General features: G+C 45.6%; 2 protein-coding genes and 2 long non-coding RNA genes across 14 annotated transcripts; 3 read left to right on the top strand and 1 right to left on the bottom strand.

Annotated features, from left to right (window-relative positions):
* The first annotated feature begins 6,057 nt into the window (after nucleotides 1-6,057).
* On the top strand, nucleotides 6,058-14,670 carry LOC137206424 (uncharacterized). Its single transcript, XR_010934648.1, has 3 exons — nucleotides 6,058-6,264; nucleotides 13,747-13,834; nucleotides 13,935-14,670. It is a non-coding gene; the product is annotated as an uncharacterized lncRNA (long non-coding RNA).
* A 1,838-nt stretch (nucleotides 14,671-16,508) lies between these two features.
* SMOX (spermine oxidase) lies at nucleotides 16,509-55,317 on the top strand. Of its 7 annotated transcripts, none has more exons than XM_067707569.1 (9): nucleotides 16,509-16,685; nucleotides 38,711-38,944; nucleotides 41,133-41,210; nucleotides 42,502-42,728; nucleotides 50,513-50,686; nucleotides 51,254-51,608; nucleotides 52,310-52,470; nucleotides 54,323-54,412; nucleotides 54,848-55,317. In XM_067707569.1, the coding sequence occupies exons 2-9, from the start codon at nucleotides 38,737-38,739 to the stop codon at nucleotides 54,983-54,985; spliced, it is 1,431 nt and encodes a 476-aa protein (XP_067563670.1). In that variant the 5' UTR covers nucleotides 16,509-16,685; nucleotides 38,711-38,736; the 3' UTR covers nucleotides 54,986-55,317. The 7 variants fall into 7 exon arrangements, with proteins under 7 accessions (XP_067563670.1, XP_067563665.1, XP_067563666.1 ...); XM_067707564.1 differs by having other exon boundaries at nucleotides 50,849-51,608; XM_067707565.1 differs by lacking the exon at nucleotides 41,133-41,210 and having other exon boundaries at nucleotides 50,849-51,608.
* A 1,094-nt stretch (nucleotides 55,318-56,411) lies between these two features.
* Nucleotides 56,412-77,380, top strand: LOC137207571 (uncharacterized). The gene is made up of 2 exons (XR_010935159.1): nucleotides 56,412-65,084; nucleotides 76,395-77,380. It is a non-coding gene; the product is annotated as an uncharacterized lncRNA (long non-coding RNA).
* Nucleotides 68,921-88,886, bottom strand: ADRA1D (adrenoceptor alpha 1D). Of its 5 annotated transcripts, XM_067707559.1 has the most exons (4): nucleotides 87,676-88,886; nucleotides 87,165-87,285; nucleotides 70,544-70,581; nucleotides 68,921-70,297 (listed from the first exon to the last, which is right to left on the bottom strand). In XM_067707559.1, the coding sequence occupies exons 1-4, from the start codon at nucleotides 88,793-88,795 to the stop codon at nucleotides 69,708-69,710; spliced, it is 1,869 nt and encodes a 622-aa protein (XP_067563660.1). In that variant the 5' UTR covers nucleotides 88,796-88,886; the 3' UTR covers nucleotides 68,921-69,707. The 5 variants fall into 5 exon arrangements, with proteins under 5 accessions (XP_067563660.1, XP_067563661.1, XP_067563663.1 ...); XM_067707562.1 differs by lacking the exon at nucleotides 70,544-70,581 and having other exon boundaries at nucleotides 70,000-70,297; XM_067707561.1 differs by lacking the exons at nucleotides 68,921-70,297; nucleotides 70,544-70,581 and adding an exon at nucleotides 86,527-86,977.
* Nucleotides 88,887-127,527: the final 38,641 nt, after the last annotated feature.

Below are 127,527 nucleotides of genomic sequence, written 5' to 3'. Positions count from 1 at the left end.
AGTTTCTACTGAGTAACAAAGTGAATCAACTACATGTATACTTATATCCCCATATCTCCTCCTTCTTGCGTCTCCCTCCCACCCTTCCTATCCCACCCCTCTAGGTGGTCACAAAGCACCGAACTGATCTCCCTGTGCTATGTGGCTGCTTCCCACTAGCTATCTATTTTACGTTTGGTAATGTATATATGTCCGTGCCACTCTCTCACTTCGTCTCAGCTTATCCTTTCCCCTCCCCTTGTCCTCAAGTCCATTCTCTACGTCTGCGTCTTTATTCCTGTCCTGCCCCTAGGTTCTTCAGAACAATTTTTAAAATTTTTTTAGATTCCATATGTATGTGTTAGCATACGGTATTTGTTTTTCTCTTTCTGACTTACTTCACCCTGCAGGACAGACTCTAGGTCCATCCACCTCACTACAAATAACTCAATTTCGTTTCTTTTTATGGCTGAGTAATATTTCATTGTATATATGTGCCACATCTTCTTTATCCATTCATCTGTCGATGGACACTTAGGTTGCTTCCATGTCCTGGCTATTATAAATAGTGCTGCAATGAACATTGTGGTACATGACTCTTTTTGAATTAAGGTTTTCTCAGGGTATATGCCCAGTAGTGGGATTGCTGGGTCGTATGGTAGTTCTATTTTTAGTTTTTTAAGGAACCTCCATACTGTTCTCCATAGTGGCTGTATCAATTTACATTCCCACCAACAGTGCAAGAGGGTTCCCTTTTCTCCACACCCTCTCCAGCATTTATTGTTAGTAGATTTTTTGATGATGGTCATTCTGACCAGTGTGAGGTGACACCTCATCATAGTTTTGATTTGCATTTCTCTAATGATTAGTGATGTTGAGTATCCTTTCATGTGTTTGTTGGCAATCTGTATATGTTCTTCGTAGAATTGTCTATTTAGGTCTTCTGCCCATTTTTGTATTGGGTTGTTTGTTTTTTTGATATTGAGCAGCATTCCTATACACTAACGACGAAAAATCTGAAAGAGAAATTAAGAAAACACTCTCATTTACTATTGCAACAAAAATAATAAAATACCCAGGAATAAACCTACCTAAGGAGACAAAAGACCTGTATGCAAAAAACTATAAGACACTGATGAAAGAAATTAAAGATGTTACAAACAGGTGGAGAGATAAACCATGTTCTTGGGTTGGAAGAATCAACATTCTGTTTTTAGATAACTAAGAATTTTTATTTTTAATGGGTGTGAATTAAATTTTTAAAAATTTGAGATAATCTTATGCATTTAAAAAATTTAGTAATGTGGTGAATATTTAATACATTTTAATGTTTAACCATTTCTGAATTCTGGAGGTAAATCTAACTAGGGTATGATGTATTGTTGCTTTAAATACATTGCTGGATACAGTTTGTAGAATTTTATTTTGAATTTTTTCATCTATGTTTATGAGAGATATTGATCTGTGATATTTCTTTCTCATTTCATTCTTGTTTGACTTGGGCATCAAGGATTTTCTAACCTCATAAAATAAATTGGGGCATGTTCTCTTCTTATTTTCTGGAACAGTTTGCATGAGATTGGAATGATCTGTCCCTTGAATGCTTCGAAGAAACTGCCTATAAAACCATCAGAGACTATTTTCTAATGGGTAGATTTTTAAACTTTTGACTACATTTTTCAAATGGTTATCAAATTATTTAGCTTTTCTATTTCTTCTTGAGTCAGTTTTGGATAGATATAAAATGAGAATGTCACCCATTTCATCTAAGTTTTCATCTATGGTTAGTAACAAAAAGTTGTTCATAGTTGTTTATAGTTTAAATTTCTATCATTATGCACCTTTTTTCATTTTTAACATTAAGTTGTGCCTTTTTCTTATATATTGTATATGTATTTAATTCCTTAATTTTATTATATCATTCCTTCTGCTTTCTTCAGATTTATTCTATTATTCTTTTCCTCTTGTCTAATGTTGGCTGATTAACTCAACAATTTTCAACCTTTCTATATGTGGAATCTAAGAAATACAACAAACTAGTGAATATAACAAAAAAGAAACAGACTCACAGATACAGAGAAAAAATTAGTAGTTACCAGTGGGGAGAGGAAAGGAAAAAGGGGCAATATAGGGGCAGGGGATTAAAAGGTACAAAACTATTATGTGTATTAAATAAACTATAAGGATATATTGTACAACATGGAATATAGCCAATATTTTATAATAACTAAAAATGAAGCATAAATTTTAAAAATTGTGAAACACTGTATTGTACACCTGTAACTTATATAATATTGTACTTCAACTATACTTAAACTAAAAAAGCCCAATTTTCAGCCTTTCCTCTTTTCTAGTATTATCATTTATGGTTATATATCAATCTTATGCCATGTTTCCTAGAAGTAGAGCCTGAGATAGAGATTCTTGTGTACACAATTTATTGAGAGAGGGCTCTAAGAATAATGGAGCTGAGGGAAGCTGGATAAAGCAGAGGAATGAGCTAAGCAAGGATGTGGGCTCAGCCGGTCTACTTGGGCCTGATATATGGGGAGCTGTAGAGCACGCCTGGCCATAGAACCGTTCCCACCTTGAGGCAAGTGGGCTGGACATTTGTACTCCTATTTGAGTCAGTGATTGGCTACAGACTGCTGGTGGGAGTGGTGGATGGGGGCATAATCTCCCAGGTGAGATAGATCCCATGAACTGAGTAAGGGCAATTCACTGGATAAGGGGCAGACCTGAGCTGCTAGCAGGATACTCATAGACACTGGAGATGGGCACGTTGACCTGTTAAAGGGACACCAACAGCAGCTACCACATCCAATAATATATAGGTAACATTTTTATTATTTCATATTTGTACTACTATATGATTTTATACTAAATTAATTTTATCTATAACTGATTTAGAAATGAGTTGAAAATAATTTATAAATGTGGTTTTTAGTTATCTCTTTGTCAGATTTATAAATTAATTGCTTTATATTAAGAGAACATTTATGATACTCATTCTTTGCCATTAGTTTTGAAATGCTTTATTCTGTGGTCAATTTTTTGGTAAATATTGTATATGTGCTTGAGAAGAATGGTGCTTTTTTTACCTCTTGTTGTGTGCTAGGTTCTACATATGCCTTAGGTCAAGCTTACTAATACTATTGTTCAAACCATCTATATTCCTTAAAAATGTTTAATCTACTTTTTTCTCAATTATTGAAAGAAGTTTGTTAAAAATTTACCTTAAGATGATTGATTTGTCAATTTCTTCTTGTAACGCTATTAAATTTTGTTTCAACATATTGCATCAATTCTAAGATGTACATATTTTTTTCACATTTTAACATTTCTGTTATTGGGGTACATTTCACAATTGAAGGTAAATTGTGATCGCTTTTGGCCAGGTGGAAGTCATGATGAAGTTGTCATTGCCTGAGCATGGATGAACTTGAGCATCATTATTCCTATTGCCATCATTTCACATGAGTGACGTGCATGTTGGCACATCATGTGTGGAAGTTAATGTCCATTTTACTTTGCCTAATAATATTATATTAACTCAGCTTTGAAATAAAAAGTTGTGTACATTCTATGTGCAGAAAGAGAGCAGCAGGCAAAAGCAGCTAAATGATGTTGAAGCAATTATCATTCTTTTTTTTTTTTTTTGGTAAAACAACAACCAGAGATTTTATGAAATAAAATGAAGATATCCATAAGCAGATGAAGCTGTGTTATGACTAAAAAGCTTGCCTGTCACTCACCAAGCAATGTAATGAAAGGCAGGAGAAATTCCCAAACCCCTCAAATTGGATGAAAGACGTTTCAAAACAGTGAGAAGCTGGTATGACTGACGTGTCATGTGGAAACTATTGCTAAAGCTTTGAAAATGAGTCTCCAGAAGCTTTCTGCTTTGAACAGAAGCTGTTTAATTTCTTGTTATGTGATTCAGTTGGGAAAAAAGATGAAACTATGATTTTAGGCAAATAGAGAATGATGACAAAATCACACATTCTTTAAATACCTCAAAACTGTACTGTCAATTCTAAAAGCACTAAAGAAATTAATATCATAAGCATAGGTTACCAAAACAAGGAAATCACTGTGATGTTATATGTAGCTGCTGCTAACCAAAAGATGCCAATATACTTAATATGAATAAGGGTTTGGATATGCAAATTTCCAAAATAGAATACTTCAGAGAGTAAAAGAGTTATGGATTCCTCTTTAAGGATAGCAAGGACTGTCCCAAGTAAACTGTGTCACCCTAATTTTAAATTATAAAGCAATTTCTGAGGATATTTTCTCCAAAGATGCATAAAATAATGGAAGGATGCTGGCTGGGCCAATGAAGGATGAGCTAAAAGCCATCTAGAATAGATATAGAGGAGCTGTGGGCAACCAATCTACTTAGTACTTTAGTCTTGATGCATTTTGTGGGCATTTATTTGAACAGTGATATAATAAGCTTAAGAGATGAAAACAATGAAAATATAGATGAGAGGGCCTGAGACTGAGAGAACACAGTGAGAAGTTCTAATATATATTTAATCAGAGTTCCTGAAGTTGAAGACCAAGATAGAAGATGGGAACAGAGGCAATATTTGAACAGACAATAGCTGAAAAATTTCTGAAACTACTGAAAGATACCTATCCACAGATTTAAGAAGCTTAGTTCCAAACAGTCTACATAAAAAGAAATCTTCACTTAGATACATCATAGTGATGCTACAGAGAACCAAAGACACAGAGAAAAATCTTAAGAGCAGCCAGAGAGAAAAAAAAAGAGAAAGATTACTTTTAGTTAGCTGGCAATAGAAGTGAGAAGAAAGTGGAATGATATTTTCAATGTGTTGGGGAAAAAAACCCCATAGAAATCTATACCCAGCTAAAACATCTTTCAAGAAAGATGAAACAAAGTCATTTCCATAAAACAGAACATCTAAATTATGACTTTATCCCCAGCTGAACTTTACTAAAGATTGTTCAGTCAGTACTTTAGGTAGAAGGAAAATGAACTCAGATGAAAGGGTTGAGATGCAAAAAATAGATGAAGAGGAAAAAAAGTAAATGTGCTCATGTGTTTTTCCATTGTATTCACTTCCCAATATCATACGCACTCTCTTGTTATGGCTTCCCCACTTGCCCAATTCTTAGGAGCTTCTGAAATGGAAAATAAAACCACTGCTACCAAATGCGTTTAGGGGGTTGAGAGAAAGTCATTTCAAGGCCAGAGTATTTGCTGTCATCCGAAAAATTATGACTACCTTTATTTTGAAATTTGTGATGGAAACCAGAGAGAGAAAAATATGGCTTAAAGGAAACACATTATGGACTCATTTCAAGGCTTTTTTACTGTTTAAAAAATGAAATCTAGGGGCTTCCCTGGTGGCACAGTGGTTGAGAGTCCGCCTGCCGATGCAGGGGACATGGGTTCGTGCCCCGGTCTGGGAAGATCCCACATGCTGTGGAGCGGCTGGGCCCGTGGGCCATGGCCGCTGAGCCTGCATGTCCGGAGCCTGTGCTCTGCAACAGAAGAGGCCACAGCAGTGAGAAGCCCACGTATCGCAAAAAAAAAAAAAAAAAAAAAGAAATCTAAAAGGAGCTCTCAATTCAATGATAAAACAAACAACCCAATAAAAAATGGGCAAAGGATTTGAACAGACACTTCACAAAAGAAAATGTAGAGATGATAAAAATGCACATTAGAACTCTGAAAGTTTGAGAAGCTCTGAACTAGAGTGAAGGAACTTGAGGGCACTGGGGATGATCTGCATCTTGTAGGTGAGAACGGCTACCGTTCTCTGCGGCAGAAGTTCCTAGTGCTGTGAGCTCTGGAGTGTCTTCTCTCTTAACTAGTGACAGATCTATAAACAAATCCTGGGAATTGCCAAGAACAGAATGCTGTTTAAAGGAGCTCTGATCTTTCTGATGAAAGATTATTTCACAAGGCAAACACATCCTTCAAATGCACTTTTTATTTTTCTGAGTCTGAATTTGAATGTTTTGTGTATCTTGATCTTTGCTCCTGCCACAGTGTTTTGAAAGGACCCTGGACTCTCCTTTCTCTCCCCAGGTCATGTCTTCCAGGGTTGTCACAGGGACCTGCTCCACTTTTCCACATGGCTCAATTCCAGCTTTCAAGTCTGTGGGGAAACAATGATGAACTGGCCATTCTCCTATGTGTGAGGCCTTTTCCTTCTCCACTAAATAAAGACAAGGATGAGTCAGTCTCTGCCAACCTCCAGGATCTCCCAGTCCTCCCAGTGACTCAGAGGATGGTCTGTTTAAGGGGTAAATGCTCCTCCCAGGAAGTTGGTAGCCCCAGCCTCCACCTACCTGAGTCACCAGCCCTGGGTGCTCCTATTAAGACACAGAGACCCGGAAAGGCAGGCCAAGAAAGGTCAGGGATAAGTGGACCAGGAAAGAGGATAGGAGATGAAGGGCTAAAATGCAGGAGGCAAAATTTGTTCATTTTCTGGTGGCCCTGGGTGGACCAACAAAGGGCTCAGTGTCCCTATTTGAAAATGGGAGAAATTGAGTATCCTACAATATTAATAGACTCAGAAGTGGCCCAAAAGGAGAGAGATGTGTCCTCCAGGAATATATCTGGCTGGAGACAGACACACTTTGGAACTTTTCTGTGCAAAAGGGAGGGAGCCCTGGAGATGGTTTGTCCTCGAGGATTTCTAGGACAAGCTATAGCCTGATCAGGGCCTGCAGGAGGGTGGGGAGGCCTGCATGGGAGGAGGGGCAGGAGGTCAGATGTGGGGAGGCAGGCCTGAGGAAAGGGAGCTTGGCAAGTAGGGGCACCTCTGGAGGCACAGAGCAGCTGGTGGAAACACAGCAGCCCAAGACTTTGGTTTTGGTACTGCCTATGATGCTGGCTCTGGTTTTCTTCTCCCTGTCTCCTTCACTGCTTCTCTGTCCATCTTTGTTTTTCTGTATCCATTCCTCCCCTCTATCCTACAACACAGTGAGTAGTGAAGGTTCCCCTCCCCATGGGTTGAGTGTTTTCTTTCCTCTTTAGATGGTGACTGGCATCTGCTTATGGAAGCAGCAATCAACCCATCCTCTTTACTTGTCACTGACACAGTGCATTGTGGTCAAAAACGCTGTCTGCCACAGCTTCCCAGGGTGGGGTGGGGGCCAGGATGCTGACACACACAGGCACACACACTCAGCCATGGCCAGGTCAGTCTGCCCAACCAGAGCTATGAGGTCCTGGGCTGTCCCACTCTGATGTCTGGGATGTTGTGAGACAGTCCCCTGGACTGAGCTTGGCACAGACTCAGGGCTCAGAAAATATCTCCTGACTGAAGCTGAGTGCACAATGCACAGCTCTTCGGAGGGTGGGGGAGGTCTCAGAAGCCAGATGGGCAGCACCCAGAGGGGATAATGTTAAATGTTAGAAGGCATCTTGCTCAGAGCTCCCACTTCTATATGAGGGCATTAGGACCAGAGACGGCAAAGAGCTTGGAGAATGGTTCACCCTTAACCACGCCCCTTCTCTGCTCTGCCTCTCTTGACTAGTTCATGTGATTGAGACACACATCTTTGTTTTTCTTGGTTTCTCCAAATCCTGTGCAGTGGCTACCATACAGGGTTAGGCTGGAGATTGACAAGGTTTCTAGGGGTTGGTGGTACGAGTGGGGAAAGGGCGGGAGTAAGGCTAGACGTGTGGGGGACAGATGGTGGTGGAGGCATGGAGGAATCGAGGCCAAGAAGATGGTGCTCTGCTTTCAAGGTGATTGCCTATGCCCCGACCGCTAAACTCTGAGCACAAGAGCCCAAGTAGACAAAGATGGTCAAACAAACAAACAAAAAATCCAAGGAACAAATAAAACCCACGTAAGCTTAGAGTCTAGGTAGATGCCCTTTGATGCTTTGCAGAATTCCTGAGGTCTTCTGGAGCTTGCCAGGGTCTACGTCCTGGCCTGATTGCATCCAACTATGACGGTGAAGAACCAGACAGACATGGGTTCAGGGGCACAACTCCATCACTCATTACTGTGTGACTGGGGCCCATGCTTCCACTAAGAAATGACTCATTGTCTGAAATTCAGATTGAACTGGGTGTCCTAAATTTTTATTTACTAAATCTGGCAACCCTTCCAAACCCTCCAAAAGTCAGCCCCCACCTCCAACCCGAGGCCATCGGTAGCAGACCCTGAATTACTTTGAAGTCTGGCATTTCATCTAAAAAACTACATAAAATTTAAGTTCATCTCCATGTTTCTATCCTTGTTTTGATATAAAACAGGTATTAAACTATTGGGTTAGAAAGCAAACATATTTCACTTATTTACACCTGGTTTTGGAGTTGTTAAGGCCTTCCCATCTCAATGGCCAACTTTCCAGGTGGACAGAAGGAGGCCCTGGGCTGCACACGGGGCCCTAGGATTCTCTGCACCAGGTACCAGTGAACTAGGAAAGGAAGAGCAGGAGGGTGGGACTTTCACAAGGTCATGTTTGTTCAATTTAAAGGACTTCATTTTTGTCTTCTTATTTTACCTTTTTGATTGGTGTTTAATTGTCTCTTCTTTCACAAAATGGGAATAATTTTAGTTAAAAAAATTAAATTCCCTTACTTGGTAAAGTAAAGCGTAGGCAGGCAAGCAGAGCCAGAGCCTCCAGAAAAGCAGGGAGGAGGCAAGAGGGCACAAATCCCCTGAAAACAGCAGAGGGTGTTTTCAGAGCAGTGGCTACACATTGGAATAATCAGGATGCCCAAGTGGTACCCCAGACCCCCTGCATCAGAACCTTTAGGGGTGGGACCCAGGTGTCAGTGCTTTTTAAAGCTTCCTAGGTTATTCCATTATTCAGCTAAGGTTGATACCTTTGCTTTGGAGCTTTGTTACTTAAAGTCTGGCCTGAGGATCAGAGGCATCAACTTCACCTGGGAGCTGGTTAGAAATGCAGAATCTCAGACCCCACCCCAGAGCTGCTGAGTCAGAACATGTATTTAACAGAGTCCCCCAGTGCTTTGTATGCAGTCTGAAAGAACATGCTTTAGTGGATCTGTCAGGAGGCTCATCTTTTTTTTTAATTTAAAAATTTTTTAAATCTTTATTGGAGTATAATTGCTTTACAATGCTGTATTAGTCTGTGCTTTATAACAAAGTGAATCAGCTATACATATACATTTATCCCCATATCTCCTCCCTCTTGCGTCTCCCTCCCACCCTTCCTATCCCACCCCTCTAAGTGGTCACAAAGCACCGAGCTGATCTCCCTGTGCTATGCGGCTGCTTCCCACTAGCTATCTATTTTACATTTGGTAGTGTATACGTGTCCGTGCCACTCTCTCACTTCATCCCAGCTTACCCTTCCCCCTCCCCGTGTCCTCAAGTACATTCTCTATGTCTGTGTCTTTATTCCTGTCCTGCCTCTAGGATCTTCAGAACCAATTTTTTTTTTTTTTAGATTCCATATATATGTGTTAGCATACGGTATTTTTCTCTTTCTGACTTAGTTCACTCTGTATGACAGACTCTAGGTCTAGCCACCTCACTACAAATAACTCAATTTCATTTCTTTTTATGGCTGAGTAATATTTCATTGTATATATGTGCCACATCTTCTTTATCCATTCATCTGTCGATGGACACTTAGGTTGCTTCCATGTCCTGGCTATTGTAAATAGAGCTGTAATGAACATTGTAGTACATGATTCTTTTTGAATTATGGTTTTCTCAGGGTATATGCCCAGTAGTGGGATTGCTGGGTCATATGGTAGTTCTATTTTTAGTTTTTTAAGGAACCTCCATACTGTTCTCCACAGTGGCTGTATCAATTTACATTCCCACCAACAGTGCAAGAGGGTTCCCTTTTCTCCACACCCTCTCCAGCATTTATTGTTAGTAGATTTTTTGATGATGGTCATTCTGACCAGTGTGCGGTGATACCTCATTGCAGTTTTGATTTGCATTTCTCTAATGATTAGTGATGTTGTATCCTTTCATGTGTTTTTTGGCAATCTGTATATCTTCTTTGTAGAAATATCTGTTTAGGTCTTCTGCCCATTTTTGTATTGGGTTGTTTGTTTTTTTGATATTGAGCTGCATGAGCTGCTTGGAAATTTTGGAGATTAATCCTTTGTCAGTTGCTTCATTTACAAATATTTTCTCCCATTCTGAGAGTTGTCTTTTCGTCTTGTTTATGTTTTCCTTTGCTGTGCAAAAGCTTTTAAGTTTCATTAGGTCCCATTTGTTTATTTTTGTTTTTATTTTTATTTCTCTAGGAGGTGGGTCAAAAAGGACCTTGCTATGATTTACGTCATAGAGTGTTCTGCCTATGTTTTCCTCTAAGAGTTTTCTAGTGTCTGGCCTTACATTTAGGTCTTTAATCCTTTTTTTTTTTTTTTTTTTTTGCAGTACGCGGGCCTCTCACTGTTGTGGCCTCTCCCGTTGCGGAGCACAGGCTCCAGACGCGCAGGCTCAGCGGCCATGGCTCACGGGCCTAGCCGCTCCGCAGTATGTGGGATCTTCCTGGACCAGGGCATGAACCCGTGTCCCCTGCATCCGCAGGCGGACTCTCAACCACTGCGCCACCAGGGAAACTCTTTAACCCATTTTGAGTTTATTTTTGTGTATGGTGTTAGGGAGTGTTCTAATTTCATTCTTTTACATGTAGCTGTCCTGTTTTCCCAGCACCACTTATTGAAGAGGCTGTCTTTTCTCCATTGTATATTCTTGCCTCCTTTATAAAAAATAAGGTGACCATATGTGCGTGAGTTTATCTCTGGGCTTTCTATCCTGTTCCATTGATCTATATTTCTGTTTTTGTGCCAGTACCATACTGTCTTGATTCCTGTAGCTTTGAAAAGTCTGTCTTGATTCCTGTAGCTTTGTATAGTCTGAAGTCAGGAAGCCTGATTCCTCCAGCTCTGTTTTTATTTCTCAAGATTGCTTTCAGAAGGCTCATCTTGATGGGGTGGTCTTAGCTGCAGCTGGCCTCCTTTAATGGGAATCTGAAGGCCACAGGTGCTGGTCCCTCCATTAGAGTCTGCTCAGTATCTCCTGCTGCTGGGTGTACAAAGCTGAAGACTTACAGCAGTGGAGCTTGTATCCTTTCGCTGTGTCTGTTAGTGTATTTTCATTAGTGCATCATTATTCCATCAGAATAAATGTACAGTGACCAAGGATGTTGGCTGAAGATCAGGGAATCCTGTCCTGGAGGAGAAACCTAAGGACACCAGTCAGGATGTGTGGTGAGGACAAGATAAAGTATACAGTTTGGCCTTGACTTCAGATGCAATATTAATATACTGCATGCCCGGTTTTGAGCCAAGTACTCTCTTGTTTTCTAACTCTTTCTTCAATCAGATGGAATAGACATAACTTGTAAAAGGCTGGGAGTGGGGAACGATGATACTCTTTATTTGTCCTTCTATATCAGCAGCTATTGTCACAACAGTGCTGTGCAACAACCATGAAACCTCGGTGGCATAAAACAACTAGTGTTTATTTCTCATGTGTATGTGGGTTGACTGAGATGACTGTTGATCTCATGTATCTATAAGTTGGCTGGGTGCTGGCTTATCTAGGCTTGCATCAGACAGGCGCTTCAAGATAAATGGCCTTAGGGAGTTTGGCTCTAAGTGCTGGGTTGAGCTCTGGTCTGCTTCTTGTGTCTTCATTCTTTGGCCCCAGACTGAAGGGCAGTAGTTATCCAGGGGAGCATTTCTAATGGAGATGGTGAAAGCATAAGAAGGAAGTAGAAACATGCAGGAACTCTTAAGACTGAGGCTCACAACTGACACACTACCACTTCTACCCCATTTCATTGACCAGAGAAAGTCATACGGTCAAGCCCAATATCAGTGGGTGGGAAAATATACTCCACCTCCCTGAGTCCATGGCAATAATATGGGAGCACAATACTACACAGGGAAATGAAGAATTATGGCCCATACGTCAACTCACTGCATCCTCCAGCCAGAAACTATACTGCCTTGGGAATATGTGACCCATCCCTTCTAGAACTTTATAAACTCCCCCATGGAAGAGGCTGCTGGCTCTTCACCAAAAATCACTTTCCTACCCTTCCTGGGCTCCCAGCTAGAACACATTTCCCAGCCTTCCTTGTATTTAGGTGTGACTATGTGACTTGTTTTGGCTAATGGTATGTGAGTTGAAGTAATGTCATTTTTCAAGCTAAGGCTTTCCTCTGCTGCTGGCATTGTGCAGGTGACTATAAGGCTCTAATGGTTGCTGTAGGCATAAGTTGAAATGAGCCTAGATCCCTGAATCACTATGTGGAGGAAGGCCGTTATGAAATGGGAACACTTCTTTATCATGTGGGTAAGATATACATTTCTATTATGTTTGAACCACTGTATTTTTGGGTCTCCTTGCTATAGCAGGCAGCATTATTGTTACTAATACACTTTTTAAAGCCCTTCTTCAAGGGCTCTGTTCTCATAACACAGGGAGACCCAACTCCCTATGATGGTGGGTGTGGAAGTACATTGTAAACTGTGAAGTTCTCCACACACGTGAAGTCTATGATTAACGCTTTACTAATGTTTCAACTCAAAATGCAGTGTAAGTCAGCTGTACTGACGTGGCAGAGACTGATGTTAATAATTACTGATATCTAGAGGGGGCCTGATGGTTTAGACATCAGTTTTCACATCCTTTATTCTTTTAAATTTTCACCACAACCCTGAGAGACAGGCTTTTATCACTACCCCCATTTAAAGGATGAGAAAAGGGAATCTGGCAAACTTGCTAAAGGCCTCACAGCTGGTCAGGTGCCTGAGCCTGACCTTCTTCCTCTTGTCATTCTGGAGAAAACAATGAGGAGCTGTCTTAACTCCAGGCCACTTTGCACCAATCAGGCTCCAAAGTCTCCCTTGGGGGGACAGGAAAACAGGTTATACCCAAGGCTGATGCTGGTGGCTTGATGTGTAAGGAGCATTTAAAGTTCCAGGCCCTAGTTAAAACTGCCTACCCAAGGAATCTGTTCTTGAAGATAAGAGAGAGGTATTTCTTGGGGCTTCTGCTTTGTGGTAGATTATCTGCAAAGATGGTTCCTAAGGATTCCTTCTATTCCTGTATGCACATTTGTTATGGGTTGAATTATGTCCCTCCCAATAGACATCTTGGATATGTTGGAGATATATTGGAGTCCTAATCCACAGGACCTCAGAATGTGACCTTATTTGGAGATAGTGTCTTTACAGAGGTATCAAGTTAAAATGAAGTCATCAGGGTGGGCGCTAGTCCATTGGTGTCTTTATAAGGGGGAATTTGGGCACAGAGATAGGCATAGGCACACTGGGAGAACACACATGAAGATAAAGGAATGAAGGCAGAGACTGGGGTGTTGCATCTACAAGCCCAGGAACACCAAACCATCAGAAGCTAGGAGAGAGGAATGGAACAGATTCTCTTTCTCTCATAAAAGGAATCAACCCCCCCCGACACCTTGGTCTCAGACTTCCAACCTCCACAAGTATGAGACAATACATTGATTAAGACACCCAGTTTGTGGGACTTTGTTGCAGCAGCCCTAGTAAACTAATATAGCACCCCACTTCCTCCCATTAAGAGGTAGAGTCAGTTTATCCTCCCCTTGAATCTGAGCTGGCTTTGTGACTTTCTTTAGCTAACAGAATGTGACAGAAATAATGAATTGGCAGTTCTAGGCCTAGGTCTTAAGATGCCTGGCAGCTTCCATTTTCACCCTCTGGGAAGCCAGGCTGCCATGTTGTTAGTATATTTTGTTGGAGAGCTCACATGGAAAGAGAAGCCATTTGGATTGTTTCAGCTCCAGACAAGCTTCCAGTTGATGTCCCTAGTCAACACTGAATGCAGCAGAAGAACAATCTAGCTGGGCCCAGTACACCAAAAGAATTGTAAGGAAGAAATCATTGTTCTTTTAAGCCACTAAGTTTTGGGGGTGGTTTGTTACACAGCAATAGGCAACTGAAACGTGCGCCTTCATTTTTTTGGCAGGTACTCCAGCACCTCTGCCACTGTTGTTCCTAAAGCCAGGTGCCACCAGTACTATTCTCCTCCTGAATGGATTCTGGGTGATGCCTGTCTCCAGACATTGCTCACTTCCATATGAAAATTTGCAATAGTGCATCTGGTTGGCAGGAGTTGGATGATGCCAGGAGATTGAGAAAGAGTGTTTCTGGCTTTGAAAGTAGGTGGTGCAGGAAAGCTTCCCAAACATAGAAGAATGTTCAGAAGGTAGTGGGCACCACTGAAACATAATGAAGGTCTTCAATAATGGCTAATACATTTTTGTGAACCTACTGTGTGCTTGGCACACAGTTTGGGGTCCATTCATCTTCTAATGGTAAACCCTGACTTCACCCTTCCTCACTCTCCATCCCTGTGGTTTAGATGGGATCGACCCCAGGGTTGGGCTTGTGATTCAGGCCCCAACAATGACATGTGACCCAGTCAGAGCCAACTTGGTGTAACCTTTGCTTTTTGCTGGGACAGCTGAAAGAAATGAGGACTTGGGCTGTGAGGATGGAGCCTAGAGCTGCTGGCAGCCATCCTGCTGCTGCAAAGAACAGAGATGAGAGATGAGAAGAGGAAGACCAAGTCGATATTTTTTGAACTTCTTGGTACTGGATCAGTCATACCATTGAAGTCTTCTGTTATGTGAGCCTGTACATTTCCTATTTGCTTACAACAAGTCAATTTAAATAGTTTCCCATCATTTGTAATTTGTCACGTCCACCTTTTTCTTTTTTTTAAAGAGTGTAAGATTTTTTTTAAATGAATTTATTTTATTTATTTTATTTTTGGCTGTGTTGGGTCTTTTGTTACTGCGCACGGGCTTTTCTCTAGCTGTGGTGAGCAGGGGCTACTCTTCATTGCGGTGTGTGGGCTTCTCATTACCATGGCTTCTTTTGTTGTGGAGCACGGGGTCTAGGCGTGCGAGCTTCAGTAGTTGCGGCTCATGGGCTCTAGAGTGCAGGCTCAGTAGTTGTGGCACATGGGCTTAGTTGCTCCGTGGCATGTGGGATCTTCCAGGACCAGGGCTTGAACCCGTGTCCTCTGCATGGGCAGGCGGATTCTTAACCACTGCACCACCAGGGAAGCCCTGTCAAGTCCGTCTTAATCTTGTTTAATACAAGTCTTTGGAGTAGAGACCATTTTACAGATGAGAAAACTGATACACAGATTAACTTCCCCAAGGCCACGTGGAGGCAGAATCCAAACCCAAGAAAGCTAATCCTGAGAGGCCACTTATAAATATTCTGCTCTCCTTGGTGACAGGGAAGGATTCACAAAGGAGGGTGTGACATTTAACCTGACATTTAACTCCAAGGGGACACAGGGGTTTGTTAGGAGCAGGGAGAAAGGCTTCTAGGTGGAGGGAATAGCTTGGGCAATGACAAGGACTTTGCGCTAAGAAGAAACCTCACCTGAAATTCACCTTGTCCCTGGCCTGCAGTCTGTACTCAAGAGTGTCCTTCTTTCAGGGGAGCATCATACTCCATTTCTGCAGGAACACCTCTGTCTTCCTGGCCTCTGGACCCATGTGGACCTATGCTCTGCACTGGGGCCCGGTGGGTTCCCTGTGGGGTCCAGGTTAGGTGGGGCACCCTCCTCAGCCTGAAAGACAGTTCAGGCAGGGACCCAGCTTCCACAGAAGGCTTGCCCCGTTGGACTGGATCTCTATCAGCCCCAGGAGGCCCTGGAGATGCTCACAGGTTAAACAGAATGAAATTGTCAGAGACCACTGCCCCCTACCCCCTCTTAAAGTAGAACAATGAAAGACTACTGGGGAGCAGAATCTCAAATAGAAAAAGAATAAACAAATAACCTCCAAATCTTTGATTTTTTTTTAAGGAAAAAAATGACCCTCATACTTACAGTTGCTTCGGGTTTTATTAAATTCAGGACGAGGCAGTAGGTACCAGTGAAAGATATTTCTAACAGAGGCCACCTCTGCTCAATGTCGTGGCTGTGAAGGGACAGGCTCCAGCGATTTGAATGCCCCCTTTCCCCTTGCAGTTGAAGGTTCGAGATTAATGCGAGGAGGTATGGGAGGGGGTGGTGGTGGCTGGGTGCGGCGGTAGTGTTGCAGAGAAAATGAGGTTGGAGGTGGCCCCTTGGGGACGAGCCCTCTGACCACAACTGAGATCCAGTGGAGGGTCTGCCGGAGTGAAGGCAGCTCCGGGAGGAGAGAGAGGCGCCCATTCCTTTCAACAGGAGGGTTTCGAGTTCTGCGGGTAAACTGAGGCCTGCATCCTTGCTCTGCTCGTCACCTGGCAGGCAGCTTCGGCTCCACGTTACGCCCAAGCACAGGGCGCGCAAGGCTGGGCTGCCTGCTTTTCTTTTGGGGACAGGTGGGGACGTTCTGCGCCCAGCTTGAGGAGGGGGCCGTGGAACCCAGGTGGGGAGCGCTGGGCCCGGGTCCCTCCGCAAGGTGGGTCCCTGAGGTTCTCTGCCAACGCAGCCTCCAGCCTCCCCACCCACGGCGGGCGGGTCGGGGGAGGAGCTCGGCGCGTCCCCGCCCCGAGGCGGAGAGGGGGCCGGGCCTGAACAGATTGGGAGGGGTGGGCCGAGGACGCTAGGCGGAGCGGGGCCCCACACAGGCCGCAGCGGCTGGCTCGGGCCCCTACGGTCCCGGCGGCGGCTGGAGAAGGAAGCCAGGCGGCTGAAGAGAAGGGGAGGCGGAGGAGGCCGAGGTGGAGAGCCGCTCGTCGCAAACTCACTTCCCCGGCTCAGCAGGGAAAGGTACCACGCGCGCCTGCTCCCGGCTCCCCGATCCCCGGTCGCCGGCCCCGCTCGAGCGCAGGCTGGGGCTGCGTCCGCCGCGGGAGGGTGAGGGGCCCGCCGCGGCCCCGAGGGCTCGGCCGGCCCGGGGCTCCGGCAGCCGGAGCGGCGCTCTGGCGGGAGGGCCAGGGTGCCCGGCATTCCCGGAGGCCGGCGAGGGCTGTGGGCGCCGCGCCCCTTCGCTCGCGTCGTGGGAGGCGGCGGTCAGGCAGGGTGGCGGTGGTCCCGAGGCGGGGGGCTGTGGGAGGGTGGAAGGCAGGCAGGACCCTAGGGCTGCGTGCAGCTGGGGAGCACCGGCGGCGCCCGGCGGGCGCGCTCCGTGGGCGCAGACAAAGCCGGGCGCGGACGCCCCGCGACGGCTTGGGCCGCCCAGAGCATGGGCACTGGGGAGGGAAGAGAAGGCGCCGGGGCAACGGCTGGGACACGGGGAGGGGCTGGGCCGCCCTCCCAAAGGGCGTCCAGGTGGTCTCCTCGGGGTATCCCCTGGACAATGTGGGGAGCAGCTCTCTCCGAAGAGCCAACTAGGGGCTAATGGGCTGCGCTGGGCTAGGCGAGAGCCAGACTCGGAATGGGGTAGGGAGTGTCGAATGCTTAATTTGGGAGAGGGACTCAGAGAAGCCACTGCCCAGGGGTGGGGGCTGGGGCTCCGGTAGAGCCGGTGAGGGGCCTGGGGTCCCCCTCGGAGCTTGCACCAGGAAGGGGTGTATGGCCTGATAAGAGAAGCGCCGTGGCTGGCACCTGTGGTGAAATGTGCCCACAGGTTGGTTGAACAGTCTGCCTGTGGTGGCACATCCCGTGCCAATCCGCGGAGGGGGTGGGTAACTTGTCCGTGTTTGGAGCAGGCAGCAAAACGGCAAGTGTCTAGGGGGGTCACTGGAATGGGTAGGTGTGCATCTGAAAGTGTGTGTAGCGAAGGCCCCACGTCTGCGTTTTGCTTCTTTGCCCCCCTCCCCTTTCCTCTTGTTAGCTGGGCTCCTGCCACAGGCTAATGCCTAACTAGGGTTCCAAGATGGTCTGCTCCCTGTCCCCCATTCTTCAAGTTACTTCCCCTCTCTCCAGTATTAAAAGTGGCTACTTTCCCCCTGGATCATTCACAACAGTGTAAGAACATGCTTTGCCACTGCTCCCCTCCATTTTATGGCCCCCTTTTTTGCCTTCATCCCTCATTCTCCCCTAGCTAAAGACACACTTCTCCACTTCCCTTCACAGCAAAACTTCTCCAGAGAGCTGTCTGTACCTGTGGTCCCTGGGTTCTTCAGCTCACTTGACCTGGCTTTGGTCCCACCGATTCACTGAAACTACCAAGTAAAGGTCTCCCTTGATTTACACTCCCCCACAAGTAGGTCTTCCTTGACCTCCCTTGGTCTTGATCACTCTCTCCCATATCCTTTCTTGGCTTCTCCTGGTTTTCTTCCTTACCAACCCCCCTTTCCCCCCACCAAAGCCCTTCCTTACTTGTCTTTAAGGACAACTCCTTCACTCACTCTGAATGTTGGAGGATCCCTGGGCTCTGTTCTCAGCCCCCTCCTCTCCCCTGAGTCCCTTCTATTTACATACCCCTCAAGCTCTCATTTTTTCTTATAATTCTTAAAATCAAACATTTATTTACAAACACAGGTCTTAAGTGTATATCATTTTCATTCTCATGATTTTAAGTAGCAAATTTTATCTCCAGTCCCAACCTCTCTATCCAGCCACCCATCTGATGACTTAAGGTGTCATAGGTATGAAAAAGTTAATATGGATGAAACAGAACCCTGACTGTGCTCCCCAAGCATGACTCTCCGCAGGCCTTCCCATCTCAGTAAAGGGCCTGTAACCCACCCACCATTAAAGAAAGGAAACCGGGTAGTATCATCTCCTCCCTTTTCCTCCCTCTCCACATCTAGTGCTACAGCAAGTGCTTTTGGTTCCTTTTGCCAAATCTATCTCAGGCCTATTCTTCATGCTCTGACTCCACTGCTGCTGCCCTAGGCTACTGCCCCAGGCCAAGCCACCTTTTATATCTTTCCTGAATATTGTAGTAGCTTTTGCCTGCTTTCCCTAAGTCTGCAATTGCCTCCTCAAATCCATTTTAACAGAGCAGCAAGAACAATTTAGAAAAATATTTAGTCTCATTGCTCTAAGACCTCAATAGCTCCCTGTTGTACTTGGAATGAAATTTCAAATCTTTTCCCTGACCTTTCAGATCTTCCAAGGTCTGGTCACTGCTGACCTCCCCCAGCCTTATCCTAACACTGTCCCCTTTTCATCTTCCTGACAGTCACACCTGAATCACTTCTGCCCCTTGAACACCTAAGCTTTTTCCTGCCCTGTGTCCTTTGCCTGTGTTGTTTTCTCTGCCTGGAATGTTCTTCCAAGGTTTTCTACTGGGCTGGCTATGCTCCTTCTTATTTTTCAGGTCTCAGCTTAAATATGCCTTCCCAGTCTTGGTAGAAGCCCATCATTCCCTGTAATTCATCGTAGCACCTGGTTTACTTTCTTCATTGTGCTTATCACAGTTCATAACCATTTGTTGCAGTTGTCTGTTTACTTTTTCTGGCTTTCTAAGGGCTGGAACCTTGACTGAATGGCCCACTGCTGAATCTAGAGCATTTAGCACAGTACCTGGCATGTAGCTGATACTCAGGAAATATTGAGCCAGGTGGAAAGGTCAGGGCAGTGCAGGAGCCCCTTGTAAACCTCAGGTGATCCTAAGGATTTTTATTTTCTTTCCATGAAAGCAGTTGTGCAAATCACTGCAAGAATCTGAGGGGGTCAGTGGGAAAAAGGGAAGGCTCAAAGGCAGGCCTGTATGCCTAGTGGGAGATTGGGTGGGTCTGGGGGTGTGTGGAGTTGATGTGGGTTGCTGTGGGTTGGGGAGAAATGATTTCCTTTGCTCTCTTTGGTGGAAATCCAGCCTGGGTCAACAGAGGGGTGTGTGCCTGTGTGCTTGTGTGTGATTTCTAACTCGTGAGATGGGGATGGCCTGGGCAGCCAGGGCTTTACTTTACCCAGTCTCTTGGGTGGCTGCTGGGTGCCTAGCCCTCAGGGCAGGGAGTTGAAGGGGAGGAAGAAGCTGGAGTTGGGGGTCTCTGTAGACCCTTGTCTTTCCACCCACAGCTCCCCTTTTTGCACAGAGGAGCCAACTGAGAATTGAGCTGTTTGGCTACTGCTCTCAGAATGGAGGGCTAAGAACTGAGGGACCTCAGATCTGGGAGAGGGAAGCTTGGCCCTGGACAGGGGGACTGGTGATGGACCAAGGTAACATTGGGAGGTGAGCGCTGGAACTAGGGGATAGGGGTTCAGATCAGGGCTGGGCTGGCATGCCTAGGAAAGGCTTTGAGCTAGGATAGATGGAAGAAATGAGGGTATCCTGGGTGGGAGAAATCAGGCAGAGGCCAAGAGGCTAGGCCAGGGCCCTGGTATACTCACTGCGTGCCAGGCAGTGTTCTAAAGACTTTGCAAATATTAGCTCCTTTGATCCTCTTTTCTTTTTAATAAATTTATTTATCTTTTTATTTTTGGCTGCATTGGGTCTTTGTTGCTGCACATGGGCTTTTTCTAGTTGCAGCGAGCGGGGGCTACTCTTCATTGTAGTGGCTTCTCTTGTTGCGGAGCACGGGCTCTAGGTGCATGGGCTTCATTAGTTGTGGCACATGGGCTCAGTAGTTGTGGCTCGTGGGCTCTAGAGCACAGGCTCAGTAGTTATGGCACACAGGCTTAGTTGCTCCGCGGCATGTGGGATCTTCCTGGACCAGGGCTTGAACCCGTGTCCCCTGAATTGGCAGGCGGATTCTTAACCACAGCACCACCAGGGAAGTCCTCCTTGAATCCTCTTAACAGCTCTGTAAAGTAGGTCTTATTCCCATTTTACAGACTGGAAGACTGAGGCACAGTCATACAGCTCGGTAGTGACAGAGCAAGGATTTGAACCTAGGCAGCCTGGCTCCAGAATAAATGCTCTAAGACACTCTACTCTGTCACTTCTTTCATGCCTCTCAGATATGCGCCAGCTGAAGTCTTCTTAACAAATGTTTTTTCGTGACCCGCAGAGGTGCCTGGCCTTGGGGCTGGGGAAGTAGGAAAGAAGTCACACCCTGTAAGGTAGAAGGGATCCTCACTCAGAGTGGGCAGCTGAGTCTCTCTGTTTCTTCCAGGAGGGGCTTTGGGCCCAGGCCAGGTAGTTGGGTGTCACGCACACTGTGATTTCCGGGAGCTAGGGAGGACAACTACTTCTCGTACAAAAACAGCTCCCTGCTTGAGATGCCACCATTGGAGTGTCACTTCTCTGGGTTCAGCATTGCCACATTGCCCTCTTCATCTGCCTCTGGAGAGCCCAGAGAGGTGAGGTAGGAACTCTGCAGATAAACTGGCCTGTTTTGTATTCCATCTAGGATGTTGTGAGGTGGAGCTTCAGACTTGGCCTTGGGAAACCTGGATGGGGGTCTGAGTAGGGCTGGACTGAAGGTGGGAGCAGAGCTGGGGGAACAGAGAAATGGGAACTGAAAAGAGCTTAATCCACTTCAGTATTGTCCCTGTCCTTACCCCTTTTTGTCTGTCTGTAAAATGAGATTAGAGAGACTTTTTTTTTTTTGCTCCCCAGAGGTTGTAGAAGCCAGGAACTCCTTGAGGTTACATGCGTGAGTACCTTCTTGCAGACCCAGGGTAAAGAGCGAGGACTCCCCACGGGATGCCCATCTGTAGGAACTGGGCCAGCCAGTTCCTACAGACAGCCTTGTCCTTTGAGGCTTTCCTGTTTGGTCATGAGGACACCTCTGGGCAGGTGACTTGGCCTCCCAGGGGCCTGGCTAATAGGCTGAGAAAGGGTTTGCTGACCACACAGGGCTGGAGTCTGTTTGCTGCAAGTTCTGACCCCAGGGTTTAGGGGATCTGCTCATCTATCTCAGATCCTCCCAGCCCCCCAGGAAAAGAGGGAGGCAGACTCAGTGGCATTCTCTTCTGCATTTTGGGAAACTGAGGCCCAGAGCAAGCACATTGCTGCTGGAAGCTCACTAGGCCCATGTTTCTGAGGAGTGCTCCTTCTCTGGAGTATGCAGGAGGCTTGTCCCCACTGCTTGAGTCCTTGTCTGCTGAGTTGAGGTGAAGGCTGTGGCAGAGCCTGAGTCCAGCAGGCTAGAGCTGAGGGTGGACTTTCCAACAACTGGACACTGGGCCTTGTTACCTGTGGTTGGCATCTGGCATCTTCTATGCCCCACCCTGGTGCTTGGGGCCACTGGGAACACAGGACAGGGTCCCCACTCACCAGGAAATAAGAATGAGCTATGCCAGATGTGATGTAATGAGGTGCAGTTCAGACCAGCTTCTTGGAGGAGGAGGTGCTTTTAGAGCGCCCTGAAGTCTTGGGTAGCTTTGACCGACACAGGAGGGGATGGCATTCCTGAGGTGGAGGGGGAGCCCTGGACAAGTCAGTCAGAGCATTGATTGTCAAGCCACTGAGTCTAGACTTGATTCACTAGGCCCTGGGGAGCCATCGAAGCTTATAGGCCATAGGTGCAAGGAGTTGATTAGAGCAGTGGTCCATAAAATTACTTCCCAAACTCTAGCATACATGTGGACAGCTTGTTAAAATTCAGGTTCCAATTCAGCAGGTCTGGGGTGGGGCCTGAGACTCTGTGTTTTCTAACAAGCTCCTGGGTGGTATGATGCTGCTGGCCCATGGGTTATCTTTGTGTAGTGAGGGTTGAGACTGGGGACTTTGGGCCAGGCAGGTACAGGGATGGGCACAGATCAGGTGAGACCCGAAACAGATAAAGGGGACTGTCCTGGCTCCTGTGAACTGTGTTGGGGAAGCATATAGACTGCTTGTATGGGGGCAGGGCAGAGGGGAGCATGTGGAGGGTATGGGATGCAGGGGCTACTCTGTTGGCGGGGTGGGGCTGGGTGAGGTGCTTCTGGGGACTTGGATCTCAGGCTGGGAGAAAGGCCTGATTTCTAGGGTGCCTGACTTTGAGGAGCTCCCAAAACCATGAGAAAGTGTTTTAGGCGACTGCCCCAGGGCAGGGTGACACGGAGATGGCATGTAGGGTGTCTTATCTTTCCCCACAGCCAAGCCCGGCCCTGTGGTTAGCCAATCTGGGGTGAGCACTCTTCCTCCAGCCAGGGTTGGGCCAAGGAGATTGGGGAAACAGCTGACGCCAGCCTTAGACATGCCATCTTCCCCTGAAAGCCCCTAAAGTTCCCCCAGCTGTTGAGCTCTCACCCCCAGCGAGCATCCCTGACCCCTGCCTGGCCTGCGTGAGTCCTTGTAGCTGCCCTGATGGTTGCATGAGCTGCTGTTGGGGTCTTATCCCACTCAGGCCGCCTCCCCAGTGCACCTGGAAGTGGGGAGGCCTGGTTGCTTCATTCTGCTCTGCCCCTGGCTGAGACACTACAGGCAAGTGTGTGCTCTGCTCTGAGGACTCAGTTTCCTGTAAATTGAGGGATTCAGTCCCCTCTCTGGGGAGCAGGGTGGAGAGTTGCAGGGTTTGTTGAGTAGAGCACTATATCTTCCCAGAATGGCAGCTTAATACATTTTAATTTTGGTTTACTATTGAAACTTGCGTGCTGATGATGGAGTCGAATGAGCAATTTGCCCAGAAGAGCTGTCCAGCTTGATTTGGGGATCTCCCAAGACCCCTTGTTCTCTGGGCTTTGCAGAGCCTGAAGGGTGGTATCTGATACCACTGGTCAGATGAGGTCCCTCTAGACCCTAGCAGGAGGGTAGGCAGTCACCTCACCCAAAGAAAGGTGGGAAGGGCAGACACTAAAGGCAGAGGTTCTGTTGCCCTGGGCAGTGCCAAGAGGGGCTTTCAGGCTAAGCTCTCAAAATGTCACTTATAACTCCTAAAAGGATAACCCCCCCCCCACTCCCCCTCTTGATTCCTACCCATGTGCTCCCTGCTGTGCCAGGCTGTCCTGAGGGGGTGGGAGGAGGTGGCATTTCTCAAAGACTGTTCTGAGAAACCTCAAGGGTTCAGGGAACAAACAAGGGTAGAAACTGGAAAATCCACTCCACTATCCTATGGGAGATTCAGAATGCATTTAAGAGAATTAAAGGCTTTGACAAGTGCTGTAGAAAAGAAACTGGTGTTTTCTAAACTGATTAGACCATAGACAATTTTTTTTTTGAAGACATCCTAATAATGACCAACTGACCAATAGAACACCTGGTTGGAAGGGCTGATGTGGGAGGATGCTGCTCCATGAGAGACTACAAACACGGGTGATGGGTGGGCCCAGAAGTGCCAGGGAGGGAAGGTAGGATGGAACAATAGCTTCCTGGGGGAGGTGGACTTGGTGGGATGGGTACATTTGGAGAGTTAGTGGAAGAAAAGGGTACTGTAGAGGGAGGGATGGCCTGGAGGGGACTGGGGCCCAGAACCCGCCCTGGGTTCTAGTGGCAGTAGCTTTGCTTCACTGGGTGGGTGGGCAAGGGACCCAATAGTAGCCAGGCCTGGGTCTTCTGGATTCTGGGAGGGCCTCCTACCCCATCCTTCCCTCCCATCTTCTTGCCCTGCAAGTTCTTTCCCAGCCTCTCATCTCAGAGAGTGAGGTTGTGATCCCTGGGCAAGAAGGTAAAACCTCTCTGTGCCTCACCATCCTCATTTGTACCGTGGGGATAATGTTACCTCCCTGATAGGGTTGTTGTGACACCCAGATTCTTGTTGGCTGCTCTCAATGTGATTGACATGGCTGCAGGCAGTGTCTCCAGGAAGGACCCAGGGAAGGGGACACTCGTCAGGGATTTAAGAGGCACAAAGGTCAGCAGAGAGCATGTCAGGCTCAGGATAGGGTCTTGATTAGAACAGAGGGGTGATTTTCCAGAAAGGCAAGAAAAGAGTGAGGACTGACTTCCTGAGGGAGTGGCTAGCAGGGTGGGGATATCTGGGCAGAGTGAGGAGACTTCACAGGCCACCCTGGGCCCTGTGGGCCTAGTCTGGGTATGGGAGTCCTGGGGTCCAGTTGGTGTATGTAGGAGACAGCGGGGCTGAGGGCAGGGAGGAGGTGTCAGGGACCTGCCTTCATTCATTAGCCCACTGGGAGCCATTGAAGGTTTTTGAGCAGGGCAGTGGTTTGATCAGATCAGTGGTTTAGTGAGAAAAGTGGCAGGGTGTGATGGTGGGTTGGGGGTACAGGACCCCTCCCCCCTCACTGGGCTTCCTCAGAGAATTGCTGTGTGCTTTCATGTCTCAAGCATGGGGAGGGGCGAGTTGCTAATATGACCCTCAGATTATCAGAGCTCTGAGTCATTTTCCCAACAGTTTAGGAATCTCACTCTTGTCACCTTCCTGGAAGGGGTGTCTGAAGTGTAGGACAGGGAGAGTCCCTGGGCTCGTGCTCGTCCTGCCTCCCCTGTCGCTGGGAGAGAAGGTCAGTGAGGCCACCCTGCCTTGCCCCTCACCACACCTCATATCCTCTGAGGTGTGAGGACTCTTTGTTCAGCAGCTCAGGTGGAAGTGATGGGGTGCAGCATTTCAAACAGCAACCCAGAAGTTGCTGTAATGGTGCGATGTGGGTAACAGGCCTACGTAGTGACAACAGCCCTCAGGGAGACCCTGGTAGGGGGTGCTCAGCGAGCTTTCTTACCCAGTTCAGCTGCACTTTCTTCTTCCTTTGACCCTGTCTCTTTCTTCCTCAAATAGGCAGGAGCCCAAGGCTTTTTCTTGCTCTCTCTAAATCAGGGGTCAGTAGGAGGGAGGACGAAGAAAAGCATTTGGGTTCAATCAGACCAGGGTAGCTTGGCTGTTGTGCGGCGAGGGTAAGTCTAGTACCCCTGCCCCTCAGTCCAGATTCGTTTATCATCTAGCTGCTTCTTGCAGGAGGGTGTTAAGGAAGGTGTGATTTAAGACCAAGAGAAGCAGCACTTGGAAATGAGTTGTAATTTATTAGGAAACAGAACGAAGAACCCAGCCACCCTCTGCAGCCTTGTGCCAGGCCCTGGTAGACCCATAATTCCTGTCCTCCCCATGTGGCCCACGGGGCATGAGCTATTTCACAAATGGGAACACTGGCAGTGCCAGCAAATGGCACGACTGGGTCTCAAGCCCAGGTTCTAGGACATCTGGTTTCATGCCCTTTCCTCAAGTCACAGACCCCTCAGAGCCCGTCTCCAAACCTTCAACCATGCCTTCCTACCCACAACCAGACCTCTTCCCCAAGCCAGCCCAGCCCAGCTCCCCCAGACTCCTGACTCTAGGGAGAAGACACTGATGGGTGCTCCTAGTGGACTGGCAAATAACTAGACCTTGAGTCAGCTAAGTAGGAGACACGCAGGACCACGAGTGGGCAGACATTCATAGGAAAGATTTTAAAATGAGGCCTTTAAATGTTAAATAAACATATCTCTTTTATCTTTTCTATTTTGGAAAATTAAAAAATCATATACAATTAATGGAAAACTTTTGAGTTAATCTGAGAAAGTAACTCAAGAAAAGGTGATAAACTTGATTCATTCCTCGGTTTTAAAAAAAGAGTAAAGCCTGAGCTTTAGTATCTTACTGAGTATATTTTGGAGTGCCTTATGTTAGATGACAGGTTGTGGAAACTCTCTGAAACTCAGTTTCTTCCTCTGTAGAAGGGGGATAGAGACATGAAGATTAACCGAAATATTCCACGTGAAATGCTTAGCATTGCCCTCTGTACCTTGGACGTACTCAGTGAAAAATAGTGGTAACAATGATGATAGAATTATAAGAACAGACATTTCTTGATTCCAAAAGCTCTCTTTGAACTCAATAAAAGAACTTGAAGAATATGTTTATTGTCTAAGCTCAGCGTCTTAACTCCATAGGTGTTTTATGGATTGAATCATGGGGCCCATGGGTGCATTTTGAAATGAACACCATTGGCTTTTCAGACCGAGTTCCAGCTCTTTCTGAGGTTGGCAGGGGTGGGGGAGGGTGGTGTTCTGCTTCAGGGTTGAACTTTATGAAGAGCCCTTTATTGGGTGATCCTGTGTCAGGAGATCCTGTGCTAGGACTTGTTAGGAGAGCACAGTTAAACCACCTTGGAGTTACCAGGAGGGGAAAATCTTGGGCCAGATGAACAGCAGGTGACTGTTTAGAGGGAATTATCATTTAGTTGCTCTTAGAATTTTCTTTTGTGCTGCCAAAAGCCATTAGACCACTATCCTTGTCACTCTTTATGGAGGATAAAATAAAGGGCAAAGGGCTGTGGTCTGGCCAGCCTTAAGCCAGTCCCTGTGGGGCAGGGAGACCAGGGTGGCTGGCCTGCAGCCCACCTGACTAACGCCCTGGCCAGGAGGCAGGTGATCTCCCGGCGGCAGCCCCAGTTTTGGCAGTGTAGCTGGGGTAAGCTGCCAGGCTTGGGGACACCTCCTGCTAGCCCCGGGTGCCTGGTACAACGTGTGCAGTGTCAGTGCGTGGGGACGGGTAAGACAGAAGTGCCAGGCTGAGGGCTGTCCTTAGGCCTGCTGCCCCGGGAGGCTGAGTGAGGGCCTGAGAGGTGGGCAAGTGCTGGGTGGAGAGAGAAGAGCTGAGCATTCTCAAGCCCTGCTTTACCCCTCAGTCTGTCTGGGTGGCCTCCATCACACCTGTGAACCTTTCTGATATTTCCTCATCTATAAAATGGGCACCAGGTGTTTGGGAGGATTAAATGATGCCATGAATGGAAAGTGCCCAGCGTGGGACCTGGCACATGAAGGGCTTAATAAATAGAGATTATCTGTTGGCTGGATTTTTGGGGGATGTTTTCTTTTTCCATGTTGTGATCATGTACGCCACCTTTGCTCTGTGATAAACCATGCTGAATGGGGGTTGGGGGTGGGGGATGAGCATAGAAGAGGGAGCTTTGCAGGAAGAGAGTTTACAGTGGAGGGGACCCTCTTCCCACAAGTACTGCCTGAACCCAGCAAAAGCCTTGGACAGCCCAGCCTTGCTGTCAGGGCTACGGTCTGCCCTGTGGGCCAGGAGCACGAGTCCTGGGCTGGGCAGAGTGGGGACCCACCCGTGGCTCAGGAGAGAGGATTGGCCTGCAGGAGACCCCCCTCCCTCCCCCGCCTCCCCCAGGGGCTGGAGCCGAAGCACAGACGGGCTTTGTGCAGAGTCACGAGGGGCCAGCAAGGGGGAACTGCACCGGCTGAGCTGTCTCACAAGCCTCAGTTCTTGTCAGTGGTTTTGAAAGAGTCAGGGGAAAGTGCTGACTGTGCTGTCCTTCCCTCCAGAACTGTGAGGCCTGTGGCTCCTGTCAGGGAGAGGGGAGGAGCCTGCCGGGAGGCTACCTCTTCATCTGCCAATTCACACCTCCCAGGCTTCAAGTGCCCCATCTGCTGAATGGGTGGATCTCCATGTGGGGACACTAACCCAGGTCAGGGGCTGGTCAGGGCCATGCCTGCATGTGATGCCCTATGCAGTGGGGCTGGGAGAGGGGCCCTGGGCTGTGTGTTTGGAGGCAGCCTCAGCCCTTCGATGGGAGATGGCCTGGAGAAGCGTTCCCAACTCTTGTGATAGCCCCAAGGGGAGAACTGGGCTCTGGAGTCAGACCACCGGGGCCCTCCTCCCACCTGTGGGTCTTGCACCAACTTTTTGTCTTTCCTACCTCACAGGCTTGTTGTGAAGGGGAAAGGAGATGACCACTTGACACAGAACTTGTAAGGGTTGGTCCTGGTGTCATGACTGGTCACCCAAGTCATCCTGACCCCATCCTTGCTCTTACCCCCATATTTCATCATTCAGCAAGTCCCTAGGAGGTCACCATAGCACTTTTTGCGCTCTGGTCCTCTCCTGCCTGTCACTTCCTCTGTTCTGGTGTCCTCTTGTCAGAGAGGCTTCCCTGACCTCCCTACACAGAGCAGCTGCCTCTCCCCTTTCCTGCTTTGCTTTGTGGCACCTGTCACCCCTGATCCTCCAAGGGGAGGCTTCTGGCTGTTTCAGTATCTCGAGTGCCTGGTACAGAGTAGCACTCACTCAGCTTTTTGTTGTTCTTGTTGTTTTTATTGTGGTAAAATATACATAACATAAAATTTATCATTTTAACCATTTTTAAGTATAGAGCTCAGTGGTATTAAATATATTCACATTGTTGTGCTACCATCACCACCATCCATCTTCAGAACTATTTTTCATCTTCCAAAACTGAAATTCTGTATCCTTTAAACACTAACTCCCCATTTCCTCCCTCCCCTGCCCCTGACAACCACCATTCGACTTTCTGTCTCTGTGAATTTGACTACTCTCTAGGTACCTCATGTAAGTAGAATCATACAGTATTTGTCCTTTTGTGACTAGTTTATTTCACTTAGCATCATGTCTTCAAGGTTCATCCATGTTGTAGCATGTGTCAGAATTTCCTTTTCAAGGCTGAATAATATTCCATTATGTGCATGTACCACATTTTGTTTATTCATCCATCGATGGAGACTTGAGTGGATTCTACCTTTCGGCTATTGTGAATAATGCTGCTATGAAGGAGTGGGAAACTGCCTTGAGGGAGACAAAAAATAAATCTCTCTGAAAACTTCTGAGTGGTAGCCTAATACCTATTAGAGAGCAGAGCAGGTGTGATGGCAATACTCATTTTGCAGATGAGAAAACAGTCTTCCCTGGGTCACTCAGAGTTAGACCCCGTCCCTGCACCCTGGGTTCTCTCTGAGGGAGCAGTCCCTGTGAGCAGAGGTACATTACAGGTGTTCAATGCAGAGTGCTTTGGGAGTCGGGCAGCAGCTGGGGAGGGAGGACAGAGGGAGACCCTCAGCCTAAGCTGGAAGGTGGGGAGTGGACCTTGGGTACTGCCTGGCCTTTCTGCTCTCTCTGCCTCCTCTACTCCTGTACAGGCAGATCCCAGATGTTCTGGGCTGGCCTGGAATCTGCATTTGGAATCTGCTGTAGAGAAGTGATTCTTAACCTTGGCTATATGTTAGCATCATGTAGAGTCCTTAAAAAATTTCCATGCTTGGACCCCACCCGGAAGAGTCTTAGATGACCCAATCTCCGGGCTTGGTATCGGTCTTTTGTAAAAATCTCCAGGTGAGTGTAATGCACAGGCTGGGAAGGCATTCCTGTCTCCTGGGCCTTGTATGCTGTAGGGCCTGGGCCAGGCTCTCTGCTCACTTAACCCCAGCCCTGAGTTTTAGAAAAGAGGGAGCTGGGACCCTGAGTAGGATGGGGAGTTTACCTTGGGGTCTCTACTCTGGGGGGTTTCCAAGGAGAGAGAACTGCTGACTGTTAGTTACCTGGTGCTGTGTAACAAACTACCCCAAAACTTAGTAGTTTAAAATGACAATAAACAATTATTATCCTCATAGTTTCTGTGGGTCAGGAATTTGGAAGCAGTTTAGTTGTTTCTGGTTTGAGATCTCTTAGGAGGTTGCAGTCAAGGTGATGGCTGGGAGTGCAGTCATCAGAAGGCTTCACTGGGGCTGGTGGATTTGCTTCCAGGGTGGTTCAGTCACATGCTTAGCAGGATGGTTTGGCTGATGGTAGGACTCAGTTCCTTGCCTCTCAGTGGGCTTATGTGGGTTTCTTCACAACATGGTGATTAGCTTCCCCTCTTGTAAGCAGTCTAACAGAGCAAGGTGGAAGCCACAGTGTGTATTATGCCCTAGTTTTGAAAAGTCACACTCCATATTTCTACAATATCCTATTGGCTACACAGATCAGCTTGGGAGGGGACTGTAGGGCATGAGTACCATGAGGGGAGGATCATTGAGGGCCATCTTGGAGGCTGGTGACCATACAGGTTGTCCTGTTTTTGCAGTTTCAGCCTCACAGACCTTGCCTGGGTGGAGCAAGTGCCCCCAGTAAGTGGTGTGGCCCTTCTCTCTTACTTCTCTATTCCTCCCCGTCATCAGACCATAGCAGTGCCACTGTGGGGTGGTGTAGTTCTGAGGCCTGGAGGTCTTGCTTTGGAGTCATCATGCAGGAGGGTCTGTGACCTCTCTACTGGCTGGATTTCCCATCCCCACCCATGTCTGATGTCCTGGCCCAGCCATCCCTGTGGTGACCCCGGTAGTGTGCAGACTTAGGCCTGTAGGAAAGCTAATATAAAAACCATTGCTGCTACGTGCCTGGCTCTGGGCTAAGCACTCTGCATTGTCACACTCAACCCTGTGAGGCAGGGACTCTTTATCCCCATTCTAATGATGAAGAAACTGAGGCTCAGGTCACTCATCTAAAAAGTTGTGGAGCCTCAAACCCCTGGTATTCAAAAACAAGGGCCTGTATGAAAACCATGGTGCAATAAGGTATTCCCAAAGGAGGAGGCTATTTAGCAAGCTGAGTCATCAAGGGAAACATAAGGGAAGTGTGTGTGTGTGTGTGTGTGTGTGTGTGTGTGTGTGTGTGTGAGAGAGAGAGAGAGAGAGAGAGAGAGAGAGAAAGAAAGAGAGAAAGACTAAAGGGAGGTGGGGAGAGAGGGAAAGGGAGAGAGAGAGAGGAAGAAAGGTGTCTTCCTGGGGTTCCCCAGGGGCCATGGTGACTTGGGTGCCTCAGAACAGGGCTGGTATGGTCTTGAGGCTGGTTTTCTCTCTCCAGATTCAGCCTTTCTCAGGGTAGTGAGTGACTGTGAGTACCATCTCCCATCAGCCCTCCGCTGCTCATGGCCTGATTTGATGTCACTAAGGGCAGTCTCACACCAATGTAGTCACTGGCATAGTAACCAGTTCTGTGGTCTCTTACATTTCTGTGGTTGATGACTTCCTAGGGGGGCGGGTTTAGAGTTTGGGTGTCACATCCTGCTCAGAGGGAGGGAATACAGGCCATGAGTTCTCATCCTAAGGATTGCTAAAGGGAGCCACAGTGAAACCTGTTCCTTTAGGACTTTGCTGAGGAAAAGGAAACTGGCTAATAGGGTCTGGGGTCAGGGCTGGCCTCATTCAAGGTAGGGGTGACTGTTCCCATTCTACAGATGGGGTGACTGAAGCTCAGGTGCTAATGGACTCACCCAAGGGAATGCTGGTTAGGGACAAAAGCTGCTGTCTGGGCAATTTCATCTTCTCCAGGAGTGGCAGCCATCATGTCAGACCCCTGACCTCTCTCTGGGCTGAGGGAGCGTGGGCTGTGCCTGCCTCTGGAAGATCTGGGATCTAAGGGGAAGAATGTGGGCCTTGCTTGCAGAGAGGTGACCTGGCCAGTTAGGACCTCTGTGTGCAGACACACACAAAGATGGGAAACCAGGGCATGCATGGATCAGAGATGGAAGCTGAGCTGGTGGGGCTGGCCCAGATTTTGAAAGGTTCATAGGAGATGCTTAGATGACTAGTACCTGATCTGATCTATTGTCAGAGCGTGATCCATTCATTTTTGCTGAAGGTGGATGGGATCTCTAGGATGGAGTTTGGGATAAAGCTCTTTGGGTGTGAGTATGGGGGCAGGAATGCAGTCCTGGACTCTGCCCTGGTCCATCTGCACCTCTGTTTCTCTCTCCACTGCCAGCTGAGCTTTATGCCCATCAGAAAGACCCAACCCTTTCTCTGACTTCTGTCCATGCTTTCTTCCCCTCCTCCACCCCCACTCAGGTAGTCTCCAGTTTCTGTCTCTGCAGGCAGCTATAAGCTGGGGGTCCTGAAACAATTCACTCAGGTCTATCCCACCTTGCAGAGCATCAAGGGGAACAGAAGCCAGCCAGAGCACTCACCTCTCCAGGAATACCTTCCCCTCCTGCCCACCAGTGCCTTTGTGGGCCATGCCTTTGGCTCTGGCCTCCCCTCCCTCAAACACTGAGTTTAGGGCTGTCTTTTTCCATGCAATACAGGCTCCCCACTTCTCTTCTGAAAAAGGCTTACAAAGCCTTTTAAAATTGTGTTTTTAGGGACTTTACGCATCTGGTTGCAGGGAACAGGTGTGGGTAATAAAGACATTGTGCTTGGAGAAAAGTCTAAGTGCCAGGAAGGAAGATGGGGCCCCTAGAGCCCCTTCCTCATGTTGGCCTGTGAGGGCCAGAGAACATTGCTGGCTGGAGGGCTCTGCAGAACGAGGCCCCCGTGCCTTGTCTCTTTTATTGATTGAGCTTAGGGTTGGCTAACGGCCACTGTATCTGATGCCTACTCCCCACCCCTTCTCTGGCCAAGACTGGTGGGATGGTCAGGCTGAGTCAGGGTTGGGGGTCAGTCAAACACAGGCTGTGGGATAGTCTGACTGATGTCAATATCAAGGTCCACTCTGATATTAGGGTTGGGGCCAAGGTTGAGGCTGGAGTCTAAGCTCAGGTGAAGACTTGGGTTCTTTTACACATGAAATGGAGCTCTGGGTCCTGGGACAGGTGGCTCCCTCCTCCGTACTAGTTTCTTTGGGGATTATCCTCCCTCTCCCTCCCACTCTGAGGGGGCCCTGGCAGGTGGCCACACCTTTTACCTGTGCTATCATTTAATTCTCCCAGCAGTCCCACCAGGTAGCTGTATCCCCATTTTACAGATGGGAAAGTTTAAAGACTGAAGGAGGCAGGCAGTTAAGCATCAGACGGGGCTTAGATAACTACGTCCAGGAGGCGGGGTACAGATGCTGTGTCCTTGGGGTGAGTTCAGAGGTATTGGCCAGGTGAGGCCCAGAGAAGGGAAGACACTGGTCTGGGGTCACCTGCCAAGAGAGACTGAGCTGGGGCCCGAATCCAGGTCTCTGGGCTCCCAGGCCAATGTTCTCTCCCTTCCCCCTGTGCCTTCTGGGCTGACAGGCTGCTCCTGCCCTGTCCCCATGTTTATCCACCCCAATCTACCTTCCGTGGCTGGCCAGGCCTGGCCCAGAAATCCGACTTCTTTCACTTCCTGGCTGACTGGCCTGGGTGAGGAAGACTGGGAGGGTCTGGCTGGGAGGAGTTCAGGCTCAGTCTCTCCTTGGGTTTTACGGGTGGGAGGAGCCTCATGGGCAGACACAGAGTCCCTTTGTCTGGGCCACTGTGCAAAGCAGCTGGTCTGGGATTTCTGGGCGTTTTTTACATTTGAAGAATAATTGCATTGTCTGGGGGGTCCTCGAGAATCCAAATCTGCAGGCCCCCCCCCCCGCCCCCAAACTGCCAGGCAGTCCAGAGAGATTCCTCAGGACCAGTACCCCAGCTTCCCTCCCCCTCCCTTCCTCCTGTTAGAAGCCTGAGGCAGAGAGGGATTCCTTCAGGGAAACTGAGGTTGGGTTGCTGCCCTAGGGCACTAGGAGTATCTGTTGGGAGGTGACACTTGTAAGTCCCTGATGGGGAAGGTGCAGGTGGCCCCCAAAGCCCTGGACAGAGCTCACATGAGCAAATGTGTGGCTTGGAGGAGAGAAGCCTGCTTATTGGAAAGGGTGGGCCCATTTTTTTTTTAATTAATTAATTTTTTTTGGTTACACCATGCGGCATGTGGGATTTTATTAGTTCGCTGACCAGGGATCCAACTCGTGCCCCTTGCGTTGGAAGCACAGAGTCTTAACCACCGGACTGCTAGGGAAGTCCTGGGATGGGCCCATTTTAGAGTGCTTCAGCTGTTGGAGTCTGGACCCTAAGGTCCAGGTGGGCTAAATACCTTGGCCATACTCTTCTCTGGGAAATGGTCATTCATCCTGGAGTGACCTTGGGGAAAGGACAGGGAGACAGACATATTTGGGAGTAGGCGGTGTTCAGAAGGGAGCCAAGGATGGGCAGACTTCTTTTGTTTCTTCTGAGGGGCAACTCTGTAAGGGTATGGGGCACCTGGGAGGCTGGGCCCCTTGTGGCATTGTTTTTGTTGTAGTGGTCAGTGTTAAGGAGGGAAGTGACCTGCTGATTGCCTGATGAGCTGAAGTGGACTCCAACACTGAGGAGGAAGGGGTGTCCTGCACCAACCTGGGCCACTGACCCTTCTTGTGATTCACTCCCAGGGCCTCCTAATCTTCATCCATCCTTCTTTGGTGACCCTGCCATGGGACAGGACCTTTCTTCCCTCTTCTTTCCCTGCTGCCTTCTTTCCAATTTGGCTTCTTGGGCAGGTTCAGTCAGGGTAGTGTTGGCTCTGGCCTGCAGGGGGAGGTGGTGGCCTGCAGGCCAGAGAAGTGGGGGTGGGGGTGGAGCGGGGTGGGGTAAGGGTGGGAGGCAGTGGGGCATTTGGGCATGTTGAATGGGGGTGGACCTGATTTCTTGAAGCTGCTAGGCATGGCCTGCCTGGGGACACAGCGGCCCTAGCCTCCCACCCCTATTTTGCCTTGGAAACAGGAGCAAGTAGGCAAGTGTCTGTTGCCCTGTGCCTCCCTCCTCCCCCTCCCTGCCTGGCTGAGCCAACACTTTTTTCTTCTCTCCTTTATCTGCTCAAAAAAGTTCAGGGTGTTCTGTTTCTCCTGTGCATACAGATCAAGGAGGGGGATGTTATTTATTTATTTAATTTACTGAAGGCAAGAGAAGGACAGGGAGGCACCAAGGAACATTAAGTGATTCTTCTTAGGCATTTTCTCATAAGATTAAAAAAATTCCAAAGGAAGAGATGACACAAACCAACAGAAAACAAATGTGCCCCCCCCCGCCCCACATCCTGAGATAAGAGGGCCCAAAACTCCAGTTCAGCATTTAGCTGAGGGCCCAGCACACAGTGGGTGTTGCTACATACAGTTTTCTCTCTTCCATTCAGTTTGGACCCCAGGGTACATTGGCCCCATGGGCCATTATGGGAGACCATGAGGCAGATGCCTCATTTTTGCCATCTGTGGACTGTGCATGTGGTTTCTCTGGCTTCTTGCGGGAGCCCCAGGGGTTGACAGGCTCATCTGGGACAAGGCCTGCGGAGAGACAGAACTATGGGGTTAGCAGTGAGGGCCAGGGGAATAGGTGACCTATATGGTCCCTGTTTACTTGCTCCCACCATGGCACCATATGTGTGATGTCTCTTTGAGTTGAAGGTCTCTAATATGTTGGGAACTTGGGGTCCTTTCTGTGTTCATCTTAAAGGCAGACTGCCTGCCTGCATTTCCCACAATCCATTCCTGAAGCCTGTACTAAAGGCAGTGTATTCATAATTTAGCTACAGAACTTTACAAATGATTTTCCCGCACAAGGCTCTTAAAAATGCTGACAGTCTCTTGACATCCATATAGGGCCTTATTTAACTGTCACATAATGCAGTTAGGACAAGCTGGGCCACTTCAGAGAGAAGGAAAGGGAGGCTGGGAAGCCAGGAAGTTCAGGTAGCCCCCTGGGAATGCACCACTGCCCCAAGCATTCCTTACCTCTACCCAAGGCTGCAGTTTACCCTAATCCCTGGGTTTTCATAGGTGGTGCTCCAGGGAGCCTGGGAGGTTCTGCCATGAGACCTTAGGGACCTCCGGAGGTAGCGGGAACTCCAGTTTCAACCCAGTTACACCCTGGTCTCCACAGGAGCTTTTCGAGAAGGGGTTCCACCAGTAAGGTCTGAAAACCACTGTAGCGATCCCACCCCTTTACTGTGTAAAAGTGGTTGTTTTGGGGAGGGCCGCCTCAGGCTGGGGGTGGGACTGGAGGCCTAGAGAGCAGCGCACAGGCGGAGCCCCCCAGTCCTGGGGAACTGGGGCGTGGGGGCGAGGTGGGCAGTCTCGACTCTGGCTTAGCATAGCAGGGTGCCCAGCTGTGGAGGCCGATAGCAGCAGCTCTTAGCTCCCTGTGTGTTTACAAACCTGACGCAGAGCACGCTCCTTGCCAGCGCCGCGGGGCGGACTCTTCCTCCCTGCTGGCCTCTGGTGCAGTCAGCCACACCCCCACCTCTAATTTTAGTCCTCTAGTCTTCCGCCAGAACCTGGGGGAGGGACGGGAAGGTGGCAGAGGGGGAGAGAAGGAAGGGTAAGGGGGAGGGGAGGTAAGGGCTTGCGCCAGCTCTGACCTCCATGCTCCCAGGAGGCCGAACAGAACATCACTGGGACGGGGGTGGGGGGTGAGGTGGACCGCAGAAGGACAGACAGACATAGGAGGGAGGAATGGGAAAGCCGGGACACAGGCTCTCCTAGAAGAAGGCAGGGATCCAGGCTGTGTGGGGAGCCCCTGCCTCTGAGGGTTTCTGGGCCTCGGGCGCCACCTTCCGGCCCTCTAGGGAACCAGTCCCGCACCGAGTTGGCCGCCCGGGGGTGGGGGTGGGGTGTAGTTTGGAGGGAGTTTGAGAGCAGGAGTGGGGTGACATTCCTGTCCGTGCCCAGGTGTGGCATCGGCAGGTGAAGTGGGCGGGGGAGGTGCAAGGAGCAGCTTCTCAGACTGAGAATATTTAGAAAAAGACCCCTTCTAAAATCTGTGATAAAAAGATGTTAGAGGTGGAGTGGAAATCTCAGTGGTCAGACCTTGAGGCGTGTGAAGGAGGAAGTTAGCGCACAGCTTTTATTTTATTTTTTATAGTGAACCAGGAATGAATATCTGAATAGTTATTGAGATGTATATGCATACATATATGCAGTGAGTGGCACAAATCCTAAGTATACAACTATGTACATTGTGTAACCACCATTCATATAAAGATACATATTCCTTCCACCCCAGAAAGTTCCCTTCTGACCCTTTTCACTCATTCCCCTCCTCCCAGTCTCTCTTCTGTCATCACAGATTCATTTTACCTCTTTATGGATTTCACGTAAATGGAGTCATACCGTATGGAGCTCTTTTGTCTCTGGCTTCTTTTGTTCAATGTAATAGTGTTGAGAGTAGTTTAGTTCTGTTTATTGCTGAAGAATATTCCCTTGTATGAATATGCTACAAATAGCACAATATATTTATCTATTCTTCTGTTGACGGACCTTTGGGATATTTGTTTTTCGTTATCATGAATAAAGCTGCTAGGAACATTCTATGTCTATTTGGTGGAGTATACCCTGTTTCTCTTGGGTGTATTCTTGGGAGTGGGACTGCTGTGTCATAGGAAGTGTTTTACTTAGCTTGATTAGGTATGGGTGACAGCTTTTTATATGCCCCCTGTCCACTGCCCAGCAGCTACTTTCCACTCACACTCACTCCTCTGTTAGGTCCTGGATACTATGGATGGTATGGGTAACTAACTGGACAGTATGCAACTTCTGCCACTGAAACCTTAGGCAGCTTGGGTCAGGAAAGGAATGCAGACAGGATCAGATCTGAGTGGCCCCTTGGGATGGCCCACAGATACCTTCAAACCCTTGTAGTCACTCCAGGAATAGAAGGGTAGCCTCTCCCAGCCCTGGGGCCAGATTCACGGACCCCCTTGGCCTCCCGTCAGCTCCCTAGGCTGGCGTCTCTGAGCAAGCTGGCTTAGCGTAACTGTCAATTTGATGTCTGGCCTCTGGTGCCACGGGTCCTCACGGTCCACTGTTTCCTGGGCTCTTCACTGCTTTGTGGTGACTGAGGGGCTGGGTGGCCTGGGAAAAAAAAACTGGAGACCTACCCGGAATAGCAGAGGTTCATTTGATACCAGCCTCGTGGCACTTTCTGGGGGGAGGGTGGGACTGTGTCCTGCCTACCAAACTGCCACCTCATTGAGGCTGTGAAAAACTAGCTGAAAGCAAGAGGAGAAGAGAAGACAGGGCAAGGGAGAGTGAGTGCCAGGGAAGGGCCAGGGGAGGGAGGGAGAGCAGAGGGTCTAGTGCAGTGTGTGCAAGTATCCTGGGGTTGGCTCCAGCACCCTGAGGTCTGTACAAGCATCCTGGGGTTCATGAGAGCATCCTGAGGTCAGTGTGAGCTGGACCACAGCAGTGGTACTGGGCTGTGCTGGGCTGTGCTAGGCGGTGTTGGTCCAGGGTTAGCAGCACCAGGATCAGTTTCTCCTGATTTTGACCTTCTTGGTCATACAAGACCAAGACTCTTGTCTTACTGACTCTTGTCTCATCCTTGGGGAAGAGGCGGTGCCTACTAGGTTTGAGATGGGATTGATGGATTTCAGGGGTTTGGGGTGGGCTGTCAGCTCTCCTTTTTGCTGATGGGGGCCCACGGTGCATCCTCCCTGCCTGTTTCCTTCCCTGTGGCTCCCTCCCTCCTTCCCCACATCCTTTGGAGTTGGCTCTTCTTGCCCAGGTCCTCGGAAGGGCTTGAGAGGGCTCAGGGTCCCCCCTTGAAGGCAGAGCCTGTGAGCATCTCTTGGGGCAGGTGGGAAGTGAAGGCAGAGCAGGTGAGCTGTGACCCCCTGCCCCCTGCAGGTTCCTAGGAGGCGAGTGTGGACGGTATGCAAAGTTGTGAATCCAGTGGTGACAGTGCGGATGACCCTCTCAGTCGTGGCCTGCGGAGAAGGGGACAGCCTCGTGTGGTGGTGATCGGCGCCGGCTTGGCTGGCCTGGCTGCTGCCAAAGCACTTCTGGAGCAGGGCTTTACGGATGTCACTGTGCTTGAGGCTTCCAGCCGCATTGGAGGCCGCGTACAGAGCGTGAAGCTTGGTAAGTGCCTCAGTTCACCTCAGTCCAGTCATCTCCTAAGGTCACTTCTTATCTCCCAGTGCCCTGACCTAGCCTGAAATCTCGTTATTTTATCTTCTTCCCGGGGGTTAGTGTTCTATCATGCATGCTGCCTGGGCATTTTCCCTTCCTTTGCCCCTCTCAGCACCCTTCTGAGGTGGGCAGGATGGGGCTCTGGCCTCTATCTTTGGAACACGATCTAGAGTTCACAGTGTTTAGGAGGGAAAGGACACCCAGGACCAAACTTCGCAGTGGGTAGACTGGTTTCTATTTCGCAAGAAGGGGAATTCTGCAAGTTTCTATTAGTTGTTAACTTTTGAGTATGAATTAGTGATATCATGACTGAGCGCTAGCCCTGGGACAATAGGAGGTAAGGGCAATGGAGGTGGAAGAAGACTTTGGGCCTCCTTGTGAGTGATGGGCAGGTCTTAGGATTGTCGAGGAGGAGGGTCTCTCCAGGTTGCAGAGAAATAAGGCCTCTGCAGAAAGCAGCCAGATAAGAGACATACCCTAGGGCTGGGCAGGTTTTGCCAGGGGTCCTAGAGGGTGGGAAATTGCCTGAAATGCAGGTAGAAGTCAGAGGGGTTTCCCATCCAGGGGGTCTGACCATGAAAATGGCCCAGTGGGACCACTCATGGTGGCCTGGAGTGTGTGGGCTACACTGACCCTCCAGAGGATTTTGTGTCTGTTGCTACATGGGCAGCAAGGCCAAGCAGATTCTGTGTGCTTACTTTTGATGAATGGGGCAATTGGCTCAGAGAAGTAGGTGGACAGACTTAGAATAAGCAGAGGTTGAGGAGCAACCTTCTCTCTTCTTTCAAAAACTTTGATCACATTAAAAGTCTTCCCTTAGAGTATTTCCTGGAAGGTGTATGTGAAATTATGTCTGTCTTCCCCTGGCACACACAGGAGTATGTGTTGGCAGTGAGGATGAAAGTGCAGTCCAAGGCATGTGCAAACCTGGGGACAGCCAGCTGGGAAGCCCTGAGACTCTTTGCTCAACACCTGATTGGCTGACTAGGAGCCTTAGGGATGGGATGGCTCCATTTGTGGTTCTTGAATCTTGATAAGACATTCAGGGTCTGACATAAAAGCAGAAGATGGGAGGACAAACAGCCCAGTTTCAGTGGTAGTTGGCAGCCGAGACGTGCTGTGCAGGGAAGTGATTGTAGAAGGGAGGGAGGTGGAAAGGATGGGGCTGCAGGAGGCTGAGGGGATGCACATGGCAGGAAGCCTTCCTCAGAGGGGAGGGAGCTTGGGTGGACCTCAGGTGATGAGGGGAGTTGGCTAGGTAGTGAAAAGAAGGAAGGGGGTAATTGCACACATGGAATTGCACACATGATATATGTGAAGAATCAGATCAAGGCAGACCCTGCCAGGATACGGGAGAGCAAATCCAGGCAAGGGCGTATGTGTGTGTGTTGTGTGTGCAGACACCCAGGGCTGAAAGCCCAGGCTGCAGTTGGACCTGCAGCAGTGTGAGATGCTAGCTGTGAATCCCGGTGGTAAGGGCAGCGGCGATGACCAGAAGCCCCAAGGACACCGTGAGGTAGATGTGGAGATGGTGCCTGGTACCCTTTGGATGCAGGATGTAACAAGGATGACAAAGGTGAGAGGCCTGTGGGAGAGGGCAGGAAACATCCTCAGACTGAGGTGTACTCTGGGCTACCCCACCTCCTTGTAAAGCTTGGGGGATGGAGTGGAGCACTGACCTTGCTGCTGACCTTGAGCTGCTCACCTCGTTCCTGCTTATGCCTGGATACCCCATGCCTGGACATCACTGCCCGGTGACTATGACTTGGAGCTCCCTGGTGCACCCTGGGGAGGGTACAGGCCCCTTTTGCTCCTATTGGGAGCTCAAACCAGGCAAAAGACCTTGGGGAGCCTGAGGCTCTAAAGGAGAATTAGTAATAAATGTCCCCAGTGCCCCCCACCCCCACCCCCCAGGAACCCCGTGGAGGAAGAAGGGCACTGGGTTTCTAGCTTTTCGTGCCTTCTGGTCTGCCCACTTTCCCTGGACAAAGGGACCCACACATTGCTGCCTCTGATTCCAGAGTCACCAGGAAATTCTGTCTTGCTGGCTGTGGCTTGATCTTGATTGTGTTTTCTCTTGCTCTGTGTTTGGCACATAGATGCACACAGAGCTTTTCTTTCTTTTTTTTTTTTTAAGTAACTGATGGTTTAATTAGAAGCAGCCCAGGAAAGAGAAGACACAAAAAAGAGAAATGCCCAGTTCCTGGGGTGAGGGGTGAGTGTTGTCTGTTATAGTGTATTAGATAACTATTGCTGCATTAACAGACCACCCTAAAATGTAGTGGCTTAAAACAACATCATTTTATTTGCTGCTATTCTGTGGCTCCAGAAATTTGGGTTTCTCTTCATGGTGGTCACAGTCTAGAGAGTGGAAGCCACACGGTGTCTTGAGGCCTAGGCTCTGAAACCACAAACATTGCTTTCATTGCATTCTGTTAATCAAAGCAAGTCACAAGCCAAGACCAGAGTCAAGGGGTGCGGAAAGACTCCATCTCTTGATGGCAGGACTGGCAAAGTCACATTGCAAAGGGCCATGTGTGTAAGGATAGGAGGGATTATTGTGACCATCTTGGCAAAAAAGTTACCGCACATGATGTCTTGAATCAGGCCTCCAAAAACAAAACGAAACACCAAAAAATGTTCCTGTTTTCCTTTCATTGTTTCAGCTTCCCTGGGAGCTAGGCAAGGGAGGAGACAAATGTATCACAGCATGCAGCATGAGAAAAGGAAACTGAGGCCCAGAAGAGGAAATAGGCACAGGCACAGTGACAACTTGCCTCAGAGCATCTGATACCTTGGCTATGGATGGGGTGGTAAAATGAGCCACCAGCCCTGTCCCAACTGGGCCCCGGAGTTTCCCTCTGCCCCAGTCAGACTCTTAGGGTTCTGCCACCTGTGCCATAGGATGAGAAAGCTTAGTTTTCTCCAGAAGTCTGTTTTAGACTGCCTTGGGGAGGAGTCTTCCAAACTGGAATGTTTGCCTTCTTTCTTCTGCCCCAGACTGTGTTGGGAGGTGACCATTTTCCATCTGGCAGAGTGGCTTAGACTCTTGGGCCACTGGATTTTGAGGAATTGGAATAAGGCCAAATGGGGACCTTGGGTCTGGAAGGCTGGACCTCCTCACTGGGTATTTCAAGGATCCTTGCTCCCCTCACTGGGCCCATTGTACCCACTGGTACCCATAGAAGTTCTCCTGAGGAGGAGGAGAGGTCTGTTGTCTGGTGTTATCTTAGGAGAGTCTTCTAATTATTCCAGTGAGATGACTTGGTGTCAGATCATAGAGTTATTCAGGGTAGAAGTTAGCTATAAAGTAGAATCCATTTTGTGCCACATGTGGTTTCTACTGAGATATTTTCACTGAAGATTTTGGTTCGTTGCTAGAGCGGTACCTAATCCCCTTCCTTCCCCCTGTTGTTGGGGATGGAAGGATCCTCTTGGAGGAAGGAGGGTGAGGCAGTGTTCTGGCTCTCTTCCTTGCCCCTATAAGAGCCTATTGTCGCCATCAGGACACGCCACCTTTGAGCTGGGAGCCACGTGGATCCATGGCTCCCACGGGAATCCCATCTATCATCTAGCAGAAGCCAATGGCCTTCTGGAAGAGACAACTGATGGGGAGCGCAGTGTGGGCCGCATCAGCCTCTACTCCAAGAATGGCGTGGCCTGCTACCTCACCAACCATGGCTGCAGGATCCCCAAGGATGTGGTTGAGGAATTCAGTGATTTATACAACGAGGTGAGGTATTAGGGGGATAGTTGGGCACAAGGGTTTGTGGGGCAGGGAACGCCCTGGCAGTGTGTGTGTGTGTGTGTGTGTGTGTGTGTGTGTGTATGTATCAGACTTGAGGGGCCTGGGCGACCTGCTGGGGTCTTCTACGATCCTGGTCATGTCTGCACATTCTCTGGGCCCTGCATTTGGAAAATCAGGACAATCTGAGGGTAGAATGAAGACAATGAGTGGAGCAGTACTAGGTAAGAGATTAGTGATACTCATGATTAAATATTTCCCCATAAAGTCCTTAAACATCTTTTATTAGATTTATTACTAGATAAGTGGGTATGATTACTGTTGTTATTGCTCTTGGATACTCTTTTAAATGGTAATTTTAAAATACTTTATTTTCAAATTGTTCCCCGTGTATAGAATTATAACTGCATCTTTTTTTTAATTGAAGTGTAGTTGATTTACAGTATTATATTAGTTTCAGGTGTGCAGCATAGTGATTCAACATTTTTATACCTTATACTCCATTTAAAGTTATTACAAAATAATGGTTATATTTCCCTGCTGTGTGCAATATATCCGTGTTGCTTATTTATTTTATACATAGTAGTTTGTATCTCTTAATCCCATACCCCTGTCTTGCCCCTTCCCACTTCCTTCTCTCCACTGGTAACCACTAGTTTGTTCTCTATATCTGAGTCTATTTCTGTTTTGTTCTGTTCATTCGTTTTATTTTGTAGATTCCACATATCAGTGATAACATGGAGTATTTGTCATTCTCTGTCTCACTTATTTCACTAAACCTCTAGGTCCATTCATGTTGTTGCAAATGGCAGATTTTCATTCTTTTTTATGGCTGAGTAAAATTCCATTGTGTGTGTGTATATATATATTATATATATAATATATATAACTATATAACTATATATTTTATATCTGTCTACCTATCTATCTAACATCTTCTTTATCCATTCATCTGTTGATGGGCACTTAGGCTGCTCCCACAGCTTGGCTATTGTAAACAATGTTGCAGTGAACTTTGGGGTATAAATATCTCTTCAAATTAGTGTTTTCTTTTTCTGTGGATATATACCCAGGAATGGAATTGCTGGGTTATATGGTAGTTATATTTTTAATTTTTTGAGGAACATCCATACTGTTTTCCACAGTGGCTGCACCAATTTACATTCCCAGCAACAGTGCACAAGGGTTCCCTTTTCTCCACATCCTCACCAACATTTATTATTTGTGTTCTTTTTGATGATAGCTGTTCTGACAGGTGTGAGCTGATATCTCATTGTCATTTTAATTTGCATTTCTCTGATGATTAGCTGCGTTGAGCATCTTTTCATGTGCCTGTTGGCCATCTGTATAACTTCTTTGGAAAAATGTCTATTCAGATCTTCTGCCCATTTTTTAATCGAGTTGATAGCTTTTTTGATATTGAGTTGTATGAGCTGTTTATATATTTTGGATATTTACCCCTTATTGGTCCTATCATTGGCAAATACTTTCTTCCATTCGGTAGGCTGGCTTTTTGTTTTGTTAATGGTTTCCTTTGCTGTGCAAAAACTTTTAGGTTAAATTAAATTAAATTTGTCTTTGCTTTTGTTTCTTTTGCCTTAGGAGACTGATTGAAAAAAAAATTGCTACAATTTATGTCAAAGAGTGTTCTGCTTATGCTCTTCTAGGAGTTTCATTGTTTCCATTGTTACGTTTAGGTCTTTAATCCATTTTGAGTTTAGTTTTGTATATGGTGTGAGAAAGTGTTCTAATTTCACTCTTTCACATGTGGCTGTTTAGTTTTCCCAACACCACTTACTGAAGAGACTGTCTTTTTTCCATGTATATTCTGCCTCCTTTATCAAAGATTAATTGTGTGTGGGTTTATTTCTGGGCTCTCTGTTCTGTTCCATTGATCTATGTGTCTCTTTTTATGCCAGTACCATGCTGTTTTGATTGCTGTAGCTTTGTAGTATAGTCTGAAGTCAGGGAGTGTGATACCTCCAGCTTTGTTCTTTTTTCTCAAATTTCACTGACAATTTGGGATCTTTAGTGGTTCCATATAAATTTCTCTTTTCTTTTTTTTTTTTTTGCGGTACATGGGCCTCTCACTGTTGTGGCCTCTCCCGTTGCGGAGCACAGGCTCCGGACACGCAGGCTTAGCGGCCATGGCTCATGGGCCTAGCCGCTCCGCGGCATGTGGGATCTTCCTGGACTGGGGCACGAACCCGTGTCCCCTGTATCGGCAGGTGGACTCTCAACCACTGCACCACCAGGGAAGCCCTCCATATAAATTTTAAGATTATTTTTTCTAGTTATGTGCAAAATGTCATGGGTATTTATAACTGATTTTTATTTATTGATTTTAGCTACCTTGCTAAATTATTATTTTAACTCTAATACTATATCTATTAATATACCACATTAATTTATGTTCTAATGGTATTTTGGAATTTTATGTGTATAATCCTATATACCAAAAGAATGAGAATTTTGCTTTTTCCTTTCTAATCCTCAGACCAGCGTTGTCCAATAGAATTTTCCACGATAATGAAGATGTTTTAGACATCTGTCCAGTTTGGCAGTCACTAGCCACATGTGGCCTTTGAGCTCTTGAAATGTAGCTAGTAATACTGAGAAACTAAATGCTTAATTTAATTTTAAATTGCTATAGAGATCTAGTGGCTATTGTATTAGACAGCATAACTTAAAACTATTAATTTTTTTTTCTTGCCTTACTGCACTGTCAATCTCCAGTACAGTGTTGGATAGAAATATCAATGACACACATCCTTGTCTTATTCAGGTTTTTAAAAAGAATGTTAATATTTTTAGTAACTTTCAGTGGTGCTGTGAACTGCAAAGAACAAGCAAGGTAACATGTAGATCTTGCCTTCTGATAGCTTGTCATTTATAGTGTAATAACCCTTCACTTCAGGTCAGTAAATTGGTCAACAGCCACCTATTGTACATTTTCTATGTCTTTTGGGCATGGGAAAGGAGAAATGACTCTTGCTTTGGGGTTATCCCTGCTCAGTGGAGGGCAGGCACACTCACTGTCTTATGTGTGTGCACCCACATAGTATGTTATGTACAGTCCTATAGTGTTGTGTGTTCTCACTTCTAATATTATTATTAAGCAGGTAAGAATTAGTATTCTTCAAAGTAGACCTTCTTGGTCTACTGGGAATCAGTCACGTCCTGATTCCCATGTTATTGTGAGTGCTTCAAGCCTGGATGCCTCTTGAGAATGACTTTCAGGGTCCATGACTTACTTGTTCTTTTAAATGTCCCTCAAAGTAGATCATCATCAACTTCTGCTTGTGGGTTTGATTTTTGAAAGCCAAGAGTGTGAGTCATGGAAAGTAGGATGGATAAAGGTGGGTTATCACTCTGGGTGGTGCTGCTTTGGGTCAGAAGGAAGAGGTGTTAATGAAGTCAAAAGAGAAGTCAAAAGAGAGATTTCCTTATATAGCTGTTAGACAGTGCTGGAGGCCATTCTGAAGAGGTGTGCTCTAAGCATGTGAAGCCTTGCCTGAGGGTGGTTTCATAATAAATATGTAGCCTCCCTCCCAAGGTGATGACTTTGAAGGGCTACTCATTTGAATGTATTATATTTGTTAACAAATAAATGAGTTTGTTCAGTAGTTAACATATAGAGCTTAATCTCTGTAGCAAGATTACCTTGATTCAAATATTGGGTTGGCTAAACAGTTCATTCGTTTTTTTCCGTAAGATGGCTCTAGTAGTACTTTGTTGTCTTTAAATTCATTCAGAACAATTTTGTTAGATTGTATTGTGACAGCTGTCATATCAGCGTGCATTTAAAAAAAAACTTATCAAAATTGGTGAATTTTTATGTAGCCATTTTAATATTGAAGATGGAAGAAAAATAGCAACATTTTCAGCATATTATGCTTTATTATTTCAAGAAAGGTGAAAATGCAACTGAAACGCAAAAAAAGATGTGCAGTGTATGGAAAAGGTGCTGTGACTGATCAAACGTGTCAAAAGTGGTTTGTGAAGTTTCATGCTGGAGATTTCTTGCCGGACAATGCTCCATGGTCGGGTAGACCAGTTGAAGCTGATAGCGATCAAATCGAGACATTAATTGAGTATGATCAACATTATACCACGCGGGAGATAGCCGACATACTCAAAATATCCAAATCAAGCGGTGAAAATCGTTTGCACCAGCTTGGTTATGTGAATCACTTTCATGTTTGGGTTTCACAAAAGTTAAGCGAAAAAACCTTCTTGACTGTATTTCTGCATGTGATTCTGTACTTAAACATAATGAAAATGGTCCGTTTTTAAAACAAATTGTGATGGGCAATGAAAAGTGGATACTGTACAATAATGTGGAACGGAAGAGATGGTGGGGCAAGCTAAATGAACCACCACCAACTACACCAAAGGCCGTCTTCAGCCAAAGAAGATGATGTTGTGTGTATGGTGGGATTGGAAGGGAGCCCTTTATTATGAGCTCCTTCTGGAAAACCAAATGATTAATTCCAACAAGTACTGCTCCCAATTAGAAAGCAACAGTCGAGGAAAAGTGTCTGGAATTAGTCAACAGAAAATGCATAATCTTCCATCAGGATAACGCAGGACCTCATGTTTCTTCAATGACCAGGCAAAAACTGTTACAGCTTGGCTGGGAAGTTCTGATTCATCCGCCGTATTCACCAGACATTGCAACTTTGGATTTCCGTTTATTTCGGTCTTTACAAAATTCTCTTAATGGAAGAAATTTCAATTCCCTGGAAGACTGTAAAAGGCACCTGGAACAGTTCTTTGCTCAAAAAGGTAAAAAGTTTTGGGAAGATGGAATTATGAAGGTGCCTGAAAAATGGCAGAAGGTAGTGGGACAAGATGGTGAATATGTTGCTCAATAATGTTCTTGGTGAAATTGAAAAATGTGTCTTTTATTTTTACTCAAAAACCGAAGGTACTGGGACTTCCCTGGTGGTGCAGTGGTTGGGAGTCCGCCTGCCAGTGCAGGGGACACGGGTTCGAGCCCTGGTCCGGGAAGATCCCACATGCCTTGGAGCAACTGGGCCCGTGCTCCACAACTACTGAGCCTGCGCTCTGGAGCCTGCGAGCCACAACTACTGAATCCCATGCGCCTAGAGCCTGTGCTCTGCAACAAGAGAGGCCACCGCAATGAGAAGCCCACGCACCACAATGAAGACCCAACGCAGCTAAAGATAAATAAATAAATTTATAAAAAACAAAAAAAAACCCGAAGGTACTTTTTGGCCAACCCAATACCAGTTCTACCATTTATTAGCTGCATAATCGTGAGCAAGTTATTGAGCCTCTCTGAGCCTTACTTTCCTCACCTGTAAAATGGACACAGTTATACCTACTTCATAGTGTTATGACGGTTAAATGAGATCCCAATGAAAAGTGCTTAATGAGGATTGGGGTGAGTATTATTAGCTGTTACAGACCTGTCCCATTTCCCTTGCATCACATTGGGAAGATGTCATTTAACCCAGGACAGGAGACTGAACATGACAAATGCATGTTCAGTTAAGGCTGTCCTAGTCAGTGGTTGACACAAAGAATCACATAGATGGACTAAATTTGTTTGTCCTCAGTTGGGCATTTTGGCCTTTAGTTAACATAAGCTGACTAGCTACTGTGTTGCTTATCACTGAAGGGAAAAACCCGGGGTAGGGAGGAGGGAAGTTGAAAGCCTGACTCCTTGGCAGTGGAACTGGGTGAGGAATTTGCTGAGGACTCCAGTTAAGACCAAACGCCCAGCATCTTGTGACTGTAGGGAGAAGAAAAAGGGATAATTTAAGTCATTTTCTTCTTTATATTCAGAGACATGTTTAATTCCTGTTTCTATCTTATGTGGAGGCTTTTCCCTTGAGTGGAGTGGTGGGGGGTGGGCCATGCCACTTTCCTTCCTCTACTCAGCAGCCCCAGGGCCGGGCTGCAGGGCAGACATATTCCTATGAATGTGTGTTGACCAAATTCAGACTCACTTTAGGAGGGGAAACACGCCATTAATCAGCATCAGCCACAGATGTTTGGCCAAGGAGCCCAAACCTACCAGTGTCCTGGGAGGGAGAGTGGGCATGTGATCATGCTCACAACCCTTCAGTGATGCCAGGGTCTTTTTTTTTTTTAATACATTTATTTATTTTTGGCTGCATTGGGTCTTTGTTGCTGCTCACGGGCTTTTCTCTAGTTGCGGTGAGCGGGGGCTATTCTTCCTTGCAGTGCGCGGGTTTCTCATTGTGGTGGCTTCTCTTGTTGCAGAGCATGGGCTCCAGGCGCGCAGGCTTCAGTAGCTGCGGCACGCGGGCTTCAGTAGTTGCAGCGTGCAGGTTCAGTAGTTGTGGCTCATGGGCTTAATTGCTTCGCTGCATGTGGGATATTCCTGGGCCAGGGCTTGAACCCATGTCCCCTGCATTGGCAGGTGGATTCTTAACCACTGCGCCACCAGGGAAGTCTGCCAGGGTCTTAGATAAAGTCCAGGGTCCTTGACATGACTGTTAGTTCTTCGTGCCCTGGCCCTTGCCTGCCTTTCCAAAGTCCTCTCTTGCAACTGTCTTTCTCCTCACTGCCCACTTCAGCAAGACAGAGCCACTTTGCATCTTACACTCTCCCTCTCCCCTGTCTTTGAATATGCTGTTCCTTCTGCCTGAAATACTTTCCCTCTCCTTTCCACTGCCTACTTGGTTATCTCCTGACTGTCCAAGGTTTTCTGAGCTGATCTCACAACCCCTGGGTTCTTTCTTGTCACAGCACATCATATAGAAACAGCCCAGTTATGATATCTCTCCAGCTTGAGTGAGGACCAGAGCTTGGTTCCATGTCCGTCTTCCTCAACATTACAACTTGTGTTGGGCACATAGCCCAGTAAGTGTTTGTTGAGTGAGTGTTGGGGCTCAGACCTTGCCCTTTGGGGATCCCAGCCTGACCCAGGACTGGCTTACTTTCCTCAGGGAGACCTGCCCAGTGTTTGGTGGGAGTTATGTATCAGGCAGGCAGGGAAGGCAATAGGCCCCCACTCCAAGGAACTGTTCATTGCTTTTTGTTGATGAAGTGTGGTCTGGAGTTCTTGCCAAAATATGCCCGTGAAGTGTACTTCCATTCCTTGGTGCACTGGGGCCTCCTTCCTCTCCACATGCCCTGCCCCAACATGGCCATCTTCCTTAAATGCGTCTGGGTCCTGCAGTAAAGGGTACACTTTGTGTGGACCTGAGTATGATTGGGAGGGTCTCCAGAAAGATCAGATTTCAAGGCCCCTACTGCTCCCTCTCCCCCAAAACACTGGCCAGACCACAGCTCCAGACTGCCCTCCTGGGATAGGGTGAAGCAGATACACTTGAGCGGGAATGTCAGGGGAAGAATTTGTGCATTTGGTTCTTGGAAAAGGGAAATGTGTGTAGACCTGGGTTCTTCAGTGGGCAGTATGCTCGGCCATGTAGAGCGCATGTAGGGGCAGTACCTTCCCCACAGGCTGTATAGGCACCAGACATTTCACTTTGTTCTAAGCAGGGGCTGAGTAAGAGAGCCTCTGGGACCCACCCCACCTCCTGTGTGTGGAAGCAAGGAAGCTGACTGCCCAGGTTCAGCCCCAAACCTCGATTTTGTTGGTTCAGCCTCAGTGCAGCACTGAGCACGACGTTGATTTACCAAAGGAGAGGCCCCGTGGGCTTAGCACATCCGGGAACACCTTGGAGGTGGTGACTACTGAATTGGAGCTCTTAGGTCTGAGATGGAGGTAGGATGAGTGAATGTGTTTTCAGTCTCCTGGGGTCTCTTTGTAGGTCTATAACTTGACCCAAGAGTTCTTCCGGCACGGTAAACCAGTCAATGCTGAGAGTCAGAACAGCGTGGGGGTGTTCACCCGAGAGGAGGTGCGCAACCGCATTAGGGACGACCCTGATGATCCAGAGGCCACCAAGCGCCTGAAGCTCGCCATGATCCAGCAGTACCTGAAGGTATCTTTGCCATCTCGGAGCTCTGTTGAGTACAAATGCCAGAGTGAGGAAGACTGACCCTGGGGAATCTGGGTCCGAGGAGGGCGGCACTGCCCTAAAGTCCTGCTCCTACCCCTGCCCAGCCTTGGCGGTCACCTGGCTCCCCTCTGGCTCTTCCCACAGGTGGAGAGCTGTGAGAGTAGCTCGCACAGCATGGACGAGGTGTCCCTGAGCGCCTTTGGGGAGTGGACTGAGATTCCCGGTGCCCACCACATCATCCCCTCGGGCTTCATGCGGGTTGTGGAGCTGCTGGCTGAGGGCATCCCGGCCCACATCATCCAGCTGGGGAAACCCGTCCGTTGTGTTCACTGGGACCAGGCCTCGTCCCACCCTTGGGGCCCTGAGATTGAGCCCCGGGGTGAGGGTAACCATAATCATGACACTGGGGAGGGCAGCCAGGGTGGAGAGGAGCCCCAGGGGGAGAGGCAGGATGAGGATGAGCAGTGGCCGGTGGTGGTGGAGTGCGAGGACTGTGAGGTGATCCCAGCGGACCACGTGATTGTGACCGTGTCGCTGGGCGTGCTCAAGACGCAGCATGCCAGCTTCTTCCGGCCAGGCCTGCCCGCTGAGAAGGTGGCTGCCATCCACCGACTGGGCATCGGCACCACCGACAAGATCTTTCTAGAATTCGAGGAGCCCTTCTGGGGCCCCGAGTGCAACAGCCTACAGTTTGTGTGGGAGGACGAGGCGGAGAGCCACACGCTCACTTACCCACCCGAGCTCTGGTACCGCAAGATCTGTGGCTTTGATGTCCTCTACCCGCCTGAGCGCTACGGCCACGTGCTGAGTGGCTGGATCTGTGGGGAGGAGGCCCTTGTCATGGAGAAGTGTGATGACGAGGCAGTGGCTGAGATCTGCACAGAGATGCTGCGGCAGTTCACAGGTGCGTCCCTGTCCCTGTCCCGCTGCCTGCTCCATGGGCCTCGCTGCGTCTGCCCTCCTCCGCTAGACCCTCTGGGTCTCCTGAACTGTGTGCTAGCATCCTCGTCCCTAGGTCGTGACACTGAGGTGGTGTGCCCACTGGGAGAGATGCGGTAGGGCACTGCGTCTTGGCCTTGGCCTCCTAAATTGCAGGCTCTCCCCCTGTTTGGAACTTGAGACACTCAAAACCACAGGCTCTGTATTTCTTCTCTGTTTCTAAGGGCTGTTGGTGAAAAACTCAGATTTCACCGCAAAACCTCAGATTGCCGATTTCCTACTCATGTTGTCTTGCTAAGAGATGGATTTGTGGTTTTTTTCTGTCTGATTTTTAGTTGAACATCTTTCCTCCACTATCCCAGAAGAGCCTCACAAGAACCCCTAAAATTGGAAGGGGGAACATTATTATCTGGAATGTTTTTCAGATAGGAAAATTAAGGTCCACAGAGAGGAGGTATTTTGCTGGGGGTCACAACGAGGCGTTGAGGGGTACACAGCTTGAACCCCAGCCTCCATCCCTCCCTCCTCCATACTCCATGTTTATCCGTAGCAGCCTGGCCTTCCTGGAGCCCTAGAGGTAGAGTGGGAGTTGTCTTCTCAGGGGTGTCTTCTGTGTGCAGCCATTTCATATTCTCCCCCCCCTTGGCTCTTCTCACTCCCCAACAGGGAACCCCAACATTCCAAAGCCTCGGCGAATTCTGCGCTCAGCCTGGGGCAGCAACCCCTACTTCCGGGGATCCTATTCATATACACAGGTGGGCTCGAGTGGGGCAGATGTGGAGAAGCTGGCCAAGCCCCTGCCATACACGGAGAGCTCCAAGACAGCGGTGAGTGTGGGTGTGCTGGGTATGTGAGGGAGGGGGTGCAGAGTGAGGGCATCTGTGAGGGGTGCGGTGGGCATTTTGTATGTGTGTTTGGTCCAGGGGAGGAGTGGGAGGGTAGTGTTCACTGAGGAGTGCCAAGGTAAGATAGATGGAGTAGCTCCCATAATGAAGGAGAAAACAGACAATGTGCACTCAACATCTGGAAGAACAGAGTCAAATTGAGATGTGTTAAACTCTTTCTTGAGGTTATAAAAACTGAGCCATTTAATGCTGTGCTGTCCAATATGGTAGCCATTAGCTTTAAAGTAATAAATCCAACATTTTGTTCGTCAGTTGCACTAGCCACCTTTCAAGTTTGAGAGCCACGTGTCACTCATGGTTACAGTGTCAGAGTGTGTCACTATAGAGCATTTCTGTCATCGTGGGAAGTTCTTTTGGACAGCACTGACCGAGTATGTTTTGTTTATTTTCCCCAGTATGTTTTAGAAAATAAAATTGAGAATACTGACCCTCCCCCAAATTACATCAACTATGTAATAATATACACAGAAAAATAATAAATTGAAAAGAAATTATCTCTATATATTTCTGTTCCCATGAAGTAAATTTTGAGTTTTCCCCACCAAGCACACACATACAATAAATGTTAAAACCCCAACAGAATTATATTTAAAATAATTCTTTGGTGTAATTGGTGAAGAAGATTGTAGTCAACCAATATGTGTTGTGCCTGCCCTGGCTGTGCTCAGGGGGAGAGAGGAAAAGGCCTTCACTGCTGCTACAGCCATCCTCCTGAAAAGCACACCTTTTCTTGTCACCTGCATCAGTTAGGACCAGTGCATATAACAAAAAGCAAAACAAAACAAACTGTGGTTTAAACAAGATGGAACTTTACTTAGGTCACATAAAAGGAAATCCGGAGGTAGGTGTCAGGGCCCAGCATCAGTAGCACCTGGCTCCATCTTCCAGGCCACCTTGTGGTCCAAGAGGTCTGTGGAGGCTGCTGCTCTTGCTCTCATATCTGTGACAGGCTGATGGGTAAAAGAAGGGAACCCCTGGGCTGAGTCAGTGTTTCTGAGCAACAGTGAACTTGAAGTTGATTGGCTAGAACTTAGTCACATGACTCCACCAGCTGCTAGTGGGATACTAGGTTGGGATACATCTTTTTTTTTTTTTTCCTGGATGGCAATGGACCCAGTTAAAAGACAGGATTTTTGTTACTGAGGAGAAAGAGAATGGATGTGGGAGTAGGGAGCTTGCCCTCTGCCGCAATATGTGCCCCCTTTTCAGCTTAACCACCTCTGTGGGCTCTTTGTTGGTGGGTTAAAACCTCACTACTCAAGGTGGGTGGTCCATGGACAAGCAGCACTGGCATCATGTGGGAGCATGTTAGATGTGCAGACTCTCAGCCCACCGCAGACCTGGTGAATTAAAAACTGCATCCTACCAGGGTCCCCAGCTGGTACCTTTGCACACTCAGTTTGAGATGTACTGGAGTAAAATCCAAACTCAAGCTTGGAATGCAAGCATTAGTTCTGTGCTTGGACCCCACCTAAACAGCCTCCTTTCTTAAGGTTGAGCCCTGGCTATACCAAAATTCTCACTGTCTCCTAGACCAGGCCTGTTTTGGTGCATTTTTGCCCCCATTTTTCCTTCTTCCTGAAACGTCCTTTGCCTGTTTATTTATCCAGCATCTTCCGAGAAGAAGCCCAAAGGTCCTGTCCTCTGGGAAGCTTTGTGTGATCTCCCTGACAGTGGGCCTCTTTCCTGGGCTCTCAGCACCTCGCCCAAACACCCATCACGTCACGTATGACGCCATTTAGTAATTGGGTTTCGTGTCTGGCTTCCCCACCAGCAAGGAAGCTCCTCAAAGCAGCTGCCTGGTCACCTTTTATCTTCCAAGTGCCCAGAACAGTCCCTGGAACCTAATAGAGGCTCCATAAAGGTTTGTTAAATTACTGCCTAACTTTATTGAGTGCTTATATTCTTTCAGGTTCTGAGTCCTTTAGATACATTATTTCACTTAATTCTTACACCTACTCTCAGAAGTAGAGGGTATAAACCCATTCTGGAGATGAGAAAATCAAAGCTTAGGGAGGTTAACTCATTCCCTGAGTTCACTAGTAAGAGGCACAGTGAGTCTCTGAAATTGTAGAGACAGGACTCATGAAAGCCTCAGAGCAGAAAGGACTGAGGCCTGGATGTTTGGGGAAGAAGCAGGGGAAGATGGGGATGGGCAACTCCTCATCCTGTGGAAATAGTACCTGCATCTCAGATGCCTGCTTATTCCTCTCTGACTTGTAGTATGGATGGGTGGTTCTGGGGCAGACAGGTAGCCTTTCTTGCTCCTCCACCTTCACTTCCCTGTCCCCCTGCCCAGCCCATGCAGGTGCTGTTCTCAGGTGAGGCCACCCACCGCAAGTACTATTCCACCACCCATGGTGCTCTGCTCTCTGGCCAGCGTGAGGCTGCCCGTCTCATTGAGATGTACCGAGACCTCTTCCAGCAGGGGACCTGAGGGCCTCCTCGCTGCCAAGCGTGTTCCTTAAAGAACCACTAACTTGTGACTTTCAGCCCTGCCCCTTGCTGTTGTGTACTCCTCATTTCCTAATCCTCTGGAGAATGGATTTGTATCTTTTGTAGAGCTAGACATCTAAATGGCTTCAGACCTGGCCCTGTAGCTTTTCCTTTTCTCCTTGCTGGGTGGTGACCAGGGTGGGGTCTGTTGATTTACCTCTGTGCTCTGACCTCTGACCTCCCCATGCCTCCCCTCATCTCTGAACTTGTTATTGTAAGTGCCTTCAATACTCTGCATTTTGGGATAATAAAAGAGGCTTGCCCTTCCTGTGCTCCTCAGCTTCTCTCTTCCGTTTTTCTTAGCCTTGTGTGTATATGTGTGTGTGTGTGTGTGTGTGTGTACGTGTGTGTATGTGTGTCTGTGTTTATCTGTCATATCCTCTTTGAGTGAAAGGATGGTGGGGGTGCTGTGGTCTGGCTATACCCCCAGAAAGGAAGGTGCCTGCCTTTAGTGGAAGGGGCATCCCCTCACCCCAATCTGTTTGTGGTTGTTTCCTTTCCTGCCCGTGAGACCCCTCTGGAGTAAGGGCCCCTCACTGCCCAGCCTCAGCTCCTTCAGGACAGGCCCGGGTCTGCCTGTTGGCCATTTGCCAGACTTCTCAGAGCCTGATCGGGTAACATGGCCACATGGAGTGAAGGTGAGTTTTATGGGAGGGGACACCTGTTGTGGCTCCATGCCAAGCTCAGACGTGTTAATTATTAATCAGTGTCACCTGGCCACAGGGCCCTGGGTCTGGCCCTTGGCTTAGCTTCTGTTGACTTCTGGGAAGGTGGATAGTCCAGCCATTTTTTTGCTGAGTGAAAACACAGACACTCACATATACACCCCTTATATACCCACACACACATACATCACTCCCACACAGATACACTACCCCACACCCTTACACCTATACGCAACTACACTTACACACATGCATAAAACCTTAAAGAACATTTAGTCATTTTCTTACTCCAGATTTCTAGTGACAGAGTTTGAATTCTATAGGGTTGAGGGGTTGGGTGGTGGAGGAAGTGATGAAAAGTCAGGTGCACCCCCTGGTCTAACTCTATGAACTTAGGTTGGGTCCACTCTTCAGAAGTATAGGGCAGTGCCCTTGATATGGCTCTACGTCCTTTCCCCCTTCACCTCAGGCTGTGATGGACATGTCTAACACATAGATATTCCTCTGCACGCCTCCCTGCACCTGCCTGCACATCCCTACATGCACACCCTCCTACATGCATATACACCCCTACACACACACCTACATGGACATATCTAATAGGCATCCTTGCTTTGCCAGGGTTGACCCACCAGACATCCCTCATGGAGTTTATGTCAGGGATTCATGTTCGCCTGATGCATAACTTGAAAAACTGTAAGTATATATTTAAAAAATTTTTTTGAATAGAGGATCTATCAATGTAGTTAAAGCTCTAAAGTCATAAAAGGATACACTGAACAACCTCCTCCCACGCCTGTCCCCAATACCATTGCCACTTCCAATGGCCCCGTGTTATTAGTATCTTGTGTATCCGTTTTTAGATATGTCACTGTAAATGTATACTGTTCTCTCTCCTTTTTATGCTAAAGTGACAAAGTATTCATCCTGTTCTGCATTTTGCTTGTTTTAGTTAACATAATGTATCTTGGAGCTATTTCCATAACAATACTTAAATGGACAAGTGATACAGTCTTGGACCCTCCCCATGTCCTGGATTTTCCCCACCAACTGTGCTAGGGAAAGTGGTGAAAGAAGTGGCCCATCACATAAGTATGGGGGATGAAAGTAATACTTAGAGTCTCTGGATCACAGGTGTAGGAATTTTGAAGAACTCTATGAGGGTGAAGGGCTGGAAATGTTTATTTGGTGATTGCATGTTGGGGAGCTTCAGGTGTGCCCAAGTCAGGAGGGTAGTCGTAAGTGCTGGAGGTAGTCTCTTAATTTGACATGGATGCCAGCTCAGGCTGGGGAGGGTGATTCATCCCATCAGGGAAGCAAAACCTCCAGAGAGTTAAGTAATGCAAGTAATGCGCCTAAGATCACTCAGGTAGGTGGTGATGCTGAGACTTGATCCAAGGTCTGTTTGGTGCCACAGTGCAGGCTTATTCTAGTTACTATATGATAAAAAGAAGAGGCTGGTGCCATCAAAAAAAATCTTAGGCCATTACCAGACAGAGTGGAACTGGGTACAGCCACACTGGGAGACTGTGGTGGCAGGTTCTACTAAAGCAGGCCATGTGCCTGCCAGCATTTCCACTCCTGGGTATATACCGAAAAGAAATGAGTGCATATGCCCACCAGAAATATGTACCAGAGACTAGATGTACCAGGGACACAGGATGAGTTCCTTGCTGTGATTAGGTTCCTGAAACAGCCGTGGCATTGATTGAAACCCAAATGACTCTTAGTGGTGTCTAATATGGCATGCTCAGGCCAACACCTGTGCCTATGCCTGCTATACAATTTCTGTCACCTGTGGGAGGTCACTTGCGAGGAAAGTTCTTTCCTGGCACTGGATTCTATGTAGAATTTGTTGCATGGTTTCTTGTGCTGTTGGCATTAGTGAATCCATGGGCAAGGTGTTCAGTTATGGCTTTGTGGAAGCCTCAGAAATGTTCCTTCAGGGGGGCCTGGGTTACTTGGCAAATACTGTCTCTTTCCACTGTTGCTGCTCTGGAACAGGTGAGGAATATTAGCTCCGCCTTCATGGGAGCCACTTGGAATGTCTGCCCTACCTACAAACAAAGGTAGGAGTGAAGTGCCTTTGGTTTGAGTCACTCTGCATTTGCTCGGGGCTGTCAGGATGAGCCCACAGGTGATCCCAAGGTGCAGAGTGAGGTGGGCTGCTGGTTCAGTTCTAGAGAACTGCCTGTCTAATTAATGGTCTGCCAAACATAATGGTATATTCACATGAAAGCCGTGTTTTCTCATAAAGACCAGCTGGTGTCCCTTCTTCCATGCTTGGCCCTTTTAGCCTGTTCTCCACACAGCAGCCAGTGTGATCCTTTAAACTATATGAATCCAGTTATGTGCTTCCCTGGTTTCCAGCGATTCCCACCATACTGAGCATAAAAGGTGATTTCCAATGTCCTGTGTGATCTGTTCTGTGGCCCCACTTCCTTCCGTGGCCCCCTTCTTTTGGCCCTAGCTGTCCCCTTTATCTGGAATGCTTGCCCCCAGGTAGTGCAAGTCTCTTTCCCTCATTGCATTCAGTTCTCTAATCAGCTGTCACTTCTCTAGGAAAACTTCCCTAAGCACCCCGTTTCACAGCACTCCCAGCACTCTTTGTCCCTCCCCTTGCCTGTTTCTTCATAGCCCTTCTCTTTCCATGATGTCATATTTTTTTTGTTTATTTATTTGTCCATCTGTCCCCCCCACCCCTTCCCCAGGATGTAGGTTACATTGTCCAAAATAGTGCCTGGTATAGTGGGTTATCAATGAATATTTGCAGAATGAATGAACAAGTGAATGAAGAAGCTGAGCTGAATGGCGTCATCCCCCAGACCCACCATTGGTGCTGGCCAGCAGTCCTCGTGGGCTTCCCTTGTCAGCTCCCCTTCAACTCTGATACCTCCCCTCCCCCACCAACTGTCAATAGGCACCATGGTCTCCTGCTTCACGGACAAAATAGAAGCCACCTGGAGGCAACTTCCTCGACAAATCTACAAACTGCTAGCCTTCACACCTGTCCTTTTAGACCAGGGGTCCCCAACCCCTGGGCCAAGGACCGGTACCGGTCTGCGGCCTGTTAGGAACCGGGCTGCATAGCAGGAGGTGAGCGAAGCTTCGTCTGCTGCTCCCCATCGCTCCCCATTGTTTGCATTACCGCCTGAACCATCCCCCCTGCTCCCCCGGTCTGTGGAAAAATTGTCTTCCACGAAACCGGTCCATGGTGCCAAAAATGTTGGGGACTGCTCTTTTAGACCTTTCCCAGGCACGATGGAAGTGTGTGACCCATCACTTGTGCATCCCATGCCCCAAACTCAGGGACTTTGCTTGTCCTTTCCTATCCACATTCTCTCCACTCCATGCTTGCCACCCACACTTCAGTGTCCTCACATCTTTCCCATCACCAACCCTCATCTTACTCCCACTTTTCCTTGCCTCTCTTTAGGCCAAGCATCACGTTAGCATTTCCTACACTTGCTCTCTCTGCATCCTTACTATCCTCACCCTAGCAGTGGTTGGTGGGGGTCCTCAGGCCGCAGAGGGAGACACAGGAAGGACTGGGCTGGCTCTCCTTTTCATGGCTGGGAGAGGTGAGGAGGACCTCTAGGTCTGCGGAAGCACAACCTCATGGGCTGAACCACATCCTTTGGCGCCATCTGCTGGCCATTTTGGAATGCAACCCTCTTGCTGCACAGGGAACATTTGTGTCCTGGATTCTGTGAGCTTTTCTGAATAAAAAAAAAAAAATTCAATGAATCATAGAAAGTACCTTTAATTAATGCTGAATAAGTTAATAAAGTAAGATTCCCCCCCAATATTGGCCCCCAAGATATTTTCTTTTTTATTCATTCGTTCATTCACTATTTTGTTCATCCAGCAGACTTTTGTGTGCCAGCTTCTGTGCTAGAAATGTTTAATTATGCTTCAGTAAATAAGTTTATTAAGTAAATAAATAAGAAGTATGAACTTATTTTATTCCCCAAGTGAATCTGGACTGTATGATTTCAATTCTTTTAAGTTTGTTGAGGTTTGTTTTATAGCCCAGGATATGGTCTATCTTGGTGTATGATCTATGGTGCTTGCAAAGGATGTGTAGTGTGCTGTTGTTGGGTGGAGTGTTCTACAGATGTTGATCAGATCCTGCTGGCTGACAGTGTTGTTGATTTCCTCTATATCCTTGCTGATTTTCTGTCTATTTCTACTGATTGTTGAGAGAATAGTTGAAGTGTCCAATTATAATTGTGTATTTCTTTATGCTTTCAACCCTATCAGTTTTTTTGTATTAATAGACTTTTTTAAGAACAGTTTTAGATGTACAGAAAAAGTGAGTATATAGACCCTACCTCCATTTTCCCTATTATTAACATTTTACAGGACTTCACTGGTTGTCCAGTGGCTAAAACTCCACGCTCCCAATGCAGAGGTCCCGGGTTCGATCCCTGGTCAGGGAACTAGATCCCACATACTGCAACTAAGAGTTTGCATGCTGCAACTAAAGACCCCGCATGCCTCACTAAAGACCCTGCATGACACAAGTGAAGACCCCACATACCGCAACTAAAGATTCTGCATGCCACAACTAAAAGATCCCGCATGCCGCAACTAAAACAGATCTCACGTGCTGCAACTAAAAGATCCTGCATGCCTCAACTAAAGATCCCACGTACTGCACCTAAAAGATCCCGCATGCCGCAACTAAAAGACCCCACATGCCTCAACTAAAAAAGATCTCGCATGCTGCAACTAAAAGATCCCCATGCTGCAACTGAAAAAGATCTTGCATGCTGCAACTAAAAGATCCTGCATGCTGCAATGAAGATCCCATGTGCTGCAACTAGGACCTGGCGCAGCCAAATAAATAAATAAATAGATAGATAGATAGATAAAATATTTTAAAAAATCCAACTACAGAAAAAAATCTTACATTAATATGATGCATTTGTTATAATCAATGAACCAATATTGGTATATTATTATTAAATAAAGTCCACAGGTTAAATGAATAAACTAATGTCTTTTTCTGTTCCAGAATTCTATCCAGGATGCCACATTACATTTAGCCATCATGTTTCATTAAGTTCCTCTTGGTTGTGATGTTTTCTCAGACTCTCCTTGTCTTTGATGATCTTAACAGTTTTGAGTATAGTCAGGCATATTGTAGGATGGACCTCTATTAGAATTTGTCTGATGTTTTTCTCATGACTAGACTGGGGTTATAGGTTTCTGGAGGAAAACCACAGAGTTAAAAGTGCCATTTTCATCTCATCACATGACCTTGATCACTTTGCTGAGATAGACTTTGTCAGGTTTCTGTACTGTAAAGTTATCTCCACCCCTACCCCCACCACCACCCACCTCCCACCCTGCGCCATCATACTGTCCTCTTTGGAAGGAAGTCACTTTGCAGCCCACACTTAAGGAGTTATACTCCCCTCCTTTAGAGTAGAGTATCTACATAATTTATTTGGAATTCTTCTACGTATGAAAATTGTCCCTTCTCTTCCCTTACCTCTCTCTATTTATTAACTTATTCAATCATTTATTTATATCAGAATGGACTCATGGATATTTATTTTATACTTTGGATTATAATCTAATACTACTTTATACTGTTGTTAAATTGTTCCCACTTTGGTCACTGGGAGCTCTTTCATTTGGCTCCTATGTCCCTTTGACATGCCCCCATCAATGCGTGGGTTTTTTTTCTTTTTTGGGCACTTCCTTACTTTCTGCACTATTAAGATGCTCCAGGCTTATCTTGTATATTTCCTGCTTCTGTCATTGAAACAGCCATTTCTCCAGGGAACCCTGATTCCTTTTAATAGAGCTTGTTCTGGCTGGGGGCAAAAGCTAGATTGGTGTTGCCAGTTGTGGTTGTTAATGGCAAAAGTGACCTCAGTTCTTCATTTCTCCCTGCTTTGCTGTGTGATCTTGCATCTCCTCCCACTAAAGAGGTTGTTATTGGCTGAATTATGTCCCCTCAAATTCATGTGTTGAAGTCCTAACCCAGCTCCCTATAATGGATTAAAGATTATTCAGCAAATATTCAATCTCTTTCCTCTTCCTCTGGGAGCAGAATATATTTTCCTGCCCCATTGACTTTGGGCTTGGCCATCTGACTTGTTTTGGCCAACAGAAAATGAACAGACATGATGTGGTATGAGCAGAATCTCCCAGCATGCTTGCACAGTTGGGTTTGGCCTCTCGTTTACTTGCCATTTGTCATAAGAAGAACAGGTCCCTGATAGCTGATGTTTCAAGGAGAACATGGAGAAAGGGGAATAGATGTGAGCCTACAGAAGCCTGGAACCAAACCTACCGCCTGCAGACAGACACATAAACAAGAAAAACAAATGCTTGTTCTTATAACCTGTGAATTTAGGGGTGGCTTGTTTTGCAGCATTATCATGACAATAGTTGACTGTTACACCTCTCTATGGGGGAGTCATCTAGCCCAAGAAGGATATTTCTAGGCACTAGTGATAGAGTGAGCAATGGCCCATAGACTGGGAAGCCATCCACGCTACAGGGTGGTACAGTTCCAGCAAAGGGGCCTGGCAGGAATGGGCCAAGGGATTCAGATTCCTGGAGGATTCATTTCATGGCTTGACTGTGGCTTAAGGACCTGGAAGAGATAGAAGCCAGTGGCATTTTTTTAGTTCCGTTCTACCAGACTGCAGAAAGATCTTCTAACTGCCACTGCCCAGTTCTCAGCTCATGAGGAAGAAGTTTGTTCTAAAAATTCAGAGTTGCTGCTACTCCTCTTCCACCAAATGGAGAATCTGAGAAGCTACAATGTTTCCCTCTGCTCTCAAGGTCCCTTCTGACCCAGACCCACAAGTTTGGACAGTATTAAAGTCTTTGCTGAAGGTAGAAAGTTCCTGCAGGGAATCAGGAGGATGGGTGATCATTACTTTGTTCTCAGCTGCTCAGAAAACAATTCTTGGCAGTAGGACAGTCCTCGCTAATCTGATCATACCAGGTCTCCTCCTAAGTTAGGACTTTGCACCTGCTGTTCCCTCTGCCTGGAATGCTTTCGCCCAGCAATCTGCATGGTTTACATCATTACCATCTTCAGGCCTTTTCTCACACATCACTTTCTACCTGAGACCTTCCCTGGTACTCAAACTGAAAGTGCAACATCCTGTAGCCTCAACACTTCCTGTTCCCTTTCCCTGTTATATTTCTTTTGCTTATCACCATTTACTATATGTTTTGTTGTTATTACCTATCACTCCTGTCTCTCCTGAAATGAGAACTCCATGGAGACTGACATTTTTTTTTAAATGGATGTATCCCCATTGACTGGGCACATAGTAGGTGGTCAGTAAATATTATAAAATGCATGCATTGTTTATTGATCATCACCTGGCCATTTGTTACTGGTTGAGAGGCATCAGAGGGCACCTGGGCCCATCTGAGCAGGTGCATTTCCCACCTGGGGTTGGAGGAATACCAAATGCCTAATCTGTAAGAGGCCCAGGCATTTGGTACTTGTAGGCTTGTCTACTAGGGTGACTATTCCCTGAGAGCTTGAACATAAAAGCTCTCAAGACCGGCTTCTGAGGGTTCCACTCTGAAATTGGACCCATGATAAATGAGATTAGAGACAAGTAAAGCAAACTTCAAGGTACAGAGTGAGACAAAAGGCTGGGATTGAAGCATGAGATGGGAGGATGGAGAGGGATATATGATGGAAACAGAGGCACAATGCACTGGGAGATGGAACCCTGGCCTGGGGACCGATCTCCATGCCTGGTGCACTAAATAAGTGACTCTTCCTTTTAACTTCCTGGCTTGGTCTCTGAACTCACTAGTGGCTTTCAGACCACAGTTTGACTTCCTATCAGGTTCATTTATCATCATGAGGACATTGGCTTGTGTGATAGTTAAATTATAGTTCCCATTAAAAATGAGCACATTGGCTTTGGGCTTATGATCTTCATGTCCTAGTGAGTTAGGCCATCTGTGTCAGCTTTTATGAGACTGTGGAACACTGTGGAACACCGACCAGACCCATTTTCTGGACCTGTAATACTGAGGACCTGCCCCTTGGCTGGAGGCAAGTTCATTGAGCAAATAATACCTCATTGAGCCTTTTGGGGCACAGCCAGCCAGATATTTCGTTGTGTCCCCTTTTACTTTTTACTAGTCTCTTTCAAAATCCCACACATTTGGTCAGTTAGGGAAAATGTCCTTGAGGTAGAGGGCTTCCAAAAAAAACCCCTTGTGTTATGTTTGTGGTGAGAGGGGGAACTGTTAGCTTATGCTGTTTCAGATTAGATAACTGTCACAGGCTTGCAGTGTGGTGACTCGCCTATGTGACAGACACTGAAAGCTGCCTGCCTGATATCCATTGCTTCCTTCTGCTGCCAGAATCGTGATTTTTTTCAGAACAGCAGTGTTTCCAACAGGAGGCAATGATCCACGTTGCCCTAAAGCAGGGTCGACAAACTTTTCAACAAATTTTTTTTTTTTTAATTTAGGCTTTGTGGGCCAAGAGATAACTTTCATACAATACACCTGTCATGAAATATTCTCCTGACTTTTTTTTCTCCAACCATTTAAGAATGTATAAACTCGTTCTTAGTTCATAGGCTGTAAAAAGTCAGGTGGTGGGCTAAATTTGGCCCACTCTGCAGACCTCTGCTCTAAACCAATCACTCCATCTTGTTTTTTATTTTACCAGCCTCCCTTGCAGGGTGGGCATGGCACCCACTTCTGGCCCTTAAGACCCAAGTGGAGGTGTGCTGGGGAAGGGTGGTTTGGGGCAAACTTTATTATCTTGATAAAAGGAGGCAGATTCCATAGCCCAGACCCTTCTCCGTTTTTCTCCCCCTTGAATATGAATGTGAGTTATGGTGCCATTGGTCATGGTGAAGCAACAAGGAGGATAAAAACCAACACACCGAAGACTATGAAGCAAAGACAGTAAGAGCTTGTGTGTGTGACTTACACTGCCAGAAACTACCTACTTCATAAATTGTCAGGTGAGAAAAATAATGACCAATGTTTAAGCAGCTTCCTTATTACTTGCAGCTGCATTTTTAACTGATCCAGTGTGCTAGAGATGTCCTTCATTATGTGCTCCACCCCTCCCCCATCTAGGAGAATTACTTTGCCCACAGACACCGGTACACAAACAGCTGTGTTTTGTATCACATGCTCCATCTCATTCCCATCTGCCTGCTCAGCTGTTCAGACCTGACCTCAAATTAGTCAATCCATAGGCTGGCTAGTGAACCATGATCTTTGTGGCTGGTCTCAGGAATGAGAGCTGAGACTCCTATGGTTTCTGGCAGGACAGAAAAAGGTGGATGCAAACAGCATGATGGAGTCACATGAATGGCGAACTCCTGGAAGGAATGTCCACAAATGTCATGGGTGAGGTACTCCTCCAACGCATCCTTCCCTCCTGCCCCTGGCTCTAAAAGCTCAGCCTGTTGTGGCCCCAGTTCCTGGATTTCTTCTTGGTTCCAAATTCACCCTGGAATTCCTGCTTCATTCTTCTCCAGACAAGAGCAATTTGAGAATGTAGGCCAGGGGCTTGTTCAGCACTCCCTTTGTTTCCCTGCTTCCACCAAGGGGTGGATGGGGGAAGGGAAGAAACTCCAGCCCAGACCTGCAGGAGAGCTGAGTGCAGCCCCACTTCCCAAAGGTACCACCCCCAGCACCACCTGGGTCCACTGGGCTCCCCAGAGAGTTATTCTGAGCTGAGAGGCTATGGGACGGATTTAGCCTTTACAAGCATCTGGTTTTGTGCTTCGCTGAACCACAAGAAGAAGAAAAAAAAGGAAATTCTTTTCCAAGTGGACAGTGAACATGTAACCTCCTGGGGGTATGACAGAATGGGAATAGAAACAGGGTCAGGAGGGCACTGAGGAGTCAGGGATCTGACAGGTCACCAAGGTCCCAGACCTTTCCCCAGGACCTGTCAGTGCCTGGAGCAGGAGGGACTAAGGGACTAGCTTGTAGTGGTGGTAATTGTGGTGAGGGGCCTGCAGGGGAGAGTGGGGCTCCAGGTGGGAGGGGTGGGTGGGCTGCAGGGCACCTGGAGCAGGAGGACTTCTTTCTGCAGAAGTCCAGGGTGTAGCTGGCTCTCTGGCTGGGGAAGAATACAGGCTCTAGCCCCTTGAGGACTGGTGGAACCAGCTGAGGGGAGGGTCTTGCAAAGATGGTGATGTCAGCCAGCTATCAGGTTGGCACTGGGGCAGTGTCCCAGGCAAGGGTAATGGGGCAACTCCTTCAATCTAGTATTTAATGAACACTTATACCTAGTCTTGAGCAGCCCAGGGTCAGACAGTCCACTTCCTCATAGTGGATGAAGACATGGATTCTATCAGTGGACTCTAAGCCAGGATGAGCTTGGTGTGAGCTACTGGAGAGGCTGAGGGCTACTCAGGGCTTAATTCTGAACAGGGGGTCTGGGAAGAAGGTCTTGGGAAGATAATGGCAAGTGGAGAGGGCGGGCAGGCTCAGGGCCTCTGGGAGCCTGAAGCCTCAGCATCAGTGGCCTTGTCATGCCTGCATGGAGTAGAGGACATGGCTTTGCATGAGGCCGGTGGGCTTGTATTTGGGGTGTCTGGGGTCATCCAGGGGAGGGTGAGCACGCATTTAGAGCTAGAGTAGACCCTTGAGATCCATTTATGTACAAGTGGTCATTTAGATGATTTGGAGTGGATGAGATTGGGTAGCAAGTTGAGATAAGAAAAAAAAAAACCCTGAGGGACACTTAAGGGCATAGAGAGGCACCTGCACAGGAAGGGGGGGGAGAGGGGGGGGAAGAGGGAGGGAGAGAGGGAGGGAGGGATGGAGAGAGAGAGGGGGGAGAGAAAGAGAGAAAGCGGGGGAGAGAGACGGAGGGAGGGAGAGAGAGAGGGGTGGGGAGAGGGATGGAGGGAGGGAGGGAGGGAGAGAGGGGGAGAGAGAGAAAGGGGGGAGAGAGAAAGGGGGGGGAGAGAGAGAGAGAGAGAGAGAGAGAGAGAGAGACTGAGAGAGAGAGAGAGATTGAGAGAGAGAGAGTATGTGGTCAGGGGACCAGAAGATCCCAGGGGTGTGGTTCAGGCTGGGAGAGGAATATTTCAGGAAGCAGGGAGCAGCCACCAGTGTGGACTATGGCAGAGACGGGGGTGGGGAGGAGATTGGGGACGTGAAAGGTCCCAGGTGACTTGCAAAAGCAGCCCTGGGGGATGCTGGGACAGAGGTCCTGGAAAGAGTGTGGGAAGCAAGCAAGATGGGTAGCAAGAGCCCAGCTGGAGAGGGAGGGTAGACTGGAGCTGGGGCCTTGGGAGGGAAGTGGGAATGCAGCTTTCTAAGGAATTGCGTGTGTGTGTGTGTGTGTGTGGGTGTGGGTGTGGGTGTGTGTGGGTGTGTGGGTGGTGGGGGGAAATTGGGCAAATACCAGTGCCCTTGGAGGCTTGCTTCTGTTTCTGTCACATTTCACAAGACCATCCTCCTTCCCACTCACAGAATCCTTCAGGCTTCACTCAATCCCTTGAGGATTGTGTAAAGGAACTCCTAGTCCCATTTTGATGGGTACTGAGAGTCTTCCCCGCTCCCCCAGTCACCTTGACATTTCACAGGGGCCTCCTGCAGTCTAGGGCCCCATTTTTTATATGCACCTCAGGGACAGTCTCTTTAATCAGTTGTATGGGCTGGGCTGGGGTACCTGAGGACCTTCTCCCAGATGTCCCAGAATCACTTGCAAGAGGCTACCTCCTCTAGAAGGGCTGTTGCTATTCCCTCCATTCCTCTTGGCCACTCCAGGACTCTTTGCCATGTCCTGAGAACAAGGTCAGCAGCTCAGTGCTTTACTGATGATTAGAACTGGGATGCTGGATGCCTCTGCTGTGGCACAGCCTCTCTGGGGCTCTGTAGCCCCATCCCGCTCTCCTGGAAAGCTCCTTCCCTGGTGTGGAGGGCACAGGAGGAGGCAGCTGTGTGCAGAGAGTCCCGTGTGCAGGAGACATGAGCTGAGGCTTAAAGGTCAGATATGTTTTGCTGATTGATCATCAAGCCTAGAGAAAGTACTGGGCAAGCTGCTGACCCCACCTGCCTCTACACCCACTGTTATCCAGGACAGGGAGGCCCCCTAAAATCCTTCTGATGAAGGCTCCCTCCCTACATTTCTCCCTTGTCCTCACTGTCGACCTCCTGTGGGCTCAGCTGCCCTGGCATGTGGGAACCCTCTTAGAGACCCTCCCCTGCTGTTGAACCCCTGCTGGGGAGCCCAGAGTTCAATCCTCTGACACTAGGGTCTGCCTCCTTGCTGAACTTTGCTTTGACGGATGGCCCCCACCTCTGTGAGAAGACTGTGGGGGCTGTGCCCAGTGTCCCCAGCTTTAGGGCAGCCAGTGTGCTGCAAGATGGGGCCCTCTTTGGGGTGTGCAACATGCTCCCAGTACCTGCTTTTAACTGCCCCTCCTGTGCCTTGTGGGGGTTACCAGGCCTGAAAGTCCAGTACCTGCTGTAGACCCACAGTGTGAAATTTCTGCTCCCGAGCCCAGATACTGGCTGTCTTTTTACCTTGTAATATTGGGATGAGGGGTCTGAAATTGTGGTGACCTTTTAAACAGACTACCTCCCTACTACAGGATGGAAGCTTTTGGCTCAAAATACTGGTTCATGTTGGCCCCAGCAGTTGGTTCTTCCAGTTTCAGAACACCACCACTCCAGACAGCCCAGAGTATTATCTAACCAGCTCTCCTTCCAAGGGTCCATTGGGCTACAGTCATCATTCCCATGCTGGTTGGATGTATGTGGTTGATATTATCTAGCTGAAGACTGAACTACCTGTAGTCTCTTGGGAACATGACAAGTGTTGGACATTTTACTCAAAGCCAATAAGCATGGTTCCTAAGTAGGTGTTCTCTCACCATGTATACCTGTCTACTTGGGCTTGTACATTTTTTCATGTAAAGTAATGTTTCACCCATTTAACTGATGGCCACCTTCCAGACTGAGGCCCTCAGAGCATCACAGATATATCTGGTGAGACTGAAAAAGCGAAACTTTGTGCTTATAATTACTGTTTGTTCCCAAGACTAATCATGTGAGTTTTAAAAGCCAACAAAATGCCCGAATCTTTTGGTTATGCTGAAAGTCCCAAAGGACAGCAGCCATCAGTTAAAGAGACAGGTTGAAACTAGAAAGGTGAACACAGACCCAATTTATCCTCTTGTGGGCCTTTAGTACTTGAAGAATTTTAGAAAAACAAAAAGTAGTTCTTTATGGGTTGTAAGCTGAAGATGAACAGTTTGCACAGTTTGGACAAAATAGAAGTACTCTGACCAATAAATATGTCTAAAAATGACAAAGTTCTCCCCATTTGATGGTTCCAGAGCCCAGCAAGAAGTGATGGGCACAGGCACAAGGAGCTATATACAGTGTAAACAGTAAGGCCTTTGGGGAGACAAAGTGAGGGGCAGGGCGGAGCCTCAGTAGGGCAAAGTGGGCCCACAGGTTAATACAACAGGCTTGTAGGACAGTCGTCCAATCTGCCACCAAAGCTTGTGGGTGGCAATGGCAGGCCACTGGATTCCTCCAGTCTGCAGTAAGGATAAATTGTGTCCATTGAGAAGCTTTGGCCCCACTGACTTTTTCCGGAGGGGAGGCATTGGCGGCAGCCAGGCAGGGCCTCTGTGCCCTTTCCTCCCCAAGAGGAGGGACAGGGCTGCCTGGCCATACTTGGGGCCATCTACCCAGGGTTCAAGGCATGGATGGGGCAGTGTTTCTCAAACAGGGATTGGAAACAAATGGCCCCAAGGAGCCCTCAGCCTCTCCCTTGAAAGGAGGAGCTGGGGGCATCTGTGTCCAGGAGGGGGAGCCCATAACTTTCTGCCCTTCAGGGGCTTCACCCACACCTCAGTTCCTCGGGGATTCTGGAGAGCAGTCGCCCTGATCGATTTCTGGGTCCTTGATTCTCACCGGCCTCTTGAACAAAGCCAGCCTCCATCTCCACACCCTTCTCCCACCCCCAGCACACTCCTCGGCCTAACTCAGGGGTCCTTAAATATCAGTCTCCCGGAGAAGGCTAGAGTTTGCCAATTCGTAGGCCTGGCAGGTAGTGCCCTCAGCTGCCTCACTGCGGACGCCTAAGCACACAGCTTCCACCTCCAAGTGCAGGGCGCACGCAGCCTCTCTGGCGTGTTTCTTTTGCGACAGGCTGGAGACCTTGGCATGCAGCGGGGTGGTGGGTTTCCGGAACGGCCCGAGAAGCCTCCACTTGCGAAAGGCGCAGGGCGGCTTTCGACGGCCGACGACCGGAGCCTGCGCCTTGCGTGTGCCTGGGGAGCCGGGGGCTGAGGGCGTGGTGAGGGCCAGCAGGGCCCCGGAGGGTGCGGCGCCTGGGCCAGGAGCGTAGTCAGGGCGCGGGCCGCCATTCGAGGCTTGCCAGTGGTGACTGTAGATGCTCCAGAGGGGGCGGTGGTGCTGGCGACTACGATGGCATTGGCAGCGCAGGAGGCGGAGGAAGGCCCGCTTGAACTCCCGGCTGGAGCAAGGGTAGATGAGCGGGTTCACGCAACTGTTGAAGTAGCCCAGCCAGAAGATAACCTTGAAGACGCCCTCTGAGGGCTTCAGCTGTGGGAACAGGGAGCCTGTGGGAAGCAGAGACCCAGGCTGGTTAGATGCTCAGGGAGAGGGAGTTCCAGGCAGCGCCTGGTGCAAAGGGGCCACCCTCTCTGCACTACTCCCCCTCCCCCCACCCCTTTCAGGGGCCCTGGCCATTCATCAACCAGTGGCTCTCAAGATATCTCTCCTCAATGAGTCCCTGATATAATTCGAGGGTGTCCATGAACTTGAATGAGAAAAAAATAGTCATCTTCAGCTTTACTCACGTTTACCTGAAATTGAGCATTTCCAGCGAGTGTAAGCAACAAACCTGAGTAGAATTAGACAAAACGATATGAAATCACTGTTTTGTAGCTCAAAACTGGTGCAGTATTGGCAGTTTACCCCCTAATATTAGCAGTTGCTACAGATATTTTGGAATATTGTCTATGCTTCTCACTATTTGGAAGTGTCAGTCAGTAGAACACGCCACTAGATCTTGTTATTTAAAGGCTTCACATGGAAACACATTGGAGACTAAATCACAGATTTCAATTAAATGAAGTCGATTTCATCTGCAATCCTCTGTATTTTATTTTTGCATTTGAAAGAGTAACTCTGAGAAAGCCTCCATACACTTTGCCAGATGCCCAAGTAGTCCCTAGCATAAAAAGGGTAAGAACTCCTGAATTAAATGTTGACCAAGGCTTGCCCTGAGCCAGGCACTGTGCTGGGCTGTCATCAAACACCTGAGGCCTTGCTCTCCCGGTAGCAATGTGGGTCACATATCATGGGCATGCAGGTGGGATGATGGTGGTGCTCAGTATATTGGGGCGGGGGGCTTCCAGGGTCTCAGGATGGACAGGAGCCAGGCAGGATGAGGAAGGGCAGAGGGTATCAGGAGTGGAAGGGACAGGTGGGCAAGAGGATAACAAGTTTGGGGCATGGGAATGTCCTGTAGGATATGCTCAGAAAACTTCATTTGAGACAAATGGTGAAGGGCCTTAAATGCTGGGAAGTGGCTTTTATTTTGTGGGTAGTTAGGAGCCATGGATATTTTTGAGCAGGCAAGAGATAGAACCTAGAATTAAGCCTCAATAAACACAATGCCCATGAGCTGTCAGAATGCAGGATAGTGGGGCTGTCCCAGTGGAAGTGGGAAGTGGTCAGGAAGGCTTCTGGGATGGCTTGGAAAGGGAGCAGAGTGCCAGGCAGGAGGAGGTGGGGACACTGGGGTCTGAGCTGTGCCAGGAAGACCCTCCTCCCTGCATACCTTTCCCCTGTCTTCCCCACCATAGACCTCAAGGAGTCATGTCTCCAAAGGCACCTAACAAAATGCAAAGACATCACCCAGGAAGCAGAGGCCACTTTGTCACCCTCACTATCCTCAACATCAGCAGGGGTTGGGGGTAGGCGGCAGGAGCGTCCCATCCCAGGCAAAAGCTTCAGGTGTCTGCCAGGCTGAGCAGACCAGGGGTAGTGGTCCTTGACAAAGCAAGACCTGCTTTCTTTTCTCCTTGCCCTCAAAGAAATAAGAGCAGTGTCCCCTACTGAGGGAGCAGAGGCATCATGCCCCTCTCTTTGACCTGGGGACCCTTGCGTATCACCCACCTCCCACCCAGTGGGATTCCTGATGCTAAGAGACACTGTGGAGGAAGAGGAGTGTCAGGCAGTATCGCGTGGCACAGCATTTTCAAACCCTGGTCACGCAGCCTTGAGCAAGTTATTTGGCCATCTAAGTCTCACTCTTCTTTTCTGTGAGATACATACAACAATTTCTCTGAAGGGATTTTGTGACAATTCATAAATTTCAGGGCACAAGACTTCACAGTTTTGTAGTAAATACTGGAGTCTGTTCACTGCCCCTTTCCCTACTTCTGTGGCTTTTGAGAGAGGAGACCTCAGCCCTGGGAAGGGACCCCGTTCCCAGCTCTGGAGAGTGGCCAGAAACAGTAGCCAAGACCTGGTGGGTTTGGGGAAGGCTGGGGCATCAATCAGAATGTAAGGAGATAATTTCCCTTGGGAGAAGAATTGGGCAGTTGTCCCTGGAATGTGGGGGCCACCAGTGTTGACCTTAGCCTCCAGGAAGGCAGCCTTCTGAACAGCATCCCTTAATGGCTGCAAAATAAGACAGAGTGCTGAAAATAACTTTCTGACTCAGGCTAGAATTCTTTTATATTTAGCCCAGGATGACAAATCAGGGGACTATGCTTTAAGCAGTAAGCCAAAAGCCAGCCAAAGGGCTTTGTTATTGGTGTGGTTTTGATTCGGATTGGTGGGCAACATGGCATATAGTAGTGTGGCCTGGGCCTTGTTTTAAGCATTAAAATTCTAATTCATGCTCAACCAACCTATGCAGAAGCCTGCTGCCAGCTGGGAATTCCTTACACACAAAGGAGCTGGGATACAAACTCAGCCTTTCAGCCCCAGGTTTTTCCTCCTGTGTCCTGCTGAGGGTTCTGTCTTACTTTGGGGTCTCCCAGAAGCAGACCTGAGACAAGGATTCAAATGCAAGTTGTTAATTTGGAAGGTAAATGAAACACCAATAGTGAAGTGTGATAAAAAGAGGGAAGAGAAGGAAGCCAATAAAAGGAGAGTTAACAAGTTAGTCACTCTCACTGGGAGCTCTGGGGGACTGGAGAACAGGATCAGTAAGGTGAGGGAGGTGGGGTATCTATACTCCCATTACCATAAGCCAGTGTTTGGGTTGCTCCCTCAGGGTGTTAATTTTCCATGCTTCCTGCTTGCTGTGTGGGTGGACAGTGAGGATATTGCTGGTCAGAGAATGCTGCAGGCGAAGATATGGAGGCAGCTGCAGGGGCGGAAAGTGACCCATGTTCGGGGGGATGGGTGGGGCACTGACAGCAGTCGCCACAATTTTGTTTCATTGCTGTCTGCCCTCTGTGCACAGACATCTTGCCTGGAAAATACAGACGTCTGTGCCTTGGGCTCCAGCTTTCACAGGCAGGAGCTCCTAAGAGATTTTTACTCTGTTCCTTTCACATATGGCAGTCCTGAGCCTCACACCTACTTCTGCCCAGAGTGCTGCAGTCTACCCCCATGCCTCCTTGCACCCTGCCTCACTCTTTGCTGCCTGCCTGCCCCAACGTTCTCTCTTCTGCCCACAGCCTCTTTTAAGGATCTCTGGGTCGGGGGAAAGGGGCTTGTGGGCACTTCCCTCCCCTTTGCCATGGACGAGGTGGGTAACTGTCCTGAGACTCCCGAGGGTGCTCACTGGCATTATCCCTGCAGCACTGCCCTGCTGTCAGGGCATCAGTGGACAAGCCCCTTCTCAGCCACTCCCAACTTTCTCCTCCTCCAGCTACTCTGACTTATGGCCTCTTAAGTCGACCACTTGGTTTCACCTCTCTTGCCTTCACAGTCCTCTCCAGCTGCCCAGCACAAGCCTCTGCCAGCCCCGGAAGCCCAGCTACAGGAAAGCTTCAATGGGTACATGGGGGCTCTGAGTAAGGCCTCTGTCTCCCAGTACCTGGCACTCCCCTTCTCTGTCCTGAGCTGGCTCCCTCTCCTACTCCCCACATTGTCCACAGCCATTCTTGCAGGCATAAAGCACAGCTGTGCTAACTCATCTTGGCAGTTGTCACTGGAAACAGGTGCTCATGGGACCCTCCTCTCTCGGCCTCCCGCCATCCAGGCGCCCAGCACCACCTCCTTGTTCTCCTTTCTCTTGCAATTCCCGCTTCTCTTCTGTCTTCATGTGCATCAGCTAAGTTGCCACACTGACTGTTCACTGCCCTCTGGCCACAGCGGGCTCCCCAGTCTTGTCTCTGTGCTTTTGCACAGGATCATCCTGGACTGCCCTTCCTCCTTCCTCCACCTGGTAGTGCTGGCTCCAGTGGCACCTCCCCCTGGGAGCTTTCGTCACACCATCCCCTCCCGACCCAGCAGAGTTAGTTGTATTCCCTCCTCCCCTAGCACATCTATTCACTTCTCAATGCCAAGAACACTGCGGGTAACTACCAGTTTCCCATCTATCTGATCCTTAAATGGAGAGCTCCCCACACCATCCTTGGCACATCGTAGGTGCTCCACACATTCTGACCCCTCTCCTTCTGTCACACTCTGTATCCCATCCATCACCAACTCCCATTAGTCCTGAATCCCCCACTTTGCACCATCCCCCATTACCACCCTGGTCCCAGCTACTATCATCATCTACCTACAGTGCCCTTCCAAGTGGGCTCTCTGTTCCTGCCCCTGTGCCCCCCATAGTACCCTGTTCTCCACATAGCAGCTGGGTGTGTGTGTCCTTTTAAAACATAAGGCTGAGCAGTTCATTTCTTCACTTAAATCTATATTCCACTGCTGACTGCAGCTTTCTGTCCTCTCTCTTTTTCTCATCTGAACTTTGACCTGCCAGCCCCTTGGATTTCTCCTATCATCTCTGCTTAGCTGAGACTTCTCCTCACTTGCACCCCAGCCATTCTTTCCTCAGTCCTTCCATGTGCATGTCCTTCTGGATTTGGGTTGTATTTATCCAGCCAGAGCCTAACTCTGGAGAGATTCACCCACACTCTGAACACGCTTAGGGTCTCCAACCTCAGCTCTGTGTCCTGGCTTCAAGCAATCTTGCCACCCATTCTCAGCCCACTCCCCCACCCCCACCTATTCCTGCACCAGCTCCTTTGAGCCTTTACCCCTTTCCACAGGCTCTGCAGTCTGCCCCTTTCCCTTCTCCAAAGCAGTTGATCTCACTTCCTGTTTCACAGAGAAAACAAGACAAAGAAGTTGGGCACTCACTTAAACCTTCTTCACCTGTCTTCCTCCTTTGTAAGAAAGGAGTCTCTCCTCCCACCCAAGGTTCACGTCCCTACTTGTGTTGTAGAGCTCTCGACCCATCAGTCACTCGTGAGCTTGCCTCTGTCACAGCTGCACCCTCTTTGCTGGTTCTCTGGCTATGACTTCATTCCCTCCATGCTTTCTATCCACACATGCCATCTCCTCTTCCCCACCTGCTTTTCACTCCACTGCTTTGCCCCACTGCCCCACTCCACCCCAGCCCTCCCACATGCAGATACAGCTCTCATCCATCCTGGACACTTCTCATCTCACCCGGGGCTTCTGGGGCGCCATTCTCTTGGATTTTCTACTCCTTGTCAATTGCCTTTGCTCCTTCCTCATGTCCCCACTGCTACGTGTAGGAGTGCCCTTATAAGAAGAGTCTTGTAATCTCTTCTCTTTGCATTCTCTTGGCAATTTCAGCCAGGCTCACAGACTGTTGGCTGGTAATGCCCACCGTTCTATCTCCAGCTCAGTTTGCTCTCCCAAATTCTAGACTCATAGATCCAAGACTCACTGCCTCCCAGACATTTCCACTTGGATGTCTACTGGCATCTCACACTTATCCTGCCCTCATAAAGCTTACATTTCATAGGGCAAGACCAGCAAAACATATGATAAACAAGGAAAATGCAAACGTATCAGATAATAAAACATGCTAATAAAAAACAAAGCAGGGAAGGAAGATACCTAGTGTGTGTTTATGTATGTGTGTGCGTGTGGCTGGGGGTGGTGCTATAAATTTTGGGTAAACTGCTGAGAATATGACGTCTGAGTAAAGAGCTGAATGAGGCATGTGGACATTTTGGGGAAAAGCATTCCAGGTAGAGGAAACAGCAAGTGCAAAGGGCCTGAGGTGGCCCTGGTATGTTTGCAGAACAATGACAAGGCTAGTGTGGATAGAATGGAGTGATTGAGTGCACAGCAGAAGGGGATGAGGTTGAAACTCAACCACTACCCTCCTCCCTGCGCCCTCCTACCCTGTCTGAGACACAATTCCCTCTCCCCTTGAGTAATTCAGCAGCCTCCCGACTGTCTCTTGCATGTACCGTTGCAGCCTGAAATCTACCCTCAACTTGGCAGCTAGAACGATCCTTTAAAAATATTGGGTTGGGCAAAAGTTTTGTTCAGTTTTTTCCATAAGATGGTTCGAGTAGTGCTTAGTTATCTTTAACTTCATTCAAAACAATTTTGTTAGATTGTATTGTGACAGCTGTCATATCAGCATGCATTTAAAAACAAACTTATCAAAATTGGTGAATTTTTATGTAGCTATTTTAATATTGAAGATGGAAGAAGAAAAGCATCATTTATAGCATATTATGCTTTATTATTTCAAAAAAGGTAAAAATGCAACTGAAACATAAAAAAAAGATTTGTGCAGTGTATGGAAAAGGTGCTGTGACTGATCGAACGTGTCAAAAGTGGTTTGTGAAGTTTCATGCTGGAGATTTCTTGCTGGACGATGCTCCATGGTCGGGTAGACCAGTTGAAGCTGACAGGGATCAAATCGAGACATTAATTGAGAACCATCAACATTATACCATGTGGGAGATAGCCGACATACTCAAAATATCCAAATCAAGTGTTGAAAATCATTTGCACCAGCTTGGTTATGTGAATCGCTTGGATGCTTGGGTTCCACAGAAGTTAAGCGAAAAAACCTTCTTGACTGTATTTCTGCATGTGATTATCTACCTTAACATAATGAAAAGTTTCTGTTTTAAAAGAAATTGTGACGGGCGATGAAAAGTGGATACTGTACAATAATGTGGAATGGAAGAGATGGTGGGGCAAGCGAAATGAACCACCACCAACCACACCAAAGGCCAGTCTTCATCCAAAGAAGATGATGTTGTGTATATGGTGGGATTGGAAGGGAGTCCTCTATTAGGAGGTCCTTCTGGAAAACCAAATGATTAATTCCAACAAGTACAGCTCCCAATTAGACCAACTGAAAGCAGCACTCAACAAAAACCATCTGGAATTAGTCAACAGAAAATGCATAATCTTCCATCAGGATAATGCAAGGCCACATGTTTCTTTGATGACCAGGCAAAAACTGTTACAGCTTGGGTGGGAAGTTCTGATCTATTGACCATATTCACCAGACATTACACCTTCGGATTTCCACATTTTTCAGTCTTTACAAAATTCTCTTAATGGAAAAAAATTTCAATTCCCTGGAAGACTGTAAAAGGAACAGTTCTTTGCTCAAAAAGATAAAAAGTTTTGGAAAGATGGAATTATGAAGTTGTCTGAAAAATTTCAGAAGGTAGTGGAACAAAACAGTGACTATGTTGTTCAATAAAGTTCTGGGTGAAAATAAAGATGTGTCTTTTATTTTTACTTTAAAACCGAAGGAACTTTTTGGCCAACCCAATAGAACTAGATCATGTCACTCCTCAAGCTCAAAACCCTCTAAGGGCTGCCATTCCCCCTCACAGCTCGACATGTGGTCCCCTGACCCCCTGACATCCTCTCCTACTCCCCCCCCCCACTCTGTTCCAGCCACACTACCCTCCTTTTGCTTCTTGGACATGCCAGACACACTCCCTCCTTGGGCCTTTGCATTTGCTTTTCCCCAGAATCTTCTTCCCCCAGAAATCCACATGGCTCCCTGACCTCTCATCTAAAATTGCAGTGTGCCTGGAAACAACCCAAGGGCCCACCAACAGATGACTGGTTTAAGATGATGTGGTATATATAAACAATGGAATGTTACTCAGCCATAAAAAGAATGAAATATTGCCACTTGCAGCAACATGGATGGACCTAGAGATTGTCATACTAAGTGAAGTAAGTCAGAGAAAGACCAATATTATATGACTTACATGTGGAATCTAAAAAATAATACAAATGAATCTATATACAAAACAGAAACAGACTCACAGACATAGAAAACAAACTTATAGTTACCAAAGGGGAGAGGGAGGGAGGGAGGGACAAATTAGGAGTGTGAGATTAACAGACACAAACTACTATACATAAAATAGATAAGCAACAATAATTTACTGTATAGCACATGGGACTGTATTCAGTATCTCATAATAATCTATAAAGGAAAATAATCTGAAAAAAAACTGAATCACTTTGCTGTACAACTGAAAACAACAAGATATTATAAATCAACTACAATAAAAAAAATTGCGGTGTCCCCCACCCCATACTCCCCATCTCCCTCAGCTGGCTCTATCTGTGGCCCTTATCACCTTCTCTTGTACTATTTGAGTTATTCTTCATTTTGTCTATCACCTTTCTCCCTGCAGTAAGAGTCCATGGGGCAGGACTAGTGTCTGTTTTGCTTGATGCTGCACTCCCATTGCCCAGAAGACCTCATGAACACACTGAACACAGTAGGCGCTCAACACTTGCTGAGTTTGCTGAATGAGTCCCTCTTTTCTACGCTATATGTCACCATGTCTGGTACATTCAGTTTTCTCTCTAGTGGAGTCCCTCCCTTCACCTCATTCCTGAAGCCTTTGCTGACTCTGGCATCTCATTTTGTTTACATGGCTGTGACAGCCCCCAGTGGTCCCTTGTCTCCTCTACTCTGCACACAGCTGCTGGAGACTTATTGTAAAAAAAAATGGTTTCTCTCCTTTCCCCTCTGAAAACCGTTGGTGGCTTCTAATGGCTCTGAGGAATAAACCCAAATTTTCTTGTGTTGCATTCAAGTCTTTTTAGAATCCTAAGCTGTCTTCAGCTTACATCCCTCCCAAATTGGCCATACGAAGCCACAAGCATGTCTTCCCACAGAGGCTGGGCTCCTACTGCCTTCCTGCGTGGCTCTAACTGCTCCCACGGTGCTTTCTGCTTCCGTCCACCCATCCCTCCAGCCCAGGTCAGGTGTCCTCCCCCACCAAGCCTGGCTTAGGTGCACTTTTATGTACGCCTGCATCTTAACAAATAAAATTTGTTACTGCTCTATCTACTCTCCTAGACTCTAGGTTTCTTGAGGACAGGGATGGGATTAATTATTCTTTTCATCCCAGCCTCTAACACACTTGCCTGATCCAGAGCAGGGGTCATAAAGTATCTGTTGAGTGAGTGAATAAGTGCTGTTTGCGTAGATGTAGGTAGCCTCTAAAGTGACGAGGAAGGAAATGGGAGCTCACGCTTGCTTTCTGAGTGTTCAGTACCTACCAGGCTGCATGCTGGGCCCTGTATGTAGCACTTCTCATTTAATTCTCATGGCATTAGCATCCCACTTTGCAGAGATTCTAGTTATCTCCGGAGGGCAAGTGGCAGCATCAGGATTTGAACCTGCGTCAGTCTAGCCCTAAAGTGCTTGGTCTTTCCTTGACATCATGTAAAGATAGAAAAAAAACTTCCCCTGGTCTTCCAGGGGTCCTGGGGTCAGGATCCACAAAGACTCAATACCTTCCAGCAGCTGATCCACAAGCAGCATGCCCATCCCTACCTCTGGACTTTCGTACATTTGGCCTGGTCTGGAAGATGGCCCTCTTCCTTTCTCCATAGCAGGTCTCTCCAGTTCTTCAGACTTGGGCATAGAACCACCTCTCCAGGAGCAGTTCTGTGATTAATTCCACTCCCGGGGTCTGCGGAGGTGAGACTGGTTTCTGGAGTGTGTGTGCCTTTGAGCACTTCTTGATTCTGCCTCCACCAAGTGGCATTCATTGGCCTTCTCTATGGCCTTTAGGGTGGCCTGTGAGGACTGCCACATTGAATTCGGCTCCTGTGCATGCATGCCCATCCAGAACACTCAGAAAGGCTGGGCTGTTGCCTGCTCGCTGCATCTCAGGAAACAGACCCCAGCCTCCTGGAAGGAGCCCCAGAAAGCCACTTGGCCATCTCCTTCCCCTTCTTCAAGTCTTTGCTCAAAAGCCACCTTTCAGGTTTGAAGTTGATGCTATTAGTGCCCCACCCAGGTGCCCCTGGTCCCCAGCTACTGTGAGTGTTGGCTGCTAATGGCTTATAGTTGGCTGCTAATGGAGAATTGCCCTTGACCAATGGGAGCTGCTTCAACTGGGAGATGACACCTTCCCACCAAGGTGGCAGCCCACAGCCAGTGATAGACTGAGCGGGGATGGAAAAGGCCAGACTCCTTGTCTCGAGGTGGCACAATTCTCTGCTGTCGTTCTTGTTCCAGGGATCAGGCTGAGGCCAGACTTTGAGACCACATCCTAGGTTTAGCTCTTTTCTGACTTATCCTGCTTCCCTCCCTCCCAGCTACCTCCTGAGAGCTTCCCTCAATCCATCACTCGCATAAGAACTCCTGTCTCAGTCTCTACGTACAGGGACATGACCCAGGACACTCTTTGCATGGATGTGTCTTCAAGCTCTCTTGATTGGTCCTAAACCTATAATCCAGGGATTAGCTCTTGGTCACTGTTTCAACTCTTCCGCCCACTGCTGAGAAAGGCAGGGCATGAATTTGCATGTTCATGCCCATTTCTCTCCACTCAACAGGCAGGCTGGAGCACAGGAGTGAACACATTGACCTACCTATGAGGAGAGGTGGTCAGGATGTAGGTAGGAGATGACTGCAAACGCAACTCTTTCCTGCTTCTCTCTGCTCCTTAGCCTTTTCTTGCATGTATCCGTCAAGCTTGCTCCCACCTGCCTTCCCCTATTCCCTGTTTTGGGGTGCCTTTGTCAGGAGTCTAACGTAATGTCCAGGGATGCTGAACATCCACTAGTCAGAAGAGGCAGGGCCTCTCCTGTGTCAGCAGGTTACCCCACTCTTTGGCATGTTGGCTGGGCTAGCCTGGCCTGCACACTGTTAGGGAAACTAAGGCAGGCTGAGATTGGCGGCGGAGGTCTGCAGCCTTATCACAGGCCAGTCCCCTCTCCTAAGTAAGAGCAATGTCCAGGCCCAGGAGATGCTGCTGAGATGGTGGTTAAGGCTGAAACTGGCCAATCTGGCCAAGCCTTGCTGAGGAGTGACAGCGCTGAAGCCAAGGGGGGACTGTGTGATTAACAGCACTCTTTTGGCATCACCAGAAGGGAACTTGTTCTTGGCAGAATGTCATAATTCACAGCCAGTCTTGTTCATAGCTTGCAGCCAACCATGAACTATTAGGCTGCACCCCAGCCTTTCCCCTTTCCCACCTCCTCCCTCACCAGTGACTTTTCTATCCACAAGCAGCCATTTTCTCTAGCCAGAAAGAGAGGGGTTAAAAATACCATATACCATATTCAGGTCTTTCTCTGCCAACAGGGCTAGCAGAGATGGAATTCCCAGTCCTAGACTCCCTTTCTCTCTCCTAGTTCTTTCAGCTGCTCACTCAGTGCTTCTGACTCTAGAACTCAATTGCACCTTCCCCAAGAGAGGCTGGGAAGCAGTGGACCTCTTTGCAATATTTTAAAGGGTCGGCCTCTCTCATAAGGCACACTTGAGCTGCGACCTGAAGACCCTCTGAGGGAGAGAGTCATGCATCTACCTGAAGAAAGAGAATTCCAGACAGAGGAGAGGGCATGTGCAAAGGCCCTGAGGCAGCAGGGTACCGCACAAGTTCAAGGACAACCAAGAAGTTAGGACTGCTGGAACAGAGAAGGGGAGGGAGAGATGGTAAGAGATAAGGCCATTTTGAAGCAGAGACAATCATAAAAGGCTGTCAGGAAGAGGTGACCTGAATAGGGTCCAGGTCTCAGATGGATTATAAAGACACAGAGTTGAGGATATTGTGGGGCTAGCTGTGCCAAGCTAAATCTCTTGAATTCCTTGCATTGCCAATCTTCCATGGTGAGAGGTAACTGGTGGGTCCTCTGGCTTGAGATAGACAAGGAATAGATCAGAAGTCCTTCTGTGCCCTGTGTTTACCTCAGGATCCTTGAGCTCTGTGGGGCTGGCCTAGAGCTACTGGTCTGGCCCTGGACATCCTTCTGCAGCTGTGCGGATTGGCAGGGAGGGGTAGTTCCTAGAGCCACAGAGGCTGCCTGGTGGGGCCCAAGGCAGGGAGATGAGTCACAGACCTGTTCAGTGTCCTACACTGGACCCCACCCATTCCCCTTCAGCTCTTCTCCCTCCCCTTCTCCCCTTTCTCTCTCTCCACCTTCCCTCTCTCCCTCTCTTTTCCACTCTTGTTGTCACTTCTTAACTCATTCCCTGATCTGTGGCCTTGGAGTGGTCACACCCCAAGCTCTGCGTGCCCAAGGCTGAAGTCCCTGCCAAATGGCCCTTGTGCTCGGCTGAACATGACCCTGATCTGAACATGAACCTTTCAGTTCTCAGGCCACACTGACAAATGGCTCATAAGTTGGAGCAGACCAGTGCTTTCGCCAGAGGAGAGAAGTTCCCAGACAGTGGTCACTCTGTCCAGGAGTCCCAGCACTGAGTTGCTGGGGCATTGCCCACTAGGTCCCAATGCTGGCTCTCAGGGGCCCAGGCCAATGTTCTGCTGGGTCACCATCTGCAAAGGAGGGCAGGCAAATCTTCTAGCATTCAAGGAGACCTTTTTCGTGGGCATATAGCTCATGAAGCAGGATGGGGCAGGGTTCAGGTGGGGTCAGAGGTGGGCTCAGGAACTCAGAGACTTTCCCATGAGGAATGGGCTCAAAGGCTCTGGTGGTCTGGGAGGACCAAGCCACACAGGAAGTGGTCATGTCCTATGGCAATGCTCAGGGCCCTCATGGCCAGGATCTGGGGCAGAAGCGAGCCTGGAACTGAGCCTGGGGGGAGGTAAGCAGGTGCTGAGGCATTTGGTGAGATTTAAAGCTTAAAGCATGTCTGTCAACTGACCCTTAACCCTGGCTTCAGTTTGACCTCTGATCTCTGACCTAGGCAGGAAGTAACAAGGACCCTAGGGCCAAGGGCACCCATTGGCCAACCCCAAAATAGTGATGTCTATAATGTGTGACAGATTTAAAAATCACTTTTAACATGGTACTAAAAAACCTATTGGTCCCCTTTGGAAAGATTGCTAGGAAATTGACTCTTCTTTTTGTTTTTTTTTTGCGGTACGCGGGCCTCTCACTGTTGTGGCCTCTCCCGTTGCAGAGCAACAGGCTCCGGACGCGCAGGCTCAGCGGCCATGGCTCACGGGCCCAGCCGCTCCGCGGCATGTGGGATCCTCCCGGACCGGGGCACGAACCCATGTCCCCTGCATCGGCAGGCGGACTCTCAACCACTGCGCCACCAGGGAAGCCCGACTCTTCTTTTGATAAAGGAGAGCATCGAGCAGCTCTCCTGATTTTGCTGTATGGACTCTATTTCAAGTGACCAAACAGCTAGTGGTGAATTCTTTTTAGAATTTTAGTCTACAAATGCAGAAGGAATGACAGAATTTGGATATCACCACTTTCAGTCCCAGTGATATAATGGGTCCAGGCCATGGTCAATGGCTGCTAAAACTAGCAGGTGAAAAGCTGATGGGACATTTTATAATGAATGAATCAGGCTGACTGCATCTGAACCCCTGATCAATCTTAACATCACAAAAGAAAAGAAATCTTGTCCCAAACACTGAACTTGAATCTGATCAAGCCAGTTTACAGGAAGTACAGGGAACAAGGGGACACATTAAATGGCACTAATAGGGATGCAAACTCCAAACTGTGGGCAACTCCTTTGGGACAAACAATCTGGTTTCTTCACCAAACAAGCTGAAAGGGAAAAGGTGGGGGTAGGGGAATCTTATTAATCAAAGAAACTGAGGAGACAAATCAAGTGCATGCAATGTATGTACTTTTTTTTGGACCCTGATTCAAACAAATAATCTAAAATTTTATGAGGCAATCAGCAACATTTGAACACTAAGATATTTGGTACTATTAAACAACTATTTTTTGTGTTATAATGGATTGTGGTTATTTTTTAAAAGTTCTTCTAGAAATATACATTGAAGAATTTACAGATGAACTGATATGGTGTCTGGGATTTTCTTCAAAATAATAAGCAGTGGTGGAAAGTGGGCGGGGTTTGAAATGAATGCAGATCAGCCTTGGGTTGATATTGTTGAAGCTGGGGCCATCACACCGTTCTGTCTACTTATGTGTTTGAAACTATCCATGATTTTTAAAAATGGAAAATAAAACCCCTAGCTCACTGCTTGTTCATAATAATCACTCAATAAATGTTAGCTGTTATGTTTAAAAACTTTTTTAGGTCACATAAATGGGGATCACCCCCAATGCATTGCAAGTAAGGGAGGTCTCTGCTTACACAGAGGCTGTTATACTAAGTGAAATAAGCCAGTCACAGAAGGACTGCATGACTCCACTTCCATGAATGTAGCTAAAATAGTCAAATTCAAAGAAAGAGTGGAATGGTGGGTGCCAGGGGCTGAGGGGAGGGGGAAATGGGGAGTTGCTAATCAATAGGCATAAAGTTTTAGTTAAGCAAGATGAATAAATTCTACAGATCTGCTGTACAACCTTGTGCCTAGAGTTAACAATACTGCATGCTTAAAAATTTGTTAAAAGGGTAGATCTCATGTTATGTTCTTACCACAGGAATAATAATAATAATAATAGTAAAGATAGAGGGCTGTGCTTTGTCAACCAGATCCTCGGCACGGAAGGATGTGAAAAGGCCATGGGTTCTGCCACTTCTTCCTCCTATACACACACTGACCAAGCATCTACTATGTGCCAGGTGCCACAAAGGCACAGATAGGAGATGTAATGCCAGCCTCTTCTTCAGGCTTTTGGGCCAGGGAACAGTAATGCCATTCCTGAGAACTTGCTGCAGCGCACCCCCTGCCTCTCTCCTTGAGTCTGTGGACCCTGCACCACCTCAGGGAGCCTGTGGAGATGGGTCCTTCGGTACTTGGCCAGCACTCTGAGACGCAAACGCTGAATCTGCCCTCCACACCTGGCTGCCAAAGTGTGCTTTCCAGCCTAGACACCATTTCCTCAGATGGCTCACAACCTCCTCCTGCCTCCTCCCGCCTTCTCTTCCTCTCTCTCTCTCATTAAGGCATAAGATGCTGACAGTCAAGTTTATAAAGTGTGTACATTTTAAGAGTATAGACTGATGACTTTACATATATATTCACCAATGTAGTCACTGCCTAGATCGAGTCACAGACAGGGAAACGGAGGTGTGGGGGATGACCCCTAGTCCCTCTCTGAGACCCTCAGGATTTTAGGTGCCCTGTGCTTGTGTGCCATTCTTTCCTGCCCAGCAACTTGAGCCCCAATGGCCCCACAGGTCAGCATACCTTGTCTATATCTCCCTCTGCTGCAGCTCTGGCTTGACTAAAACATTTCAGGTGATAGATGGCTGTTCATGGCCCCCTGTGCGTGTACCACTGGGACCCTGGGCCCACTTCCTAAAGCTTTTGATATCCTCCGGGCTATTTGGGTTGCTCACTGGCCATATCACTGCTGTGGCTGGGGCTCCTGCTTCCACTTGGCTTTGTGTGTGGAGATGTGGGTGAAGGGCACCCTGGGTCTGCTCAACAACCCCAGGTTGTGGCCCTACTGGGCACCTTCATTTCCATGGCCTGTGGCCCTGGCTGGCACACAGTGCTTTTTCTCAATCCTCCCATGTTTGCTGTTCCTCACACCTGGTGTGGGAACCAGGGCCTGCAAGGAGGGCGGTACCACCTTCTCCTGGCTGCCCCCTTCTCTGCCTCCTTCTGGGTTCTTTCAAAGTGGGTACTCCCCAAGGCTCCTTCCCCAGCCCATCTCTTCTCTTTGCCCATCCATCCTCTTGCTGGGAGACTGTACCCCACACTCCTGCTTCTGCAACCATATCCATCCTTGGTCCCCTTATCTAAGTTCCCAACATCCTCTTCCCCCAAGCACATACTGGCACCTCCTACCAAAATATGCCAGCCCCTTGGATTCCACATTCAACCCCAAAAGTTGCTGCTCAGAATGTTCCCTGTTCCTCCAAAGATGCCTCCCTCCTCCCAGGCCTGGCCCCAGAGCTCCTGGGGGGGGGGTTGCTCCTGGCCCCCCTTCTTCCTGCACAACCCTCAGGCCACTCCTGCTTGTACCACAGGCTCTGTCCTCCTGTTCTCTCTGCTGTCCTGCCCTCCAAGCCACGTCATGGCAGATCAGAATATTCTGTTTCCCTGCTTGGCCTCTGTCCTACTTGCTCATTATTACCAGATTCCACTAAATTCAGCTCCATTGTGGCCCTGGGCTTTGTTCTAGACTTGGTGAGATGCCATGGGAGGCTGGGCACAGTGCAGACCGGCCGGAAGGGAGAGGCAAGATAGCCCCAGGGTTCCCACGCGAGGTGTGAGGAGCAGCAGAGATGAGGGGTTGAGGAAGAGCAGTGTCTGCCAGCAAGGGCAGAGGCCATGGAGATTTAGGGATGCTTTTTGGAAGAGGGAGACGTGATCTCGACCTCAAAAAACAGTAGCCTTTTGCAGTGTAGATTATAACAGCGAAAAATTAGAAAAACCGAACACTCAGCAGGAGACTGCATCAACACACCATGGCATACTTTCAAACAGAATACTATACTGTTGCTAAAATAACCAGAACGGATAAATCTCAACAACAAAACATTGGGTGAAAAGGGCAAACGGAAGATGGATGTGCACAGCTGGTGCAATTTATATAAGTCCAAAGGACACACAAAACAATGCTATTTATTATTATAGATTCAGGTGTTTGTAGTAAGGGTATAAACATGTGTGTGGGAGTGATAAACACCAGATTTACCTCTGCAGAGAGAGGGAGAAAATGAGGAAGGGACAGGAGGAGGGAACTTAGTTGTGGCTGTTCTGTTTATCTGAAAAGAGAGAGAGGAAGTGATCTGAGGCAAATATGGCGAAATGTTATCATCTGTTCAATGTGGGTGATTACAGGTACATGGGAGGTCCTGGCTTGGGCTGGCTGGTTGCACCTGTGGGTGAAGTGACTCAGGGCAAAAGCAACCCCATAGATGCCGTTCCCTTTCTTCTCCCTGTGCTGACCGAGCCCCAAGGCTTCCAGGAGGGGCCTCAAGGCATGGGAGGAAGGTCCTGAGAACAGCTGCCCACCTCCCAGGACTACAGGAAAGCCTGTGAAAGAAATAACAAAGTTCTCCAGAAGTGCTAGGACTCCGTAAATTTAAGAAACTACGATGAACAATATTAACTTTCCATTTGATAAGATGCCCTTTCCCCTTCTTTCTCACCCCCACACAGACCCCCCCCCCCCCACCAAGAGGAGATTTCAGAAATGAGAGCCCACAGCATTCACAGATACCAGCTGGGGAGGGCCTCCCAGGGGGGCCCAGCTTCCAAACAGAGAAAGCAGGTGGCTTCCGGTGTCTGCTGATGTTCACGTAGACTGGCCAGGGATTGCTGCCCATGAATGAATGTAGGCCCTGGTGGTGGAGGGAGGGAGATATGTAGACAAGCACATACACTGCTTGCCACATACTATGGGAGCAGATGCCCGCACAGATTTCCACTGACCTTTTGTATTTAGAGGAGTGGGGAGTGTAAAACAAGCCCAGGGCTTGTAATGGCAGTGAAGAAGGGGGAAGGCCAGAAAAGTTAGAAGCTCATAAAACAAATCCTGCAAGCATGAAGAACCTATTTGTGTCCCACAAAGCAGCATGCGCACGTGTCTAAGAGACCAGGCAGTAAACCTTCCATGTTCAGGTGGAGAGTCACCCTCCACTGGGAAGGGCCATACAAGTCTGGGTGCCAGGAAGGGACGGTCACAGGCTCAGGGAGGAAGAGAAGGGGCTGGTGGGAGAGGGATCACTCACCCAGTGGCAGAACGAAGAAAAAGGGGAACCAGCAGAGCACGAAGACGCCCACGACGATGGCCAGCGTCTTGGCCGCCTTCTTCTCACGGGAGAACTTGAGCAGACGCACTGACAGTGAGCTGCGGAAGGTGTGGCTCTTGGCGCTGCGCATCCCACCGTGGGCTCCGTCTGAGCCAGTGCTTGCGCCGCGACAGTGGATGCGCAGCACCACCTCTGAGGCCTTGCCCCGCTCGCGCTTGACTCCCGCCTCCAGGCTGCGCGTGGTGCTTCGCGCTACCACATACACGCGGCAGTACATGACCACAATGACGGCCATAGGCAGGTAGAAAGAGCACAGGGAGGAGAAAACAGCGTATCCTGCCTCCTCCGTGATGCCGCAGAAGCGCTCGTCCGGGGGCACCGGCTCCTTCCAGCCCAGCAGCGGCCCCACAGACACCACGAGGGCTACGGCCCAGAGCAGGGCCAGGATGGCGGCCGCCTTGCGCTCGGTCATGATTGCTGGGTACTTGAGCGAGTGGCGCACGCCCACGTACCGGTCCACCGAGATTGTGCAGAGGCTGAGGATGGAGGCCGTGCAGCACAGCACATCCACGGCGGCCCACACGTCGCAGAAGGCCCGGCCGAAGGCCCAGAAGCCCAGAACCTCCATGGTGGCCGAGAAGGGGAGCACTGTGGTGCTCAGCAGCAGGTCGGCCACGGCCAGGTTCACAATGAAATAGTTTGTGACCGTCTGCAGGTGGCGGTTGCAGGCCACGGAGAGGATGACCATCAGGTTGCCCGCCACGGCCGTGAGGATGAAGGCAGCCAGGAAGACGCCCACGCCCACGCCCTGCGCACTCACCACCAGCCCCCCGACGGCGGCCGTGCCGTTCACCTCGCCGCCGGCGCCAGTGCTCCCCGGCTCCCCAGCGGAGCTCCGGTTGTCCTCGCCGTTGCCCGCGCCCACCACGCCGCCGCCGCTGCTACCGCCTGCGGTCACCCGCACGCCGTCCACCGCCCGGCCCTCGGAGGCGGCCGCGCCGCCCGCGCCACCCCCGCCACCGCCCGCGCTGGAGCTCCCGGCGCTGCTGTCTGAGCAGGGTCCCTCGAAACTGACGTTCAGGAGATAGCGGAAAGTCATCTCAACGCGCAGCCGTCGGGGGCCGGGGCTGGGCGCAGGACGAGCGACTGGTAGGGCTGGGGGCTCCGGCTCCAGACCCGCGCGCTGGTCCTGTCGGGGTCCTGCCTCAGTTCCTGTGACGTGGAGCACTGCTGCCCGCGAGCGGAGCGGGCGGCTGCGGAGTGGGACCGAAGAGCCCGAGCTGGCGACGCGCGCCTCTCTCGCAGCGTGCCCAGGCGAGCGGGCAAAGCGACGGCTCGGGGCCGGGCGGTGCGGGCGGCGACCACTGAGGAGCTAGCTACTGGGCGCGGGGCCGGGACGGAGCGGAGGAAGGGCAGCGCCGGGGATGAAGAGGGGACGCTGGCACCGAGGGACCCAGCGCCACAGTTGCCGGAAGAAGGGAATCTGCGCTCTGGGCGAGCTGGCGTTCCGGGGTCCCAAAGGGCGGTGGCGCTGGCTCGCGCTCCGACCCCGCGGAAGCCACCCCCGCCGCGCCGCTGGTGCTCACGCCCGCCCTCTCCCCTCGCGGTCCGCTCCCTTCCACCTCCCGCGCCCCTACCCCGCCTCCTCTCTCTTACCACTCAGTTAAGTCTCCCTCCCGCCCTTTCCCCAGCGTCTCGGTCACTGCTGGTGCCCTTGGGCGCGCCGAGTGTAGAAGGTGCGATTCCCGGGTCCCCGGACTCCCGGCTCCGGCCGCCAGAGAGCAGCAAGCGCCTGGGATCTGCAGCCTGCTGACGGGACCACGCCATGCCGCGGATGGAGCTGCTGCACCTCCTTCCTTCTCTCAGGGGACTGGACAAAGGAGGGTCTCAAACACCTCTGTTCAGTGCCGTGGCATGGAGAGCTCCAGAGGGTGTCGGAAGCTTTGCGGGCCTATGATGGGCGAAGGAACAAGAGACTACTTATATGGTTACAGCCTTCAGACCCTGCCCAGGACACACTGGTCTGCATACACCAACTTCTGCACTGTTACTTTACTCCATATCGGATGTCGAAATAAAACTTCCCATTGCTACACTAAATAAGTGGCCTCGTTCTAGGGAGGGAGGGTTTAAGTACTGGAGGGTGGGAAAGGCCACTTGGCGGGATGGTTAAAGGAGGTGGGGCAGACAGTCTGGCTCCAAATCTAGGCTCCGCCCTATGTTAGCTGTTTGACCTCTTTGTGTCTTAGTTTCTCATCTGTAAAATGAAGATAAGAGTAGTGTCTACCTACCAGCGTGAAGACTGAATGAATTAATATCTGTTAGGGCCCCAGAGCAGTGCCTATATTTGTTAGCTGAGTGGGACTACGCAGGGCAGGATTTGAACAGGTAGGACAGAGGACAGAGGGAATGTGGAGCTGGTATGAACTCGGGCCACAGGTGGAGGGGTGGGTTTAAGGAGCCTCTTGTTGACTAACAAGACTGGGTAGGGAGAAACAAAAAGAGACCATTCCTTTGGCCAACATAAAAATACTAACCAGGCTGCTGTCATGTGTCAAGCTATGTTGGACACTCTGGGTGGCCAGGGGAGGGGGGAATTGCAGGGAGAATAATGCCACCAAGTAAGTGCAGGATGAGGAAGTCTTGAGCCATGCCAGGGAGATGAGGACCTGTTTACAGAGGTATCTGGGAGGGGGCAAAGAACTCATGGCCTCAGTGCCCACTAGCTGTGAATGACATCTCAGGATGTATGAGAGTCCTAGATGAGAAAGTGCTTTGGAGAAAAGAAGAAAAATGGGAGAAATGGGAGAGATGGGTAACCCCCCCCTCTCCATTCCCTCCCCAGCCTAGGAAGCCAAAGCTGTTAGAGTCATAGCTTAGAAACAGCTCTTCCAAGGCCCTCAGCTTCCCATTCCATCTTCCATCTTTTACTGGGGTCTTTGGGGGCTTACTGTGGAGAGTTGAAAGCAAGGTGCCTTATGAGGATTATTTGGCAGCTGATCAAAAGCAGAACTGTGGGTTTGGGCTTCCTCTCTGAAGGAGAGGGGCAGAGGGCTCCGGAAGGAGAGGCCAGGAGCTTCTCACATGGGAGTGTCAGATGGCAGCCTCTGTGTCTGTGACTGGCTGCCATCTCACAGTGTAAGACAGGGATAACCCTCGTGGAGTACATCTGATTCTGGGCTGGGTCAGTTTTCAAGGATGACTGGGAATAGGAGACAAAGTTAAATCTAAGCTGAGCCTGGGGTGGTAGGTCACACCTGACAGGTGTCACATAGAGATCTGTGCCTGATCCTGGTCTAGAGAACCAGCATAAGGCTGGCTGGAGGTATACTTGCCAGCAGGGTGAGGAGAAATTGTGGGATAGTGTGCCTGGAAGGAGATGGGGCAGCTCTACCACGTCTCAGATCTTGGTCTACAAGAGGGCTTTGGAGGTTCTAGAGCTCTAGGGGAAGAAACAGGGAAAGGCAGGAGGTGTGAAATTGTGAGCTTTCTCTACCAGTTTATTATGCTCAAATCTGGGAAGGGATCAAATTGCTGGACCTGTGAGCCCTGGAGACCTGGCTGGCCCTTGGCTTCTTTGTGATCCAACAGCATGGCTTCTAGTTTAAGAAGGAAAACTAAGCATCTCCTTTATGAGATCCCTTTAGAGTGAGAGTAAAGAAAGAGGAAAGGTTTATCCCACAACTGAGAAGTTAACTCCTAGGCTGGTAAACTGGGACTTTAGCCCTTAAAGAGGAGGTTTAAAGGAACCCTACAAGAGATCATGAGAGGTATGAGGAGATTTGGACTCTCATGGAAATGGTGCAGGGTGGTTGTTTCCTTCAGTCAGGGTGTTGAATGGGAGAGAAGGCAGGCATTCCTGACAGATATCCTGTTTGTGGGGGCCAGCCAGTCAACCTACAGTTCCTTCCTACCCCACCAAGCCTGGACAACTTTTATTCATTCATTCAACACAAATTAACTAAGCACTAGCTATATGCTAAGAACTTTTCCTGGCACTGGGGATATGATGTTGTATAAAGTAAAATCCCTGCCATCCTGGGGCTTACATTCAAATTGTAGAAAGTGCTACCCAGAAGAGTTAAGAGGAGATCTTTCCTATGGACAAAAAGTTTTCTTTGGGTTTGGTATCTGGGTCCTGGAGACTCTTTTCAATTAAATTCTCAAAGAAAATCCAAATGCAAAGGAACTGTTTTCCAATTCTTCCCTGCCTCAGAATAGCAGTGGAGGCTGAAAGGGTGTAAATTCATGTATGTCAACTAGAAAACTTGGCTAATGCTGCCACTTCCTGGGATCAGTTCCTATGAAGAACATAGACATCCTTTCTATTCTTCAGCTGCAAGTGGATCTCTACCTCTGGCCTGACCTTTAAGCTTACAATGGCTCTGGCTACAAGCTGACCCACAACCTGACTGACCCCAAACTTAAGCCTTCCAATTCCCCTAATAGTGCCATTCATCCTAGATGCCTACTATGGTCAACAGGGGTACTGCGTAAAGGGGTAAGGGCTCAGTGCTACTCTCTTCCACCATAAAGACAGTACAGTTTGTTGCTGGCTACCTCTCAGTGGTTGTGGGTTACGGAGTATGTGGGGAAAAGATATTGTTGAGTATGTGGGGAAAAGATATTATTGAAAAGCAGAAAGGAGATATGTACTTGGTAGTTCATCTTTGCAGCCTCATTCCTATGTCAACAGAAGCTACAGGGAACGAGAAGCCCGTTATTTGATTATTTATGCTAATACTTGCCTAAATTAATGGAGTTGGAAGTTAGTGACTATATTTCCCATGATAGTAGAAATGGTAGAGGATGGGGATGGGCACCAGTGGAATGATATTCCTTGTTGAAGCCTGGCAAGCAGCCTACTGCTCTGGGGACCCTTGGTGTGGCTGTTTGCTTTGCAGCTGTGTTTTCTTCTGCCCCGAAGAGATATTCTTTTGTTTCTTTTTATTTTCTTCAGGAGAGTAAATAAGCTGGGAAGCAGGATATTGGACAAAGCCACAATGTGTGACGCCACTATTTTCTAGAGCCCTGGAATTCTCCAGGGCCCTGGAGACCTCTTCTAGATTGTCTACATCCACCTGCCCAAAGAAAAAAGGGATTCCTTTTGTGGAGGATTATGTAGACATTTTAGGAGTCAAGCACAGCGCTCGTGTCTAAGCTCATGCCCCCACTTAGATGCAAGGGAGAAATGTGGGTCAGCCAAGTGCTCAAGAATAGGGAATAGACTTGATGACCATTCAGCCTGCAGGACATTATGCTGTAGGAAAGCAAGAGTCCCAGGAAGACTCCATTGGAGCATTAATGAGGCAATTCCCGATGGGTGGATTGTGAAAAGAGCAGGTAGGTTGGCTGATCTGAACCCCTGGCTAATATTCTACCCAGGCCGCTGACACTCTTCATGTGGCTATTCCTTCTAGACCAAGCCCAATGTACACATTTCCAGTATGGTTTACTAAAAAAACATTAGAGTTGAGAATGCCATTTGGGAATGTGGTGGTGACAATGATAATTCCAATTCACTCAGCTCTGGGAATACAAAGGGAGAATTAAGGTGGGCAGTGGGAACTCAGCTAGCATTGCTTTAACCTCCCTGGAGAATAAGCAACCCCTCTCTAGTAGAGTCCACCCAGTGGCAAGGGGAATCTCTTCCCTTCCTTTATTACAGCCCCAAATCCCACCCTTACAATCTAGGTCTTCTAACTCCAAGAACCAGTGTTTCTCATTACTTTACAAATTCTTTGTACCTCCTAGTAGAGGTGACATATAAGGTTACCATCTCCTCCAGCCCCTGAGATCTGATTACCCATTGTGCAATGTGGAACTGTGAGGAGTGCGGAACAAGTTCCATAGGGATATTCTGTGGTAATGAAAAGAAATATGAGAAAATTCTACGTGTAAACTTGGCTAACCTGACCCCCAAATGGAGCAGCAAATGCTAATGAGGGAGATTTCCTAAAACAGAATCAAAATAGGCCAGTCAGCTCTGAGGAAGTGACATGTAATCAACTTGAGAGGGTTGCATGACTCCAATCCCAATTAGGGAGGCTGAGGCAACTCCTGCTAGGATATCAAGCTTCCAGCTCACAAATAAGATGGCACAGAGCCATTTTCTATTTCCTTTTTCCTGGGGCAAGATTCAGTCTCTGGAGAAGACTGTGAAGAAAGGAGGATTTCCCTTGACAATGATTCCTTGGAGGAAAGGAAGAATGGAAGAAGCAAAAAATCCCAAGTGTTCCAGGAAAAAAATTAGGAAGTGAGGCTGGCTCTCCCCACTTTAGTGTACTCCATGCCTTATCTCTTGGGCTTCTACCAGTTCTCCCTTCCTCTGTCCTCTATGGGTTAGTCACTTAATCTCTCTGATCCTTCGTTTCCCCATAAGTGTAAAATAGTGATAATAACTCTGACCCACATGAAGATTGTTGGCAAAAATCCCATTTACCTCCTCCTTTGGGTCCCCAGTATCTTTGATTTATTCCTCTGTTGATTAGTGTTTTGTAATTTCATTGTTTACCTGTGGTAGCTGGAGATAGTGAAAGTATGAATCAACAAATGAAGAAATGAATAAATGCACAAAAGCATGAAGGACTGTGCACCTTCGAGTGTCACTGATGGTTAGAGTATATGTCTCGGTCCCAGAGTTCCAGCCTTTTGCAATAGACTGGGGAGGGTTTTCACACATTATAGGGAGCCTGGTCTGTTAGGGCAGGCATGAGTACCTTTCTCCTAGGAGGAATGCTTCTGAGAGGCGTCAACAGGGATGAGGGTGACCATCTATATTTATAGTTAATATACCTTGGATGTTTAGGGGTAAGACAATATATTGGGTGCATTTTCCTTTCTTGTAGCACCTTCATTGACCTAAATTGACAGACTTTTAGTTGTCTTGGGGTTTTTTTGTTTGTTTGTTTGTAAAATGGGATGATGTTTTACCAGTGTGCATTCTGTTTACAATATTGACACATGTCCTTATTAACAAAGGTGGTCAGTTGCGAAGTGGGCCATCTAGCTCTTTGATCTGCAGGGCTGTAACAGTCAGGTTTTCCAGAGAAACAGAACCAATAGGAGAGAGGTATACATATCTGTAAATAAATAAATTTAGAAGTCTTTATTTAAGCTTTATTTTTATTTCAAGGAATTGGCTCACTCAATTGTGGTGTGTTGGCAAGTCCAAAATCTGTATTTAGGGCAGGCTGGAAATTAAGGGTTTAAGTTTCAGTCTTGAGTCTGAAATCTGTAGGGCAGGCCAGCAGGCTGGAGACTCAGGTAGACTTTTTTTTTGAGGGGAAGGTGCTTTTTATTTTTTTATTTGTTCTGAGGGGAAGGTGTTTTATTTATTTGTTTGTTTATTTATTTATTTTTAATTTAAAAAATTATACATATCGTACATCCTTAAACCTATCTTACAACTAATAATTTGTGCCTCCCACTCCCCACCCCTATAATGCCCCTCCCTGCCCCTCCCCACTTGTAACCTCTAGTTTGTTCTCCATATCTGTGAGTCTGCTTCTTTTTTTTTGGTTATATTCACTAGTTCACTGTATTTTTTAGATTCCAGACACCATTGATATCATACAGTATTTGTCTTTCTCTGTCTGACTTTTTTCCATTAGCCTAATGCCCTCCAAGTCCATCCATGCTGCTGCAAATGGCAAAATTTCATTCTTTTTTATGGCTGAATGGTATTCCATTGTGTATATGTGTGTGTGTGTGTGTGTGTGTGTGTGTGTATGTGAGATTATATATATATATAAAATCTCACATCTTTTTTAGGCATTCATCTGTTGATGGACTTAGATTGTTTCCATATCTTGGCAATTGTAAATAATGCTACTGTGAACATTGGGATCCATGTATCTTTTTGAACTAGCATTTTTGGTTTCTTTTTGGATATGTACCCAGGAGTGGAATTGCTGGGGCATATGGTATTTCTATTTTTAGCTTTTTAAGAAACCTCCATCCTGTTTTCCACAGTGACTGCACAAATTTACGTTCCCACCAACAGTATATGAGGATTGCCTTTTCTCCAACATCCTCACCAGCATTTGTTATTTGTGTTCTTTTTGATGAAAGCCATTCTGACAGGTGTGAGATGATATCTCATTGTAGTTTTGATTTTCACTGATGATTAGTGATGTTGAGCATCTTTTCATGTGCCTGTTGGTCATCTGCATTTCCTCTTTGGAGAAATGTGTATTCAGTTCTTCTGCCCATTTATTAATGGAGTTTATTTTTCAATGTTGAGTTGTATGAGCTGTTTATATATGTTGAATATTAATTCCTTATCAGTCATATCATTTGCAAATACTTTCTCCCATTCAGTATGTTGTCTTTTCGTTTTGTTGATGGTTTCCTTTGTGGTGGAAAAACTTTTAAGTTTAATTAGGTCCCATTTGTGTACTTTGGCTTTTATTTCCTTAACTTTGGGAGATGGATCCATAAAAATATTGCTGCGATTTATGTCAAAGAGTGTTCTGCCTATGTTATCCTCTAGAAGTTTTATACTATCCTGTCTTACATTTAGGACTTTAATACATTTTGAGTTTATTTTTGTATATGGTGTTGGAGAATGTTCTAATTTCATTCTTTTACATGTAGCTGTCCAGTTTTCCCAGCACCACTTATTGAAGAGATTGTCTCTTCTCTGTTGTGTATTCTTGCTTCCTTTGTCATAGATTAATTGGCCCTAGGTGTGTGGGTTTATTTCTGAGCTCTCTATTCTTTTCCATTGATCTATGTGTCTGTTTTTGTGCCAGTACCATACTGTTTTGACTACTGTAGCTTTGTAGTATAGTCTAAAGTCAGGGCTCATGATTCCTCCAGTTCCATTCTTCTTTCTGAATAATTGCTTAGCTATTGGGAGGGGTCTTTTATGTTGCTGTACAAATTTTAAAATTATTTGTTCTAGTTCTGTGAAAAATGCCATTGACATTTTGATAGGGATTGCAATGAAACTGTAGGTTACCTTAGGTACTATGGTCATTTTAACAATATTGATTCTTCCAATCCAAGAAAATGGTATATCTTTCCATCTGTTTTGTCGTCTTCAATTTCTTTTGTCAGCATCTTATAGTTTTTGGAGTACAGGTCTTTTGCCTCCTTAGGCAGACTTATTCCTAGGTATTTTATTCTTTTTGATGTGATGGTAAATGGGCTTGTTTCCTTAATTTCTCTTTATGATACTATGTTGTTAGTGTATAGAAATACAACAGATTTCTGTGTATTAATTTTTTTGTGTGTGTGTGGTATGTGGACCTCTCACTGTTGTGGCCTCTCCCATTGTGGAGCACAGGCTCCGGACACGCAGGCTCAGTGGCCATGGCTCATGGGCCCTGCCGCTCTGTGGCATGTGGGATCTTCCCGGACCGGGACATGAACCCATGTCCTTTGCATCAGCAGGTGGACTCTCAACCACTGCACCACCAGGGAAGCCCCTGTGTATTAATTTTATATCCTGTAACTTTACTGAATTTACTGATGAGTTCCAGTAGTTTTCTGGTGGGGTCTTTAGGATTTTCTATGTATAGTACCATGTCATCTGCAAACAGTGATAGTTTTACTTCTTCCTTTCCAATTTGGATTGCTTTTATTTCTTTTACTTTTCTGATTGCTGTGGCTAGGACTTCCAAAACTATGTTGAATAAATGTGGCAAGAGTGGACATCCTTGCCTTGTTCCTGATTTTAGAGGAAATGCTTTCAACTTTTCATCATTGCATATGATGTTACCTGTGGGTTTGTCATATATACGGCCTTTATTATGTTGAGGTATGTTTCCTCTTTACCTGCTTTCCGGAGAGTTTTTATCATAATTGGATGTTGAATTTTATCAAAAGCTTTTCCTGCATCTAATGAGGTGATCATCTATATGGTTTTTACTCTTCAGTTTGTTAATGTGGTGTATCACATTGATTGGTTTGTAGATATTGAAAATTCTTGCATCCCTGGATTAAATCCCACTTGATCATCGTGTATAATCCCTTTACTGTATTGTTGGATTTGGTTTGTTACTATTTTGCTGAGGGTTTTTGCATCTATGTTCATCAGTGATATTAGCCTCTAATTTTCTTTTTTTGTCTGCTTTTGGTATCAGGGTGATGTTGGTCTTATAGAGTGAGCTCAGAAGTATTCCTTCCTCTGCAATTTTTTTGGAATGGTTTCAGAAAGATAGGTGTTAACTCTTCTCTAAATATTTGGTAGACTTCACCTGTGAAGCCATTTGTTAGGAGTTTTAAAATTACTGATTCAATTTCATTCCTGGTAATCAGTCTGATCATATTTTCTATTTTTTCTCTGGTTCAGTCTTGAGAGATTTTACCTTTGTAAGAATTTGTCCATTTCTTCTAGGTTGTCTATTTTATTGGTATATAGTTGTTTGTAGTAGTCTCTCATGATCCTTTGTATTTCTGTAGTGTTATTTGTAACTTATCCTTTTTCATTTCTAGTTTTATTGATTTGATCCCTCTCCCTTTTTTTCTTGATGAGTCTGGCTAAAGGTTTATCAATTTTGTTTATCTTTTTAAAAACCAGCTTTTAGTTTCATTGATCTTTTCTATCGTTTTTTTAAAGTCTCTATGTCATTTATTTCTGCTCTGATCTTTATTATTCCTTTCCTTCTACTAACTTTGGGTTTTGTTTTTCTTAAGTTTTTTTAGGTGTAAGGTAAGGGTGTTTATTTGAGATATTTTTTTTGGTTTCTTGAGGTAAGATTGTATTGATATAAACTTCCCTCTTGGAACTGCTTTTGTTGCATCCCATAGGTGTTTTTGTTTTCATTTTTCTCTTGGTAATTTTTGATTTCCTCTTTAATTTCTTCAGTGATCCATTGGTTGTTTTGGCCATCCATATGGTTTGGCCTCCATGTGTTTGTGTTTTTCACAGTTTTTTTCTTGTAGTTGATTTCTAGTCTCATAGTGTTGTGGTTGGAAAAGATGCTTGATATGATTTTAATTTCCTAAATATACTGAAGATTGTTTTGTGACCTTGCATGTGATCTATCCTGGAGACTGTTCCATGTGCACTTGAAAAGAATGTGTATTCTGCTGCATTCATATGGAATGCTCTATACAGATATCAATTAAGTCCAGTTGGTCTAATGTATTAAGGCCTGTGTTTTCTTATTGATTTTCTGTCTGGATGATCTGTCCATTGGTGTAAGTGTGGTGTTAAAGTCCCCTACTGTTATTGTGTTACTGTCAATCTCTCCTTTTATGTCTGTTAATACTTGTCTTATATATTTATGGGTCCTATGTCAGATGTATATATATTTACAATGTTATAACTTCTTCATCTGATCCCTTGATCAGTATGTAGTGTCCTTCTTCGTCTTTTTTTAAAAACATCTCTATTGGAGTATAATTGCTTTACAATGGTGTGTTAGTTTCTGCTTTATAACAAAGTGAATCAGTTATACATATATGTATGTCCCCATATCTCTTCCCTCTTGCATCTCCCTCCCTCCCACCCTCCCTATCCCACCCCTCTATCTGGTCATAAAGCACTGAGCTGATCTCCCTGTGCTATGTGGCTGCTTCCCACTAGCTATCTATTTTACGTTTGGTAGTGTATATATGTCCATGCCACTCTCTCATTTTTTCCCAGCTTACCCTTCCCCCTCGCCATATCCTCAAGTCCATTCTCTAGTAGGTCTGCATCTTTATTCCCATCTTGCCTCTAGGTTCTTCATGACCATTTTTTTTTTTTAGATTCCATACATATGTGTTAGCATATGGTATTTGTTTTTCTCCTTCTGACTTACTTCACTCTGTATGACAGACTCTAGGTCAAGCCACCTCACTACAAATAACTCAGTTTTGTTCCTTTTTATGGCTCAGTAATATTCCATTGTATGTATGTGCCACACCTTCTTTATCCATTCATCTGTTGTTGGACACTTAGGTTGCTTCCATGTCCTGGCTATTGTAAATAGAGCTGCAATGAACATTTTGGTACATGACTCTTTTTGAATTATGGTTTTCTCAGGGTATATGCCCAGTAGTGGGATTGCTGTGTCATATGATAGGTCTATTTTTAGTTTTTTAAGGAACCTCCATACTATTCTCCATAGTGGCTGTATCATTTACATTCCCACCAACAGTGCAAGAGTGTTCCCTTTTCTCCACACCCTCTCCAGCATTTATTGTTTCTAGATTTTTTGATGATGGCCATTCTGACTGGTGTGAGATGATATTCCATTGTAGTTTTGATTTGCAGTTCTCTAATGATTAATTATGTTGAGCATTCTTTCATGTGTTTGTTGGCAATCTGTATGTCTTCTTTGGAGAAATGTCTATGTAGGTCTTCCGCCCATTTTTGGATTGGGTTGTTTGTTTTTTTGTTACTGAGCTGCATGGGCTGCTTGTAAATTTTGGAGATTAATCCTTTGTCAGTTGCTTCATTTGCAAATATTTTCTCCCATTCTGAGTTTTCTCTTTTCATCTTGTTTATGGTTTCCTTTGCTGTGCAAAAGCTGTTAAGTTTCATTAGGTCCCATTTGTTTATTTTTGTTTTTATTTCCATTTCTCTAGGAGGTGGGTCAAAAAGGATCTTGCTGTGATTTATGTCAAAGAGTGTTCTGCCTATGTTTTCCTCTAAGAGTTTGATGGTGTCTGGCCTTAAATTTAGGTCTTTAATCCATTTTGATTTTATTTTTGTGTATGGTGTTAGGGAGTGTTCTAATTTCACTGTTTTACATGTAGCTCTCCAGTTTTCCCAGCACCACTTATTGAAGAGGCTGTCTTTTCTCCATTGTATATTCTTGCCTCCTTTATCAAAGATAAGGTGACCATATGTGTGTGGCTTTATCTCTGGGCTTTCTATCCTGTTCCATTGATCTATATTTCTGTTTCTTTGCCAGTACCATATTGTCTTGATTACTATAGCTTTGTAGTATAGACTGAAGTCAGGGAGCCTGATTTCTCCAGCTCCGTTTTTCTTTCTCAATATTGATTTGTCTATTCAGGGTCTTTTGGTTTCCATACAAATTGTGAAATTTTTTGTTCTAGTTCTGTGAAAAATGCCAGTGGTAGTTTGATAGGGATTGCATTGAATCTGTAGAATGCTTTGGGAAGTAGAGTCATTTTCATAATGTTGATTCTTCCAACCCAAGAACACGATATATCTCTCCATCTATTTATATCAAATTTAATTTCTTTCATCAGTGTCTTATAATTTTCTGCATACAGGGCTTTTGTCTCCTTAGGTAGGTTTCTTCCTAAATATTTTATTCTTTTTGTTGCAGTGGTAAATGGGAGTGTTTTCTTAATTTCATTTTCAGATTTTTTATCATTGGTGTATAGGAATGCAAGAGATTTCTGTGCATTAATTTTGTATCCTGCTACTTTACCAAATTCATTGATTAGCTCTAGTAGTTTTCTGGTAGCATCTTTAGGGTTCTTTGTCTCTTGTAACAGTTTTTATTTTAAAGTCTATTTAGCTTATGTAAGTATAGCTGCTCCAGCTTTCTTTTGGTTTCCATTTACATGGAATATCTTTTTCCATCTCTTTACTTTCAGTGTGTATGTGTCTCTAGAGCTGAAGTGAGTCTCTTATAGGCAGTATATATACAGGTCTTGTTTTTGTATGTATTCAGCCACTCTGTGTCTTTTGGTTGGGGCATTCACTCCATTTACATTTAAGGAGACTCTCCAAGACCAGCAAGTGTGTCTGACCCTGACTCCTATCAAATTACTTCTTTAGCCCTGAGTCCCAGTGTGCATGAGATTTTGTGTGTGCCCTTTAAGAGTGAAGTCTCTATTTTCCCCAGTCCTGTGGGGCTCCCAAAACTAAGCCCTGCTGGCCTTGTTTTCTCAGTGCAGGACCCCCAGACTGGGGAGCCTGATGTAGGGCTCAGAACTCTCACTCTTGTGTGAGAACCTCTGCAATATAATTATTCTCCAGTTTGTGCATCACCCACCGAGGGTATGGAACTTAATTATATCATGAATTTGCCCCTCCTACCTGTCTCATTGTGCTTCCTTCTCTATATCTTTAGTCATAGAAGAGCTTTTCTGGTAGGTTCCAGTCCTTTTAATCTGTGATTGGTTTGTAGATAATTGTGATTTTGGTGTGCTCATGAAAAGAGCTGAGCTCAGGGTCTTTCTATTCTGCCATCTTGGCTGCTCTCCCCTATTTTACATTATTTAGGCAGAATTTCTTTTCTCTGGGAAACCTCAGTTTATGCTCCTAATACCATCAATTGATTGGATGAAGCCCACCCACATTATTGAGGGTAGTATCCTTTATTTTAAGTAAACTGATTGTAGATGTTAATCTCATCTACAACATACCTTCACTGCAACACCTAGATTAGTGTTTGAGCAAACAACAGGGAACCATAGCCCAGCTTTTATACTTTTGCATAATTGAATTATGGGCCAATAGATTTTTATAGAAATGTTTTAGCTATGGCTTTTAGGAGACTTTACCCTGCTTTTTGGACCTGTTTTTGACCTTCAAGTTTATAGTAGAAAGAGGAATCCAAGTCAGTCTAATCAGCTTTTGTCATCCATGATTCAGTACCTGAGGTTCTGACCAACATGTAAAAAATTGATATAGGTCAGGAAACCCTGGGTCATATGTGCCCAAAAGAATTCTAAATTCTTCTGTGACTAGTTGCTGGTCTTGTCTGGGTTTAGGACAATCCTTAATTATAGTCATTAATTCAGCTCTGGTCCAAGGTTTAAATTCTACAGCTGTCTGCATAGCTACCTTATGGAAGGGCTATCTATATCTTTAGAGGTAACTGATATTTAAAGATCTTTGGATTTGTTAGGAAAGTGTAAGGGCTGGACAGGGGATGAGCAGGGAAGCATCAGTGGAGGTGTGAAGGCTGAACATTTGGGAGGAGAAGGTGGAAGAGGTAGGATTAGATCTAAAGAATTAACTGGAGGAAAAGGAGGGGGGAGATTTATTATAAAAATGAGTCTAGTTTGTTGTTGCCTAAGTTTGTCCTATTGCTCATTATAGGCCAAAGAATCTTTTAGTGAAGCAGTTTTAAAATCAGAATTTCCTTTGGAAGCCTCTGAATACTGATCAAAGTATCTTATTCCTTTTGTTTTCTAAAGCACCTCTAAAATGAACAATTTTGTTCAAGTCACATATTTCCTAGAGTGGCAATTGCAGGTCCAAATGATCCCTGGTGAAGTTTATCCATTTAGAGAGAGAATTAGGATTCTAATGAGAATACATACAAAAAACAGTAGTTTTTCCTGGAGGAGGAGAGGACTTTGATGACCCCATGAGAGCTGGCAATGGTGGATAGAAATGTGATGTTTGGGCATCTTGTGTCTCGGACCCTCAGCTTGACAGTTGGCTGTCTCCAAATGCAGAGCTGACAATTTACTCCCTACAGAAAGCCAGGGAGAATACTCTGTCTGGGAAAAGTGTTGGGATGAAAGAAGAATGTTACCCAGTTTTATTGGTGACCTACAGCCAGTATAAATGAGAACCACAAAGTCACCTATGAGGGGTATGAGGCTGGCTTGATCAACAAGCCTAAAGGGGGCCTATGTCTGTGTTTTTCCTTGTGCTTCTCCTTCTTGTGACAAAAAACAACTTTAACAGCATCACTCAAAATAGAAGCATAAAAGAGAACCAAAAAGATGAAAAGGAATGTCCTAATTCCACCAACGATGCAAACAAATGGGAACCAATAACAAAACCTGGGTGCTAAACTGGTAATAAACAGCTGAGAATTCAATACAAAGGGTGTGGAGTTCAAGCCCAGTGCTGATTTACCAGGTTGGCATGAATCTGACAAGCCATGAGCAGCAAGGCGCAAGGGGTTCATGTATTATTATCTATAGATAATGCATTTGGTGTTGAGCATCTTTTCATGTGCCTCTTGGCCATCTGTATATCTTCCTTGGTGAAATGTCTATTTAGGTTTCCCGCCCATTTTTTAATTGGATTGTTTGTGTTTTTGATATTGAGTTCCATGAGCTGTTTGTATATTTTGGCGATTAATCCTTTGTCAGTTGTTTCATTTGCAAATATTTTCTCCCATTGTAAGTGTTGTCTTTTTGTCTTGTTTATGGTTTCCTTTGCTGTGCAAAATCTTTTAAGTTTAATTAGGTCCTATTCGTTCATTTTTGTTTTTATTTTCATTACTGTAGGAGGTGGGTCAAAAAATATCTTGCTGTGTTTTATGTCAAAAATTGTTTTTCCTATGTTTTCCTTTAAGAGTTTTATAGTGTCTGGTCTTACATTTAGGTCTTTAATCCATTTGGAGTTTATTTTTGTGTATGGTGTTAGGTAGTGTTCTAATTTCATTCTTTTACATGTAGCTGTCCAGTTTTCCCAGCACCACTTATTAAAGAGGCTGTTTTTCCTCCATTGTATATTCTTGCCTCCTTTGTCATAAATTAGGTGACCATATGTGCATGGGTTTAGCTCTGGGCATTCTATCCTGTACCATTGATCTATATTTCTGTTTTTGTGCCAGTACCATATTGTCTTGATTACTGTAACTTTGTAGTATAGTTTGAAGTCAGGGAGCCTGATTCCTCCAACTCCATTTTTCTTTCTCAAGATTGCTTTGACTATTTGGAGTCTTTTGTGTTTCCATATGAATAGTAACATTTTTTGTTCTAATTTTGTGAAGAATGCCATTGGTAGTTTGATAGGGATTGCATTGAATCTGTAGATTGCTTTGGGTAGTATTGTCATTTTCACAATATTGCTTCTTCCAATCCAAGAACATGGTATATTTCTCCATACATTTATGTCATCTTTGAAACCTCACTCACTCCTTACCACAGTGCCAGAAAGGCCACATATTGCTCCACTCTTTTGGGTTGAGCATTGCCTTCCATTTCTTGATTCATTCATTCAAATATGAATTACAAGTGTATCAGGCACTATATATTTGGCACTTTACTGGTCACTGGTGATAAAATGTTGAGCAAGACACAGCTCTGACTTTCACAGGTCTTATAGTCTTTCATGGGAGACAGATGATAAAAACAAAAGTGCAATGAATCTAGTGCAAGGAACACACACAAGGCACTGTGCCGGATCATGGAGGGCACTGGGCAACTTAGGTGAGAGTGTGGCATTTCAACTGAGATTGGATTTTCAGAAATACCAGGTTTGTGAAGAGCAGACAAATGCACCTCAGACATAAGAAAAGTGAGTAGAAAAGTCTCAGACCAGGAAACTCTTGGCATTCTTGGCACCAAATGAAGGCTGGTGAGCTTAGAGCATAGAGTATGAGGATTGAGGGCATGAGTTGCTGCTAGAGAGGAAGCTGGGGGCACACAAGGATGTAGAAATCTGTGCATCTGTATTTAACTTCAAATTTCTACACAATGGAATGTTTTTGAGTAAACTTTTAAAGTATAACATATATAGAGAAAAATGAACAAATCATAGGTAAATAGCTTGCTGAATTTTCACAAAGTAAACCTACCTGTGTAACCATTGCCCAGATCAAGAAACCCAATGTTAACCCACTCTCATCCCACTGGAGACTCTTGGTGAGCAACTGGCCCTTCTCAGCTGCCAGTCCTGGTAAGACCCCTTAGTTAGGGGCTCCTGCAGGACAGCCATCTTTCCTTCAGTCCTCACCTGAACTGATGATATGGTTCATGGCTGCCTCTCCCACTAGACTCGAGGCTCCCTGCGGGCAGGAGCATGGGGGTTCTGTTCACCCTTGGGTTTCCACTCTGGGCTTGGGTCACTCATCATGACTGACCCACTGACCATCTAAGGTAGAAGCAACTCTTCTGATTATGAGCTTGACCATTCCACATGCTTCCTGCTTGCAAGAGATTTACAAGTGTCCAGCAAATGCTTTTTATTTTTTTATTGGAGTATAATTGCTTTCCAATGTTGTATTAGTTTCTTCTATACAATTAACTGAATCAGCTATATGTATACCTATATCCCCTCCCCATTGGACCTCCCTCCCACTCCCCCAATCCCACTCATCTAGGTTGTCACAGAGCACTGAGCTGCACTCCCTGTGCTAGTCATCAGGTTCCCACTAGCTATCTATTTTACACATGGTAGTGTATTTATGTCAAACCTAATCTCCCAATTCGTCCCACCCTCCCCTTTCTCCCTGTGTTCACATGTCTTTCTCTACATCTGCTTCCCTATTCCTGCCCTGGAAATAGGTTCATCTGTACCATTTTTCTAGATTCCACGTATATGTGTTAATATATGATATTCATTTTTCTCTTTCTGGCTTACTTCACTCTGTGTAACAGACTCTAGGTCCAACCACATCTCTACAAATGACCCAATTTCATTCCTTTTTATGGCTGAGTAATATTCCATTGTATATATGTACCACACCTTTTTTTTTTAACATCTTTATTGGAGTATAATTGCTTTACAATGTTGTGTTAGTTTCTGCTGTATAACAAAGTGAATCATCTATATGTATACATATATCCCAATATCCCCTCCTTCTTGTGTCTCCGTCCCACCCTCCTTATCCCACCCCTCTCGGTGGTCACAAAGCACCAAGCTGATTTCCCTGTGCTATGCAGCTGCTACCCATTATCTATTTTACATTTGGTAGTGTATATATGTCAATGCTACTCTCTCACTTCGTCCCAACTTACCCTTCCCCCTCCCCATGTCCTCAAGTACATTCTGAAGGTCTGCATCTTTATTCCTGTCCTGTGCCTAGGTTCATCAGAACCTTTTATTATTTTTTGTTTATATATATATATATATATATATATATGCATATGTTATTTATTTTTCTCTTTCTGACTTACTTCACTCTGTATGACAGACTCTAGGTGCATCCACCTCACTACAAATAACTCAATTTCATTTCTTTTTATGTCTGAGTAATGTTACATTGTATATGTGTGTCACATCTTCTTCATCCATTCATCTGTTGATGGACATTTAGGTTGTTTCCATGTCCTGGCTATGGTAAATAGTGCTGTAATCATCATTGGGGTATAAGTGTCCTTTTGAATTATGGTTTTCTCAGGGTACATGCCTAGTAATGGGATTGCTGGGTCATATGGTAGTTTTATTTTTAGTTTTTTAAGGTTCTCCGTAGTGGCTGTATCAATTTACATTCCCACCAACAGTGCAAAAGGGTTCCATTTTCTCCACACCCTCTCCAGCATTTATTGTTTGTAGATTTTTTGATGATGGCCATTCTGACCAGTGTGAGGTGCTACCTCAATGTAGTTTTGATTTGCATTTCTCTAATAATTAGTGATGTTGAGCATCTTTTCATGTGCCTCTTGGCCATCTATATGCCTTCTCTGGTGAAATGTTTATTTAGGTCTTCTGCCTATTTTTTAATTGTGTTGTTTGTTTTTATGATATTGAGCTCCATGGGCTGTTTATATATTTTGGAGATTAATCCTTTGTCTGTTGCTTCATTTGCAAATATTTTCTCCCATTCTGAGGGTTGTCTTTTCACCTTGCTTATGATTTCCTTTGTTGTGCAAAAGCTTTTAAGTTTCATTAGGTCCCATTTGTTCATTTTTGTTTTTATTTTCATTATTCTAGGAGGTGGGTCAAAAAAAATCTTGCAGTGGTTTATGTCAAAGAGTGTTTTTCCTATGTTTTCCTCTAAAAGTTTTTATAGTGTCTGGTCTTACATTTAGGTCTTTAATCTATTTGGAGTTTATTTTTGTGTATGGTGTTAAGTAGTGTTTTTTTTTTAAAAAAAATTTATTTATTTATACAGCAGCTTCTTATTAGTTATCTATTTTATACATATTAATGTATATATGTCAACCCCAATCTCCCAATTCATCCCACCACCACCCTATCCCTGGCTTTCCCCTCTTCATGTCCATACGTTTGTTCTCTACGTCTTGTCTTTGTTTCTGACTTGCAAACCAGTTCATCTGTACCACTTTTCTAGATTCCACATATATGCGTTAACATATGATATTTGCTTTGCACTTCTGACTTACTTCACTCTGTATGATGGTCTGTAGGTCCATCCATGCCTCTACAAATGACTCAGTTTCATTCCTTTTTATGGCTGGGTAATATTCCATTGTATATATGTACCACATCTTCTTTATCCATTCATCTGTCGATGGGCATTTAGGTTGCTTCCATGACCTGGCTATTGTAAATAGTGCTACAATGAACATTGGGGTGCATGTGTCTTTTTGAATTATGGTTTTCTCTGGGTATATGCCCAGTAGTGGAATTGCTGGGTCATATGATAGTTCTATTTTTAGTTCTTTAAGGAACCTCCGTACTGTTCTCCATAGTGGCTGTATCAATTTACATTCCCACCAACAATGCAAGAGGGTTCCCTTTTCTCCACACCCTCTCCAGCATTTGTTGTGTGTAGATTTTCTGATGATGCCCATTCTAACTGGTGTGAGGTGATACCTCATTGTAGTTTTGATTTACATTTCTCTAATAATTAGTGATGTTGAGCAGCTTTTCATGTGCGTCTTGGCCATCTTTATGTCTTCTTTGGAGAAATGTCTATTTAGGACTTCTGCCTATCTTTTGATTGGGTTTTTTTTTTTATTTTAAATATTGAGCTGCATGAGCTGCTTGGAAATTTTTGAGATTAATCCTTTGTCCATTGATTCATGTACAAATATTTTCTCCCATTCTCAGGGTTGTCTTTTCATCTTGTTTGTAGTTTCCTTTGCTTTGAAAAAGCTTTTAAGTTTAATTAGGTCCCATTTGTTTATTTTTGTTTTCATTTCCATTATTCTAGGAGGTGGATCAAAAAAGATCTCACTGTGATTTATGTCAAAGAGTGTTCTTCCTATCTTTTCCTCTAAGAGTTTTATAGTGTCTGGTCTTACATTTAGGTCTCTAATCTATTTTGAGTTTATTGTTTTGTATGGTGTCAGGGACTGTTCTAATTTCATTCTTTTACATGTACTGTTCAGTTTTCCCAGCACCACTTATTGAAGAGACTGTCTTTTCTCCATTGTATATCCTTGCCTCCTTTGTCAGAGATTAGTTGACCATTGGTGTGTAGGTTTATCTCTGGGCTTTCTATCCTGTTCCTTTGACCTGTATTTCTGCTTTTGTGCCAGTATCATACTGTCTTGATTACTGTAGCTTTATAGTATAGTCTGAAGTCAGCGAGTCTGATTCCTCCAGCTCTGTTTTTTTCCCTCAAGAGTGCTTTTGCTATTTGGGGCTTTTTGTGTCTCCATACATATTTTAAGAATTTTTGTTCTAGTTCTGTAAAAAATGCCACTGGTAATTTGAGAGTTATTGCATTGAATCTGTAGATTGCTTTGGGTAGTATAGTCATTTTCACAATAGTGATTCTTCCAATTCAAGAACATGGTGTATCTCTCCATCTGTTTCTGTCATCTTTGATTTCTTTCATCAGTGTCTTATAGTTTTCTGAGTACAAGTCTTTTGTCTCCTTAGGTAGTTTTATTCCTCGATATTTTATTCTTTTTGTCGCAATGGTCAATGGGACTGTTTCCTTAATTTCTCTTTCTGATCTTTTGTTGTTAGTGTATAGGAATGCAAGAGATTTCTGTGCATTAATTTTGTATCCTGCAACTTTACCAAATTCATTGATTAGCTCTAGTAGTTTTCTGGTGGCATCTTTAGGATTCTCTATGTATAGTATCATGTCATCTGCAAACAGTAGACAGTTTTACTTCTTCTTTTCCAATCTGTATTCCTTTTATTTCTTTTTCTTCTCTGATTGCCATGGCTAGGACTTCCAAAACTATGTTGAATATGAGTGGCGAGAGTAGACATCCTTGTCTTGTTACTGATCTTAGTGGAACTGCTTTTAGTTTTTCACCATTGAGAATGATGTTTGCTGTGGGTTTGTCACATATGGCCTTTATTATGTTGGGGTAGGTTCCCTCTATTCCCACTTTCTAGAGAGTTTTTATTGTAAATGGGTGTTGAATTTTGTCAAAAGCTTTTTCTGCATCTGTTGAGATGATCATACGGTTTTTATTCTTTTTTTTTTTGCAGTATGCGGGCCTCTCACTGTTGTGGCCTCTCCCGTTGCAGAGCACAGGCTCCGGATGCACAGGCTCAGTGGCCATGGCTCACGGGCCCAGCTGCTCCGTGGCATGTGGGATCTTCCCAGACTGGGGCATAAGCCCGCGTCCCCTGCATCGGCAGGTGGACTCTCAAACACTGCGCCACCAGGGAAGCCCAGTTTTTATTCTTTAATTTGTTAATATGGTGTATCACATTGACTGTTTTGCATATATTGAAGAATCCTTGCATCCTTGGGATAAATGTCACTTGGTCATGGTGTATGATCCTTTTAATGTGCTGTTGGATTCTGTCTGCTAGGATTTTGTTCAGGATTTTTGCATCTATATTCATCAGTGAGATTGGTCTGTAATTTTCTTTTTTTGTTGCATCTTTGTCTGGTTTTGGTATTAGGGTGATGGTGGCCTCATAGGATGAGCTTGGGAGTGTTCCTTCCTCTGCAATTTTTGGAACAGTAAGTGTTAGCTCTTGTCTAAATGTTTGATAGAATTCGCCTGTTAAGCCATCTGGTCCTGGACTTTTGTTTGTTGGAAGATTTTTAATTACAGTTTCAATTTTATTAGTTGTGATAGGTTTGTTTATACTTTCTAATTCTTCTTGGTTCAGTCTTGGAAAATTGTACTTTTCCAAGAATTTGTCCATTTCTTTGTGGTTGTCCACTTTATTGGCATATAACTGTTTATAGTATTCTCTTATAATCCTTTGTATTTCTGTGGTGTCAGTTCTGATTTCTCCTTTTTCATTTCTAATTTTATTTGTTTGTGTCCTCTCCCTTTTTTTTTTTTTTTTTTTTTTTTGGTGAGTGTGGCTAACAGTTTATCCATTTTTTTATCTTCTCAAAGAACCAACTTTTAGTTTATTGATCTTTGCTATTTTCTTCATTTCTATTTCATTTATTTCTGCTCTGATCTTTATGATTTCTTTCCTTCTCCTGACCGTAGGTTTCCTTCATTCCTTATCTAGTTGCTTTAGGTGTAAGGTTAGATTTTTTATTTGAGATTTTTCTTGTTTCTTGAGGTGAGATTGAATTACTATAAACTTGCCTCTTATACCTGCTTTTGCTGCATCCCATAGGTTTTAGGTTGTCATATTTTCTTTTACTTTAAAAAAAAATAATTAATATATTTAGTTTTGGTTGTGTTGGATCTTCATTTTTGTGCATGGGCTTTCTCTAGTTGTGGCAAGTGAGGGCTCTCTTCGTTGTGGTGCATGAGCTTCTCATTGCAGTGGCTTCTCCTGTTACAGAACACAGGCTCTATATGTGTGGGCTTCAGTAGTTGTGGCACACAGCCTCAGTAGTTGTGGCTCGTGGACTCTAGAGCACAGGTGACCATGGGCTTAGTTGCTCTGGGACATGTGGGATCTTCCTGGACCAGGGCTCGAACCTGTGTCCCCCTGTATTGGCAGGTGTATTCTTAACCACTGTTCCACCAGGGAAGTGCCAGGTCATCATGTTTACAAAGTCATTTATTTCTATGTATTTTTTAAGTTCTCCTTTGATTTCTTCAATGATCTCTTGGTTATTTAGTAGTGCACTGTTTAGCCTCCATGTATTTTTGATTTTTACAGTTTTTTTTAACATGTACTTGATTTCTAATATCATAGCACTGTGGTTAGAAAAGATGCCTGATACCATTCCAATTCTCTCAAATTTTCTGAGGTTTGACTTGTGACTCAAGATGTGATGTATCCTGGAGAATAACCTCTTCAAATATTTTCTCAAACCCTTTCTTTTTCTCTTCTTCTTCTGGGACCCCTATAATTCCATATGCACTTGAGAAGAAAGTGTATTCTTCCACTTTCAGGAGGAATGTCCTATAAATATCAATTAAATCTATCTTGTCTATTGTGTCATTTAATACTTGTGTTTCCTCATTTATTTTCTTTTTGGATGATCTGTCCATTGGTGTAAGTGGGGTGTTAAAGTTCCCTACTATTATTGTGTTACTGTTGATTTCCCCTTTCATGGTTGCTAGCATTTGCCTTATGTATTGAGGTGCTCCTGTGTTGGGTGTGTAAATATTTATAATTGTTATATCTTCTTCTTGGATTGATTCCTTGATCATTATGTAGTGTCCTTCCTTATGTCTTGTAACAGTCTTTATTTTAAAGTCTATTTTATCTGATATGAGTATTGTTACTCCAGTTTTCTTTTGATTTCCATTTGCATGGAATATCATTTTCCATCCCTTCACTTTCAGTCTGTATATGTCCCTGGGTCTGAAGTCAGTCTCTTGTAGACAGCATATATAAGGGTCTTGTTTTTGTATCTATTCAGCCAGTCTGTGTCATTTGGTTGGGGCATTTAATCCATTTACATTCAAGGTTATTATTGTTATGTATGGTCCTATTACTATTTTCTTAATTGTTTTGGGTTTGTTTTTGTGGCTCTCTTTCTTCTATTGTTTCTCCTGCCTAGAGAAGTTCCTTTAGCATTTGTGGTAAGGCTGGTGTGGTGGTACTGAATTCTCTTAGCTTTGGCTTCTCTGTAAAGCTTTTGATTTCTCTGTCAAATCTGAATGAGATCCTTGCTGGGTAGAGTAATCTTTCATCACTTCAAGTATATCCTACCACTTCCTTCTGGCCTGCAGAGTTTCTGCTGAAAAATCAGCTGATAACCTTATGGGGATTCCTTTGTATGTTATTTTTTTGCTTTTCCCTTGCTGCTTTTAATATTTTTTCTTTGAATTTAATTTTTGTTAGTTTGATTAATATGTGTCTTGGTGTGCTTCTTCTAGGGTTTAACCTGTATGGGACTCTCTGTGCTTCCTGGACTTGGGTGGTTATTTCCTTTCCCATGTTAGGGAAGTTTTCCACTATGCTCTCTTCAAATATTTTCTCAGACCCTTTCTTTTTCTCTTCTTCTTCTGGGACCCATATAATTTGAATGTTAGTGTGTTTAGTGTTGTCCCAGAAGTCGCTGAGATTGTCTTTAATTCTTTTCATTCTTTTTTCTTTATTCTGGTCCTTAGCAGTTATTTCTACCATTCTGTCTTCCAGCTCACTTCTTTGTTTTTCTGCCTCAGTTATTCTGTTATTGCTTCCTTCTACAGTACTTTTCATTTCAGTTATTGTGTTGTTCATCTGTTTGTTTGTTCTTTAGTTCTTCTAGGTCTTTGTTAAACATTTCTTGTATTTTCGCAGTCCATGCCTCCATTGTATTTCTAAGATTCTGGATCATCTTTTCTATCATTACTTTGAATTCTTTTTCAGGTAGGTTGCCAGTTTCCTGTTCATTTATTTGGTCATGTAGGTTTGTACCTTGCTCCTTAATCTGTAACATATTTTTTTGTTGTCTCACTTTTTTTTTTTTGATGTGTGGAATTTTATTCCTTTCTTACTGGTTGTTTGGCCTGAGGCTTCCAGCACTGGAGTTTGTAGGCTGTTGGGTAGAGCTAGTTCTTGGTGCCAAGATGAGGACTTCTAGGAGAACTCATTCCAATGAACATTCCCTGTGGTCTGAGGTTCTCTGTTAGTCCAGTGATTAGGACTTAGAGATCCCACTGTAGGAGCTCAGCGCCCACCCCTTGTTCATGTACCTATATCCCACAAGCCACATGGGGTGGCAGAAAAAATGAGAAGAAAAATAACAAAGAGCAAAATTAAAATATATTAGAAAACTAACAGATATATTAGAAAAAATTAAAAAAATAAAAATATAGACAAAACAATAACCAGAATGTAAAACAGAACCACAATAGCAAAAAAGAGGAGAAAATAAAAACCCCAGCAAATACTTACTGAAGTAATGAATAAATGAATAGTAGCGGGTTTCCACTTTAATTCCATGCAGCAGTTTAAGCCAGCAAGTGACTCTCTCTCAGTGCATCAGCATCTAAATCATCAAGGCTGAATTGAATGGGCACAAGTGGTTATTGTGGCAAGTTAAAGTAGACATGGTATGTAAGTACAATTTTTTTCAAGAGTTCCTTTGAGTGTGAAGAAGCTGGGTAAGCAGCATTTGGCAAAGAAATGATTTTCCCTTGTATGGTCACACCTTGGCTGCACTTCTTGCTTAGGTCTAGTTTTATTATTTTTTAAAATTACAGCTTTATTGATGTAGTCATATACCATACAATTCACCCATTTAAAGAGTACAATTCAGTGGTTTTTATTAGATTCATAGATGTGAACAACTACCACCAAAGTCATTTTTAGAACATTTTCATTACTTACTCTCCCTCCTCCACCAAAATAAAATCCCTACCCATGAGCAGTCACTTCCCATGCCTTCACACTTACCCTCTCCAGTCCTAGGCAATCACTAATCTACTTTTTATCTCCATAGGTTTGCCTATTCTGGACATTTCATACAAACAGAATAGTATATGTCTTTTGGGACTGGCTTCTTTCACCTTGCTTAATATTTTCAAGATTCATCTATGTTGTAGTATGTTTCAGTACTTCATTCCTCTTTATGGATGAATATTGCTCCATTCTATTTAAAGTAGCTGATTTAAAGTCTCTGTCTAGTTAATTCCTCATCTAGGTTTCTCAGGAATAGGTTCTATTGATTGCCCTTTTTTTGTATATGGGTCATACTTTCTAGATTTTTTGCATGTCTCTTAAATTTTTGCTGAAATCTGTACATTTAAAAATACAGCCTGTAAAAAAATACAGTATGGCAAGTCTGGAAATCAGATTCTTCCCCCTCCTCCCCATCAGTGTTTGTTGTTGTTGCTGTTTGTTTGTTTGTTTTTTTAATAAATTTATTTATTTATTTATTTTGGGGTGCGTTGGGTCTTCATTGCTGTGCACGGGCTTTCTCTAGTTACAGTGAATGGGGGCTACTCTTCGTTGTTGTGTGCGGGCTTATTGCAGTGGCTTGTCTTGTGCAGCATGGGCTCTAGGGTAACAGGGCTTCAGTAGTTGTGGCTCATGGGCAGGCTCAGTAGTTGTGGTGCACAGGTTTAGTTGCTCCACGGCATGTGGGATCTTCCTGGACCAGGGCTTGAACATGTGTCCCCTGCATTGGCAGGCAGATTCTTAACCACTCTGCCACCAGGGAAGCCCATTGTTGCTGTTTTTTGTAAGCGTTTTTGTTTTTTGTTTGTTTAATGACTTTTCTGAACTACTTCTGTAAAGTCTGTGTTGTTTGTCATGTGTGGCCACTGAAATGTCTGCTTGGTAGCTCAGTTGTCAGATAATGAATAAACAGAGATTTCCTTAGATAAGTCTCCCATTCTTGGCCAAGGGGATCTGTGTTCATATTGAGGCACAAACTTAACACTCAGCCAGGCAATTGATACCCCTTCCTCCTTTTGCCTTCTCTTGCTTGTGTATCTCCTCAAAGTCAGCCAGGGATGAGAATTGAGGGCCTTCTCAGGCCTTTTCTGAGCATGTGCGCAGCCCTGTGCATGCAAGTGGTCTTCTAGATTCCCAGGAGTATGTCAGAGATTTTCAAAGTCCCTATGGATATCTCACTCTTAATGTTTTCCTTTAAAATTTTTGGTTAGTCTAATGTTTGATCCAACTGCTGTCCACCACTATAGATAGCATGGAGTTAAGCATTTGCCTTTAATCATTTTTCATATTTGGAAAGCAATGAGTCAGGTCAAATACAGACAGCCTTGCAAGTCTGCAGATCTTCCAAGGAATCATCAAACTGGTCAAATTATGGAAATTCTTAAGGATTGTAGTTTTGAAAGCGCTCCAACTCTGTGGTGCTCTTGGTGGCTGCCAGGCAGCTACTTTTCACTGAGACTGTGGGTTGTTATTTTCTTAAGACTACTGTGGAGCTGGAGAGTGGGGAATGAGATGAAGACAAGTTAAAATGCAACAAAGCTCACTGTTCTTAATAAAATTCACTTGTTTTTCTTTGAATAAATAACTCTGTTAACAATAAACCCTGGTTAATTACCAGAGTTGTAAAAAAGCTAATTCTGATGAATTTTGCTTTTATGGAGGAGACAATTTTCAGAGATCCTTACTCTGCCATTTTTGCTCATGCCATCTCCTCATGATGTTGTTTAACATATTCATCTGGGTGTTTTTAGATTTTGTTTTGTTTTTCTGTGTTTCTGTTTTCTTGTCTTTATTTCTTTAGCAAGTACATTTCATAGGTTGTGTTGTATATTTCCTACTGCATCACATTAGGAATTCTGTAATATCCTGTCATATATTTAGGATGTTAAGACTAAACTGTGAGTTTAGGTGTTGTCAGCCCAGTCTCTTCGTTATAAAGCTTCCTCACAAACTTCACACAATGGTTCGTGTAGCCATTTTTTGCCTAGATTCATTATTTCTTTAGAGGTTGTGAAACTGTGATTTTTCTACATTTGTCATTCCTTCTGCATTTATTAGCTGTGATTCATCTATGAAGAACTTTCCGTCATCATTTTTTGGTTATTCTGGAATATAATTATGCAAGAAAAGAAGGATAGAAATTTGATTTTTTAAAAATTTGTTATTATGACAAAAAGACACATAACAAAATTTACCACTTTAACCATTTTAAGTGTATATTTCAGTGGTATTAATTATATTCACATTATTGTGAAACAGAGATCTAGAACTTTTTTTTTTTTTTTTTTTGCGTTACGCGGGCCTCTCACTGTTTTGGCCTCTCCCGTTGCGGAGCACAGGCTCCCGATGCGCAGGCTCAGCGGCCATGGCTCACGGGCCCAGCCGCTCCGCGGCATGTGGGATCTTCCCGGACCGGGGCACGAACCCCTGTCCCCTGCATCGGCAGGCGGACTCGCAACCACTGCGCCACCAGGGAAGCCCTCTAGAACTTTTTAAACTTGCAAATCTGAAACTTTATATCCATTAAACAATCACCACCCCTCCCCCCTTCCCCTCAACCCCCGGTAACCACCGTACTACTTTCAGTTTCTATGAATTTGACTATTTTGTATACCTCATATAGGTAGAACCATACAGTATTTGTCTTTCAATGACTGTCTTATTTCACTTAACATAATGTCCTCAAGTTTCATCAATGTGGCATGTGACAGGATTTTCTTCTTTTTTGAAGGTGAATAATATTCCATTGTATGCATATACTACATTTTGTTTATCCACTCATCTGTTGATGGATATTTGTGTTGCTTCTGATTCTTAGCTATTGTAAATAGTGCTGCTATGAACTTGGGTATGCAAATATCTCTTCAAGATCCTGCTTTTGAGTATATGCCCAGAAGTGGGATTGCTGGATTATATGGTAGTTTTATTTTTAATTTTTTGAAAAACCTCTGTACTGTTTTCCATAGTGGTTGCAGCATTTTACAGTCCCACCAACAGTGCTCAAGGGTTCTAATTTCACCACATCCTCACCAACATTTGTTATTTTCTAGGTTTTTTAAATAGTAGTCATCCTAATGGGTATAAGGTGATATCTCATTGTGGTTTTGATTTGCATTTCTCTGATGATTAGTGATGTTGATTATCTTTTCATATGCTTGTTGGCCATTTGTATATATTCTTTGGAAGAATGCCTGTTTAGGTCCTTTGATCATATTTTAATCAGATAATTTACTTTTTTGTTATTGAGTTGCAGAAGTTCTTTACATAGATATTCTGGATACTAACCCCCAATCAGGTATATGATTTGCAAATATTTTCTCCCGTTCAATGGGCTGCCTTTTTACTTTGTTGGTTGTGTCTTTTGATGCACAAAAGTTTTAAAGATTCATGTATTCCTGTTTGTCTATTTTTGCTTTTGTTGCCTATGCTTTTTGTGTCATATGTAAGAAATCACTGTCAAAATCCAATGTCAGGAAGATTTCCCCCTATGTTTTCTTCCAGGAATTTTATAGTTTTGGGTCTTATGTTTAGGTCTTTAATCTATTTTGAGTTAATTTTTGTATATAGTGTTAAATAAGGGTGCAACTTCATTCTTTTGTGTATGGCTATTCAGTTTTTCCCCAACACCATTTGTTAAAGAGACCGTCCTTCTCCCACTGAGTGGTCTTGGAACTCTTCTTGAAGATCATTTGATCATATGTGAGGGTTTATTTCTTGGATCTATATTCTATTCCATTGATCTATTTATTTGTCTTTATGTGAAGCTTGATTTTTTTTTTCTTTATCAACTTTCAGAATAATGAGTTGGTGTCCTATCAATTCTATTCGTCCTTCAAAAAATTCTTAAGTACTCATGGATTTTTATGTTTTTGGTGTGTTTCAATTCACTGCAGTCATTTTTATCTCTTGGGCAATATGAAGATTCTCTTCTAAAGCTGTGAAGATCCTTTAAGTTAGCTCCTATGCCAGCTTATTACTATGGATCTTTCAGTCACAACAATATATTCCAAGATCATCATGTACATTTCCTGCTCTAGACCTGGGCTCAGCTGTTTCTCCAAGGAATCCTGGTTTGCTTTAATTTTAGGGATCACAATATAAGTGCTAACCACTTGTTCTGATTATCTATTGCTGTGTAACATATTACCCCAAGGATGAAGTTTAAAATAGTAACAAGAATTCATTTTTTTCAATAAGGGTTCTGGCAATTGACCTGGACTCTGGTAGTTTCCACCTGGAGGGGTAGGGATCTCTCATGTGGTTTCAGCTAGTTCCTGTGTCTGGGGTCCTAACTACTTATTCACTTAGATGTCCAACGTCTGGACTAGAATAACTTCTAGGGGTAGAAATGTCTGAAATTCCTTGGGCATCTCTCTCTTCACCACCCTTTCTGTGCTCTTTACATCCGGCAGCCTCAGCGTATCTGGACTTCTTATATGGTAATGAAGACTCCCAGAGCAAGTGTTGCAAGAGAAATGAGCAGAAACAATATGGTATTTTCTAACTTAGCCTTGGAAGTAGTGAAGCATTACTTCCATTGTATTCTATTTATAGAGGCAGTCACATCCCCTACCCAGGTTCAAAGGGAGAGGACATAAACTCTACATCTTGATGAAAGGAATGTCAAGGAATTTGCAGACATTTGTGTACAAGCCTTAAGACCATCATACTGCCTTTCCAGTAGACAGAGTTTGAAAATACATATCTATATTTTAGAAAGAGTAATTAATCATAAGTTTAATATAGCATTTCCAATTCAATTTAAAATCACAGGGGTTTTACTTAACTTTATTTGATTTTATATTTGTACCTCTTTTATCATATGCTGAAAATCAGTTTGATTCCTTATAACCTTAACATAATTACTAATTTGCTTTATCCTAATACATACATGTATGTGTGTTTACATGTATCTGTGAGTATATTTCAAAATAACAGTACCAACTATAGTAGGTGGAATAATGCCCCCCCCAAAATATGTCTATGACCTAGTCCCTAGAATCCATAAATTTTTAAATATTTTAAGGCAAGGGGAAATAAGGTTTTCAGAAAGAAATTAAGGCTTCAGAATTAAATTTACTAATCAGCTGACCTTAAAACAAGAAGAACACCCTGGGTTATCCAGGTGGGTCTAATGCAATCATGAGGGCCCTTAAATGATGAGGAGGAAGACAGAAGGGTCACAACCAGAGAGACAGCATCATGAGAAAGATTAGACTGGCCATTGCTGGCTTTGAAGATGGAAGAGGGCCACGAGTCAAGCAATGTGGGGCAGCATCTAGAAGCTGGAAAATGCAAGAAAACAGATTCTCCCTAGAATCTCCAGAAAGGGGTGCAGCCCTACCAACACATTGATTTTAATCCAGTGAGGTCCATTCTGGACACCTGACCTCCAAAATTGTAAGATAATAAATATGCATTGTTTTAAGCTACTGAATTTGTGGTAATTTGTTATAGCAGCAATAGGAAGAAAATACAATTATTTTGTGCCTGAAACAAGGTGCTGCTGAAACAAATACCTAAAAATGTGCAAGAGGTTTTGAAAGTGGGCAGTGGCTGGAGGCTGGAAGAATTTTTAGGAGAATGAATCTAGGAAAAAACCTAGATCATTGAATAGATTGTTAATAGAAATATGGATGTTAATAGCTTTGTTAGTGATAACTCAGAAGGAAGTGAGAGGCATGGTAGAGAAAGCCTCAGTTGTCTTAGAGGGTACATAAATCATTATGAACAGAATGTTTTTTGTTTGTTTTTGTTTGAGAAGGAAGGATTTATTACTTGCAGCAAGTAAGGAGAACACTGAGGATCTTTCCCAGAGCAATGTCTCCATGAACAGATAGAATAATATCCATGTGGATAGAAACACAGATATTAAAAGTACTGTTGGTGAGGGCTCAGATGGAAATGAGAAACATGTTATTGGAAACTGGTGGAAAGGTGATTAGCTGAAAGCTTACTGAATTGTGTTCTGCAGTTACATGGAAAGCAAAACTTGCAAATGATGAATTTAGATATTTAGCTGAGCTTTCTAAACAAGGTGTTAAATGTGTGGTCTTATTTCTTCTTGCTTCTTATAGCAAAATGTGAAGGAAAGACATAGGTTGAAGAAAGAACTGTTAAAAGAGAAGGAACCAGAAATTGATGATCTGGGAAGTTTTCAGCTTATCCAGATTGCAAAAGAAGCTAAATTAGGAGATTCAATGTCAGAAAAGCACACTCTAGAGAGAAATCTAAGGCTATGGATGGACAACTTTTGTTAGTACCTTGAAAATATCAAAGTTCAGAATTTCTGATCATACAGAGAGCTCTTCGTAGGTGCGTGACTCATGGATCCCTCACCTGTCTCAGCCAAAGCCAGGAATAGAGATGGGATCATTCAGGAAATTTCTGTAGGGGAACCTCTCGTCTAGTGGAGTGAATCCCTGAGATATGTGCAGGAAATCCACAAGGCTTTTGAGAACTTATGCCAGCAGAAACACTGCCAACTTGGCTCAAATGGTACAGAGAAAGGAGAAAATGAAAGAAAGCTTCTGGACCCCTAAAATTCTATAGGAAAGAAACAAGCTGATAAAACTATTCAGCTGCAGACCCAAGACCTTTCATAAAAGAGAGAGAGCATGACTCCAAGGGTGGAGGCTTGAGCTAGAGAGGGTTATTCCCAGACCATAGAACCAAATGGAATTTGCTTAGCTGGATATTGAAATTGCTTGGGATCTGTTACTCCTTTTTTCCTTCCACTTCATTCTTCTTCGAACCAAATGTCTATAATTGGTTTTACCACCATTGTCCTTGGTGGGGGGGAGATAACTTATTTCTGGAGTTTCATAGGCTCACAGATGGAGAGGAATTTTGTCTAAGGTGGATGATAGCCAGAGCCTTACCTACACCTGACTTAGATGATGAGATTTGAGATTTTTGAACTAATGATATTTAGATGAGATTTTGGACTTCATGCTATAATGAATTGAGACTTTGGGGACCTTGGGATGGAGCGAATGCATTTTTCATGTGGGATAGTTGTGAATATTTGGGGGCCAGTGGGAAGATGGCCCTGCAAAGATGTCCACTTCAAATCCCTAGAACCCGTAAATATGTTTTATCATATGGCAAGAGAAAAGTCTGCAGAGGAGAATTAACGTTGTTAATCAACTGAACTTAAAACAGGAAGAGTATCCTGGATTATCCAAGTGAGCCAAAATAGTCACAAGGGTCTTTAAATGGGGATGAAGAAGGCAGAAGAGTTGGAACCAGAGAGATGGCAGAAAAATTAGACTGGACATTGCTGGCTTTGAAGATGGAAGGACCCACAAAGCCAAGGAATATGGGCAGTGTCTGGAAGCTGGAGAAGACAAGAAAACAGATTCTCTCCTAGAGCCTTCAGAAGTGAACACAAACCTGCTGACACCTTGATTTTAATCCAGTGAGACTCATTTCAGACTTCTGACCTCCAGAAGTATAAGATTATATATTTGTGTTGTTTTAAATAACTAAATCTGTGGTTATTTGTTACAGCAGCAATAGAAAACCAAGACACTAACTTTATTTCTACCAAAAAGACTACTGCATATAGTTTAAGATTTCTTTGTGGTTCATTTTGTCTTTAGAATATGACTCACTAGGGATGCATCATCAAAATACTATGTTTCTAAGTCAGTTGAAATAATTTGCCTCTGTATGGTTATTCCACCAACTTTGTATACAGTCAGTTCATTTGCTTCAGTTTACTTTTTTACTTGTAGAGATGCTTTTTTTCTTTTTGAATTAACTTATTTATTAGAAAAATGAAACATTTACATGATTCCAAAATTCCATTTCACCTGCTAAGTTCTCCCTTTTTCCTTATTATTAACTATTAAACAATTAGTTTTTGGCTTACCTTCTTGTTTGGTTACCCCAAAATTCATATGTTGAAAAACCCTAATACCCAATGTGGTGGTATTTGGTGGTAGAGCCTTTAGGAGGCAATTTGGATTAGTGCTGTTATAAGAAGAGACATGAAGGAGCTTGCTTCCTCTTACTCATTCAGTCATGTGAGAATATAGCAAGAATGCAGCTGTCTACAAATCAGGAAGTGCACTCTCACCAGACACTGGCTCTGCCAGTGCTTTGATCTTAGACCTTCCAGCACCCAAAATTATGAGAAATACATGTTTGTTGCTTAAGCCACCCATTCTATGATTTTTTTTAAGATTTTTTTTATGTGGACCACTTTTAAAGTCTTTATTGAATTTGTTACAATATTGCTTCTGTTTTATGTTTTGCTTTTTTGGCCCCGAGGCATGTGGGATCTTAGCTCCTCGACCAGGAAAAGAACCTGCACACCCTCCATTGGAAGGTGAAGTCTTAACCACTGGACCACCAGGGAAGTCCCTCTATGGTATTTTTGTTACAGCAACCCAAACTGACTAAGACACCTAACTTTTAGACACATTCTCTCTCTCTCTCTCCCTCCCTCCCTCCCTCCCTCTCTCTTTCTTTTCTTATAAATAGATAGCAAACTATACACATTGTCTTACTCCTTGATTCTTTTTGAACTTAAGATATTTGGGAGATCACTTTTTAACTGTATGTAGAGAGTTCCTTGTTGCTTTTTATAGTGGCATTTTAGTCCATTGCATACATGAACCGTAACTAATTTAACCACTTCCGTATGTTTTGATATTTAGATCGTTTCTAGTCTTTCACTGTACAAAGAATGCTGCTGCCATGAACAGCTTTACTCACACACATTTTTATATTTTTGATAGTTCAGCATTGGGATAGATTCCTAGAAGTGAGATTGCTGCATCGAAGAGTACATACATATGTGAATTTTCCTAGGTATTGTCAAATGAGAGAGCTTTTAAAAAACAAGTAGTTATTAGAGATTATTTGTGTGATACAAAAGTCTAGAGTGTGAGTTAGGAATAGTTGATGGAAGATGAGTGGAGAAGGAAGTGTCACAGTTAAGACCAGGGTTTTGAGTGGGGTCATAGTTGTAGATGTTGAAATCACAAGAACTGGAAATGAGAAGAAGACTGTCATTAGGTGCTATGATTGTTAACAAATGGGAAGAGTGACTAGGAGGTTGAGGGATGGCAGCAGTGAGAAACAGGAAAAGGTGACAAAACCATATGACATGAACCTCAAAGTGTCTGGAGTTTCAATAAGCCAGTGGGGAGACCTGGGTTAGGAAGCAATAGGACTACTGTCAGTTGTTTTGCGCTACTATAACAAATTACTAAAGACAGGTTACAACAAACATTTATTTCTTATAGTTCTGGATAAGTCTAAGATCAAGATGTCAACAGATCTGGTGTTTGGTGAGGGTCCACTTCCTGGTTTACAGTTGGCCATCTTCTCATATCCTCACATGGTGGCGAGCAGAGAGAGAAAGCGAGCTGTTTTATGTCTTCTTATAAGGGCACTAATCCAATTCATGAGAGCTCTTTCCTCATGACCTAATTACCTCCAAAGGCCCCACCTCCTCATACTATCACATTGGGGGTTAAAACTTTGACATAGGAATTTGGAGGTGAGGGACACAAACATTTAGTCCATAGCAATTATCCAAGCCTGAGATTTTGGGGATGTGAAAGATGAAACAGATAACCACTAGAGAGGGTCTCAGGGAAGGAGTGTCATAGGGGCAGCTAGACTAAAGCAAGAGGTGAGTGGAATGTCCTGAGAATTCCTCTCTTGTAGTGCGGGAGTGCTTCTCACAGAGTGGGAGGACACAGTAGAAGTGTTTAGGAGGGCAGGGAAAGGTGGTGGTTTACATCACGAAAGGTAGTCACAGGGAGTTATTAGCTGAGGATTTGGGAGTTTTGGGAGGACTAATGGTAACTGATATGATTAAGGATGTGTGGCATTGAGACATGGTTTACTGCCTACCCAACATCCATTCCTCACTGTACTTTCCCCCACCCGATTCCTCCTTTCTAAAAGAGCCTTGTGGTTGTTTAGCTCTCTATCTTCAAGCTTTGTATTTGTCCCTTCCCTAGCCCTAGGGAGTGGATCCTAATTGGTTAAAGCCATCAAAAAATCCTGTTTTTGTACCTAATGTTTAGCTGAGGTATAGGCCTGAAATGAAATTCTGTCTAATGGAAAGCAAAAGGATGTCTTCTGGGAATTATTTTATAATTCTTTATAAAAGACACAGGAAAAGATAGCCACTTTTTCGATAGAAATTATTATTTCTGGTACAATGCTTGGAAGTCCTGCAGTCATCTTGGGTCCACAAAGACTCGTATTAACAAGATAATTTGGTGGACCTGGTGGAACAAAAAGATGGAAGGAATCTGGGTTCTTGATGACTTGTGTGGGCTGGTGAGTCAAGAAGCCCTGAAGCTGCCATTCTGTTGTGGGAAACAGTTCATGTCCTTATATTCTACTTTGAGTTGGGCTATCTGTTTTTTTGCTGTAATAACTGACACCATGAGGCTGGAGAAAGTTAGAAAATATACTTATTTGTCATACATATTACCATCCCAAACAGTATAGGGATTTACCACTAAAAACATAAAGAAATATATAGATAAGTATGTGTGTGTGTTTGTATATACACTTGTATATAGATAATCTCTAGAAGGATTAAGAAACTGGGAACAATGTTTACCTCTGCGGAGAGAAATGCCTCAGGGACAGGGTTGGAAGGAAGACCTACTTTTCACTGTTTGCATTTTTCCTTTCTCAGTTTTGCTTCCTGTTTGTGCATTATCTATTCAAGCAAGACAAAAGTTCAATAACACCATTAAGTATGCATTGAAAATAGTCAAGAACCTAAATGACATTGTAGAAAATAAAATTAGGGATGGAGAGGGCAATTTAGGAAAATCTCCTAGAATGCCATGCAACAGGTCAAAGAGATGAAACTGATGAGAGAGAGGATGACAACTCTGAAGAGACAGCATGGAGCCCATTACAAAAATGAAATGGAAGCAATAATTAAAGGCATAAATAGTACTCCCTGAGATGAGAAACGATAAAAATCAAAAGAACTGAACTGTGTTTCAATAAAAAAGAGTAACAAAGAGCCTGATATTTTAATGCATTCTGGTGAAGATTTCATATTTCAGATATATTGAGAAAAGAAATTCAGTCTGGACTCAGATTTCTCCCTGATAAAGAAAGTGGGGTAAATGCTGCAGTATCATTTCTTAAGACGACGTTAAGTCTATCACTGTCCTGGAAGAAAGATACATGCTTGGGAAATGCTAGAAACTACATAGTTCCTTTTTAAGTTTACAAAGTCCCATAATTTAGTAAAAAATAAATGGTTTATCTTTGTTTTTTCAATATTTCCCTTTAACAAATATTATGCCTCTGTTAATATCCATAGATAATTCCCACTACTTTGGGAATTACTTAGGAACAGAGTCCCAGGATTGTGACCCAATAATTCTTGGCTCCACTAAGTTGTTGTTCATATGTAAAGGTAACAGGAATGTATTTTTTATAGCTTAAATATGCAAAGTCCTAGAAAATGCATTATTCCATAGCCCCCTTCTGCAAGGACACTGCCATCAGTGAACTCTAGAGCTACATTATTGTGCAGAATATATTTAGAGACGGGAATGACCAGAGGCAGTGGGGTGTGGTGGAGAGTGTATCAGACCAAGAGTCAGCAAATTGGACGTTAAACACAACCCAGTAAATTGTCAGTTACTTGTTATGTGAGCTTCAGCTCATTACCAACTTTCAGGGTCTTGATTCCATCATCTGAAAAATGAGAATAATTCTACTTCCTCAGGCTGCTGGAGGATTAAATAGGATAAAAATATGAAATTAAACTTAAAAGGATGATAAAAATACATGTAGAATTTAGTTCCCCAAGAAGTAGACCCTGAGACAAGGATTTGAGTACAAGTAGTTTATTTGGGAGGTGATCCCAGAGAACACTGGTTGAGTGGAGAAGTGAGACAGATGGGAAGGAAACCAGTAAAGGTGAGTTATCAAACCAGTTACCACTGTGGCATTTGAGGCTTATTTCCCATGGGCAACTCTGGATGACTGTGAAGAACAGTTACCCCATCAGTGAGGTGAGGGAGGCAGGACTTGTTAACTGATAGAATTAAATTCAAGATATGACTTATTTTTTTTTCACCCATATATATCCCCATTTTCATCCAGAAACGTCCTTTTAGAGGCAGATGCCTCCTGAGGAGTATGCTGTGCTGGGGAGGCCTGCATAAATAAAACTTATGGATGACAGCCAAGCCTCTTCTTAAAAAGTAGATTCCATCTTTTCCCCCAGCAAAACACTTAGAACTGCTCGTGTGGAGCAAAACCAACTGGCTTGAATTACTTGCCACTCTGAGGCAACCCTCTTGGGACAATTATGCTTTAAAAACATCTTATCTCAGAATCTTCTCTTCCCCTAGATGTCAACCCTTTCTAACCCAGTTTCCATCTCCTGGGTGCCAACCCCTTGGGTCAGGGCCAGGGTTCCTTCAGCCTTTGCTGGTTTGGCTAACTGTCTAGATATCTCCTTCTTTCTCCCTAACCTTTATGGGATCTTCCAAAGTCCCTTCTCAGCTGGAGAAGGTGATCTTGCCAACAGAATACAATCCACTGGCCTAAGAACTGTCATGAGTGAGGAGGTCAAGAGTGACACACAGACCCTTCCCTGCATGAATTTCTGTCTCCCTTCCTTTCCCTAAGCCTGAAATCTTGAAGCTGTACTCATCTCTGGGAAACAATTGAGGGCCTTGATTTTATCCATTGTCCTTTTTTTTTTTTTTTTTTTTTGGTTCACAGGAGGTGAAAGCCCTAGAAAAACTCAAAAATAGTGCCTAAAACAACCCACTGCACATTCTCAAAAACACCAGTGATCGTCTGGTGGCTTTATTTTTTTGATAGCATGCAACAGAGCTGCCTGCATTTTTTTCCACTAAACTGAGTGACTTTTTGATGGATTTGACTGGTTGTTTTGGCATTGCATAGGCAAGAACTTGAGCTGGGGCTCCACAGAGGCGGCAAAATCAGACATGAATAATAATCATAATAAACCTTCACAACATTTGAAAGTTTCCAAAGAGCTTTCCCATGTATTTACCTTGTTCTATCCTAAAGTGCCCTGTGACATAGGCAGGGAGGGCATGTGCCTCCTCATGGAGGGCACAGAAGCCCAGAAATGGGTGCTGGCTTGTCTCTGGCCCTGACCAGACCTGGACTCCTCATCCAAGGCTCTCTTTCTCTCTCTCTTTTTTTTTTAACATCTTTATTGGAGTAGAATTACTTTACAATGGTGTGTTAGTTTCTGCTTTATAACAAATTGAATCAGCTATACATATATATATGTCTACATATCTCCTTCCTCTTGCGTCTCCCTCCCACCCTCCCTATCCAACCCCTCTAGGTGGTCACAAAGCACCGAGCTGATCTCCCTGTGCTATGCGGCTGCTTCCCACTAGCTATCTATTTTACATTTGGTATTATATATAAGTCCATGCCACTCTCTTACTTCATCCCAGCTGACCCTTCCCCCTCCCCATGTCTTCATGTCCATTCTCAATGTCTGCGTCTTTATTCCTATCCTGCTCCTAGGTTTTTCATAACCTTTTTTTCTCTTTTTTTTGGATTCTATATATATGTGTTAGCATACGGTATTTGTTTTTCTCTTTCTGACTTACTTCACTCTGTGTAACAGACTCTATGTCCAT

Source organism: Pseudorca crassidens, chromosome 15 (assembly GCF_039906515.1).
Source record: "Pseudorca crassidens isolate mPseCra1 chromosome 15, mPseCra1.hap1, whole genome shotgun sequence".
Classification (NCBI taxonomy): Eukaryota; Metazoa; Chordata; class Mammalia; order Artiodactyla; family Delphinidae; genus Pseudorca; species Pseudorca crassidens.
The sequence above is the reverse complement of the archived record's forward strand: the minus strand, read 5'-3'. Positions and strand labels throughout refer to the sequence as shown.

Excerpts from the sequence above, each read along its gene's own strand:
- SMOX (XM_067707564.1), top strand. The coding sequence starts at position 38,737 with ATGCAAAGTTGTGAATCCAGTGGTGACAGTGCGGATGACCCTCTCAGT. Across the intron at positions 38,945-41,132 it reads CGTACAGAGCGTGAAGCTTG|TAACTGATGGTTTAATTAGA; the intron begins GTAAGTGCCTCA and ends TTTTTTTTTAAG. Across the intron at positions 52,471-54,322 it reads CGGAGAGCTCCAAGACAGCG|CAAGGAAGCTCCTCAAAGCA; the intron begins GTGAGTGTGGGT and ends CTTCCCCACCAG.
- ADRA1D (XM_067707559.1), bottom strand. The coding sequence starts at position 88,795 with ATGACTTTCCGCTATCTCCTGAACGTCAGTTTCGAGGGACCCTGCTCA. Across the intron at positions 70,582-87,164 it reads TGGGAGGCCCTCCCCAGCTG|GTTTGTTGCTTACACTCGCT; the intron begins GTATCTGTGAAT and ends AATTCTACTCAG. Across the intron at positions 70,298-70,543 it reads CTGGAAATGCTCAATTTCAG|GCTCCCTGTTCCCACAGCTG; the intron begins GTAAACGTGAGT and ends TGCTTCCCACAG.